This window comes from Platalea leucorodia (assembly GCF_965183815.1).
Source record: "Platalea leucorodia genome assembly, chromosome: 13".
Classification (NCBI taxonomy): domain Eukaryota; kingdom Metazoa; phylum Chordata; class Aves; order Pelecaniformes; family Threskiornithidae; genus Platalea; species Platalea leucorodia.
In genome coordinates, this window is record NC_138835.1 from 7,962,048 (window position 1) to 8,106,226 (window position 144,179).

At 40.8% G+C, this 144,179-nt stretch overlaps 1 protein-coding gene across 1 annotated transcript; it reads left to right on the top strand.

The window, feature by feature from the left end:
- Positions 1 to 25,155: 25,155 nt before the first annotated feature.
- BCAS1 (brain enriched myelin associated protein 1) lies at positions 25,156 to 79,895 on the top strand (the record flags this gene model as incomplete). Its single annotated transcript, XM_082325596.1, is given in 16 exon segments — positions 25,156 to 25,212; positions 25,218 to 25,286; positions 25,288 to 25,293; positions 25,297 to 25,396; positions 30,215 to 30,288; positions 30,394 to 30,475; positions 40,005 to 40,588; positions 46,178 to 46,333; positions 46,935 to 46,979; positions 51,651 to 51,791; positions 54,999 to 55,034; positions 55,381 to 55,584; positions 63,638 to 63,805; positions 69,965 to 70,030; positions 73,853 to 74,119; positions 79,551 to 79,895. Coding segments are annotated over 16 exon segments (2,130 nt in total). The 3' UTR covers positions 79,626 to 79,895.
- Between the last annotated feature and the right edge of the window lie 64,284 nt (positions 79,896 to 144,179).

The window sequence follows — 144,179 nt, forward strand, 5'->3', positions numbered from 1 at the left end:
AGGGGATTATGAAAGGAAATGGATATTGTGTTTGGCTGCCTGAGCCAGCAGCCTGAGCCCTCATGTTGGGGCACAGCCGGCGAGCAGGGCAGCCCCGGCCGGGCTCTGCGCTCCCGCGGCTCCCCACCGCCCAGCAGCGGCATGGCCGGGGGCAGGATGCCCCGGAAGGGAGGTGGGTGCAGGACCTCCGCAGCACAAACACGCAGGGACAGTTAAACTGCCAAGAAACCCGCTTGTATGGTCGTAACGAAATGCGCTATTCAAAGCATGAACATCTGCTACCTTCCCTAACGGTCTCACGGGATGCTGAAAATTTTACAACAAAGTGGCCGTGCAGCCCTGCGAAGCCACATGTCTAATGCTGGCCACGCTCAAACTCCACCACTTGTTATTCTTCTTTCTGGAGGGATGTTGTACTTCTGTGCAACGTGTGTTGAAGCTGACAGCTCCTTGTCTTTACACCTTGCATAGGGCTGGTGCTTTGTATTGCAGCTGAAAGGGAATGGGAACTAGGGTTGCTATTTTTTTGGACAATCCTGAAATTTCAAATTCTTTTGTGTTTGGAAAATGAAAGTAAATTAAAATAAAGAATTTTTTTGCAAAATCAAGTTTAGGAGAGAGGAAATAATACGGGGTGAATGCAAATATTATGCTTTGAGAAAAGGAATCTTTTAGAAAACTTGGAATTGTTTTTAAGAAATAGCAGGGTGGTTAGAAGAAATTATGCCAGGACAAAGATTTTTCTTTCAGTCAAGCTCCTAATGGGCAGCTTTCAACATTACTTTGTCAACAACTCTTCATTTTCATTTTGAAAGAGCATTTCATGAAAGCTGCCTTGATCTCATGGCATGTTTTGATTTTAAGAAAGTAGATCCATCTTCAAACATCTTCAGGCACAGCATCATCAGGCACAGTTCAGCAACATTAAATTGTGTAAAAACTTTGGACAAAGTTGCTTGGAGTAGAAAGTGTCCAAGAAACTCTTGAGATGGCTTTTAAAACACACCCTTTCCCCAAAGACTTCTAAATCTCTGTGAGCTGTATGGTAAACACTGCTTTACTCCTTGATTAATGATTGCAGCATGAATGATAGCCATCTAAAATTTTACAGATGCTGATTAAACTATTGATATTTTGTGTGTGAAAAGACCAGGTACATTATACACCTCCACAGCTATGTTCTTGGTATACTTAGTTCCTTTTGCACCAAACTTCTGATTGACTGTATAGACAACCTGCCCCATGAAACCTTTCTCTGTTCATACAGTTGAGAAGACCCTAGTGAAACACGGTCTGTGATCAAATACAGAAAAGTTTATTAACCATGCTTGCCAGGCATATGGAAGGCTTCACACAAACACTGTTTGAGTTAGCAGGAAAAAAAAATCATTGACCTGAGTAAGGGTATTCATCAGAAAACTTTACACTGGCCTTCTGTCAAAGGTTGCACCTTTTTTTGGTGCATGGATAACACTTTAGTCTTCAGAAATATGCAACCATTGCTCCCTTTCCTACATGCTCTTGTCTTAGCATGTGCACACAGAATCAACTAATTTATTTTCAGGTGCTAATGTAGAGCTAGAGTTTTGCTTATATGAGACCTGGCATGGAGGGCCATACTTTAATTAGGGGGAAACCTGTCCTACAAAACATTTCCGACAGTCTGTGTACAACTTTGTGATATTCTTAGCTTGCATAGAAATCATAAATATTATATTATCAGTGACTTAAAGCAGGTAGATATTTTAAAAGCCCAGGTAACAGCATTTGACTCAAAGTTAATTCTGTACCTGCTCAAAAGTAGGCAGGCTCTATCTCCTTTGATTCCTCTCAGAGTACTGTCCTCTCATTTCGTGCTGTACCTTTCCAGATTTATCTCGTGCAATTGGATAGAAATCGAGGATCCATCAATTCTCACCCTTGGTGCTTATCTCGGCCTGTCAGACGCCTTTCTCCTTCGCTCCTGGATAATCCCCACGTGCATGTTTCACCTAACTACGCACTTTCTAGCATTCCCCGGGCTATTTTCTCAACCTATACCATATCTTCCTTGAGACAAGCTGAGCAAAACCAGACAGGGCAGTGAAGATAACACATTCTGCCCATGCCCATGACTGGCCTATGAAATTAGGGCCAGAAGGCTTGTTTTAGCACAGTTATTGCTCCAGCAAGCTTGTGTAGAGAGTGACTGCAAAAGAATATGAACCTGTTGCCATTGATGAATGACATCCAGTAGCTAAGATGCGAAAAAAAAAAAAGAGAATGTGCCACATATAGCATCTCTTTTGATCTTTTTCAAGGAGAGGAAAAATTTACAGAATGTGTCTAGACAAAGTGATGATTCATAATCTCTGCAATGCCTTACAGCTGCTGGGGGGAGACGGGGTATAGCCAGTATGACTCCTTTCTTCTAGGCCCTTTCTGCTTTTTGGTTTTGTCACTGTTTCTTCCTGTGGAAGGGCATGGAGGAAAATTAGTCAGGATTGTGTTGGATGGATCTGGAGCAGCTCTTATGCCAAAGATTTGTGCTATTCAGCACATCCCAGAAACAGGAGATTTAACTACTTCACTGTTAATCCCTGAAAGTTCAGATAATAATGAATCAGTTGTATGGGAACTACTGCCAATGTAGGCAGTTTCTCATCAGATTTGGATCAGATGGTTGACTGAATTTTAAGAGAACAGAGGCATGACTCCACGTGTAAGTATTGCCATTGAGATAAAATACCTTTGGATGGCCTACGACTGAATAAACACAGAAGGTGCTGTAGTAGCATTAATTATTGGGTGAAAGTCTAACTATCACAGATTCTTTTTTACAGGAGATAAGGGTGGCCGACTGGAAAGCCAGACAATGACCTGTGCATCTCAGCTGCCTGGAGGAGTCATGAGACTTTATACTGTATTTTCACTGTATTTTTAATTTTGAGCTTATCGTGATGTTGCTAATAATACATGTGGTAACTCCTTTATAATTCCCATGTGATAAGGCTAGGTTGAATGAGCTGGGGTGGTGTACATTTCCTCTCCAGCAAAAAACCCCACATCTGTTAGGTATTCTTCACTAAACTGGTTTGACTTGTGCTAAATGTTTTCCTAAAATAACCTGTGACACTACTTAGTGTCACCTGCTGAATTCTTTTGTCCTAAGAGACTTATTTCAACACTCTCATACTGAGTGAGTCAACCTCAGAGTCAACTGTGAAGGAAGATATGTCTGGCAATGCCATCTCCAAAACGTTTTCTGCAACTGCTTTGAGCTGCAGCTGGAGGAAGAATTTCCCTCATGTCAACAATTTGCTACTTAGTTGCGCTTTGCTAATTGGCTTGAGAGTTTTATGGCAATTCCTCTTTCATTTATCTGATGTTGTTTCCCCTGTGCTGATGGTGAGCAGTTCTTCAGACACGAAGAACAACTTTTTGCTTAGTCTTTATATACTGCAGTCTTCAATCTTGTCTTTCTTGAATGCTGAAAATATTTGTCAACTTTCTTGTAAGTTGGGAAGTGTCCAAGAAATGTAGGTTTGAGTCCTAAGTGGAATATCTTCAGGAGCGGGTAGTTTCCCAGCTACATCAGCACATGTCAAACTAGGGATTACTGCAGTCACAGGATTAATACAGGCAGCTTCATAACATTGAAACTGAAATCTAACACTTTTTTTTTTGGTTTAGAATTGACTTAACCATTGCTTTGTATTCATTTTGACTACAGTTAATAAAATACATCAAAACACCCTTGAACTTCATTTCAATTCATAAACTGAAAACTAGAAAAAACCTTTGCTATATATTAATTTGGAAATACTACCAAAACAGAGATTACAAATAAAGTAGATGATGCTCACCTGCTTTTTTTAACACAATGTTTATTCTATAGCTTCCGAGGAACTAGCAAGGGAGTATCAGGGATCAGTGCCTCCAGGGCTCGCGGAGTTAGTATAGTATGTGGGTTTTACTAAAAAAATTAAAGTTTTATCAAGATTGGACTTTTGTGTGTCTATTTTTGGCATCCTTCAGTTGAAAAACACACTGGCTGAACTTGCACTCCTAACCTCTTGATGGTGTTTTACTATTAATAGAAAATGTTTTAATAGGTAACCGGTCTCACAGTGCGTGATAATACATTCCCACTTCTTTGCAATCTGCTTCTGTGAACTTTATGACTTGATACCCACTTAAAAAACAATAGAGCGCTCTGCCAGAATGCCTGAGCAAGAAGGAGCAGGTGCCTGCAGTGCTGCCGGCGGCACCGCGGTGACTCAGCCACACGCCGCGTGCAGCAGCGCAGCCCGGGCTGGCTGGGCCTGGGTGGCAAACTTCCCCCTGGCTGGTGACCGAGCAGCCACAGCCTGACTATGTAACTGTGGCCAAATTGCCACCAGGTTCCTGCCCCAACCCGTCTGTTGATGTAGGAGAGGAGCGGCACAGGCCTGTCGGGAGGATGCCTCCCAGGGACCAGGGATGCAGGGACAAGTGGCAGATGCAGGCTCACAAGTCTCAGCTGCACATTTCCCCCAGACTCCCTAATATTAGCGTGTTAGGAGCTGGTTTGAATCTGAAAAGCAGGGACGAGTCATGATTTAAGAGGAAATAAAGGATCCAGATAATTTTAAGATGCCTTGTTGCACAAAGATAATGTAGGTCATGTGCATAAGCCAAAAATGCCACCATGGGTTATGGTGCAGCAAGTGGGAGTCAGTGTCAGCATGTAGGTAACCGGCACACTGTAGCCACCTCACCTCAGAAGAAAGGAGGAAAAGCAGTAGGAAAACCAGGCCAGGAGAGCTGCATTTATTTCAGAGCAATATATGACACGCTCATGTCAAATGGTATTTTCACTTGAAAGGTTAAGTGAGAAACAGAAATGGAGTGTTTGCTACTCTGTTCCAAGAATAATATTTAAACTAATCCGGCACCTTTGATCATCCGACTACACTTTATGTTTATTTGTAAAAAATGTTTACATTTTTCTAGGCCCATGCGGATTTCCCCTCCTTTTGATCTCTCTACACCCCCAGTCTTCCTGTAAGGTTAGAGGGATTAATCTATATTTATGTTCACATAAGAAATAAAGTATCCTTTGTTTTTAAATTTTCCAAATTGGACAGGATTAAGACACAAATAATAAAAACGTACAGAATAACTGGTTGCTCTTCCCTGCTCTTACAAGTTAAACATTCCTTCTCACGGGCACTCTCAGAGCAAGATTTCCACCAGCTCTTATCAGTTCAGAGCACGCAGATACCATTCCTTGGGTAAAGGTGAAAAGGCTCTTACAGCCAGAATAGTGGGAGCGCAAGGTTTGGGGTGGCTGTGTCTCGGGGCTAGGCTGGAGCCAGAGTGAGGTGGCTGACAGGATAATAAATACATGTAGATGATGACTTTCCTTTGCTAGCTCGTATGAACGCTTCTGGCTCTGACCAATTAAGCAGGAGTCGATGTAGGCCTCACCCAGAGGAGGGATGGCCAGCCCCTGCCTGTTCTCAGCCAGCCCGGAGGACCCCGACTCTCAGTGGGAAAGTCATTGCAAGTTATTTATTAGTGGTGTGTGAAAAAAGGAATGTAGCTACGTGCTGTTCTTTGAGAAGTGTTTTTTAGACATTTTCTGTTTCCCACTTACGGTTTAGTTGATGGTTTATTATTAAAGCAAACGGATCGAGTACAAGGAAATGCGTGTGGTCATTGTCACTAGCCCCAGCAGGAGGAGGTTCAGGTTACTATATTTGCTCCACGAGATTCTTGACATTTACTTTGATTTAAAGCTTATGTCTCCATTAATTGTATACCTCCATCTTATGACAACATACAATATCCCAGATGCACAATATTACTTTCCTGTTTTTGATGGTAAAAGGGATATGGCTGGCTGTGCTGGAAATGACCATTTCCACTTTCTAGACAGACATTGTTAAAGCTCGATTAGCCTTTACCTGAATGGTCTTGTTCCAGTAGAGAGGCTATCATTAATTTTACATGTTAATTGCTTGGTTTTTCAGCTAGAACTGCCAAGGGCAGTTGTGAACATCTTGTCCAGTGAGGCTTGAGTCAAGACCACTTTCTTACTGCACAGAGGATACTGAAAATATTCAGAGTCTAACTGGCAACAAAGACATGAAAGACTTTATAGCCACTGTTTTTCCTTTGCCATGCCAATGTTTGAGAACTGTTACAAAAATTATCTCCCACAGCCATTTCTTCCTGAATTCCCTACAATTTTACTGAGAATTTTCTGCTAGAACTGGTTCTGTATCAAACTTATTTCTCTTTGTCTTTCTCTCTCTCTCACCCAAAGCAGAAGCATCCTAAGTCCCACATCCTAAACCCTGAGTTTGTTTTTGCATTTTCAGTTATTCTCCCCACCACCCATTCTATCTACATGTTGCACAGTCTTCCAAGTCCAGGTTTGTTGCAGCCAAGAAAAGCATTGGGTAGTCAGTGGTGTGGAAAAGTCTAATTGGGGTTTTCTTAAATTTTCTTGGGCAACCTGTTAGAAAAAGGCTAGTAGAAAATTATGATCAGCTCATAGGAACTTATTGCAAAAGTTTGTCCCTCCTTCGTACCAGCAATGAACTCTGTGATCCGAACTGGAATATATTCATCTCAGAGAATGGACGAGTGAGTTTGCTGGGATTATCAAGCTTGCTTATGAGTAAGAGCACTGCCCTTGCTTTCAGCAATCGTTGATCTAAAGGAAAACAGTTTGCTTCTCATACTTTATCTTTTATTAGACACTATTAAGGGTGGAAAAAAACTGTTGGAATTTGAGGCCTCAGAAACCCCGTGCTAGTTCCTTGGTAGTGTTACAACCCATTTTACCAGCCAGGCAGCCCATAAGAGCTGTAAAATTAACTAGCTGCTGCAGAAAGTACACAAAGTATGATTTTTTTTTATCAAGATGTGGCCTTTCTAAACAATGTTTTCAGCAGAATTCTCTTTTATAACCAGTCTCAATCTTTAGGTATGCAACTCAGCCTACAGCTTGCAGGCAGTATCTAGACCATCAAGACAATTAAAAGAGTACTCAGCCCCGTCTTGGAAACGCCTTTCCTTGGAGGCAGTTTGGGAACCACAGGGAGCAGGTTGCAGGCAGGCTCGGTTGTATGGGCAGCAGCAACAGCCCAGTCCTGGCTGCTGCCTTCTCAAGCCTTTTCCCAGCATGTCCTTAAGAATTTGCTGAGTGAATTAACTGCACATACATGGGAAATCCAGTGCTTCCAGGAAAGCATCGAGTTTTGGGAAAACACGAAATATAGTCATGTTATATATGCACAGCAAACCTAGCTCACACTGGGTCTACTATGTGCGTGCAGAACAAATACACAGCACGAATCCCTTACGCGATAAGGGAAAGGCCAAAGAGTGCAGCCTATCCCAGCACTGACATGAGTATGTGACCCACTCTGCCCTGCCGGAAAATACGGGCACTACTGCTTGAGGTAAAACACACCCCTGTATTTTTCCTGTGAGCTTTAACACCAGTCATCAGCTAAATGGAAACTCTTACATTTTTCAATTTTTTTCCTTTTAATTGGAAATTTGGAGAATAATATATATAATAGAGGGTTCTTTTTCCCTGAAAATGGCCCCAAACTGTGTAAACTTTCAGGTTAAGTGCTCAATTAAAAGGTCAAATTATCCAAATAGAAAACTGAAGTGTCAGGCAATAATTGTCTACTGGACTCCGTTACCTGAAGAGTTCATTGCACACTGACCTCGTTTAAATATTATACAAACTAGTGATACGTGTGGTACTTCCTACCAGTTATTTATAACTCTTAAAAATCCGGAGTTAGGTAAATATCAAGATCACTCTTCCGAAGTGTTTTAATATGAAATTGCAGGATCCGCAGATACAATAAAGATGCTCTTAGAATTCCCAATTTTTCTAGAAAAAAGGTAGTCCCTATCCTTCACCAGCATAACAAAGACTTACATTTATATAACATGATATTTAAGCTATTACTAATGCATGCTAAAGAAGTCCCGTTTTATGAGCCACCCCCAGGTCTCAGCTCTATGCTCATACTTTTTCCTATGTGGTATCTATTGTGACTCAATGTTTCAAGCTCATTCTTTACTTTTGACCAAAAACTTAGCTTCTATTTATACTATCTCTGCCTCTGGCAAATCAACAGGGACAGTGACATATGGTCATCAGACCTACTGTAATTCCTTCTCAGTGCCATTTCAAAAATTATTTCAATTCAATGCTTCATAACCAAGTTCTTACTTTATAATAGTTGTTATAAAAAAAAAAAAAGTACTAAGAAAGATTTCAGTGCCTAGTTGCAGCATTCAAAAGCCTTTTGGTTATGTCCAGAAAAAGCTATTATAGCTCATTTTCAGAAATGAAGAAGGAAATATACTTGAAGGTATTCTACTGAATAAATGTTTCTGCAGTGGAACTAGGAGTTCTTGTTGTCTACATCTGAACTGCAGGGCAGGTGGTGACTACATTTACCTGGAACGGCCTATGGCTCCTTTTTGTACCATACCGCAGGGAAATCAGGAGCAGGGTGAAGAGAGTTGTGCAAAGGCTTCATCATGGCATGGACCCGGGATGCATTCCTACATCTAAGTTGGGGACTGTTTTTCTCTTTGAGCACAGATCTGAGTGCCAAGGTTGTGCACACCATCACCTGCAAAACACAACAGTATTTCTATAATATTCTTGTTATTAATCTTCATGCACATTAAAGGCGGTTTCCAAAGCTTACTAAAATTGGTGGGTTCCTTTCTATTGGGTTTGAACATGCTTAGATGAGGCCTGAAATGCTTCTGTCTTTTGCACTCGGCAAACCTGACGGTGCCACATGATATGCAGATCCTCTTTCTCTTCTTACTTGGGTGTCCCCTCTGGCTGAAGTCACATGCTAACTGCAAAAACATTAACCACTATGTCCTCTTTAAACCCAACCCACTATCAGCAGCAGGGAGGCCATAACCTGGTGTTTTGTGGGAGATGTGGTCTGTTTCTGATAAGGGCTATCTAATCACTTCACAAAGTTGAAAAGAGATAGTAGGGACAAAAAAACCTGCCGAATATATATTATTTCTCTTTCTTTTAGAAATCTTGGGCACTGTAAGCACACATCATCTAAATACAATGATAAAAAGGCTTCCTGAGTCATCGGTTGGATTTGTTGTGAGACCTGAGTGAGTTAGCACTGACATATGAGTCACATTAAATCATTAACCCCACCTGAAAATGTCAGCATGGACTCTATGACCCCAGGCAACAAATTTAACAACACAAAAACTTGATCTGAAAAAGCTAACTTTAGAATGAGACTAGTTCAGACCAAACATAGCCAGTCCTGTGGCTTGAGAGACAACCTGAGTCATGTCATGGCTTACACACAGTGGGGCTGTGGCTGGACAAGACGGGGAGGTAGCTGCATCTTCAGAAAGTTTCTCATGCCTAAATTGGATGTTTTGTTCAAAATGAGAACAAAAGAATAAAACTAGACTAGGAAATAATTCGGCTGCCCAAGGAGTTGATCACAACAGCTGGCGCATTCATGTCCTGTCCAGTCTACGGTACAGAGAGAAATTTGATGATCAGTTAAAGAAATGTTTAAGTTACTCTTAATTAGCCAAGTGTCAAAGAAAAATCTTAGCTTCTCCTGGGTTTTGGTTGTATTTCTTTATTTAAAAGGCAATTAAAATGATAACATGCGGTGGGAAGCACCTAATTTTTTTCAAGGACGTATGTGTACATCCTTGACCTGATGATACCTACATATTATTTTCACAGCTGTGACTTACGGTTTTACTACAGATGCTAAAAACAGATCTGGCCATGAGTATGTCATGACAAGAACAGCTCTTTTGTAGCCAAACTCTCCATTCAGTCACCACAGTCACCGCAGTTTGTCTATTTTAATAACACAAGGGAAACAGTGTGCATTGTAGCAGCGTGAAGAAAAATCAGAGCACTTAAAAAGATAAAAGTCTTTTTCAGGGGTTGGTGATTAGATAGTAGAAATGTCACTTGCAGTTTGAGTTGCACAAACATGCACATACATGTGCAGTTAATCAGACAAGTTTGTCCTTGGTTGAAGGCAAAAGAGAGAAAATTCCCTTGCAGGAGGGAGGAAGTGGCTGGAAGTACCCGTGAAGGGTTATAAGGCACGAGATTGCATAAGACTACCCCATTTCGAGTCACAGAAATGTTCAGAAACTTAAAAATGAGGTTGATCACCTCGTGACACCTGCTGTCAGTGAGGAAAAGGCAAGGCAGGGGATGGCTTGTTTTCTGGCAATGGAAGTTGCAGGGGACAGATGCCAGAAATAGTTGTGTAAAGTATGTCACGAACCTCAGCCCCTTGCTGACACTTGGGTTTGAGGACAGATTAGGCGAACTCAGTTGCAGACTACCCTATACCAGCTTGCCAAATGAGTCGAGATCCCATGGCAAGATGACCTCTGTCAAATTCTCAGACAGTCCAAATCTGTGTTTCCAATAATCCCAGGTCTGACATTTCAGACGGCCTTTAGCTTGGTGTCAAGGACAGCATATGGCTGAAAGGTGGTTTCTGTTGGGGAAATTATGCAAATCATACTGGCTTGGAAAAAAGTTGGTGGTTTTAACAGTACTTCACTTGAGGCATTGAGTTCTTTCTAATCCAGAATTCATAAACTCACTGCAAAATAATTACGCAAATATAAACACAGTGGACAGCTACGAACCAGACCAAACAGGTTTAGGAAGGCAAACTTCCAAAGTCATACCTGCAGGATGAGTTGAGAAGGCCAGGAGTCCACATGCTCAGATTGTAATCACTGTAATATCCTCCGGGAACTTGAACCTGGATTGGAAGAAAATACCAAATAATGGACAAAATTGAAGCTTGCTGGAACAATGGAACTTTTTGGTGGATACAATACTCTCATTTGTTGGAAATAATATGAAAGAAGATGGTTTGTTACTAGGAATGTTCAGCTCTGGGGCCCCCAACATAAGAAGGACATGGACCTGTTGGAGCAAGTCCAGAGGAGGGCCATGAAGATGATCAGAGGGCTGGAGCACCTCTCCTATGAGGACAGGCTGAGAGAGTTGAGGTTGTTCAGCCTGAAGAAGAAAAGGCTCTGGGGAGACCTTATAGCAGCCTTCCAGTGCCTGAAGGGAGCCTACAGGAAAGCTGGAGAGGGACTTTTCACAAGGGCACATAGTGATAGGACAAGGGGTAATGGCTTTAAACTGAAAAAGGGTAGATTTAGATTGGATATAAGGAAGAAATTCTTCACTCTGAGGGTGGTGAGGCACTGGCACAGGTTGCCCAGAGAAGTTGTTGGATGCCCTGTCCCTAGAAGTGTTCAAGGCCAGGTTGGATGGGGCTTTGAGCAACCTGGTCTGGTGGAAAGTGTCCCTGCCCATGGCAGGGGGGCTGGAACTAGATGATTTTTAAGGTCCCTTCCAACCCAAACCATTCTATGATTCTATTCTTTACTTTAGTTACCTAGATGCCATCTAAATTATTGAACATTCAGACTATTGAAGCATTGGAATTACTATTCCAGATGAGACCTTTGGTCAGCCAATGATCCCGCAGTCTCCAGGAGTGATCCAAGACCTTCAAAGCAAGGCAGGAGAAAGATGGTTTTAGCTAGGTACCAAACATGCTGTTCCTTATTAGGGTTCTCTTAATCTCTAGTAAGAGATTGTATTAAATCCTAAAATGTTTTATTTGACACTATTTCAAAAGTGCATCAGCAGTAACCATTGTTGTCCTGGATTTTTTTTTTCATGTGGCAGCCAATCTCCTTTGAAGGTTTCTGCAATTTTAGCTTTGTGCATGCTGTGGTTCAACCTTTGCCATTTGTAATGGCCACTGTGTTCACCAACACACCAGCATTTGAAAAAAGGAGATGCCAAGCCTAAAAGTGCGACGTGCGAAGACATGAAAGAGACAGGTGTGGCAGGAGGAACAGCATTTACCAAACTGATAAATTCTACAGCTTATCAGGGATATAAAGGAGCCAAATGATGACACAGCTGTGTATAGCTAAACTATCGCTCTAATGATTAAATCCAAAAAACCCCAAGTCCATAAGAAATGCTAGTGGTGATGGTTCACCCCAAGACATGTGTAGCTGAATTTACTAATCAGATTGATGGGGAAAGTGAAATGCAAAGCAGACACAGCGTTCCAGGCACTCCCCTATGAGTCACTGTTGCAGCAGACAACATCAATGAGAAATGCTGATTGCCGGTTTTCCATTCTTTCCCCAGATATTGCTTCCTTAACTTTGCCCTTCACAAATCTCTCTTTCTTACGCTGTTGAACGTACTCCTCTGAACAGCTCCTTCCTGTCAATCATCAGCCTGCAGCTCTCACCAGCTTTCAGAGGAACTGAGAAATGCCACCATGCGACTCAAGTGAGAGTTTGGCCTCCGAGAATCCTCATTTGTAATTCAGAGAGACCATGCTCCTTCCAGCTGCCTACATCATTCACTTGTAACTAGCGAGGCACATATTTTCCTAAATCCATGTGCAGAATTTGCAGTAGCGGCACTTAATAACGGCATTGCCAGACAACAGGCTCCCATTGATTTAGGGCATTCTTTCTGTAAGTATGACCAAGTGCAAGAGTTACGTATCTGCCATCGCAGCAGTGGTGATACAGAATGACCTTTTGTCTGGCTCCTCCTCAAATGTTTAGGTCTTGCGCTGCAACGTGTGGGCTCAGCCAATTTGTAAACAGATGAATACAAAGTGATTCAGGTAAGGTTACACAGGCAAAAGTGTATGGAGTGTGAGCATCTAGCCCAAATCATCCTATGTTTAATAAGGATTAAGACAAATTATTTTCAGCAGGTAATTCTTACATTGGCAAATAAAGTGGGAGGGAAATTGTTCTTAGATGTGGATGAAACTACTTACATCCTGTGAACAATTTTGGCAAGAAAAAAACATAGAGAAAAGTATTCCAATAAACTCAGTTTTGTTTGCATTTTGTAGATTCTTGACATCTGGTTCTTTTTAATGAATTAGAGTGGGTTATGTAATGCATAGTTTCTGATCAAATAAAATTTTCCAGATGACCTAGCTCATTTGAGGATTTCTTTTTCACTTTTTTGAGAAATATTTTCATTTTGAGTCATCCCTGAGTAATCGTTTCACTCATTGAACTGCAGTGGTCATTATGAAGAGCTAAGAGCTGTTTCCCAGATCACCTGGTGAATGCATGACAGAACTATGCAGAAAAAGAAAAAGGGGTTCCCATCTTTTAGTCTAATACCCCAAACGGAAGCCTTTGCTATCTGAAGGCATTTTGTCTTACTGGGAATATCTCTGACCATTCGCAGTAGTGCTGAGTAGGTTGAACTACTCAGATGCAGAAATGAGCATCTGCACCCCAGAGCATCTGCACCCCAAAGCATCAGCACCCAGGTGTGGTTTTAGCGATTTAGGAAGGTTGGGGCGGTCACGCAGCAGCAGCGAGGTTCAGCTCCCAAGCAGATGTCAGACTCTCAAGCCTCTCAAGTGGATGTTGCCTTTTGAATCCCAGGGACTGTTTCATTGCTGCCTCTTTTGGTCTAAAATACTGCACACGATGGGAGCCGCCTCGTTCAATGTGATTTAAGGCTGCCATCTGCCGTCAGGCTGCCAGGGGCCGGACCCGCTTGCGCAGGTGGCGACATCCCGGATCTCTGGGCCCCATCTCCCTGCTTTTGCTGTCAGAATGGGGAACATGTTTCCAGCAGGGTGAATTCATCCTCGTTTTTACATTTCAGAATTGTTGCAGTATGGAAGTTGTGGCGTTTTATGTATTGTTTTGCTTTGTCTCGTGCGCTATAGTTGCCATCGTCTCCCTAATTCAGAATTAAACAAAAAAAACAACAAACCATACAACTACAAAAGTAGTGTGGGTAATTCTGTAATTTGATGATAGTTTCCAAAAAAAATCTATAGGGTGAATTACCTTCTATATGTGAATGAATTATGTCAGTAGCAGCAACAGCCTGATCTGTGCTCTTATTCTTTGTAACAAAAAAAAAAAAAAAGTCCAGCGTCTCTTTAAAAATGCTGTTAGGAGAATTTACAATTTTTAATGTTGTAGTTCCTTCAAACCACAGTTCTGGACTTGCATTCCCCTGTGCTTTGTGCCATGTAAACACCAGCCCACGTTGTTTCCTACCCCATTCAATCTTAATGTGGGACTAAAGGCAATAGAAGAATTGAGCAGAGAGGAATGAAAGGTGCAAAGCAGGCAACAGGCCTCCATAATTGTGAAAAGAGATGCCAAAGGTTATCAACTTCCATAAGTAAATATGCTCACTAAGAGCTGGAGAAGCTTACTAACAGGACGATACTTAAACCTCTGTAGTGGAAGAGGTATTAGTAAGTGAAGAATTAATTTCTTCTTGCCTATTTGTCAGCAGAAATCTCAGGTGAAATCCTGGCTCTCTTTCCGAGGGCTGTCTGAGCTTGTAAATACCCAGAAGACAAAAATTAGAGCGCCTCGGTGCACAAAGAGCTTTTTGCCTGTTTGTCACAAAAGAGCTATGGAAAGCCTGGCTTCAGTGTTAGTTTTGTTTAATTGATGTGATTTCTCACTAGCCCTGACTCACCTGACAATGATTGACCTCGTTCAAGGTAAACTTTCATTTTATTGAATTAGCAGGAAAAAATGGTGTGGAGAGCAGCCCCCATTTATTACACTGCTGTGAAGAGCCCAAGAAGAAGTGGTTTAGAGGATAAAGAATAGTTCACACTAGAAAAAAGCAAAATAGACCTAACTGACAAAAAAACATGCTTCAAAGTAGAGACCTATGGGGAAGAAGAAAAGCAGGATACAATCAATACAACAAAGGCACAAGTAGCAAAGAATGACAAATTCATCATTTGACTTACAGCGTAAGTACATAAAAGGCTTTTAAATATATATCAAGCTGCATTCATCAAAACAAGGTAACCTTCTTGTAGTCTCCTTTGGAATTAAGGTGACATTCATGCATTTAGTCTATGTGTATCATTTCCAAATTGGCAAATTAAAGAAAGGTCCAAGAATAACACTTGAAATGAATTGGAACTTGGCAGAAAAAGAAATATTAAAAGAACTCCTCATGTTTAAGTATCAAAGGAAAAGTTCAGTGGTTCATGGTTGTTGGAGGATGATTAAATTATGGAGTGAGAAGACATATTCTTGAGTCTTTATTAGAAGCAATAAAAGAAAGGTGGCAACAAAACAATCTCTTCCGCATCTCTTGCCCTTAAGCTACTCCTACAAAGGGCAGATTGGGAGAAAAAAATTGGTAGATGAGCCTGATACTTGCACTCCGTGTTTCGTAGTTTTAAGATATGTAAGGAAATCCTCTTAATTGAATATTTTAAAGCTGGACTGCCTATTTTCTACTGAAAAATTGGGAAAATGCCAGGAACCTTTTGGAACGGTTTTGGCTCTCCTGCAAGAGCGTGCTGTGCGGGACGGCTCCCAGTGCCCCATCCAGGCACACGCTCTCCGTTCCCTCCGTGTGAAAGAAACACACGCATTGAGGCTACCTGGAAGCCCCCGAAGGGCCTCCGCTCTGGGCGGGGACACAGCACGGTGCTCCCCAGTTTAGTCACAACCAGAGGCAGGGCTGGACGCTGGCGCACACCAACTCCCAGCTCTGCAAACAGCCCCATCTGGGAGTAGCCTCAGTAAAAGCTGTGCAACTGCGTGGGCAAGAAATGAGAGAAGAATAGGCGCTTGGAAATTCGGGATGTTTTGACCACACCGTCTCACAACATCTACCTTCATATAGTTCCTATTAGTGCTGAAGTTCTCTGACACCAACCCACCCTATGTTGTTGTGTGTGTTTTTTAAGTATAGTTGCTTCCACGCAGTTATATCTTTATTTGCCCTAATTATCAATGTGAGCACCTAGGTGCAGCCAGATACACATCAGGGTTCACGGGAGGCCAGGGGGATGCCCTGTCCTGCGCTCACACAGATGATGCATTGCACGTGGCGTTGCTGTACCTGGTGTTCCAGGTATCAGTGTTTATTGCCAGGGGAGGGCTAACTAACTCACTTTTCTTACAATCAGCTGTGCCTAGATCTGTGCTGCTGACATTTCACCTCCCCACTGGAGGATTAAACTAGTGGAGGATTCACTGCGTAGTCTCAACCCAAGCCAGTACTGAAACTAGCCAGGAGACATGCTTTTCCAGCCAGAAGGCATTCCCTTTGGCACCGTTCCCAAAGGCAAAATGCAATTACTCTGTACTAACAAGACCGATAGGTGCTTTCACTCAGCCCACATTTGCTTCTGGGCTTTGTTTATCTGATCTATAATTTGCTTGCCTTTGTAAGCATTACTCATTCAGCTATCAACTGGATTGTTTTGTTGTGTCTCCTCAGTGTTCATTTTTAGAGACATGCACAACTTTGTGATACTATACCAAAGCATTAGGAATCTGGACAGTATTGGTTAGAGACGTATAATGGGAGAGAATCTTAAAGTTTATGGCTTTACAAGTCCATGAAATTGAAGGGGATGTTATTTTGGTCATCCATCTGTATAATGACCTAGGTCCAAAGAGCCCAGCTGCAAAAGGTGTATTTTCTAAATACCACACAGTCACCTGTTCTGCATTAGAAATACCTCTGTTGCAGTGATAGCTACACCTCTAATTCAGTTGCTACTATATTCTACAATATGTTGACAAATTAACGCAACATCTGAAGTCAAACAAATCCTCTGATGCCTAGCGGAGAGGGCAGGAAGGAATTCCCTGCTGTTTGCCCTTGGAGGAATACCTGCTAGGGTTTTTAACTGGCAGTCAGAACATCACCTCTGCCATCCAAAGCTTGTCTATGAACTGAATTTTCAGTGTTATGAGGACTGCAGTGGGGCAACAGATAGGACAATGTCATTACAACCAGTCCCAAAGGACAGGGAAGAAAAGACTTGGCATTAAGTTCTCACCTTAAAAAACGGCATCCTAGACATTTTCAGGTTAATTTGTGAAGGAACACAATTTAACTAGCTATTGAAGAGCAAGCAATCGACAGTGTTTGGGGGGATGCATCTTTGAAATGGGGAAAGGACGAATGTTTTTGCATTTCTTCAAGAGTCTTAATGTCTTTTTCTTGAAGCCCAAGAGCAAGGGCTTGAGGTTTGGCATCTCTCTGAATGCTTGGGAGTCCCTTTGCAGTAATATCTTAGTGCTTCCCAATCCTCTACAAACTGATGCTGAGCATGTGGTTGGATGTAAAGTTGTCATTCCATTTCACAAGTGGGCAAAATGAAGCACAAAGTTGAAGGTTACATAGAAAGTAGAAATTCCAAGCCTTGGTCATGGAGGACAGGTCAGGTCATACCCTGATGATCGAACAGCACAGTGTGTCAGATAGTCACTCCTGGAGAGCTCCACTTAAATTAGGTGAATCTTCTTTATTTAAAGCAGGAAAACTGATATATGATTCTGAATCCAGAAGTAATTACTCCAAGCTGCATCTGACCTAGAAATCTTCTAATATTTCTTTTACTCATTTTGAATTCAGATGTGACAAATTAAAATCAACTCAGTTTCATTTCTGCCCCAGAAATATTGCTCCTCACTACATAATGAGTATCAGAGAGCTTTCATGCAGCAGGGATCACTTCTGGGAGGAATCACACTGGGAGGTTAGAGCTCAACTGCAGTGTCAGAACCGTGGGTAAGAGAAATTTGTTTAGCTGCTATCTTTCTTATGCATAGCTCTCACTTTTGCTATTGAGAATCTACAGTTTTAAATATTAAATTTAGTCATGAAGTTACTATTTGGTAATATTATCCCCTACAAAAAATGTAAATTATTACTGGATTTGAGCATTATTGATATTACTGATAGTGAGTTACAGTTAGACTGTAGATCTCTTGAATTGCGGTATGAATTCTGAATATTTGATAACTCCTCTTTGGCTCTTTTTTACATCTTGACAATTTTTTCATGCTGATAATTAATTTAAAAAAAACCCCAAAGCTATCAAAATGTTCCTAAATGCACTCAAACACAAGCACCAGCAAATCAATGAAACTGTGACATCCCAAGATGCGTGTCATATTTTTTTGTACATGGAACAACCGGTTTCATGAACCAGTAGGATTTACAAGAAGTCCTCCCGTGCTGCTGGAAATTCCTGCTTTGTTTCTGCCGGCTCACTGGTGTCACGTTCGCTGTCTGCTGAGCTAATCTGCTGATGTAATGTCATTGACTTCCGTGGAGCTGTGCTGAAGGACAGGCCTGTTCTGTTCCAAGCTGGGAGTTATCCTGAAATAAAGCTTTAGCTTGTAACAATCAAGAACTTGCTGAGTAATATGGCGGGGTTACAGAGTTGAACTGAAGTGCTGAGATGGTGATTTCAGAAAGGGAAAGGGACAGTGCAGGAGCTGGCAGAGGTCATATCTGACATTTCAGTGGAAGCTCATCTCCAGTGGTAGCAATAAAATTACATAATATTCTTATGCTTCACAGTCATTCACTGAAATTAATGTTTCCTTAATAATTTAAAGCTTTTATCCCTTCAGTATACTAAAGTGACAGCTATCCATGCTTATGTTTTCACTTGACAGAAGTTTAGCAAATCATATTTTTCCAGGAAGAAAAATTGGCTCCAGCTGTGCTAATCCTGGAGTGACCTAAGGGCCCTCTCCTGCGCTGAAGAGGAGTATTAACTCTGCACACCGCGGCAGCTGCGGGCAGTCACAACTGGAGTTGTAGGTAGAGTTTTCCCAAATCATCCCTTGTGAGCATGAAGCATCAAAACAAGGCGCCTAAGAGGCCAGTCAATACTGTTTTCTCAGAAGTTCAAAGAAAAGAAAATGAAAGAAAATTTGGACATTTTCCTCAGCCCAAAGCCATGAGGACAGCTGGTGGTGAAATAAAGGTTTAAAATCAACACCATGACAGAAAGGCAGGACTGCCGACACCGCTTCGCCTTCATGGCAGTTGGCACCAGGCATTTGCCAAGCCAAAACCTGACTGTGGGCACTTGCCCTCTGCCTGAAAGCCAGCACTTGTCCTCAGCTCAGCCCAGCCCATTGCCTGCTGGTACAGCCTTAACCTCACGCCTGGCTCCTCCTCAGGACAGAAAAGCACCACAGACATGATCCACATGGATCAAGCATCCTCTTAATTACTTCTCTTACAGCTAATGTTGCTGCAGGTTCATGCTGATTGCGACCGGGCTAGTTACTCACTAAAGTGAAGAATGAAATACATGGTCTACAATAAGCCTTTTTTTCCCCTGCTTTTTCTTTTTAGTAAGCCAAGCTCCTCACATTTTCTATTTCAGGCTTGGGAAGGGGAAGGGTGATAGACTGGCAGGGGGAATGTACAACCAGCAGGCGTCCAAGCTGTGACAGCTGGCGAAAGTCGTGACCCAGCCTTTGCAGAAGCTGTATTAATGAAGTGAAATATTTAACATAGTATTGTTATCATCAGTGCATATTTGATGGAAACATAAAATGCTCATACAGGAGAATAATTGTGGTTCAAATGCCTGTCCCACCCACTAAGGCACTATGTATACAATAACTCTCTGTTTCAATCCTGACACAGTAACCTTTTATCTGTTCTAGAAGCTCCCACATGAAGAAATAGCTGGTATATATTTTGTAATTCTCCCTCTTTAAAAAAATAGTGACAGCAGGAACCTGTTTTTTTGTGATGAGGGAAGGAGAGATAATAACAGATTACCAGTTCCCTTCCTACATCAACACTGTGCACCACAGTCTGCGTCTGGAGAAACTGGAGGGTGCAATACATAGTTTGAAAAATCATGTTCAGGCTCTTTCTGGTAAGCAGCACAAGCGCATGTTTCTCATTCAGTATGGTGTTTCAGCTGAAGCGTGTGAGCCAAATTCTGCTTTCACATTAGTGTGAATCTGGAGGGATTCCACTGGGTTTGGTGGAGTTATTTCAGAGCGAGACCACAGTAACCCAGGCTGCAGCCTCGCTCGCGGTCCCCACGCTGAGAGGTATGGGGAGCATGGTAATAATTACTGATGATTCTGCTTCCCTGGAGCTCCCCGCACTGAAGCAATTATTCTCTCCTTTTCATTACCCATTCAGACCGCATTGGCTAAATAGAAGACAGATTCAACAATTAATATGGACTCCATAAGAGACAGTGAGGAAAACCTACTTGCTGAAAACATAATTCTTCAGTAATCACTAGGAATCCCTAACTGTAAAGGAGCCAGATCCAATAAAGCTTAAAACTTAAGCAGAACTTAAGCAGAAACAGTTTTCCCTGTAACTCTGAGTCAGGCATTTCAGTTTTGGAGGCACACGAGTTCAGATGTGCTTTTCTTTGCCTAGTTCAAAACAGCACCTGCTCTCCGAAAGATGGGGATGTTTGCATTGCTGGTGTGACGTGTCTGACTCTACCTCCGCACCATCTTTTGAGCTCATGTCTGTCCCAAGGCTTATGGATTTCACCCCAGGGATCAGGTGTTTAGGAGGGCCAGCATCTTATTTTGGGCTATGTCAGTTGTTGAAGCCCCAGGTCTGTGACAACATCAGTCATTGTGCTGCCTCTGAGTTTCTGGAGACCTACTCTACAGTGGGTTACTGAAGGAACTTATATTGATCTGACAAATCTGAACCTCAGAGGTCTCACCCGAAGTTTCTTAGAAATGCAAGGTTACATCTGAAGACTAAGAGTTGCTGTGTTGTTTGCCATCTGCCATCTGCACTGAAGTGTCGGACGGGACAGAGTCTCTCCCTTTCTTCTGAAGTGATTGTGCCAGCGTGCAAAAGCTCTCACTGCCAGAAGAGCCTTCCCTGAAACACAGTATTAAATGATGCTTTTGGCCAACATTTTCATTGGGGAAAATTCCCACTGGGATATTCAGATGATATTAAATGTAGTTTGGATATTCAGATTAAGCTGGAACCAAATCACCTACTTCAGACTTGCAACCCTGCTGGATTCTTTGTACCTCAGCCTGCTTCTCTGACCAAAGAAGGCAGGAACATATCCAATTTACCCTTTCCACAGTCATCTTGGACAGGAATGAAATTGAACTCGATGAACTTGGAATTTTTCCCTGTAAACGAAGCATCTTCTATTTCACAACTCATCCCTGTTTATGGCTGTTACTCAGCCATCAGCGCAGGGCAAACAGCGCAGGGCGCAGCCTCGGAGGCTGGTGTGTCACCCCTCGGGCAGTCGGTCCAAACCTGCCTGGGTGGGTCCTGCCAGGGGCTGGCCTGGCTCCGGGATTTGGGTGGCTCACACAGCTCTCCCTGCTTGGGATCCGGGGTAAATTAAGCAATGCAAATGTTGGGCTGGTCCTCCCTCATCTGAAAGGAGGAGGAAGTCCATGACTCTCTGCATCCATCCTCTTGGGACTGAAATGGGAAAGACTGAGTCAAAGCTTCATTTGTATTTTGCCTGAAACTGTCAGAATTTGACTGGAGCTATGCCTGATTTTTTTCACTCAGCTGTTCTCCTGCAGTTTCCTTCTCTCAGCACTCTCTAGCGTTGCTCAGGGTGTATTGCTGCTCATCCCTCCTGCTCTGCTAAATAAACCTTGACCGAAACAGCCAGATGGAAGTCCTCACCTTCAATTTACACATCAGCCCCTTTCAAGACTACATATAGCAAAAGGAGATGCAAATATAGACCAATATTAATCCGCTCTTGAATTGTCAATATTTGAATGGTGTTGGCTCTCATTCTGGACAGTAATAAAAGAAGCTGGCTAATCATACATAACTGTTGGGAGCTCTGTGCCATTAATTAAGGGAAAGTTTTACGCAGCTGTCAGATGCACAAGCTGAGCATTTCCTGTAGGGGAGAAAGATTTCTTTGGTGACAGTTTCATTAGAGATTTTGGACAGAAAAAATTGCATTTTGATGACTGAAAAATCATGAAAGAAACACCCAGTTTCTTCTGCTTTGGAGAGGATTCTCCTCTGTGGCCATCATCCTCCCTCCCCGGCCACCCAGCTAAGTAATTCCTGAGCACGAGGCAAAACAAAACTCACCGTGTGCACCTCTGGTCTGTCCTTCATGAATACATGGGATGTCTTTGAAATGGCTGTAAAAGAATAATAAAACCCGAGCTGAAATATGCCTCAAAGAATGGATGGATAATTGTCCATTAGGATCACATAACTGGGAAAAATTAAATCAGTATAAACTTCGCTCTGATCTCTCTAATTTAATAAGGTTACACCAGTGTAATCAAGAAGAGCATCTCAGTGACTGCACATCAAATTAGCTCTCAGTATAATTGCACTGATGTTGGAGGAGTCACAGCAGACAGACATGTCCTCTGATACTTGCTGTAGTTATTTCTGTTGTAAGTAAGTGCCGCCAAGCCAGGTCAGAGAAGGATGAGCTACGAGGAGGAGGGGAGGGAGAAACGGCTTTGATCTCAACACGAATAGCCTTGATACTGTGGAAAGCCACATGGGGACACTGGGAGTGTTCACATTGCCTGGTTGCAGGTATCCAACTCGGTTGCCAAAATTCAAGGATTGGACTTGAGAGAGAAAGGCACTTCAGACGGGTGTCACAGCGACCTCCTGATTTGTCCAGATTAACGCAGATTCACAGCACAGCCTATGCAGCATCCAAAGGAGATTTGTCCCCTCACTTAAGCACTTATGTTAAATGCCCAAAGCTAGGCAGTGACCTTTTCTTTTGAAAGTATCTAAATTATTCTTGCCCAATTCAAGTCATGAAGGGGGAAAAATGCCTGGATGAATAATGGCAAACACAATTCTGTGGAAAATAAAAGAAAGCGTACAAACATCCTTCAGCAATACTACCATCTGTTTGGGCTCAATTCTAAGAATAGCCTTTTTTGAGGAAAAGGAGTATTTTTATTCTTACATTCACAGCACATGCCATAAGGTGAAGTATATGATAATCCAAATTATTTTTTTCATGATGCACATTAAGTTTTTAAGACTGAGTTTGATGACTTTTTAGGAGCAAATAGCTCCATGGAAAGCAAAATACAGTGCAAACATATACCGAATTTTAATGACATTTTCTTAAAGAAATGAAGTATTTCTGGAATGAAATATTTACCTTTTGCATTTCAAAATTATTTTATTATAATAATTAAACCTAAGGAGAAAGACCAAAAAATACAAAAACCAGTGAATGAAAACTAGTTCAGAGTCACTGAATGGATGACTGGTTTCACAGCCAGGTTGGCATGTTGTGCCTTAGCCCGCAGATAAGTTTTGTTGCCACCACCACATGTGCCATCCAGAAACCATTCCCAAAATCAAATTCTTTCTCTGGACAGGATTATGAAATTGAACTTGTGGGGTATCATCCAAGCTTGTAGGCAAAGATTTGGAATATCTAAAGTGATAAAATAAGGAAAAAATGATAAAGCTGCTTGCTTGACCTCATGCTTGAAGACCTGAGGGAATCAGAATATCCACTCATCCTGCCATGCACTGCTGAGCTGGTGGATGTACTCGGAAGCTCTGTTTTCATGCTTGTATTTTCTTATCATCCTCTGAAGCACCTGACACCATTCATGGCCAGCACACCCCCCTTGTTACAGATCTGTTTCTTTATCATGGCTAATAACAGAATTATATTCAAAACCATAAAGCAACACAGAAATAAAAGTGCCATCCGGATAATATGAGCAAGTATATAGGGAAAAAGATTGCAGGGATTGCAATGGTGTTCCAGTTTATTTGAATCTTGAGACACATACTGTGCGGACAACACGCTACTTCAAACAAGCTGATTAATATATTTGAACACTTGAAGCTGACAGTCAAGTGATCTGTGTACACCAGGCTTGGATGAAAGGAAGCCTAAAGAGAACTTCTGGGAACCTGTGGCCTCGGGATATTTCATTAATAATTAAGGAGCAGTTGACATTGTGCTTTTAGTTTCTTCACATCATGACAGTGTTAACAGCATTGCTGCTGTCACCCACTGTGCTGGGGAGAAGCCTTGCAGCAGGAGCTCCAGCCAGTCCCCAGACTGGTTTATGGTATCGCCCTGTGTGAGCCTTTCACAACTCTTTGCTATCGCTTTCTCAAACTATAAAATAAGGAATCTTTTCTTGGTATTACAACAGTCTGTGGGAACCCCAGTTCCCAAAACCAAGTTTTATTGGCTGAGGTGGTGTGAAAACTCAGAACAAAAAGCCTTTCCGTGCTCCAGACACCCTCAGTCTGAGCATGGGCTTAGTGAATCACGTAAGGGAGCAGTACATTGTGACAACAGGTTTAAAATATAAACACTTAGTCAGTTTGCACATTATGGAAGAATACTAAGATCCACCTTGACTACAGCAAACAGTCATGTCATTAAATGTACTTTGGTTTTTTCTGCCATTGTAGGAAAAATCCATATTTGGAAGGGATTTTTAGGTGTTCAGCACAACATTGCAATTTCCAACAACAGAGCGTCCGTGTTGGGCTGCCCCGAACCCATAAAGTCAAGTATGCACTTGAACAGGTTTGGGTAGCCAGAATGCTGAAGAACAGAAAATATTTCGAGAAGGGCTGGAAAGGTGGACTACTCCACCCCTCTGTGTGTTTGCAGCCAGTGTTTGTGAGCACTCCCTGGGCTGATTGCGGGAGGCAGAGGCAGAGGCAGGGGCAGGGGCAGGGGCAGAGGCAGGGGCAGGGGCAGAGGCAGGGGCAGAGGCAGAGCCGCTGGGGCTGGGCAAGCAGCACCTCGCCCTGACCAGCTCCAGCTCCCAGGGGCGCTGGGTGCCCCGGCCACCCTCTCCCAGGTAACTTGTGCTGCTGGTGTTGGTTTGGCTTTTCTTGGGTTTTGCTTTTGCTCTTCCTCTGCTGCCACTTCTGTCCTTCGTTTGAGTTTAGTCCTGTGTGTGCTCTTGTGCTACATGAACTAAGGAGCTCCTGCCAGTGCTTGGCTTTTTTTGTTTGGGCTTTAAAGCGCCTGGTATAAATTTTCCCTTTTGGTGCGCTGGCTTTTTCTGCAAAAGGACACAAGAATAAAAAGATCAGCTTTCTGAACAGAGCGTTTGTACCAGCCAGGCTGGGATTGTTCACCTTTGTGGCATTGTTGAACTGTTCCCTCCCTGAAAGCCCAGGGTGTGAATGTTTGAACTATTTTCTTTTTCCCATTTGGCTACGATGCAGAGTGGCTGAAAGAATTGTATTAAAAACTGCCCCTAGAGCCTTAAGGACTGAAATTCTGCATGTCCTGGATGCACGGCCAGCTGCCAGGTTGCTATTCAGATTGCTCTTGGGTGTTTCTTGTTTGCTTTAGGTGAGTCATCTCAATCCTTCCTTCTCCTGTCCCTTCCTTTCTGTCTGTTGTGTGTCCATTTCTCCTCCTTAGCCACTGAAAATGCTCAGATGCATTTGTCTGCTGGTTTCATTATACCCAACATGTGTCTGAGTTATCTTTTTCTGCAGGAGAGCAATTGAGAGCTGCACTGAGGGAAGGTAAGGAGACTTTCTAAAACCCTATCCTATGATGAGTCCTTCCTTGGCTCCACATGAATCACAGCAGGAGCTTCTGCCTTTCTGGCTGGACCCTGACTGACACGTCCCCATGTTCACCTCTTTTCCAAGAGGCAGGATGAGGGACAGGGATGTACTAAAGAGGATCCAGTCCTTGCCCTGTGGCCACAAGACAGGCTGCTTTTTGCATTAATTAATGCGTGCTAGGTCCTTCCTCTGCCTCTGGAACATACGCAAGTTTATTTAAGTCAGTCTTTCCCCAACACCTGCAGAGTGGACGTATCTATAATGAAATGGGATGCGAAGAGAACTAAGTAAAGTTGATTATTTTTTCTGACATTTAAGTACAACACATGGCAAGTTTTAGTGAGGATTAGTTGCGTACTTTTTATATTGATAGACACTGTGACACAGGTGATTGTAATATTTTAGGTTGGTCAATACATTAGAAAGGTCAGGCTTATGTGGCTTTAGCCAGAGTACACAGTAGGTCACGGATTTTGTTGTGATTTTCTCTTGTCATTTTCAAAGCTTTTACCACTCTGCCAGTACCAAAACAATGATTTTTGAGAGCAAGAGAAGAAGGAGAATTTTACCAAGCCTTGAGCTCATGGTCAGGGCACACTACAGTTCATATAACATTAAGAAAAATCTAAAAAATACCATTTTCGTTTGGATTATTTTCTGCATTACAATAGAAGCAGTGAAGCATAATTTGGGAAAGGAACTGTTTCAGAGCTGCGTCTGATCTGGAGGCTGGTAGTTCATGTTCCTTTTTAAACCAGTCAGGCTGCATTCCAGCTGGTCTGAATGAGCCTCCCCCCCCAAGGATAATATCCTTGAAACTTAATTGAAAAATCTGTATCTGGAAAGGAAGCCGAAGGATGGGGATGAGCTTACTCCAGTTCCTCTCAACTTCTAAGGGTTTTCTTCTCATTTTGAAAAAAGCGTTCTTGCATCAGCATCATTGCTTTTCCTCTCTCAATCCCCCAAAATTGTCTTGTCCCTGTGAATGTTGTCAAACCTTCCCTCATAGAATTGACATCTTGCCAACAACACCTCCCAGGCTGGTGGAGGTTTGCTCCATACTCACAGCTTACTACAGAGGCAAGCTTTGTGCTTTTCAGACATAGAACAAAGGGCACAAAGAGGTCCTGCCTGGTGGTTGTACCGCTAATAAATAACCATGATTAATAATCAAGGCGTACCAAAAACACCCAATGGAGACACCAAGTCAGCATCCCAAGAGATAGCATAGGGTTCACAGCTGGACAGAGGGCCTCAGGGGTTGACAATGTCTGATTCTGCCCACTAGGAGCAAGCGTGTGGCCAGATCCTGACGGCTCCCCAAGACTCGCGGTTCTCAGGCAAGTCACTGCACGCTGGAAGTCCTCAGCATCTTTTGAAAATCCATTTGTTTGTGTGAGGACTTTAGCTGGGTGCCAGAATGGGTCTTGATGCTTAGCTTTTGGCAGCCCATGTTCAAAGTGGCAGTCTTTGTAAACGCATTGGTGAAAACAGAAACCAAATGAGAGCCTTGTGGGAGTCCCTTATTTTTCCGAAAACCTCCTTGGCTCCATATTTAATAATTTTAGCTTCAAGAGAAGGTGTTTCAAATGAGAGAAAAATGGATTTGTTCATATTAACTAGAGTCCTGAGCACTTTGGGAAAAATGTAACCATTTCATGTTAATGACCGAGCTGGAGTTGCTTGTTTATGCAAATCTAGAGCCACATATGGGTGCAATCAGATGCAATGGTCTCTGCAGCAGCAATTTCTAGATGTGATGGCAGAAGCAAATAACTGTGACATTACTTGCTTGGAAACTTGAAACTGCAAATTTGATACCATTTTCTACGTGTATATTATCACTTCTGCTGATACCCCGTTTTGTCTATAGGTGGCAGTGACCTTTCATTTTTCTCTAAAATAGGGCAGAAGCATCCATACATATATATCTTCCTAATTTTACTAAAGGCTCTGGGCCAGGACTGTGAGGCTGTGCCACTGTGAGCTCTGCACCCAGAGGAATGCCCACCCAGAGCGTGCCAAATGGGTAGTTGTAAAACTGCTCATACAATGCAAAAATCAGTGCAATACAATAATCAATTACTGTTGCAAGGAGGGAAAAAGTCTGCAGACATATTATACATGCACATGGTGGAGAACTGCATTTGGTGTTTTGGGATCATATTCCCAAGAGCTTTATGTAGCAGGTTTGTCCCATTTTTAGCAAAAATAACCTCCAAGTCTTGTCCAGCTTTCTATGAGAGAGAGAGGGTTCTGGTGAGTGAAAAACTTTAAAAATTCCACATGACCACTGTGTGTGTTTTATTTCAGTGACAATTATAAACTTAATTGTAGAGAATGGGTAATCCCTCCTAGAGTAAAATACGCCAGAGATCAGAGCCTGCGATCTCTGCTCTGTATCAGTTAAAGATAACTTACCTGATGTGAGCAGAGCTGCATCAACAGGAAACTGGAGTAACTGAGAATCAAGCTACAAATCATTGTCTAAATAAAAACAAAAAAAGAATTTGCTTCTCACACTCCCCACAGATACGTACTGATTTTACAGCATTCGTGAAAAAGGAAGTACGTAACCTGCAAATATTCCGTCCTCTGCTTAAGTTGTCTCCTGGCATAAACCAGGCGGCCTTGTAAATGGAAAACAAAAGTAAATCCTCCAGATTCAACCAGATACTAAATTTACCATCGAGACTAAGCAGTAGGATTTGAATCTTGTTTTCTTCTCTTCTGATAGGATAATGCTTAAAGTTGCTAGGAAACAGAATTACATAGCAAGGACAAGAGGCCATTGTACGTCCATGGGGAAACGCTGGCTCTTTTCCAACATAAATCAGAAGTTCTGATTTATAGTGGAAATATCAGCTGAGAAGATAAAATCCCTGTAAAATAACTCTGCAGTCTGAAATCAAGGCTCAGTCCTGCAGCCACTATTTATGCAGCGATTCTCAGCAGTGCACGACTGCGGTTCATGTTTCAGCATCAGTGGGGGCCGTTCAGTGTCCAGCGCGGCACTAGGCACTTAGCAGAGAACAATAACCATCTCTGGAGAGAGGCCCAGCTTGGATTTCACGTCAGCTAGGATGCAGCATAAACCAGAAGCCAGATCTGGACCATCCCTGTAAAGCAAGGGTTTGTAGATTGGGGTTAGGAAAAAACCACAACCAGCCTGAGCTCTGTAAACACTAACTGGAAGCAGACACTTGGGTCTGTGGGCTGAAAGGGGAGCTGCCCCCAGTTCTCACATTCAAATTCTAGTGAACATGATTTAGCAAAACTACTCTTTTCCTTCTTTTCTCCAATAGCCAAAGGTTGTTTAATTAAAATACTAAAGAACTTGCTCTCATCCATACCTCTGCAGCTTCATTGATTCATACAGGCATAAACCAGAGCAATAATAAAACAGAAGAGCACTTGGTACCCATGGTGGCTGTGCAGGACATCCAGAAGGCTGAGCACTGGGGGTGGAGCCAGCTCCAGCCCTCTGCCTTCCTCTCTTTAGAGACCTTCCTCTTTCAACGGGTGGCTCAGAATAGTTTCTCCTTTTATTGGTTTTTTTGTGTAGCTTTAACAGTATATATACATATATATCCCGAGCCAAAGTCAATAGGAACCTTCCTCTTCACTTCAGTCTGGTTTGCCCTTCAACCATGTTGCAGGGAGTATGTTTGGCCCCAAGGAATTTATGGTCCTAGAGCAAAGCAAGCTCAGAGGGTACATAAATGTATTTTAAATTAAGGGGAAAAGAAAAGAAAAGAAAAAAAAAAAAAAAAAAAAAAAACCAACCCAGCAGGTTTATGTGTACTTGTACAGAGGAAAGATGCTAAAATTGAATCAAACACATTGCCCCTGAAACAAAGTTTAAAGAAATCAGAACACTTTCACTAAGTGTTGAATTATCTAATGAACTAATAGTAATTAACTAGCTAAGATTATGCCTGGATTGTACCAGAGCTGTGACTCCAGTGGGTATGAACATAAGAAAGCCATTTTAAACTGACAAGCTTGGGTATCAGTAGTGCTGCACCTGTGGCAACACAAGATGCTCAAAAAACACATCCAGGACCACAGATGAATGCTGCGGTGGCTGCTTCACGTTGTCTCTGACTTGCTGCAGCTACAGTCTTGGCAGGGCTCGAAATAGCCAAGGAAAGGTAGCTCAGTTAATTCTATGGGCTGCAGCGGACGGGTGAAGCTCTCTAGAGCAGGCCAAATACTTCCACAGCCACAGGCGAGGATTTTCCCCAGAGGATTTGTTATACGTAACTGCAGGACATACAGGGCCTGATATTCAGAGTTCACATGCATGATGTCTTTTCATGCTGCCTCTTTTCTTTCTTCTTTTTTTTAAATGAAAGCCAAACAAAAATATAAACCCCCACCAAGCTGCTGTAATTTATTCATATATTTTGGTCTTTTTCACTTTATTCTGCTGCTAACTCCGTGTTACTATCTACTGAGTGCTAATGAATGATGCAGGTGTGATTGCATCCAGTTTTCCTTCAACAAACAAGAAAAGTTTGTTAGTTTGTACCATTTTTAGTAAGCAGATGTGAGCCCCTCTGCATAATTGGGTTTGAGTAAGACTGGTTGGTGCAGACTGATGACTGGGGCAGGTGCCTTTGGGAAAGCAGGTGGGGCTTATTAGGAACTTAAACAGCCTGCCAACGTCTGTCACCATTGGCTGTCTCTTAATTTGAATTAGGCAGTAAATTCATATTAATGAGAAAGAAAGGGTTATTTGGGTTTGTTTTTTTTCCCTCCACCTTACAGGAGCTATGGGGAATACAATGAGTGTCCCAGAGGGAGCTGAAGAAGACAATACATGCACAGTAAAGAGCTATCAGGTAAGCAAGAGCTGCCCACTCTCATCTTCCCTGGCCATTGCATATTGCAATTTTCAAATCCTATGATGTACCCAGTAGTAAGGACTGTATTATTTGCTGTTTCAGGCTCTGTCTGAATCTCCTGACAATATTAAAAATGGATCTGTTGCATTTGTTCAGGCTCCTTCTCCTGCAATGAATGGTGAAGGTATGTACTGGGAAAGGGTGGCATATTTGCGCTACTCTTGCCACCAGACAGGCAGAGAGAGGTTTATACTGGAACAAAAATAAATATTGGTGTATGGTCTCAAATTAAAAGATGAGCCCATGCTTCAGCTCTTACTTGTGAATCAGTACATGTGTTTTTTCAGAAGCTTGAAAGCTTAAAGGTAACAAAGAGTAAAATAGGAAAATATTTCTGAAGTCCTCTGGAAGCTGTTTATTTCATTGTTCTAATAATTTGGTTCTGCATCTGGTCCACAAAACGTGGTTTTATAGACTGAAGATTTGTTAGTGTGAAGTGTTACAGGGCAGGAGTGGTTTGGCACTGGTGCCTTTCAGGTTGTTGCACAAACCTCAGGGTGTCCTGTGATAGACTACTTCTGCTTGGGCTCTGGTGGAAATAGTGCCTCTAATGAGCCTTGGAGAATCACTGCTGCAAGGGGCACAAATTGGGGCTCTTGAAAGGGGCATAATGCAGCAATGGCACCAATGCAAGGATCGGTGGCCTGTTAGTGAGGTTTTGTCTTTGGGGGGACGCAATGAAATGTTGTTTTGAAGACTGGAATAAGAGAGATGTTCATGTGTTGGAAGGGAGAGCAAAATAATAGTCTTTCAATAATGTCATGGCATCCCTGCTGCTAGCAGGGAGTTACTGGATGATGTTGTTGCCAGATTGAAATATCCACTGGTATGGAAACCAATAGTCTGGAGGGGATGTAGGAGAAAATAAAAAATAAAATAAAAAATAATTTAAAAAACAACAAAAAACCCCAAACAAACAAAAAGAAAAACCGCACAGGGGGACTCAAGGGGACTCAATGTATTGAAAAAAGTAAACTTATGCAGGCTAGAAACGAAACTTTTTGAGTTTTAAAATATTCCCCAACTACTGTGGAGAAGTAACCTTTGCGAGGCAAATGTTTGTGCTGTTGATCAGGCTGCTTTGCTTTGCCAAACCCATTCTCTGGTCACAGTGGGCGCAGCTCTGGGACTATTTAGGAACTGGGCTGTTCTATGGAGAGCCACTATAATCTTCTGTTTGTAAAAGAAATCAACAATGTGCCCTAGACTTAAGGGTCTATCCCCAAACCGCCTAATAATGATGCCTAAAGATAGGCAGGCTAGAACTGTGCGAAGATTGTATTAAGGTGACAAAGAAAAAAAGAAGGGAGTAGGAAACTGTTTTGGGGAGGACTTCTTTTAGTGACTGCAATAAAAGACATTCTTTTGAAGTGTTCTGCATGCGCTCAGCTTTCTGGGGATGTTTTGAGCAGTTTAATGTTAATAAAAGAAAACTTTGCGAAATTCTTTGCAAGCTGGTTACAGAAAAGGAAATAAAATTAAAAACAAAATGAAATCCACGTCCTAGCTACATGTTCTCATCCACAAGATTGTAAAGTCTTAGAAACCACCTCTGCATTTTTTTTTTTTGTGAAACCATATTTCTGATCCTTTCAGTAGCAATTTTGACAAATGATATGATAGAAATGTGAGTGCCTTTTTGTTCATCTAAACATTTCCATCTTGTTCTCTGACTTCTGGTCCTGTGTTCTCGAGTAGGTGCATTGCTTTGACTTCAAAGATACCAAACAATTATTTGTTAACAATCAAATATGTGGAGGGATATTTTTTCTGTCCTGTTTGTCATTTAGAAAAAGTGATTGACTGGGAAAAGTACCATAAGGTGGTAAGCATTATACCTGCAGTGGTGGTGTTATAACATAATTCCCTCTGGACCTGAGGTTTTGCAGTGAAATGTCACTTCTGATCCTGAGCTGGGCCTTAGTGGTACCTTTCATACATAGAAACCTACCTTGCTCTCATTTTAAAGGTAGTAGACCTTCTTGAAGAGAGCAGAGTATGTCTAATCTGCAGTGAGATATTCATAAACAAAATTTAACTGTGTCAACTGCCTGTGTTTAAATTCTAGAGAATTTAGAGTATAGCACAGTAATTTATAGAGCTAGATAAGGGACAGCTGGGAATGCAGCATGGCTGACAACATCATTACCAAGAGATCAGTCCTATTTACCAGAATTTATTCAAACTGTGTCACAAGACTGATGATATAACCCTGACCACCTCTCTCCTGTTCCTGTTATAGGATGGGTTAGATATTACTTAACTACTGCCAGGCCAACAAGAGCATTGCAGGGGATGACGATGACTTGTTTCTCTTTCTCTGTACACTAATGAAATAAAATCAATATGCCCCTGTTATGTATAAACTGTGGGTGTTAGTGTAGAAGTTGAATAGTTGGTGGGGGTATGGGTAAATCGCTACTCGGTGAGCGCATCCCATTACAGACCTATTTGGGTGGTGTTCGTAGCAGGACAGCAACCGGGTTCTCGAGCGATCACACCAGTGGCAGCCTGGGCTCCCCATGGAAAGGTGCCTGTCAGCAGCTGAGCCCCACTTCCAGTGTCGACATCTTGAGAATCTGGTGTGAACTACATGGCCTGAGCATTAAAAATTTGGCTTCAAGTAGTTTTGAAAAGTTATCTCCACGTATTCATGGGCAATTGCTCTCATCCGCAGACATGTCTCTCTCCTCACCTTTCAGCACGTCATTAATTTCTCCTTCCATGTCTTGTTGGCTTTGGAGCCTTTTTGAGCAGCATTCAGGCAGTGCTCATTTGGAGCAGTGTTACTTCAGTTCCCATCTCTGCAGATTCAGCTGTGTTAATTTTACCAGTGTTTTCCTTGCATCGGATTGCTTTCTGCTTTCAGAATACAATAAAAACCAACAATTCTCTCCAACTCTGTAAGGAAAGAAAACATTATTTTATTATTCATTGCTAAGAGAACCCTCTCAGCCTGTTACATCCAGTTGAAAAATCTAAGCTTAGACAAAAATAATCAAAGACTGGTATGGCAATATGCAGGTGGTACTGGTTACAGTTCAGAATCTCTGTTCCATGGCTAATTTCCTAATGCCATCTAGCTATAAGTCGTCAGTTTAAATGGTTGCCTACTGGAAAATAAAAGCCTGTAGCTGTGTGTTTCTGCTGGTGTAAACCAGCAGAGTTCTGCGAAGTAAATAAAAGCCAGATGATTTACACTGTCTGAAGACCTAGAAAACAAGAGTACATTTTACTCTTAATATATAAAATGAAGCATATGGCATTGATTTACTTCAATGGATTACCTAATTAATGTAATTACTAAATCAGTTTAAGTAGCAAGTTGAAAAATTGGACTGTCCTGTGTTGATATTACTCATCTTTTAACTTTATTAATGTTTAAAAAGCAGATACCACTGAAATATCACTGGTTTGTGTAATGTAATCAAGGTCTTGGTGAAATAAAAGTGCGAGCGGGGTTTGGAGATAGAAATTCCTATAGAAAATGTAGTTGATAGTATTTCTAAAAAGAAATAATGCAAGAAATAGTACTGTAGTCTATGGTCATAAAGTGAGCACTTCTGGAGAAGACAGAAGAGCTGCAAAAAAGGCAAGTGAAACAAGAGGATTTTATGAATAGTGTTAGATGTATGTTTGTGGTCTTTGTCTTGTTAGTTTGCATTTCTGTGATTGCCAGTGACCTGACCATGTGCTGTGCATTAAATGGTATAGTTGATAAATGAGTCTATGAAATCTATATCTGCTAATATAATGAAAAAAGAATCCAGAGAGTTAACTTAATATGACCAGAGGAAGTAATGTTATTTGGAAGAGCTCTGTCACCATCTGCTTCACATCTGGGTGAGCGGATTGGTGACTGGTTCCCTACATTTGCTGCTTCTGCTCAAACAGGCTGACAGATGTGTGGACGTAGGGATTCTTTCCATGACTTGCCTTTCCTGCTCCTATTGATTATCAGGGCTGCAGACATTGCACAGGGTGCTAGCATCCACCTTCTCCTCCTGTAATGCTATTTAAATAGGAGCGGTGCCCTTACTGCTACTTCATGACATGCTGCTTTGCAAGCAAAAGGATAGCAAATTCGATCCTGACTTTTCCTAATGTTTTGTGTTGGCCTTTTTGAACCTTAAGTAATATAAGTACTTGGTGAAAAATGGGTGAAGGGAAGAAGGCCAGAACTAAAAGCCCTATATCTCTGAGATTTGCACTACATAGAGCAGAAATGTATCAGGAGGACAAAATGGGAAAAATTTTGTTTGTGTTTGGGTGGCAATTACTTGCAGATTAAAACAGTGACCTGCTCATAAAAAGAAAGATTCCACAAGGAAGAAAAGTTCGGTTAAGATGCAACTCTTGTTCCAGAGGATAAATCTGATTCAGCAGCTTCTGCTACTAGCCAGTACCTAACAGAGGGGGGTGTATTGCAATAACTCTGTGTGCCTCTAAGGTGTGAAACACAATGCATTTTAGTTAATTTTTTAAAGAATGATCGTTACCATTCTTGCTGCTAGCTTCTCTTCCCCTATTCCCATTAATTTCAGTAAATCTGTTAGGTAAATAACAATGCTAGTTAACTCAGTGAAACAAAATTATTCTTAGAGCATAAATGTACCGTCAACCTTATTTGCATGGAATAGTTGAGCAAGATTGCAAAAGGATATTAGTATGTGTTTTCTTTTTTAAGAAAGGGGGGAAATGTCTTATTTTGGAACTCTCTGATGCTTCTGCAAACTCACTCATTTAGTCTTGTCACACCAGTTTTTGGAAGTCTCCCACACAAGCCCAAGGTATACTTGGAGATCTGAAAATTCGATGTCTACTGTAGCATTATGATACCAACTCAGTTCTAAATAATGGAAGGAAAAATTAACATACACAATATCTATAAAAATATTTCAGAAATGTAAATTAGAAAATTCACTCTTTGTTGCTAGGTATTTAGATTTTTAAGCCTAGTATTTGCTGCAGTAATTCATTCAGGGCTATTACAATCCATTGTGCTGGCCTACACTGGCGGACTTCTTAGTGCCAAATGTTGCCTTGTAGCCCTTAATGGTTCCTTCATGGCCATTAAAATCTATTGTCTCCATAATTACCTGAACTCCAGGGAACAAGATAATGCTGTGGTACTATAATTACATTGCTAAGCAAAATATCTGTTTGTAACTGGCTTGTATTCAAAATAGTCAGATACTAAAACCATATTTATAGTTAATGGCTTGCTCAGTTCAGTTTAAAAAAAACTGATTTTTTTTTTGTATTGTCAAAAGCAACAACATCAAAAAATATTTTCTCCTAGCATTTACTTTATGGCATGTTCACATGCTAGTGGCCTACAGGAGATGTCTATGCTGAAGACCTTTCCAATTCAAGATGTTCCTCATTCAGCAGCTAAAAATTACTTGCACTATGAATGAGGCAGTAGGATAAATGGCAGGAGGTGAGAAGCTGCCAATGTAAGACATCAGAGGACCTGATTTCATATGTGCCTGAGTGTCAGTATTAGCCATGAGGGTGCATATAACTGCTGAAACCAGACTAGCGATAGAAGGCTAAGGAAAAGGAGCATGTTTTAAGAAAGCATCTGAAGGATTTAAATTGGGCAAATTCAATATCAAAAATAGACACCTACCTAGTACATGGCTTAGGCTGCTGCCAGGAATAAAAAGAGCAAACTAAGCTTCAGAGAAAATCAGGGTATAGTGGAGGAGGGGGGAAGGCAATCTGGAAGTGCTGGACAGAATTGCTTTTGGTCCCACTTGAGGGAGTTTGGCTGCCATCTGTTATGTGCACCAGGCTGAAGTCTGGTGCTATTCCCACTGCTTAGCAAAAGCAAATCAGCTGACAGAAGCTTGGGCGGCCTTTTCATTTATGTCGCACTGGTGGCTCTGAACTTCCTTTCGTGTCAGCTGCATCCTCAGGATTCCTGCCCACCTCTGCTCTTCCCTCTGGTCGAGTGCTGCGTCTTGGTCCCAAACACAGGTGAAATAGGTGCTTTGCTGCAGGCACTCTGCACCGATGCTGCCTGCCGATGGGGTTCTGGGCATGTTAGGTCCCATAATGAACGGGAGTAATTCCATACCTATGTGGTCAGCTTTGCAGCTGGCATGGTCAACGTAAAGCCTGTGCTTGCCTTAAGGCTTTGGCCATTATAATATTTTATTTGTTGGGTCTGTCTATTAAAACCTAAGCACTTGCTTTTTAAAATTCAGTGTGAATTCTGCAGACTTGGTCCCATTCTGTGTCAGCAAACATAGTGCTGTTCTTCAGCCTATGGAAGCGCTTAAAACGCTGAAGTGGAGGATACGAGAGGAAGGGGGAGAAAGTCTGTCAGCAATTACTTCTGAGCAGGGAAATGGTATTGACATAACATAGCACTGACCATTACTCTTCTCTGTACAGTTTTTCTTAAAAGTCAAGGCAAAAAATGTTGGTCTAATATAGCAAATTTCCGAAAAAATATCCTTATTTTAAGTGTGCTCTTACAGAAGAGGGACTTTGTGCAGCTATAGTAGTGCCTTTTTAACACACCCTGATGATCTGAAGGGAAAGGAAGGATGAATCTTCTGTAGCGTGACTGTCTTTTTTGTTAAATACTTGAAAGGAAAATGCCCATGTAGTAGTAGTATGAAATGCAATCTCACAGCAGTGCTGTAAATTGTATATTGATTTTAGTTTCAGAGCAGTTATTTATCTCATTCAGGGTGAGCAGCTTTGATCTGCTTGCAGACCTGGCCTAGAATTTGGGAGGTTTTGCTTCTGTTTCTAATTCTGCCTCTGGATTGTGGAATAACTTTTGAAAGAATGGCACTTCTGCGTCTCTTTAAAAACAACAATATCATGCACTTTTCATCCAAACACTGCAATTTCAAAGCCTTTCTCCTTCACAGTTTGCTGCAAATATGGCACGAGTCAAACTCTTCTGTTCAGCCCACCACAGCAGTGTCTCCTCTCTGGTGGTGGGATCTGCTTTGCCTGGTGTCTGAGCAGACTTTCCCTGAAAGAGTTTGAACTGTTTTGACACAAGAGACATGCTGCAGAGCTCATGCCGGTGATATTTTCCAGGTCTTTCATTCCTTCCATGATAATTAGAGATAAAAGGAGCTTGATAGGTTCATGAGCTACTTTTCGTTTGGTTGGTTTTCTTAATGATGAGCTTATACTCCTATTTTTATACTAAAGACAGTTTTCCTGTGTTTCATTTTTTATCTGTTACATAAAGCAGACGTTCAGCACCTATTACAATTATTTTCCAATGGATATTGTTTCTGCTTTCTTTAGCCGGGGAAGGGTTTGCTTTTTGCTTCCTTCCCCAGTTTCCAACTATAATTAGAAGTTAGTGCTTCAGTTTTTTCATATAGTACTGCAGGAGGCTTAGGAAACTGTAACTGATACTTAGTGGCCCTGACTGAATAGGTGGTTGAGTAGCTAGCTATTTGTACCTTTTCTTTGCATGTCGGTATGTTGAAATAGGTGCTCGTGAAATATTGCAGAATATTACTGGCAAAGGATTCTTGTCAGTGTGAGTTATTTTCTTACATGAATAGTAACAGAGAGAATACAGGGGAAGACATTTTCTCTATTAGAGTGCACACAAAGAAATAAAAATCTATTTACCTGGACAGAACAGGTTGTACTGAGGTGCTCTGCCCCCTCTGCATGCTTGCATATGCCCAAAACACAACAAGAAAACAAATGTCAGATTAAAAATGTTAGAAGTAGAGTAGCTAGGTGCCAGCTCCTGGGCAGCTGGTGAAATGCTGGCCGCAGTTGTGAATCCTGCCACCACAGCCCTTGCTTTGTCAGCTGTTGCCTCCACTGCTGGCAAGTGTTTCGGTAAAGTCACTTGAGATTCACAGTGGCATGCTGGCACGCTCCGGCACTCCTCATCGCTCGGGTTTATGGAAGTTCCCTCCTCCTGTTAGTCGGGACCAACCCTGAACTGTGAAACAAGGGTCCAGCGGGGACTCTCGGTCACCGAGTTAAGGCCGTGGGGAAGGGGATGTCACGGCTGGATGCTGGGGCTCTGTTCTCCTCCTGCATTTGCCCAGGGCCATGGCCCCCGGGCACTGCCACAGGAGGACAGTGTCAGCCGGAGAGGGACGCGTGGGGTACAGTGCCTGCTGCTGCCTGCGTGGTGTTATGCAAAATCCTTGGGGGGGGTGGAAAGGTGGGGTAATTTTGCTGTGGAAAGCTAAGGGGTAGTTTTGAAAGCTGTGATCTAAGTGTTCTGCTTTCCTCATCTTAAAAAGGAATTTAAAAAAATAAAAACTGAACACTGAAGATCTGTACTGTGGAAGACAGGCATTTTTGTCAGCTTTCATTGGTATCTGGGGTTTTATTTCTGTTAACGTAAAATGTGAAGGGCATAATATTGACTAGACTATTACCATTAAAATTTGAAATAATTTCAATTTTACACTGAAACTGACAATTTTAAAATTCTAATTTAGCAAGTCAGTTTGAGACTGTCAGTTTTGCACAGTTATAATTAAGTAGATCTAAATTCATCCTTGAAATCTGTGGAGATGATTGACAGGGAAATCGGATATATATTCTAGTCAAAGTAGGGAAGCGAAGCTCAAGCTGAAGGGGAGCTGTAAGGTTTACCTCTCGACAAGCCTCCTCTTGTTTACTGGGGTTTCACACCACATACTCTGTGATTCAGTCTCCCATCCACAAAACAGATACAAGAAAGATTATTTTTTTTTCTTTTGTCTTCTGTAACAGGAGCATTTTCCTCCTGTCTGCATATATAGTATTAGGGATTTTCATCTCAGCTGTATGATAAAAGTGCCACTGTAATATACAATCATAAAATATACTTTTAAGATGAAAGATTTTTTCACATCTAAAGTGTGATGGCCATGTGTGTACACAAGGGGGAATTATTTGTGAGAATTTTGAGGGGGGGAAATATGATTAAAAGCCATGTTGTTTGTGGGTAAAAAGAGTCGGAAATGTAAGGATGAGAAGCCTGGCTCAGATGTAATTTATAAGTATTCAAATCAGGCTTAAACTAACCTACAGACAATAGAGAAGTGCAAGTAGAAACTGCACTATGGAGAGTAGGCAGCAAGGCAAGGAATGGTGTTGGAAAAACGAATGAAATAAGGTATGACTGCAAAGCCCTGTGGGGAGTTTGGCAAGCCAGGAAAAGACATCAGTCCTTGCGGTTTCCATTCTTTTTTTCCTGTTTAGCTTTGACAGAGGAAAGTGTAATATATTAATATGTAACTTTGTCTCAAATTGTATTGATTTCTTTTTTTTTTGCATATCACTTCTATAATTTTAATTGGAAAGTAAAATATCCTCAGCATGTCCACTGGGCTAAGCAGTCAAAAACCTGGGCTGTTATCTGACTTTGGCAGCTGAGAGGGGGCTGTGGAGAACATAAAATTTGCACTGACTTCAGTGAGGAATGACAGGAAAGAAAAGCAGACGGGCAGGTCTGATAGATGAGCGGCAGCTTGTATTTAGCACAGGAAGACAACAGGGTCTCTAAACAAGCTGCACTCTGTGTGGTCCTCCCCAAGGCTCCACGTTTCAGAATTAGTTTATTAAAGAGCGAGGTCACCATGATTAATTGTACAACCAGTGTAACTTCTTTGCTGTGCTGGATAATTACTGTTTTATGCTTCTGTTTGTAGTGGATGCAAAGGCAAGTGTTGCACGGGATAATGTGGCCATTTCTTCCCCGAAGACAATGGAGCAGAGCCCCGTTCCCGACGCGGGCGGGCAGAGTCTCGGGAGCGCTGCCAGGAAAACGCTGCCATCTGCTAAATCCCGCTCTGTCTTCGCGTTTTCATGGTCTGTACCAGGGCGTACTGAAGATCCAGCTACAGATTCATCAGTTGGATCGGCGAAACTTGATGTCAGCTCAGAGGCGCCTGGAGTGAACAAAGCACCAAGTGACAGCGCGGAGGTTCCCGCAGCAGCTGCGCAGGAGGAAGGCGCACATAAAAACCTGACCTGGGCCCCGCCGGCAGCATCGCTTCGTGACATCGATCTCACAGCATCGGTGACACCTGAGGGAGAGGATGCAGCCACCTCAAAGCCAAAACAAGTAACCTTCTTTGACAGGATCTTCAAACTGGAGAAGGGAAAGGAAGGGACTAAAACGCAAATTGGTACCCGGGAGGAAAGGCAGACTTCAGACCTTCCTGACGGGCGCATCACAGCGAAAGAGGCTGCTGGATTACAGAGCACATCAAACAGTGTCCCACAGGGGAAGGCAAGTGCTTGAGTAGGAATATCCATTTCACTCTTAATGAAACCTCTTGGGAATATTAATAGTGCAGGGCAACTTGATGTCACGATGGCTGTGTGAATGAATCGGTGTTGCTCTTAAAATTATTGCAGGTAACCCCCCACAGGGGGGGCTGAACAGAGGCGTGGGAGAAGAACCCATGGCGGAGTGGTAATAGCTCTGCCTCGTGACTAAACGCTGGCATCTGACCTCGAGTTTAAATTCATTTGTATTTCTCTGAAAGGTTTGGGCAAGATAGGTGTGTTCGTGCTCCAGTTGTCAGGATGATGAACAGCAGCCAGCTACAAATGAAAGGAAAAATACCTGAAAGTAAAATTGTTTCTTACGCTTTAGGACCTTGGAGTTTGACACTGGATGGTTTTAAAGAAGTTCTTTAGCATGTTTTGTGCCATTCTTAAAATAGTCACTCTTGAGCAATAGCTGCTTGTTGCATACCCTACATACCAGAATAAGGAATATTATGCAGTAGCAATTTTTGCAGTCTTAGCTATTGTGATTTTTTTTTTAGTCAAAGAAATGTCCCTTAAAATGGATTTTACAGGATGAGAATGTGATATAAGGAATTAAGTAATTTATCTGAGAGAGCACACTAATCAAGAAAGGAGCTGAAAACAGACATGAGTCCAGATTTTACACTTCCTGCAAAGTTTGATATCAGCAAATATACTGTAGGATTAATTTTCAGGTAGTTAACTACTGAAAAAGTCCATCCCCTGATTGGGGATAAGTGGCATAACTCCTCTTAGTTCTGCTGGAGTGGTGCCAGTATACACTAATTGGTGATCTAGCCAAAATCCTGTCCAATGTCAGGAACAGGAGGGAGAAACTAGCTGCATGGCCCCCTCATCAGAATCTATGTGTAAATGCCATTTTAATAGTAACGGCTTTTATTGGCCTAGTTCAGGCTTACAAATAAGACTGCTGTATGATCACTAATGCTTTGAATAGTGTCGAACATAGTTCACAAGATGCTCACTGCTTGCACTGATGACATTGCAGGTTATCCCCAAAAGTCTCTTCTATTTCTATTCTTCTACCTTGTCTTCTCTATCTTATGTCTCCTCAAACTGGAAGATCACATTGCTTGTACAAACTTACAAATTGTCATATTTTTCTGAAGATTCAATTGTAAGACTAAACAGTTGCACTTTTGACCATTGCCCTTCAAAAGTGGCACCCATCGCTAGTATTTCAGACAGCTATACATGCACATTTAAAGAATCCATAGTCTCAACCTAGCACAATATCAAGTCATTCACTACATAAACAGAACAGGGTGAATAATTCAGAATGAATAATCTATTCAGTGCATACTGGCACTTCTGTTTGTAGCTTATAAGACTGAAGCTTTTCAACACTGTAAATTCCTGCAGATATTTTTGACTAATACACACAAAGAAGTTGTTTTGGCTGTGCCTTGGAAGAATTGTTACTTTTACAATCAAATGCAAAATTGATAACTTCTTATTTTGCTGTGATTGCAAACTACAGAGTGTGAAAGGTCACAGTTCGTGCTATTGAAGTAGTACAGTGTGAAACTCTCTGCAATGAAATAACAGTCTGAAGCAGCTTTAACCAGAAGTCAGAGCTAAACATTTGCTGGTAGCAAATAGTCATGTTGGGAAAGCTCAAGTAAGCGAGTGTTTCTAATGAGAAACCATCTGGGGACAGGACAAGATAATCTAAATCTTATTCTGCCAGTTCAAACAGATACTAGAAGCACTGTTCATTCAGCTCAAGGTTTTTTATATCAATAATGCCTAGCTTTCTATTAATTTTGAATTCTGTTCCAGTCCTCAGCTTGTACCTATCCACATCCTGAACATCACTAATGGGAATAATCTGGAAATCCCAGGCACTCATCAGCTGTAGGTTATGTTTGGTATGCGTGTAAGTGTTTGCAGGATCCTGGCCCCCACAACAGCTTTTTGGTGCCTGGGGGCTGGCTTGAGGACAGGTCTCTTGTTTAACAAAAGTGCCTGTACATCTTTTACACGTGTGCTTAAAGCTGTACCACTGAAAATCTTTGAGGACTCACAAAATTGGGGTTCAAGTTGCTCAGTGCAAATGAGTGGCAGAACTGTATCACAGGGGAGAGTGAAATTTTAACCTTATCCTTGAATTTCTGCACTATCATTTTGGTCTTTTGTTCTTCAAATAGGAAAAGGAGTATATGCTGGGGGCAGAGAGGAGTTAAGGACCTTTTCCGGGAAAAAAATATATCAACTAAACACTTCTGATATGTTGCCAAACTTACTTTAACTCCATTTCTAAAACAAAGGCTGTGGCTCTGCCTTGCAGCACAGTTGCCTTCTGTTCCCTCTAAAGTTGCTAGCTCTCACGTAGGGTGGGAGAATAACCAAGTCTAATTTAATTGCTGTTACTGTAGTAACTACAAACTATTACCAAATAATCATATTAAGAATCCAGATATTGCTTCCAACAGTTTCTTTTTTCTTTTTTTTGTGGATTATGACTTGTAGTATCTGTAAAAGCAAAGCAAAGTTTCCCTGAATTGAGTGCCAGCACAAAACAAACAGCATTGCTGGTAAGTAAGAGAGAGGCTCTACAGTTGTAGCTTAAGAGCTGCACAAACATTCTGTGTTTGGTGAACCACTCTTTATTTTTGTGGTCTACAAAACTACATTCAGAACACAGCATAATTAAAACAAGGACAGAATTCATGAATTCATGAAGCATTTACTATGTAAGCCAACGAAAAGATAAATTATATGCCTGAAATGTTTCACTGAGCCATGATTCATACAAACAAAAGTGCTGGCAGGAGTACAGTCTTTTGATATGTTTTTCTACTGACTGAACTGAAACTACAGTATAAGTATTTAAGGTGTTTATCACCCCCAAATTTGGCTCCTCAAATAAATGAATTGAACATTTACATAGTATCTGTTAACTACTGATACTGACTTTCTTCTGTTATTTCTGGAGTTTTCTTTCATTATTTGCCTCCGGGGCTTTGTGCAGCATATTACGCAGTGAGCTGCTACAGAGGTTTTTGTGGTTATTTGACTATGGCTCTGAAAATGTAATATCGTAGGACTCCACATTATCTCTCCCTGATTTATATGCTGATGGCCTGAGTCTGTGCTCCTTCCTACAGCAGTATTCCCACGAAAGCGCAAGATGGATCACAGCATCTATCAAAGTCCAGATTTGAGTTGTATCTTGGTAGCTAATGGCAGCCTTGGCTTGGGAATCCTGGAGTAGGGTTTCTCGTGCAGTAGTGCGTCATTCCAGGGTCCATTTGTGCTCTGCAAGTTGGAGTTCAGGGATTTTTGGATGGTGTTGTGCCTCAAGCTCTAAACAGTCTGCAATAATTTTGCTTCTGCAGGGCAAAGTGTGGCTTTAGCAGGGAGACACCCTGGAACAGCTAGTGCTGCCAGTGGTGGTACCTGTCCCCTCTGCAGTTGTCCCAGGTGGTATCTGCTGCTGCTAACAGCTGCTGGCTACAGTGCCAAGCAAAAAGATCCCTTCCTCCTAAACCAACTGCGGCCCAACACCGGAGCTTGTGTGTGCAAAAAATAGTATGCTTATTTTTGTTTGATAGCATCAAGTAGTAAAGAGTTTGATAGCATCAGGTACTTCAGTTATGAAGCTAGTTTTGTTTAGCAACATATCTTCGGCCTCCTGCTTCTTTGGTCTCTTGCCTCATGCCTTTGTTGCCCCTTTAATATCTGAAATAGAGCCAGCATTTTTCTTATGACCAGAGCTCTTTAGATGGCAACCCTGGAAGCAGGGCTGCCAAAGCTGGCATGGCCATGCATGTTCTGCATGGGACATATTGTTCTTGGAGCCACTCTGGCCCGTAACTGGCAGCTGGACAAAGTGCTGTGTTAGACCCTTGTAAGAAACTTCTAAATAGCCTGTTGAAGCACTCTGAACTACTGTGCTGTGTTTCTTCCTGGGTAAACTTGGAAAACGGTGGGTGGAGAATAAGACAGAAGTCTGTTCTTGCAAGTAAAACCTTGTGTATTTTAACTCCTTAAATGCTGCATGGAGACTGGCCACACCATGCTCATATTTCCTGATGCCAAATTAGCGCTCTGACGTTTTAAAACATTTATGCATGTTTAGTTTACTCCTCCTTTTAGTCACCTATAGGAATGTTTGTCCTCTGCAAATCTTATACAAATATTGTGGTTTTTCTAATCACCCAGTACAGGGAAAGGCTCTCAAGAGTACAACTTTAACTTTACCTAGGAAAAATGGCACTGAACAGCTATGTCTAATTGGCAGGTTAGGAAAAAACCCCTTGGTGTCACTTAAACCTCCAGACAGTCTTTGAGAGCAGTTATTCAAAGATGCTGTTTACTGGAGACACCTGGACAGGCTCCTCACTTTTATTTCTTGTCCTGATTTTTCCTCTGGAGTAACCTGGGCATCTAGTATCCTACTAACTGCTTCTCTAGTCACTGTTTCCTAAGTGACCACACGTGTACTGCTGTCTAAGTGGTTGGGGGTGGTAACTTCTGCTGAAGAATTATGGCACAACTATGATTGTCCATTCAATAATGTCTCAAATCCCCTATAAAAGTTGAGGTCGCCATTGTGCCAGGCACAATTTAATAATAATTGACAGATCCAGCCCTGCACTTAAATAGACAAAAGGGAGGAGGATTATTGGTAACACTCTGACATTACTAGCCAGATGTAGTACTCTTAAATATTAAAATAGAAAAGCTGAATGGGACATGGGGACTTGTCTCAAGCTCCTCTCCCCTGCACAACATTTGTGTTGGCTTTACCTGTGCAAGCTCAAGGCAAAAGTGGCCAGAATGGCAGGCAAATTCAGTATAAAAGGATGCCAAGCTCTCCAAATCTGGTCCAAGAAGAGTTTTTTTTAAAAAAAAAAAACAAACAAAAAAAAAAAAAAACCCCAAAAAAAAAACAACAACAACAACAAAAAAACAGACCCTTGTTCAGGTGTCTAAAGAGAAACAAGTAACTTAATATTACATACTTGTGAGTGCTTGAGCACTGGAAAAGTATTTTTGGGCTCTGGGAACTGTAATTCCAGGAAGAGAGGAGGCAGCTCTATCTGGCTCAGAAGAATTACTTTGAGTTGTTGCTTTTTTCCTTCTTTTAATCTGCACCAAGTTTGTGTTTGCTCAATAAAAATTATTTCTGGAATTGCAGAATAGAGAGTATCGGAAGCAATCTTTGTATGGTACAATCAGACACTGAACTGTCAAAGGCCAAAATCTCAGCGTTTGTTCCTATTCACAAGTTCAGCCTTGAAAAGAGAAAAGCAGTGTTGTTTGGGATGCCGTGTGCAACTTTACTTCTGTTTGTTACACTTGGTAGCTGAGAACAATGTTCCTCCAACCAACGGCAAATGCTGAATATATTAGAGAAGAGGGAAAAGAGATGTATAAATGCTTAATTGTTCTGAATGCGTAGGCTGGAGAAGTATGGTTGGAATTAGGGTTGTGACTCTCAGAGCAACATAATGCAAGTCACAAATGTTACTTTTGCATTCCACTGGAAACTAAGCAAGCTAGGACTGAGGAAACTCTGCCCCCTTTTTTTTAGGAGATAGATGACTGCAACCAAAAAGACCTACGGCAGGACTCGGCAGGTGTCAACGGTCCCACTGCTGAGCAACCTGCAAAGGCAGAGGTAAAACAAGACAACCCCCAACCAGCCGCTGCAGTAGACAACTCCGTCATGAGTTTCCTTAAAACACTGGTAAGCTTTTGCCTTTCCTTTTCATCTCTAGGCTAGGCTTTAAATTGCTTATAAAAATCCCATGTGGACATGTTGAGCTAAATGTAACATGTTAGCTGTCACGGGCACTGAGAAGTAATGAAGCCAAAGAGATGCCTTTAGAGAATGACTTGAAGAGTGATAGAGAGATGTGTAGGTACAGTGCAGTTATGATCAAATGACAACGACCTACTCTGGAAACTTCCTCTTCTGCATAGACACTTGTACACCTGGAGGTATGTAGCTGTCTTAAGGATTTTCTGTGTGATGAAACTTTATTTTGTAATATCTCTAAAGAAACTTTATTTTGTAATATCTCTAAAAGTTCATTTTTATGGATTAATTGGACGTATAAGCTTGAATAATATATCATTGGTCCAGCTATTATTCACTTTGGCCATTGACTTTAAGTTGTTCTTGAGAAACATTTGTATTATAATTTTTCCCACATGGAGGAAAGCAATATTTGTACTTCTTTCACCTTTGTGCTAGGAAAAAAATGCTAGTTTCAAACATGATCTTTCTGATCTTTTGAAAGACTGAGTTGGATGTGACTGTTTGTCTTTTCTCAAATACATTTAAGGTCTCCCCAAGCAAAGCTGAAGCCAAAAGTGATTCTGAAGATAAGGTAGGCAGATTCCTCATTCTGTCACTGGTCACTAGATGTTTTTGACACAGGTATTTCCTCTTCATTGTGCTGCTTTTTCCCCAATTGATGTTACCATTTGAAATAATTTAAAAAAAAAGTCCCCTGAATAAATTTGAAAGGAAGATGAGCATAAACAGTGCAATTCTTCATATCATATGTTACAATCAAGATCTGAACTGTAGCATTTTCTGCAAGGTTGATGACGACCTGGTAATGCTTTCAGTTGTTACTCTGACTTGTCCTTGATCTAAAACTACAGGTCCCTGCAGTGAAATCCTCCTTAGTCCGCAGAAAACTATTTGCTCGTAGAGTTGTGCAAAGCTTCTGGTTTTTCATTTCCAGTTGTGTATATGCATGTCTCCTTTATCTCTCTTCACACCTGCTGGAGCTGCCATGTCCTGGTGGGGAGGACACACGAGGTCCCTCTGCCCGTGGCAGCTCTGTGGCTTGGGTGGGCACGGGGGGTGCACAGGAGCCTGCTCCCACGCTCCTGCCCTGCAGTGCATCCACAGCTACTGCTGGGTCCCTCCTTGCAGTGCAGGAGGACTGGCAAGGATCAGCTTCCCACTGAAATCGATAAAAAGCAGAAGGAGATCCCAACACATCCTCTCTGGGACTCTTCTGGCTGAAGCACCCCTGTATGGACTGTGCTACAGTCAGGGCTTCTGGGCTGTTCCTATGCAGCAGCTGAAACCTCAGGAAGGTGATGGAGCTGCTCTGAGCAGGACTGGGACTTGCAGGGAGAGCTGTTCTTCCCTGACTGCTCAGGGTTCTTCCCTTTCCATACAGAGATGAGGATCAGGTTTTTTAAGTGGGGTGAATTAAAACACTCAAGCTGTTCTAATACAATGCACCAGGCTGTGTGTGATGTTCCCACTGGGAACTGAAATCTGTATTGGCTGGACAGGTACAGATCCAGTCTGGGAAACACTCCTCCACGTAACAGGCACATGTGGCCTCTTGCTTTCCTCTTTACAAACCATTTGTTCTTGGACTCCACTGGCAAGAGGAAACTTGTTTTTAGCACCCATGAGCAGTGATGGTCCTTTTATATGTGAATTCAGAGAAGCTTCATTATTGTAGCTTTCATTTGCTATTAGAGATGTTGAAAATATCAGATTGATCCAATGTATTTAACAAACTTGTAAAAAAAGTGGAAAAACAAACTATAAAAATTAAGTTGAAAACTTAATCTTCTAAAATGGAAAAATGTAGGAGTTTAAAGACTTCTCCTTTCCCCTTTTTTCCTGTTCTGTTAGTGCCAAAACTTAGTTTCAACAGAAGCAGAAGTGAGACAATTTGTATTAAGCTCCCTTCTTTCTTCTAGTGTTTTAGCAGCTTACAGGCATATCACTGACTGCATAACTGGGAACTTGCAGATTAAATGTCCTTACACATTGTTATGACCATAATAACTAAAGTTTTTCTTGCAATGCCTGTGATAAAATTTAATTAACACATAAAGAATAAAACCCTAAAAAAGGAAATGGTCTTTCCATGCAACTACTGGGTAGCCAAAATCACTACAGGCATCAACATTTTTGTTTTCTGTCCTATTTTTTATCCTTTTTGTCCCGTTCAATTTTTTATATAGCCTGGTACTAAAACAGTGAAGTCAGGCTAAGGTCTTCCAAGATATCCAGAAAAGGTAGTTATCAAATTGCACTGTTTCAGTGAGACTTGTAGCCCTTTCAACAATTTCGGAAAAATCCGGTTGTTCAGTCCCGTTTGCATACCTGACTTATCAAGCGCACCCGTGTGCTTCTACAACAGGTGACTGTTGGTGCGGGCGGACTGTAATTTGGAAACAAATATGCTGTTGGGGTTTGGTTTGCTATCACACCTGTGAGGGTAAACAAATCCAGATGACTAGCAGGATATGCAAACTCATTATATAGAGGTTAAATGGAAGTTGGTTTTATGAAGAATTCCTTTATCTTCACTATCTTCCTGATACAAAGAATGACATTTTCACTACATTGAAGGAGAAATATGTTAAAAAGGTTAATTTATCAACTCTCATAGAAAAGCTGCAGATTTTTCAGCTGATATGTATAATGAAATAATGGTCACTTTTTTCTCCTGAGAAATAACTCCTGTCTTAATGGTAAAGATGTGTTCTTAAGTGAGGCTTTCCCCTTCGTGCAGTCTGAGCCTCTCCTGAGCACCGTGGGGCTTTTGCAGGGTTTGGCTGGCAGCGGGGCTGCTGTGCCTTTGAGTCTTGGTCACACTTTCATTTTGTCTGCTCATGCACCCCCTTTGCAAGGAGGAGTTGGGTTTTATCACGCAAGGGGTGGTACGTTCCCAGTGTCTCTCAGCAGTGCGCGCTCATGGCTAAGAGGACAGACAAGCTTTCTCATAAATCTGAGAAACAGCCACAGCCCACTTCAGCTTTGCAAAGCCCGGCGGCATACTCCCTCCTGCTGAAATGCAGAGGTGTGCGGCATCAGTGAAGCTGAACTCGGTTATTTTTGTAGCAACATGCTGTCATCAGCGATGCCTCTGGCTTTAATCAGCTGGCTAAAGACCTGTATGCTTTCAGCTGCCTGGGCACACCCTTAAGGATTGTCATTTCATCCGTGTAAACACAGGAGGTTTAATATGAGTTGAGTCATAGTTCCTTGGATTGATTGATCCTGTGCAAGTTTATACTAACCAACATGGCATTCAGATCGGATCCGCCCCAGACCATCTATTTGACCCTTCTGCAGCAGATCCTGACTTGTTCCCGCATCACTAGGTTTGGGAATACTGAGAATGGTACAGAGTACTGCAGGGGAAAATGGCCAATTTTGATCCAACTGACCACAGCCTCTTCATAGTACAAAGCGCTTTGTCGGAAGCGTGTAACTGCACTGAATGAAACAATCTTGAAACCAAGATCTCAACTTCACGTGCTCGGTGTGTTACATTCTGTACTCTGGACCTTTCCTCCTACCCTTTTAGTTGTGGTCAACCACAGTGCTTGATACTTCACATGGTAAATACTGTAGGCTGATTGTTTCTTTGGAGTTTGGGTCTCTTCGTGCTTCCATAGTTCCTGGAAATTTTTGTCAACTCATTTTAAAGCTTTTTACTGGTTGGAAGCTTTTATTTTTGCCTTGTTCAAGTGTAAAAGAAAACAATGCAAAGGGGCAGGCTAAGTACCCAGAGGGTGGAACTTGAGTCATTTGTCACTGAAATATAATTTTTAAAATTTGTATTTCTTCACTATATATTGGCCTGATTCTTAACTAAATCAGGAAAGAAATTGCCTAAAGGAGATCAGAATGAAGTCCAGTATACTAGCAAGCAGTAAGTAAAAGAAATACTACGTCCTCCTTTGTACTAGGTAATCGCAAAGGCATATTACTGCTTTAAAACCTGACACTGTGAAACACTGAAGAGTGGAGAATGCTACCCCGTATTATTTGTGCTTAGTCACATGTTATGGGCATATGTACAGCGCAGTTACCATAGAACAGACTTTTGTGTTAACTTGTTTGTGTTGAAGCTCAGTTAAGCAACCTTGGATACTTGTGGCTTTGTGTTCCCCTCCTTTTTTATTATTGAAAAGGTGAAAATGGTGGGGAAGGAAGGAGAAAAAAAAAAAAACACCTTATTGTTCATAACATGAAAAATTAAGCTTTTTTTCCTGTACTGATAAATCCAGAGGGTTGTGTTGAAGTTTGGGGGGGAGGAAACTTGAACAGTGAAATTTTGAAGTGGTTCTTGAATTTAGAAATGTATTTTTCTTCCAATGCTGTGAAAAGTTAAATGGAACATTTTAGCAAATGTTACACAAGTTTTCCGAGACTTATAGAGAAGTCACGTATTTGAGTAGGCTCACCTCTACCCTGCCCACCATGCAGGGTAATTTTATTCTGCATGGAGCTGCAGGTAGTCTTTTTAAAAAATAGCCTGATACTGCTTTCTCTATCGAGACATCAATTTCAATGTTTTTCTTAAATTTATAGCACTTTGTAGTGGATTTTTCAATGTGGTGCCTAGAGTTTTAGAGATTCAGTCTCTGTCAGTGGGTGGTGATTCCCAAAACACGTGCCTTCTGCAGACATTTAGAATGGAATGAAAAGGAAGCAGCACTTTCTGATTCAACACTTCCAGTACCAGTCTATCATTACTATTTTTCATATACTTTTATTTCTAACTTATTTCATGAATATTAATGCAGAATTGAAATATTTTATGTAGCATATATCATGAATATTCATAGTGCCCTTTTCCTAAATAATGCATTATGCAAAACATTTTAAAGTCCCTTTAATAAAAAGAATGAAGGTATTTTCAAAAAATGTATGTATCTGCCTGTTTTAAACTTATAAATCCCGAATTCAATTGGTTACTCCTGAATGTAAAGTACAGAAGTCTCAGTCTTTGTGGGCTTTGGGTCTCAATTTAATGAAGAATTTGGGGGGCGAATTGTGGTTTAATTTTGAGTCAACTGGATTGCCCTAGCTTTTATATTTATTTCACTACTCATGTGAAAGAAAGTCTAAGGAGAACTGAGTAATTGGAAGAAAACAATTTGTTGTCCAGGGCAAAAGGGAAATGTTTGTTTTTATACAACATGTAGGAGTGTTTGAATGTTTTTCATGAACCAAATAAGAACTTTGCAGTAAGTACTGAACTTCAAATGCTGTTGTACAAAAGGGATCGAAAGCGGAAAAAGGCCATGGTGGGCAACCTGCTCCGAAGACAGCGGCAGAATCCCAAGCTAAAGGAGCCAAGAAAAAGAAGGCAGAGAGTCCCAAGCTAGGACACAGTACATTTAGTAAACTCTTTAGGCATAAGGTCTGTATGAAACTCTAGCAAGAGCAGAACCCTGAGCAGTAACAGATGGCTCCTGACACAGAGTGAAATGATTTAATTGGTAACTGAAATTAGCATCTGGCCAGCTGTGCAGTGCTCTGAAAACAACTGGCATAGTTTCTGTGCCATGCGTTATGGAAAAAATCTTCATGTGCAACATTTCTCTCATTATACCATCTGTGAATTCAGGATTCTGAAACAATTCCTCTAACCTTCCCCGCTGTGTGCTTCCCAGTTACACTTACTAATGCTGACTAAACTTCCTTGGCCACTTAAAATAAAAATAAAATAAAAGGTACTGACAAACAATGACTTATGCAGATATGAACAGCGCCTGCAATTGTAGAACAGGTTTAAGAGCTCAGTCCAACTGCAGTTAAGGCTTTATGGTCCACATTGCCTTAACATGCACTGCCATATAGTTAACATTGGTGATTTGGTGAATGGGCATCTGATATGGTACAGAGAAGGTTGGAACATGGAATTTCCTTCAGAAAATAGCTTTTTTTCACCTAAAACAGGAAAAGTAATTGTTGACTGAATTCTAAGCTTACTTTGGATGGAAAAAGTTTGGTTTTCAAGGATGCTTTCAAGTTGTTCAAAATGCACACTTTTCGTGCGAATGGTTGTTTTAGAGGACGTTAGCTTTTATCCTAAAAAAAAAAATCACTGAAAACTTTTCATCAGCTTTGGTCTCAAGGTCCATATTTGGGCATTTCTGCATTCTCTGAAGAAGATAATCTGCCATGATGTTCTGTGGTGAGGAAGCAGAGAATTGTAGCTTTTTAGCCCAAAGAATGCAGAAGCAAAGACCCTTCCACTGGGGGAGGAAAGTAATTAATATTTAATGCTCACTCAGAACACCCACATGGAATTTCTGGTGAGTAGGGGGCTTTATAATCAAGGGCACAAGGCAAAGGCAGTTCTATAAGGTATTTTCAAAACAAAAATGTTCTTTCCACTGTTTCTTTTTGAGATAAAAATGTCATCTGCATATTACTGAAGGAATAATAATCTTCCCAATGGTTTTAAGTCTACAGTTCTTGCCAACAGCTTAAAGTTAAGATCTCATCTTGTATATACTACGTTGATAGCTAATAGTTTTGATATTTAATACAATTAAAATACGAATTACTTGTTTGTAATGAATTAGGGCTTCCTGGTAAAAAACATACCTGGCTAGCGTTTTTTTTTTTTAAGGTGCTAAGTCTCTTCTACAATAGTTCAAAATCTCATAATGAGTTGTTGGGAGAGCTGGTTGGTTTTCATTAGGTTATTTGATAGAATTATAAAGACTTTTGGTCTGGAATGAAAGCAGTTATCTTGAAGGAATGCAACAGGCCTAAATTTTTACAGTAATAAAATCTGTCTTATAAAATGCTGTTACTTTTTAAATATTTGTGTCTTGTTTCTAAGTTTATTTTCACAGCTTTCTTTCCACATACAAAATACAGAAGCAATAAGTGGGGTATCATGACATGTTAAGAATAAAGGAGAGAGATTAAAATGGTGCCAACAGTTTGCTTGTAAGGCTGATTGAAAGTGGAAATTCAAATCAGAGCAGTGCTGTGACAGGCAAGCCCTGAAGTTATCACCTTTAGTAAAAAAAATAGTTCTGTTTATCTCTTTTCATTCAAAATACCTCAGCATGATGTGTCAACTAGATGAACAGGTAATGAATTCCTTTATTTGAAGTGATCATTTTAATATATGTAGTCCTATTTAATTTTAAGCACTTCACTCTCTCTGAAAGCTCTGTCTCTCCAAGTCTTCCAAAATGCACTTCTCAGTACCTTAGTTAAGAAAAGATTTAGTATTAGGTTAACAAACATTGTCTTTTGGTGTCCTGTGTTTACATAAATACTAACTTTAAAGCAACTTGTGAATGGTGTTTTCAAACAGCAACGTGCATCCTAATATAAATCCATAACATAAGCTGATGGAATGGGGTTTGGCCATTTGATCTCAAAGACTGAGTTTGGATGGCATTTGACAGCTGGGTCCCTGTCAGTCCTTTTATTCCCGTCCATGTGTATTTGCCTTGCATTGCATGCCAGTTTTGCAGTATAAGTGTATTTATTTATGGAACTTTGACTTGGAAGGGTTAATCACTTATTTTCAGCATTAGTACTGAAGCCAGCTTGTGGCTTTACGCTACTTTTTACCACTGGCTCTGGATCTTGTTCTTTAGGTTTAACCACAAAAAAGTTCTTGGCTCCTGCAAAATTACTCTCGCCTATTCTTTCAAGAAATCTGCAAAGCCTGTGGCAGGCTGCGTAAACCCAGGGGTGCTGGGCTCATATTTACTTGAGTTTGTGGCTTGCTGCTCCTCTTTTTGTACAGCTCACAAACTCCTCTTCAGTGTAAGCTATGCTGGATGTTAGGGTCAATAGATACTGATATAAAGCAGTATCAGTCAGCCAGGAAGGACTTTAACAAACTGGATTCCTCCTGGCTTCATGTATTTTGGTGAAACCAGGAGACCCATCACTGTGAATGATTTTTTTTTATTTTTTTTTTTTTACAAAAGAGTAAATCCCACCTAAAGCACTGAAGTGCGAGTGGATGGACTAAACAAACCTCTAGCACCTGCAGAGCTCCTCTCTGTAGAGCTGCAACTCTTGCTTCTAAGTTATAAAGCCACTGCTGTTCTGTGCCCTTCATTTCCAGGCAGTCATCTGCCTATGTTTTGTATCCCAGAAAGCAAAGCCTCCCGCTTTGAAGGCGATGTTAGCATGTCCCCGACTGGTATGCAATTCCCCCAATGGAAAAGACCCAGCTCTGGCTTGTTACGTGTGCACTGAAAGCTGTACATGCAGACCCAGCTCAGAAAAAGATCTCTGCTAATATCTTAAAACCCTGTGTAATGTCTTACCTGAAGAAGCTGGGAATGCATATGTAAATACACGTATTTTTAAAGAACAAGCTGAAGACAGCAAGCACAGTAGCATGAGCACAAAGCAATTCACGAGACTGCGACGCTGCTGCAGGTAGAAGGATGCGATCTGGCAGTCCCTTCAGGCAGCCTCGCCTCTGCCAGAGATCAGTTTCCATGGTTGCAGGAGCCAGGACTTTCACAAACATTCACTAAAAATAAAATAATTTGTGACACAGACAATTCCTGAACTGTGTAACTGTGAGCACTGACATTGCTAGAGACAGACTTGTCTTTGTTTTGTTTCCCTTCAGGCTGCAAAAGAGACCCAACAGACAACTAATACCAAAGTGAGTAGGATGATTCAAGTTATCTGTATGAATAATGCAGTCAAAGGGTAATTATTCTCACTGTCTTTTTCAGTCTCAAAGACACTGTGTCAATTTCTTAATCAATTAATCATCTCTGTTATGAAGGGTGGGTTGCTATATAATTTGCTTCCTCTGTTCAAGACATTACTTCATTTGCAAGGACAGGGCAATGCAGCTCGTGAGCTGCACCTTGTTGCTTGGTGTGTCCTGTGCAATGGTGGTCCACTGCACGCTTACCTCTTGTACCAGGCGAGGACTGAATGTTCTCCAACTGCCTTGTCCTTCACATGTTTCCAATAGCCTATGTGTTCACGTTTCTTTCTAGAGCACTGAACAGCAGCCTGTTACCTCTGTAAAATCAGACAAAAATGTCCCTTCCTCTCAAGAGCCGCAGACAACTAAGCAGAATACAAAAGCCCCCGAGCCTGCAGCCCAACAGCAGGCAGCGACCACTGAAGCCCCCAAGGAGGTGACGAAGGAGAAAGCATCATCCACTCCTATGCCACTGAGCAAGCTCTTTTGGAAAAAGGTATGTCTGGATTTTGGAGCTGGTCCATCCCCCAGCTCCATCTTCACACAGCGTCTGGAGTTATTGCTGAGGATAGAGGTACAGTGAAGCAGCCAAATCTGCAAAGATGAGCATGTCCTACTTGCTAAATGTATGAGGGGCGTAACTGATATACACAGTTACAAATGCACCCGTGAGCTTTGGGCGGTCACATATACACGCAGTTAGATTCCGGCAGAAGAATCTGATAAAACTGTAGTCGTTAAACCTGTCTGTACTATTTTCGAATGATATTATGGAAGAAGGAATATTACTCTGTCAATTCAACACACTTGTTAAAAATCCTACAGAGATTATAGTATTCTTTACTAAATTATATCTTTAATACAGATATAGCTAGAAAAACACATTTCATTTTTGAGAACTGCTTGATTTAGTTCTACATGTCTGAAAACCTGGAATTTGGTGGGTTTATTCTTACTCAATAAGAAAAAGTTTCATACCAGAGTGGATCAGTCTTTAAGCTTAGGGATTGAAGTCGATTGCTAAGGAAGATATATTTTTCTTCAGGTTAAATAACAATTTTAACTAAAATTAGGACTAATTTTGAAAATGTGGTTCCTGTTTCTATGAATCCTCAGTGGTTTATAAGCTGAAGGCTTATTTTTTCTCATTTCATTTAAGAGAAGAGCTGTATTAAACTTTACTGAATCACTGTATGTGGAATAACTGCTTTCCTGGGCTGCTGTTCAAGTTCAAATCCCAGAAATGAAATGTTTCCAAACACACAGATGCTGGCAGAGTAGCTAGCCCTGCAGCTTCTTTAGCTGTATTTTCCCTATTGCAGTGATACTGGAGATACAGTTTGGGTATGTTACTTAGATTAAAAAAGGGTGTTTACAAATTTACAGAGTAAACATGCTTGAAAACAATCTAAGCTTGAAACACTTGTTACTTGGGACTTAATTTCCTGTGGAACGGGGTGAATCAGGTACCTAGAATGAGAGGAAAGTTGTAAAGAAGAGGGAGAGGGAGGGTTTTTTATACAGTTGTTATTGCTACGGAAACCTCCTCCTCTGTCCGAGTAGTCTGGCTTATTTGAAAACAGAGATGGGAAGCAGGATGTATGCTGAACATCAGGATGAAATAAGAAAAAAAAAAAGGCTTTCTGGCAGATGGTTGTATGCAGTTTTAGTGTAAAACTGAGAGTAATAAATCTGGTCTGAAGTTCAGTATTTTCATAATGAAGTAACAAGGCCCTTCGTGTATTTGAGAAAGGGAAAAAAAAAAAGTATGTAAGAAAGTTTCCTTGCAGACAAATAGTGAAAAATCACTCCTGAGGGTGGGGGGGGGGGGGGAGCGATTGGTGGTGATGGTTGGTTTAAAAAAAAAAAAAAATCTGATAAGGTTTTGGTAAGATTTCAAAACCTTATTTTGAAAGATTAACTCATACTAATGTAGCTTTAGATATTTTATTGCTCTGTATAATGTAGGTTCTGCCCACAGTGAACACCAGCTCCCCGTATCTCATATTATAGCCAAGCTAAACTAGGTCTAGGTAACTACCCTGTGTCTTTTCGACCTTACAACAATCTTCATGTGAAGTTCTGGGATCTCAAACATCTCAAGGGTATAACCCTTGTACCAAAATTCTGTCTTTCACTTCTGTTTGTTCATAACGTTGGGTTTAATTTATCTTACATCATCATTAAAATAAAGCTGCTTACATCAGTGAATGGAAAGCATAGAGAACTCTCTACAACTCCAAGCAGGTTTTGGCTGCTACCAAAAATATTAAGGGTTAGTTAAATCATTTACCTAAATGTACTGAACTACAGTAATACGTGAAATCTAACTTCTAACTTTGTAAAATGAGGCCATTTCTGCTTAGTTAGGACTTCTTGGGTCTGGAATTGTCCCCAGACCAAATGTTTTTGCAAGTTTTCTGGAGTAAATTTCTGCAGAAGAGAACTGAAATTGGTCCTAAGGATTTAAAAAAAAAAAAAAAAAAACCAAACACAACCAAACCCAAAACCTGCAGGTTTGAGCATTGAATCCTTACCTATAAAAGGCTGATGTTGCTTTACTGGATTTTCTTGACAGGAAATAATATTATATTTCTTTTGATGAAAGACCTTGGTGACCCAGTCAGCTTGAAGCTAAAAAAAAAAAAAGGATAGATGTAAAGAAAAAGTCCTTAGACTGCAGGTTAGCCTCAAACTCAGCTTGGTTTCAGGATTCTGTCTTTTTTTTTTTTCTGCAATGATTTTATCTTTCTCTCTGGCACCCTTAATGTACTGCCCTTTTGCTAGGATAGAGAATCGAAGCTAGCAACTGTTCCAAACAGGTGTATAATTCAGTCATATGTAGTTTTACTTTTTGAACTAACAAATAGCAACCACAACACTCAATAGATCCAGGATTCAGATCCAACTTCTCTCTTTCCAGGCAGTCTCTCAAATATCTGTCTTCTGATGAGCTTTTACTTCAAAGTAAAGCTAATGAAGTGCCTGTCAACACATTGCAGTTAATGCTGCTGCTCTCACTGCAGACAAATGAATATGTAAAAGAAAAAGAAAATCTTTATTCAGCTCCTCAGATGGAAACCACTTCGACTGTATTTGCCCCATTTCCTGATCAGTCTGCACAAGAATTTTCATAACTGTTACTCAAATGTTTGTCATACTAGCATTTTTTTCATATATTAATAGAAAATTAGTTAGTAATTTCATATATTTTTGTTGGAAGCCTGATTTTCAAGACCTTGTAGATATCTGATCAGGGCAGAGAAACACGACGCTTCATTTATATCTGATCAAAGCATGACAGTAAATGATAGAGGAAAGTGATAGAGGGAGTATTATTTAGACTACTGTGTATTATCTTTAAAAGTGGATATATTTTTTTTAAAAACTAGAATTTTAAGCTGTTGTAATTCTGTTGCAATACAAACAGAAAAATCATGCCCTTTCTACTGAGGGGTATTTATGCACTGATAATAGAAAGAGCAAACTGGTTAGCTATTAAGTGAAGCCGAATAATACTTTTTATTGCTGAGCCTGCAACCATACTCTGCCACAGGAAAGCAAAGATAAATATTTGGGTGGAGTGTGTGAGATAAATGTTAAACTTACTGAGGACTTATCAAGTTCCCATATATTCCAGGACGGGAGCAGGTAAACTCCGTCCTGGAATATACCACCTATCAGGCAGGAGAGAAGGAGATTCTGGCCATTTTTTTTTTGTTTTTGCTGGGTTAAACAGATGAAGAAACTTTAATGAGAATTCCCCCTGAGTGAGGGAGTGAGGAGGACAATGAGCAATGGGCTTTTGGGGGCCACTTCACAACCTGACTGCTGGCATAGGTGCCATCCTTACAGCAGGGAGGGCCCTTAACCTCCTCAACCCAACGAATAAACCCGATAGGACTTGTGAGTCAGAACCATGCTCCTGGGCTGTTTACAGATCTGTGTGGTTTAACTATAAGCTGACAGGGGTTAATACTAATTAGTTAATAGTCTGAGCTGTTATAGCTCAAGATCTGCTGAGTGGCACCTTCAGGCAGCTGCTGTAGGTCACAGGGGGCTTCAGGGTGGAGGTCCGAGAGCACATTGATGGCTGAAGGTGAGCTACCTTAACTGCAGCAACCTCGGTCATCTTTGCACTGGCAAAGGAGGGCAGAAAGGTGGATGAAAGTCTCTCTAACCCTCGCTGCTTCCTGCTTGTGAGTGGCAGGAACAGATCGCAAGCATGACTGCTCTTTAAGTGGAAATTTCTTGAGCAAAAGGTCCTCTCTCATGTATATTATTAAGAAAAAAGAAAAGCTGCTTCATAAAAAGGTATGATCCAGGAAAAACAGAACTGTTCCTTCAGTCTAATGAAATGCAGTGGAGAGTGCCAATTCAGACTCTAGCACAAGATCAAAGCAGGGTATAGTGTTCATCTCAGTTTTGAGGAAAGGTGTAGCAAGCAAAAGGAAAACTCCTATCCTATTTAGTTATCCAGGTCACAAAATAAGTTACACTCTCATAAGGCAACACTTCATGTGGTCAGGAACCTAGATAAGAAAATGGTGTAGTAACAGTTCTCCAAAACAAGAACCAGAAGAAGACTCAAAGAGTAGACACAAACTTTCCACCATAACTGTTTTAAGTAAGCTTGTTACTAGGACAAAACTAGGGACGCTGTTGTCTGAGATGGAAGAATGCGTCCCAAACATAGTGAAACAAAGAGCCTAGTAAAAAGTAAAATACTCTGTGGTGCATAACAATAGCTGCTGACTTAGGTTGAATTTATTACAACTTGTGTCTAAGGAAACCGGAGGTAGAATTTAGACCTGTGAATCCACCAACCACAGTTGATGCAATTTATAGGTATAAGGAGATAACTTACATTTATGAGAACACTTAAGCATTAAAGACTCATGAAGGTGATAGAGCTGGGCTGTTTGCAAATTATTAATATATACAAATTGCAGTTTCATCCTAAAACTAGTCACAAAACTTGATATAATTTTTCTCTTTCTCCTAGGGGAAGTAAAGTAGTAACTTAAGCCCACTGCTCTAGAGAACCATTTAGGTTAATATAACATCATTCAAAGTTTATTGACTTTTTATCTTTGTCAAGCTCTTCCTATTACACTCTCAATTCCTGCCAGAAACACCTTGGCGATTCTCTTGAATGCACAAATAGCAATTTTTCTTCCAGTTTCTTAGGGGAAACAGGAACACAAATTAAAAACTCTGTTCTTAAAAGTATGTCAGAAAACCTTCTTAGCTGAAAGGGGTTTTCCCTTCTACTGAAAGACCATGCGCAGGCATTCCCTGCATCTCTGAAGTACACAATATACCATGGTCATGTGTCATCAGTCTCCAAGAATCTGTCACCATGATCAGTCTTATTTGAGAGGATTTGGTAATGTCTCTGGAGTTTCCTTTTGTCCCAGCATATCTGAATACCTGACCTGATTGCACGGAAGCTGTGGAACCTCCAGCCTTGGAGGTACTAAAAGCTCAACTTGACAAGTTCCTTAGCAACTTTGAGCAGGTTGGACTAGGCCTCCAGAGAGATCTTTGAGATCACAAAATCATAAAAGAAAATCTTCAACATCAGTTAATTCAGTCTTACAGGCAGAGACAGGTACGCAAGAATGATTCCCAGAGATAATTATAAGAAATTTATCATAAAATTTTGAATAGCACGCTGAAGATCTCAAACAAGATAACCTGTAACTTCTGCAACAACTCTGATATACCTAATAGTACCAAATTAAAGTAACTGCATAGGTACATTGGATACCTAAGCAAAAAAGGAGGAAAAAAAAAAAAAAACCAAACAAACTAAAAATAAGGTATTCTGAAACAGGATTTAAACTTTCCTAAAGCCTCCTATGGAATCCATCAAGAAATGTACAAAAAGTCACTGATTAAGCAAATCAATCTCTCTGAATAGTTGACTATCACTTAGCTCTTTTCTTTATTTAAATAGACAGTGCTTTTCAGAGTTTGGCATCTTGCCCCAAGATGCATTTGTTACCGGTAGCGACACTAACGCTGTTGCATAGACATAGCTTGAGAGACAAAACTCATTTAGGTTGCAGCTGTAACAGCGTAGCAGTAATATGATCCCAAACTGTAATCTTTGAATGATGAGCTCCCAGAAGCGAGGTTGCTGCTTTATTGAGCCACTGTTTCAACTCATGCAATGAATCACTTCCTTCAAGCAAATAGATGGTGAATTGATTATATGTATGTGTGAATAGGCAGAAATATAGATTAAAATTATTATAGATTGATTATCTCAAAAATGTTCATAAATATAAATTAAATCTACAATTCCATGGGGAAGCAGGCTGTGCTGCAGTCATCTCTGGCAGCAGGGGACAAGGAATATTTATTCCCTCATCATTCTTCTCCCCCCTACCCCACCCCCAAAATGCTCATTTCTTCCACAGAAGAGGAGTAAAGAACACAGCAAAATCTCTCATGCTGCTGTGGAAGTCCATGGTGAGTCCCCATCTTGCATCTGGGGTCACCCCAACTCAAAAAGAACATGACAGAACTAAATGGTAAAATATTGAGAGGAAAAATGCATAAATATATTGAATGGCTTTTGTATCAAGAACTACAAAATCAGGATTTTTTTTTTCTTTGGCTCAGAAAGGAGTTGGCGGAACGGAAGATGACAGTAGCATATGGAATGACTACTGTAAATAAAAGGTGAACAGGAAAGATCAGTCATTGCTCAAAAGCAGCAAAGAGTATCAAATTATTTAGTGACAAAACAAAAGTACTTTTTTTAAAAAAGCATACTTTAGCTGTACAGTTCTTTGACACAGGATGCTGTTGGATGTCAAGAATTTCTATCAATTCAGAAATTGTTTAGCTAAATTTCTGTAGGAAAAAATCCATCAAGGGCTATTAAACTAAAGATACTGCATGGGAATCACTGAGTTGAAGACAACTGGAAAACTATACGAGGGCAGTAGTACCGTAAGCTGCTGCTGGGGGAGGCATCCATTTTTGCCATTCTGAGTCAGGATCTGGGGCTGCAGAGAATCCTGTTATCTTTTAAATGTTCTCATGTTCATGTGGCTAAAATTAATTTTGTCAAAATATCTATGAGTATGCATTACATGTGAGTTCCTGTAAGTACAAGTAAAAATTGTGAAATACAAATAATTGAGACCTATTTACAGCAGTTCTTTCCTTTAGTAACCATAGTATACATTTCAGCTGTAGCTATGCTGGTTTTTAAGCAGCAGCATGTGTTGAAATACCGATACCTATGGTGACTGCTTCCATTTGATTCAGTATTGGAGGCTGAGGGTGGAACTTACCCTGCTTTTATAAGGTTCTGTACCTTTCTGCAATAAACTGCAGAATGATAAAGGGCTTGCTGGTTATTAGCATAACAGCTTCTATTTATGGCAGAAAGGAAGATACATCTTTATACAATTACAGTGAGATGGAAGTTAGTAGTTCTTGAGGGCACAGAAGAACGTTATTTACCAGGGCAGAAGAGTCAGCTAAGGAAATGCATGTTCAGCCTCCTGCCCGGCTGTGCCTCCACCTCCTACAGCAGAAATGTGCCTCCTGTTCGCATAGTCTGCGCTGCACAGGTGGTCTCGTTCAGTTAACCACATTGAGCATTCCCAGGATAGCATTGAGAAGGCTGTGGAATGAGACAAGCAGGAGATTAATCAATAAATCTTATGGGGATCCATATTTCAGAGGAATTTACAAACCACATGTCTCTGGTCGAAGTACTTTTACAATAGATGGAACTTTCTAGTAATTCACAAAAGCTCAGTGGGACCCAAAATCCTTCTATAAAGGCAAGGGTCCTGAGCACCCAGCCGCTTTTCTTGAATTCAAATGAGGGTCATCACTATCAAAGAGGGTGACTGTGACCCGTGGGATGAAGGCAAGTAACAGATGAGCTACTTAACTACCTTTTACCTCAAGAAGTCATTTGTATCTTTGCATCTGGGAAGAGGAGCTAATGCTGTGAATGTGGCCAGTCCGAGAATGCTGTGGCTGGGACATTGCATTGCTGTATTTCACTCTCTAAGAAGGGTGCTAACGAGTTTTAACAATTACTAGTCTGTGGTGTGTTTTAATTACTTAATCCTATTCTTTCTTTTGTGTGCAAACTCCTGGGTATCATCTTTCTCGTTTTCACTGGTTTTACCTGAGTGTTATCTATTTGTGGCACATACTACTGTAGGTGTAAGTAATTTTGTTTTCTTTTTAAACCATAATCAAAGATAAATCACTGTGTTTGGGAACTGGTACTGCAATTCAAGAAAGGGTATTTCTTCAGCTTAAACAAGTGCTTAAAATCCCACCAGCTCATATACTTCCTTTGAATTGGGATGAATCAAATTCTTGACGAAACCTGGACAGGTACAGTGATGCTGAGGATGCTTTCATGCCACCTTTGTTCATGATGTACCAACTTACTGGACCGCTGAGGCACTTTGTAACCTCTTTAAAGAACCCCAAAACCTCACCGATTAAGTCTGAATATTTTTTTTTTCTGCTTTCTTAATATTTGCCCCAACTAACCCCAGAACGCATCGGAAGAAGCAGAGATCGTAAGCAATGAAAAAGCAGACGCGTCTTTAGAAGCCGTGGCTCCTGGCAAAGACGAGAGTAAGAGCCCAGAAGCCGCAGAAGCGAAACCTAGAAGAGAGGAGAGCAAAACCCCCAAAGCGAACCTGAGGAAGCTTTTTAAGCTGGTAAGCAACACGCGGCAGGCCGGGAGCCGAGGGCGGGCGCCCCTCGCACGCGGGGCGCGGTGACGCCTGAGGCCGCTGCGGCGCCGAGCGGCGGGGCGCGCGGGCGCCCGGCCCCAGCGCGCGGTGCGTGACCCGGCCGCGCCGCCCCGCGCTTTCCGCGTCCTGCGCCTCCCCCTGGCGGCGCGGCCCGGAACCGCCCCGGCGCCGCCCGCGGCCTCTCCCCCGCCGGGGCCGGTGGCCGCCGAGGGGGCCGTCAGCGCCGCGGGGCGAGACCGGGGCAGGTGCTCCTGCAGCAAACCGCCTGCTCCGAGCCACGGCAGTGTCAAGCGCCCCGGCGCTGCACCGCCAAGTCCTGTGCTTGCTTCAGGGAGTCCTATTTTGAGTAGTGAAACTTTTTACGTAGGTTACACGTAAAATTGTTGCTTCAAAGACGCTATCCATTAGATGGAAAAAAGAAAGGCACAAAGTAGAATCTAATCCTCCTTCCCAGAAAGGTGACTGGAGGGAAGAAGGAAACCAGTGAGGTGATGATGTGGCTGGTACCGTCTTGTGGTCGTAGGTACGAAGAGCTATCCTGGTGGATTTGTGTACAAACAGCAGCCAGATGCTATTCCTCAAGAGAGCCTAGAAAAGTGGCCGGGAAAGTAATCCAAGTCTAGAACTAATACTTTTCTGATTAAAATTATAGCAGGCCTTGAGGATTTATATAGCAATTGATCTATTTTGGCAAGGTTTGCAAATGTGTACGAAAGATTTCTATTTTTAATCAATACTGTTTTATTTTCAAGCAGCTACATGGTGTGGGTGTCAGAGTAGCTTCTACATTAAAATGTGATAAACGTTTCTTATATCACAACGTAATAAATAGCCCAGGTGGTCTGAACTGGCTGCTTTCAGGTACGTGCTGGTACATACAGCTGTGAACAGTCACTGTCAACAGTTAAACTTGTGAGTCAGACCCTAAAGGTACAAGCAACACTCCAAATCCTGATTTATTTTTTATTTCCAAAAGACTACGATGTTTCTTTTATTTTCAGTTGTTTATTAGCCTCAGCCCAAACTGTGATGGGTGCATTTACTTTTTCTTCAGAGTTACTTTACTACCTAGCTACTCTGGTATGTTTGAGAATCTAAGCTAAAATTCTTAATATCAGCCAAGAATTGTGTACCCAAGGTGCCTTTAATTCCAAATAACACTTGACAAAATTAGTTCATTTGGAAAAAATCTCAACTTTATTCCTAAATCCAAGGGGACTTGGTCATCCTGCATGGAGGCTGGTCACCATGGCACATGCTAGGCATGCAGGTGACTCGGGAGCAACGCGTATCAAACGCTGACATCCGTGGCAACCATGACTTCAAATCATGTCACCCTACCAAAAAAAAAAACTAGCACTGATTAAAAAATAAAGCAGTTCCACACCTATCTTAGTAACTGTGGAAGAAAACAGAGCTGTGTTGAAAGCAGTAGATATAATGCTGCTCTAATCAGAGCAGGGGCTTAATCTAGATTTTGGCCTAGAAAGACAGAATTAGTGTGTAGGCAAACATCTACCCACGTGGGAAACAGAATTGTATTAACTGTGTAACTGGTTTTGCAGCTTTCTGAAACCTTTAGTATTCATCTACTCTGCTTTTGCCTATCAATTTCCAAACAGATCGTGGATCATTTGTTATTGTCCTTGAAGTATGTCTCAGGCTGTTTCCTCTGAATAACTTTTGCATTACTGGGTCGCTGCCATGCTGTTGCACGCAATCAGAGCTATGTAGCTGCCCTACAGCTTCGTGCCAATGGATCAATCAGTATTTCTGATTCCTTAGGCAGACAGAAGGATTTTAAGCCGCTGCTAAACAACTAGCTTCTGTAAAGCTTTTGAAGTAGTGGTGAGTGCTGAAAATGCATGAAAGGTTTAAGACTCCAACACGGACTTGATTCCCTCACAAGGAAAAGTGAGGGAAGCTCCAGTGCTGTGGGGCTGAGAGCTGAGTATGGTAGAGATGTCTAATAGGGCCCTTTTGCTCAGAATAGCTATACTGGTAGACTGTGTATTGGAAGGTATAAGTTCCACTTGGAAAAAGTCCATTTCCACTGTAGTTTTCTCTTGAGGTCTGTCTACCCTAGAGTAACAGCCATAAAGTGGAGGAATTCCTGAGCCAGCTTTGCAGTAGCTAGCTCATGTCCTGGTAGCAGCGTGATTCTGGCACCGTGGAGCTCAGAGCAGAGTAATTTGCACATTTTGGGGGGCTGCCATTTGCAGCCTCCTCAGTCCTCATGCTAATGTCATTAGTCTGCTGTTCATACTAATGCTAGTTAATTTAAAACTAACTCAAACATATGAGAATTTACACTGTGGCTCTGGCCACATCATGGTTTAGTGGTGGACTTGGCAGAGATAGGTTAACGGTTGGACTCGATGATCTTAAGGGTCTTTTCCAACCTTAATAATTCTATGATTCTATGAAGGTACGTTTGAGGAGCACAGCAAAGGGCCTGCCATCAGACCATCCCCTTGTGCTTTCTACCGGTGTGAGGAACCCAATCCTTAACGCCTCTTACCTGAAGCACTGGGGAAGTGATGTCTTCATGTCATTGCATCTGTTCAACCTCTTTTACTTGCAAATCTGGACAAACCTCAGACAATGCCTAAATGTAGTTTGTGGTGTTCCGCCTCCCGGAGGTGACACTGGGGCAGGAGGCTCCTGGAGGTGTGGGAAATGCCTTGAAGTGGCATCAGAGCCTGTACAAACCGTGCCGTCCATGTGATGCCGGTCACTGACTCATCCAGCAGGTCCTCTTGGAGCACTCCTCCTGCCTTGCTGCAGGTGGAGCAAGCCATGAATTCTTATAAGATAGGATCTTAACAAGCACAGGTACTTACGGTCTCTGAAACAAACAGTGCTTGGCAGTGGGAAGGAATGTGGCAGGACTTCCTCAATAAAATCCAGGCTCCTGTTTACAGATATACTTGATTGTTTAGTCTCCATTCTGGCAATAGGTGGATTATTGCTCTGGCTGCTGAAAGAGATTGACTTTTAATTTTACATTAATATGATTGTCTACTGGGTTTCTCTTCTGCCTGCAGAAGATGATCCCAAGGTATTCTGTTAACATCCATGGTTATGTTACACAGGTCAACCACACAGGTGCCTAAGAAAAGGCATCTTATCTTCTTAGGAGTCAAGACTGGGACTCAGAAATTAAGCTTAATTCTACTTCAGTCTGTCCTGAGTCTCAGATATGCAAGTCAGTTATTCTCCATGTGCCTCAGTTTTGATGATGTATTGTACTCACAGAGCACAAGCACAGGCTGATAGGAAGTAGACATTTAGATCCCTAGCACTATAGTTACCACTGTTGACACAAGGATAGCCATTGCGAGAACTAGGAGTCATTTACTCTGGAAAAGGCAGTGTGTATCTCGAAGACTGCCTGCTGACTTGCTAAGTACAGATGTATCTTCTTATTTGTGACAAATTGTTTGCAATTGCAAAGGTCACAAAAGTCATTGCTGTGGTTAAAACGGGAGAGTGTTAACTAGTGCTATAAAAGCTATTGGGGAAATTATAAAAAGATATAAAATATTACTTTAAAGCCCTGTGATTCAATAAGAGATAAAGAAATACTGCTGCTCTTTTATCAAACTAAGCCACATCTACATGAATGTGAAATCCTGTGCTTCCGGTTGAAAGACACTCATGCCTCATTAATCAAAATCAAATAGCTCTGTTGTTATTTACATGGTGGGATACACCAGACCCAATGCAGATGTCTTGACAGAGGTGGCTACACCTGAGCTAGTCACTCCTTTAAAACCACTGAATAGTGGTGATCAGGTCTGAGAGCCCCTTAGGATCTATGTCAAATGATGTGAGCCCTCAAAGTTCCTGCTTTTCTCCATAGAATATAAACAGATGCAGAGCTAGGTAAGATAAATCCTCTCAAAATGTCTGTTTTGAGATATTTTGTGGAGATAAGGGTGTAAAATGGCTTTTTTTTGATCAGAATGAGCAGAATTACCAACTGTAAACTGAGGCTGTAGCCTTTGTCCTCAGTGGGGAAGCTGACTGGCAGTACGGTTGGTTGGAGATAGGGTTGAGTATGGTCTCTGCAAATAAAATGTCCTGTTTCTGGATTAATGAAGATGCTCCCAAGGAGAATATATCTTTCTGGAATAATTAAAAAAGATTATTTCCAAATTCTCTGCAGTGTCTGTGCTGGCCTGCTTCCCCACATAAATAAACTTTTATGTAATAAATAGCATTTGGAATCAAGAATAACTATTTTATGTTGTCCCACCTTAATTTTCCATGATTACTCATGAAAATGTAGGAAGTCTATTGCCTGTCCCCACCCTCCTCCATTTAAAGATATGCTGATCCACCCTTACTGCCACAGAAAACCCTTGCAGGAAGCTTTCAGCAGCAGCAATCCTAAATGACCAAAGGCAAGGATCAGCGCTCAGCAGTGCTCTAGAGAGAAACCCTTGTGATCCTTACGTATACGTTTCACTGAAGGCAAGAGGGAACTTTGTCTAGGCAAAGACCTCAAGGTCTTTATTCTGTTATTTATGGTCTGGTAAAAAAAAAAAAAGAGATGGATTACCAAAGTTTGGCTAAACCAGGGTTTTTTCTTGTTTTGGGTGGGGGTGTGTTTTTGGTTTTGGGGTTTTTTTAGGGGAAAAAAGGTAACAAAGTAGTTGCTGTTGTAGCATAATTTTTTTTTTTTTCTGAAGGCATTTAAAGACTTGCTGAAATAGAAATGCAAACTAGATCTTATCACAATACATCTTCATACACTCTGGACTGAGTTTCTATCCTGTAATGTTAAGACAGACCACACGGTGCTTCCTCCCCTCCATTTCTGCAACCTCTTACACTGATAGAAAGTCACGAGCATAAACATGCAAAAGGCTGAGCAGCGGCATGTTCCAGAAAGAGTATTTTTCCCACATTTCGTGACAAGTAATGAATTGTTACGGAGTGGTTTCGCTTTCTATCACGCTGCTGCTACATATTGATTTTCTGTGGTTTTATAGGAAAATCAGAGACTGAAATAGGTCCTTGCAATAACACCATACATAGGATCAAGCTGATACTGTTGTGCTTCAAGTAACAAATCTACAAGCTGCAGAAAACCACGAATCCGCCTGATCTATCTTTAGAACAAAAGTCACATCCTTTCATTGTTTTCATTGAACTTATGCAATGAAAAATGACATTTAAATTTGGGCACTTTGAAATTCTGGAGTTTATGCTTTACTGCTAAGCTCTGTGGCTTATATGGTACTCAGGAGAATACCACATTGAACCCTCTAACATACTTTTTAATTAAACATCTACATACTATTCCTTTTGTTTCTTTTCTATTACTAATTGTAACTAAGCCTCAATCTAATTGTCACAAATCTTGTAACTTTTTTTTCATTGAGCTAGTTTTGTCAAACAGGTTTTTCTCATTTTTAAATCTAGAGAGAAACAGGGGATCGTACCTTAAAAACATATTTCAGAGTCAAGGTTCTGTCTGAAGGAGCTGCCAGTGCTGCAGCCTCAGGGTCTGCTCTGATTGTCCTGGCTGGGGAGAGTGGGCACCTAAGAGGGGCCATTACTTAGATGTATAGAGAGAGAAGGCATAAACTGGAAAGCAAAAATTGCGAAGAATAGATGCTGATGATAAAATATAAAACTATATCCATAAAGCTGAGTGGATTTTAATTATTCAGGGCATATGCACTTAGTACGATCATTAAATAGAAAGGAAGTCCCAGTAGATCTTAGGAGATAGATTTGTCTCTGAAAAGCAAGCAAAAGCTCTTTCCTAGAAAACTACAGCGGCAGGGCTGATAGCACTGCCTTCTTCACTGGCTGATATGATCTCTGGTCTACTGCGATCTCGTTCATTTTTCTCAGGCCTTAATGAGAAAATTGACTTGCAAGAGACAGTCACTTCACATAGAAAAGAACCAGCAAAAATCTGCCTTGGAGATGTGGGTATTTCAAAAATGTTGGTAGAGGTTCTGAAATGTCTGGTTTTGTTTTAGTATTGTAAAGAGTATCCTTAAATCAAACGTTGCATTTTTTTGATTCATGTGTGTTTTCATATTGAATTAATGCCTTAAACAGGAACCCAGTTAGAAGTCCTATAATCCTTTGTTATTTTAGTCAGTCAAGGGTGATGGAGGGACAACCAGTTCAGAAGAGGTAAATGGCCCAAGCTCCAGTCACCAAGTAAGTGCCTGGATTTTTTCATCTTTTGGTGATGGGTTGTCACCTGCTTTCATACAGCTCTAGCTTTTGAAATATAAAAATCACTGAAAGAAAAGTGCTACATGCTCGCTGAGCTTCATATATTTACATATTTCTTTACTTATCCATTTATCTTACCTATTCATGCTATTAAACAGGATTTTAAAGGGTCACTATCAGATTTTTAAAAAGTGCTTTTTTCCAGGTGTGTTCCTTTTCTTAAAATAATTAGTGGGTTTATGTTCAATTTTGTTCCTCTCTCTCTTGTTATTATTTTACTTTCTGTATGTACCTTGGCTTTCTGCATGTATTTTAGGCAGTGAAACTAAATACACACAGCTAGAATAATTTTTACTTTGTTGATTTACTTGTCTGCTGAGGAAAGGATCGGTTAGTTGGAAACTCTATAGAAGAGACATGAAAGTGAGAATGAAAACCGTTCACTGCAATTCAACAAAAGCCATGAAAATATTTTTTCTTATTCTGTTTTTGTTTCTTTCATTCTGTGTTCATAAAAGCTAAACCAAAACTTTGGATGTGACCTTTACATTATATTCTTTATGGCTTTAAAAATGCTTCAGAAAAATCATATTTTCATTAGAAATACAAAGACTGTTACCTTTTCTGAGAGTCAAACCCTCATCTGTTGCAAGTCAAGCTATCCAGAATAATTACATTCAGTAACGAGAGATAAAATGCAGGTTCTGTGTAGAGACATAGGGTTTCCTTTAACCTGAGAGCAAAACTGAAGTTGTATGGAAAACTGACCTTTCAGAATTTCCTTTTTTATTTCCTTTTTTAATTAATAGTAAAATTATTTTTTCATTCTTCCTGTTTTCATGATGTCCTTTGATACTAAGGTTAATCTTTATGCATTATTTCTCTAAAAGCACCCAAATATAGAAAGTCTTGTCTTGTAACGTTTATTCCTTATTTCATACAGCAGCTTTATGAAATGATCTGGGTTAAGCGAGTGAAAGTTACAGTCTGTGATCTACTTTTTATTATTTCATTGTTTTAATTAGTAGCCAGTTTCCTTCCATTTTTTAACTCAGTTTTAATTAGTCTTCCTTCTTCTCTTGCTTGCATTGGTGTAAATTAGCACGGTTTTATTACACAGAAGAGCTCAAGGAAGACTGTATCTGCTGTTGACTTTTTCCTTTTTTAGAATTTCTGTGAAATGATCTCCTTAAATTATGCTATCGCATCTCTGGAATGCTGTGATTTTTCTTCACTTTTCATCACTGCCATTCTGTATGCTACAGAAATGCATTACAACGCTGATCCAAAATCTACAGAAATTTAGGGGTCTGCCTTTTGCACTTAAAAAGCAGCCTTGGATTAAGGTCTCCTGTAACAGGATGAAGAAAAATACTATCCTGTTAATCTCTTTTTTTTTTTTCTCTCTTCAGTGCTCTTCAGTGCACTGTTAACATTGAGAGAGTAAAAGCAATCTGTCAGGTGCAGATCACCCTTTAGAATAAGAAACATTAACATGTTTCATTATTCATAGGCCTCACTTTGTATTTCCTGAGCTGCTCCCATCAATATAAAATATGCCAATTTCCTGCCTTTCAAGGTTAATATGAAACACCTCAAAGAGATTATCTGATTGGAATTTTTTTTCTTATTTTGCCTGGAAAATGTATTATGAATATTTTTTCAAGTGTTTTGTTTGACTAACATCAAAGGCCCAAACCTGCTCACAGAAACAGTCCTGTTGCATCCAGTTCAGATTTGGCTGCAATACTGTAACTATGAGGCACCTACACAAACACGTGTGGTGAGGAAGACTCGACTCTAATTTTACACCCGCAGAATAAACCCACAGATTTCACAGTGTGTTAATAAAGGTTAGAAGTTGTTCTTGCACCTTTGAACTCAGATGTATCCAGTCTCATAGCTGTATTTTGGGGGCTGTGGTTATTTTTGAACTGAATGTGCACATTTGCAATTGTACCAAAGAGAAACATTTCAAAAGCGAGCTCGGGCAAATAAGAGTAAGATGGATCTTGTCAAACTAACCGATGGGTTCAGCAAGTGAGAGCTTCCCATCTGATGGCTAAAATGAGTCAGAGTGAGTCAGAATTACATTTGGGTTTATGAAGTTCTGTTCATCCTTGTGCTGGGAGAGCTCCTGCATCACTTGGGCACTCAGAAGTGCACCCAAGCAGGTCTCTCTTCTCAAGCGAGGTGAACAAGATGCAGGTAGTGTGGTGTCTGTGCAGCCCCAGACCACAGTTCTCCTGGACTCTGAGGTTATTGAATTTGCTTTAATAACCTATTGACACTCAGATGGTGCCTGCCTGTGGTGTATGGGGCTACTGATCACCTCCCTCTCCAGATTTCCTGTGCTATCTTCACATATCTCCTGCAGAACTAGAGCAAAGACTAGCTTCATGATTGTATTTTTTTAAGTCTAAAAGCAGACAAATCCAGATGTAAGCAAATATATACCCATGTATGTCTGTCCTTTGGAAACGGAAATAGTTAAATACAAGCACATATTTTGTTGAGGACTTAAGCTAACTGGTAAAGACTGAATGTATTAAATGGTTGCAGGTTCTATACTTTAAATGTGGGTTTTTTTTAAGATTAGATGGGGAAGAAAGGTGAATCAAGTGAAAAAGGCCAGTGGTGGTATTGCTACTCCCTCTTATTCTTGTTTCCCCAAAATTAGAGTGGCTTGAGGGTTTTTTTTTAAATAGATATGAGGTGTATTTGCATCCTGTTCTCTAGAGTTTCTGCTTTCAGATGTTTCTCCGAAATCACAATGTCTAAAAATGTTTTTAATGAAAGCTAAGCTTGTCATGTAAGTGTATAACCCTAGGCCTTTAGAAGAACACCAAATATTTCAAGACTAATGGTAAACTCCCCAAAGCTGGAAAAATTACACAGCATTAAGCTCTGGGCTTTGCCCTGAGGGCAGACGTAAGATTTCAAGCTTTTCAACATGGCAAATTTGTGTGCTATTTTAATTATTATGTTAATAAATAAGGCAATATGATTTTTTGCATAAGAAAAAAGAAAATCACATTTGCAAACAGATCTCCTAGCAAAAACATATCTAGTCATTTGCTACTCTGCAAACAGTGACAGTTTCATTGTCTTATCCTTTGTTTGCCAGATCTGATTTTTTTCCTGTGAACTTCAAACATTTCCTGCACTTCTCTGAGTTTCAGAATCTTTTCCTTTACTATAAATAGGTGCTCTGTCATTGTGTTTGTCTTTGGAATATTTGCTATATCTTCTTTTGCTCTTATATGTAAAATTTTCTATGATGCTGTGGCCTTCCATAGCTAAACCTTTTGTTGTTATTTTTTTGGTGGAATGTTGCAGTTTTATAGTGGGGTGGTTTTTACGCATTGCTTTATGGTGTCTTTTACTTCTTTTCTCTCCCAAATGTTTTCCTTGCACTTTTTGGGTGCTTTCACAGCCTGGGATGCAAAAGCTGGGGGAATTTCAGTTGGCAGTGCATGCTTGTGACTCTCTGCGTCTTTCCATGCATGTTCTCTGCCTCCTAAAGCAGCTTCAGCATAGACGTATATATAAATAAAGCAAGTCTATGCAGGGATGGTTTGATCTTGCAGTCTTTGCTCATGTAAGTAATTCTATCGGCTCCCTGGGAGTCCTTCCCTAAGTCAAGGCTGCAGGAGTTCGTCCCAAACTCTGTAAATGAAAACCTGTTGGACAGCAGGATTTCTCCCTGCCAGGTGGCCTTTCTTTTTTTAATGTATTTATGGATCGCCTTCCAAAATGTTTACATTTCACACTAAAAATAACCATTGTTTGAAACTGCTTTAGACATTAAACTCCACAGAGAGGCCAGTTGCCCCAGCTGAAAGTGAACCTGTGGGCCAAAAGAGCAAAGAGAGTTCAAAAGACAAGAAGTCTACAGTGGAGCTGAGCAAGCAGAAAGGCAGCAAACAGGAAACCAGGGAGCAGCCAGACGCCAGGGAGCAGCAAGCAGCCGAGACCGACTCCATCCAGAACGGAGGAGACGCTTCAAAGGAACCCTCCTTCAAGAAGACAGAGAAGAGGCAGTCACTTGGAGGGTTTTTTAAGAGCCTTGTACGTTAACTTGATCTTATCTTTTTAGTAATTTTTCAGCTGATTTAAGCACTCAGCCTGCAAGCTGTTAACCGTGTGAGATTTGTGCTCAGATGGAGTGCAGCTTCACAAGCAGCTTGCAGGATTAAGGCCAAACAACAGCATGTCTTTGGGCAAAGGCAAGAAAACTTGGGCCTCAGGGTACTGATTCACAGGCAGGTATGGTTTCCTATGGGAGAGCTATAATTATTCCCACACTTCTGTTTTAGAGGTTCATGCCTTGGCTACAGGGATGACTCAACCGTTCCTGTAGCAGGTACTGAACCACCTACAAATTACGGTGTGTTTATTAAGGAAAAGTGGAGGTGGTGCCGGTTTACCAGAGTAACCTGCCTGCCATGATGGTGGTTCAGCCACTGCTTCAGAGCAGCTGGGAAATCCCTGCAAGGGAAGAATCAAGGTAGACCACTGGGTGGGCGGGAACCAGCATAGCAGTCACAAGATAAGCTGTTCGTGTTGGCAATCAGTTATAGACTAGTTAAAGTACACAAAAAAGGATACATATGTTATTTTTTCTTCCTGCTTTTTTTGTTAAATTGTACCACAAATTTGCTATGCCCCCTTCACTGAAGCCTGAAATGTTGAAATGAAAGAATTCGGCATACTAAAAATCTGAGTTTCTGTAAGGCTTGGTGTTGCTGATGTAGCTAGTGGTTCCTCAGAGCATTAAATGGAAACTTTTTTTTTCCTTGCCGTATTCAGGGGCCAATGTAGAAACAAAAGCACAAGTTAGACCTGGGACTGCCTCTCAAGCCTCGGCAAGAGGGCAGATTTCCATTGCTTTTTATAAATCAATTGGAAGGATGCAATTTGCTCCTTTTTCATCACACTGTCACAACAGCAATGAATGTCCACAGAGCTACGGGGTCATTTTTAGCATCTTCTGGAAACCCTGTGTGTAAACTGAGCTTCATCACAAATTTCAGGGGATGCAAAGAACCTAAAGAGATTTAACTGTCACCTGCAATGATTCCTAGTGAATCTGGCTCCCCTGAGAGACATACAGCTTTTTTTCTTCCCTCCCTCCCTTACTTCAGAGGCTGTCAGGAAAGAAAAAGAGCTAGGCAATCTCCAGGTCTGAAAGAAGAAAAGTCAAGCAATATAGATTGAAATGGTAACGCAGATTTGAAAATTAGCCCTGATAGGACACCAGGTTATAAAGTTAGGCTGCCCTGCAGACCAGTATGACTCATTCAGAGGCAGATGTTTTTCCACATCATAAGAAGTGTTTAATTTGCACACATTTCACAGAATTACTATGTATCCTACAGAGGGCGATTTGCATTACCAAAATAATTACATATTAGAAGGGGAATTAAGAACAAAAGAAAAATAACTTTCTGCAGTATTGATTAGCAACAGTTCAGCCACTTCTGCTGAACCCCCATTGTTCTGGGGTAAAATCCTGATCCACCATGAATCAGTGGGATTTTCCTGTAGTTTCAATGGAGCAAGGAAGTTCTGGAGCTCACCTGGGGTAACTACCAACTTGCATTGCCTTCCACTCATCTTGGCACCCAGCAAAGTCAAGAGGAGAAATCTTTTTGCTTCGCACAATGTGAAAAAGCCAGGGTATTGTTTTACATGTATCTGTGAATCATACTAGCTGATTGCAGTTATCAAACGCGTGCATGCTCGTGCACTTTTCTTTCTTCACCCCCTTTGCCTCCAAATTCTGTATGAAATTTCCATTGTGCGTAACACCGGCGCATGTGTGTAACAGCTGATCCACGCTCACAAGCATGGTGCGTAGGTGTCGTATCCTGCCCTGGGTACTGGCAACTTCGCCCCAGCAGTGAAATCGGGAGTGCTGTTCCTTAAACCACTTAGATGATGGTAACAGATCTCTTACATCAACTGGAGGGGAGGAAGACCGCCACATTTTTCTGGCATAGGTTATCTAGAAATGGGGCAAATGTTAACTACTTCTATTATTTCTGGAAATAATGGAGATTTGTTTTTCTGGTCTGGACATTTTTTGAAATTAAGCACTGACAGCCCTCCTTTGTCAAAATTCTCGCTGTAGCCACTGTGTGAGAAAGGGTTTATCTGTTGACAATTGCATTTTATTTTATATGGTGTCATTCATCCAAGCTGTATCCAAAAATCTTTCATAGAGTTTAACAACAGATACAAATTTAGAATTATTCCAGAGAGGGAGATATGAGGAAGTTCAAGCTAGTGAGGAAACATGCTTTCAAGTGCAAGTTCATGAAAAACACAGAGAGAGGCAGGAAAGGTGTCTCGATTCAAAGGGCAAGAAAAGCTTTTTGATCAAGAGAGGAGATTGTGAAGAGGTAAAAAGACCATTTGGGGAAAAAATGCAGAATAAAGGTAGAGGAAGTAGAGATGTTCTGAGAGAGATTTTTGCTTGCTCGAGTACTATGCCAGGCAGTTTGGCTGTATAGTCCCTTATCTTCTGTTGCAATTATAGAGGCCAATAGTATTCCTACAGCTTCCCAAACCTGTTAACAAAAGATGGCACTTAAAAAAAAAAAAAAGTGAAGTTTTTGATAACAGTACAGCTGATTTGGTCAGTTTATTGTGCTTTTGAACTGGGGGGGGGGGGGGACCTAACCCACAACAATGAGGTCTGTGTATGGAAAATACCTCACAGAAAATGACTGCTTCTTTTTGAATATCCCCAAGATGATTACTCACACCTAAGAAACCTAGTTCTGCAATGCTGCTAAAAAATAATCTACACATCTCCTAGGTGATCATACGAAGTCCCAGGAAGGTGTAATCATTAATCTAAAAGTACTAGATCACACACAAACCAATGCCAGAATTTCCCTTTCAAGATACCAACTCAAATATCTGGTAACAACTCAGCAGAAATATTAAGCTTTATGCTGATAAAATGGAAGCAGGAGATATTTAAGAGAGGATCCAGCAGGCCTTACTTGCTCATGTCATCTGCCCACCAAGCTCCTCCTAAATTCTGGTGAGCTATTTCAATAGCAGCTATTTTAACACCACTCTCTCCTGAATCCATCAGTTCCTCTGGGACAGGGCACAAAGTCAGAGGATGTCGTAGTGCAGGAGCACAGCTGATGCGAACACTTCAGTTCAAGCATCTGCTCCCAGCTGGACTAACAAATACCGAAACGTTTGATGGAAACGGAGCTACTTATGCAAGCAAACAGTGTTACAGCCTAGCTGCGTGGTTTTAGCACAGACGATAAGGTCTAGTGGTTGTTCCTGTGGTAAGAGAGATTAATTTATAAGCTATATAAAATGCAAAGGTATTTAGTCAGTCTTAGAAAGATTAGATTAGAAAGAAAAAAAAAAAAAAAAAAACAGAAAATTAATGACATAGTTTTCTGAGCTGGAATAACTCTTACTGAAGTTGTCAGAAGCTGGGAGTGCTTAGCATGCGGAAAGTATCCTGACCTATTGTGATCAGAGTATCTGGTACACTGACACAAACTTCTCCTGAGCACAAGCTGGGAAAAAAATAGCTACTCCTATACCCTGACATTCCTGTGTGTGCACTTTAAAGTGCTCTGCCCAAAATAATATGTTCCAGCTTAGCTGTCACGAATGCAGGCAACTTCCACTGCACTGGAAGGGGTTATGCGAAGTAACTGAGAGCAAGATGTGAGCCGGTGGTACCTGTACTTCTGAACCTGAGGGCAGAGCTGGAATTTGTCCGTTAAAAGGGCAGGAACAAAGTTCTTTATTTCAGACTGGGCTTGGAAATTCCAGTTTAACAAGAAACATCAGCCAGTCTCCCTCAAAGCTTCCTGCTTTAATCAGCAACCACCTTGAAAATGGGTGCAGCAGGGAGACTGTAGAGTAAGCAAATAACATATGACGCTTCTGCAAATGTACTAAATGAGACAAAATGGGGATTATCTCAAATGAGCCCCCCCTCCTCTACTCCTCCCTCCACCCATTCATAGGAAGAATGGCAAATTGTTTCCTAGATCAGTCTAGAAATGGCTTAATATCTTCATGTATCAGACAGGAACAGCTACAGCTGACAGACTCCATTACTCTCGTAATGTGGGAAGTCTTTTAACTGATGCGTAGGTTTTTAGGGTTGCTGTATAAATTTGGAATGACTAGCTCGTTTGATATTGTTTGATGGATATTAGAACCTGTTACTTTTTTTAATGTGTCTTCCATTTGCTGTTACATAGAAGTGGCCAAAAAAATTTATTCTGTTCTAGAGTGCCTTCCAAACTCAACATCGGTGTAAGCAGAAGCAAACCCACTGCAGTCAGTTGAGCTGCACGAGATTACAGTTAGTTTAAGACAGGGGATTCTTTTAGTCCATTGTGATTTTTGGCTGCTCTTTTTTTATACTTAGATTTTCAAAGGTGAAAAGTTAAAAGAATATCAGTGAGGTGGCATCTAATCAGTATAAAAACCCCACTGTTTTTACTTCCCTGAAAGGGATGAGGAAGTTGAGCTCTTTCACGCTCCCAGTCTGACACAGAACAGTCCTATGGTGACCTGAAGTGATGAGTCAGGTTTCCAGTGTGAAACCTACTGTGTGAAAGGACAATTCGCATATGATTCTGCACAGTTCCTATTGTAGGGAAAGCACGTAGCAGTCAGCTTTAGCTCTGTCATGCTGTTTTTTCTGTTTAGCATGTAATGATTTAGGTATCCAGCTACAAACAGGATTGGCATTCTACGCAATGTTAACAGTGACCTCTGAAACAGTGTTTGTGGATCCATTTTGCTGTTACGTTCTGAAGTTTCGATGGCTTCAAGGCCAGTAAAATCAGGTCAAGGCATCTTAAACTGCAGCCAAGTTTTTATCAATTACATGTCAAAAATTTAGTTGGTATAGCTAGATCTATGCATTTCCTTCATCTAAATCGGATTAGTGTCTTGAACTGGTTCCAAAACCAGAATGATATTTGTAGTGTAAAAAAGCTTTATCACTCTAACATTGTCAAATACTTGTCATGCGTGAAAGTATTTAATGTTCCTTTAACTTAGAGCAGACCAAGGCTGGCTATAATACACTATTAATCATGCTTGAAGGACTCTTAGCATGGTTTCAGTGAACCGTTTAGGCCAGGGAAATTTTAGAGAAAGTTATGCCAAAACTACGATACTACAAGTACACAGCAACATGTCTCTGGTACGTTAGTCCAATTTCTAAAGACAATTGCTTTCCATGCTGACTGGGAAAATTATATTAAAATAACCAACACATTCAGGCAAAGTCACAAGCAGTAGCTTTCTGGGATTGTCATGATACAGATGGTGCTCATGTACCTATGCATATTAAATAAAGGGCAAATTAAGAAAAGCAGAGAGTTCAAATGAGTGGAGAATATCTGCTAGCAAAACTCTGACACATAATCCCAGACTTAACTGTTCTGAAATATTTGAAAATTTTTATAAATTTCTATATTTTATTCTACAGGGCTCCAAAAAGATGTCTGATGCGGAAGTGCAAACAGATCCAGTGTCTATCCTACCTGCTGGGAAATCCAAGTAACGAATACATGTGGCTGCTGAAGGATCAGCAGCTCTCTGTAAGCTCCCTTGCAGTAGAGATGACTCATTATTTTCCTTTACATGGCTGTCATCAAATGCCTGAGGCTAAAGCAAACATTGGTGTATCATTTAAGGTATATCATTTGCAGGGTTTGTTCATTAGATGTCAGAAAGCAACTCTAGAGATCATCAAGCAATGTGTAGTATATTTAAAGAAAGGTCATGTGGATGATTTTAAGTCTATAGAGGGTAGCGTATGTAAGGTAAGAAAGTGGCAGTGAATTAAATAAATAGCAGAAAAAAATGCATGTGACAAAGGAATGCAGTTTGTGCAGCAAGGCATGAGCAACAAATCCTCAGCTTTAAAGCAGCCAGGAAAAAAAAAATCTCCTTTGATAAATGTTATACTTAAATGTAAAAACAACCAAGTCACCTTTTGTGGTTTTCAATAGAGCTGAAATTAGCAAGAAGTCTGCAGTATAATAGAATCACTGGTTATAAAGTTATGCTTCATATTGGTTATTAATGTAGATTAAAACGCTAAAATGCAAAAGCTTTACATGATTGAGACAACTTCTCTTGGCTTGGTGAGGTGGGATAACAAATTAAAAACTATTTAAGGTTCTAATAGGAACACAAGGGGGCACCCGCGTCCCCTCCGTAGTCCTAACTCCAAGGCTGTACCTACAATCCTGTTATTAATGTTTTGCAGATGATAGGAAACTTAGTTGTTTCATCAGCTATTTGTTTATATCCATACTTGTAATTAATCCTAATAAAAACGAAAATCAAGGCTGTCCAGGCACCTCCCTGCTTCACAAGACTCCTGTAACAACTGTAGTTAATAAATTTTACAGAAAATTAAGATTTCTGTGGTTTATTCAACCCTGGGCTAACCTGGACGGGCAACCATGGGCCTGACATTTTAATCCACACTAGCATCTGAATAATACAGTGCTGTATATTTTGACGTCCTTATGATTAAATAAACAAATATTCATCCTTTCAAAAAAATCATTTGCTGCTTTAATCTTAAAACAAAGTTTGTTATTTACATCCCTGTTTTCTGATGATTGATGTGACATTAAGGCATAAATCAACACATAAAAGCCCTGCCTGCAGCCCTGACAGAGCTGTCATTCGTTCTTTATTTGACTAAAGATTATAACTGGAAATCAAGTGAGAATTCTGTAAAATCTGCAGAATTACATTTCTAACTAGTCATAGAAGACAGAGGCAAAAGAGCCTTGTTTCTCCATACAAGCCATTGTAGGTAGGTAGTATTTTTGCACCGGCCTCTGCCAACCTGTGGACTTGTGGCAGACGACCAAAACTTGCTGCTGGTTCTATGCACAGAGAGCACAGACAAAAGGTCCTTTAGTTATAATAGTACTTTCTGTTCTCCTCCCTAGCACAATGGGCCTTTGATGCCATATAAAGTGATATCAATCAAGAGTGACTGCTTACAGATTTCAAACCTGATTCGTAACGACCTACTTCTACATCTGCGTAGGACCGGTGACTTCTGTGCATCCTCATTTATGGCAGCATGAGAGAATTGGGCTTGTTATATCCAGCTTTGCTCCACAGAAAAGTCTTAGGCTTTGTCTACACTACAAGAGTATACAGCTTTAATTAAATCAATGCATATAAAGCTACATACAGTGAGACAACCACTATGGTTACACGCTGGTATGAAAGTGCCAGATGTCAGCATAGTGTTATCAGAAAAAAGGAATAAGCTATCATGCTATTTGCTGACTTCATACTGCTATAATTGCCTCCGTATTAGAATAGTATTTAAGCAATTTTCAAATAAAAATATGCTCTGGCTAATTAATTATATTATAGACTGTATACATATATTCTTATATTCTAGACAGTGTAGATATTAATATTATATTATGGATAGATCAGGCCTTCTGTGGAAAAGAACAACTCTTCCTTAGTCCACAGTTTAGGAGCAGGTCTGCGTTGATTGAATTCTGTATTCCCGAGGCAATTAGGACTGCTGACCACGTGATTTGACCGTATCTCTTGGCAATGGGGCTAATTTCAGGAATCAGGAAATCCTCTTGGCAGAAAAACAAGAAAAACAGTAAGTTTGGCTGTGGGTGCCCCTTATGCCACGGAGCTATTATTGCAGATGAAATAACGGTTAGTGTTGGCACTGCCTCCCACATAGAAACTCCCCGTTTTGTTTGATTCCTCTCTGATAACAGGAACAACACAAGCTTTGAAGAAGCGAGTCAGCCTTCTCATAAAGCAGCAACACATGGAGCCCCAAGAGGAAGAAAGGTCTTAGGAGATGCATCCACAGTTAAGTTGAGCTTCCACATTCCACATGCCATATAAGAAACATAAAAGTACAGCTTTTATGTTCAGGCCCGGTAAAGCTTAACAAGTCATTTGGAAATCAAAGCTTTGGAAGAGGCTGCAATCCAAGACAAAGGAAAAAGAGCAGCCAAAGCAATACGTTGCATTTAGACTCTGTTGTCAACAAATAAGCTCTGGTTTTATGCACAGGATCTTTTGAGGTGAACTGAAGCAGATCGGACTGCTTCAAGGATCTTAAGGTGTGTTTCATGCAGGCATTTTGGAAGAATTTTAAGAGGCTAAAGCAATCTCATAAATATAAAAACCCCAGGGAACGGATTAAAATTGCTACTTTCTGTGTAAGAAATGCTTCCCTCCAATGAACAGATGTTTATTCCCCCCGCTCCTTAAAAGAGCACGTTCCTGGGTGAGGTTCAGGGCTCTGCCGCACATGTCCTGCTGTCTGCAGGATGAGCCCTCAGTGAGCCAAGCTCGCCATCGAAGCACGGAGAAGCGAGCAGCTTTCACAGCAGGTTGGGTGCTGCAGGTTTTCGTAGCCTGAAAGGAAATTATCTCCCATGAAAGTATATCCAAGCTCAATTGTTCTTCTCTGGAAGCTGTCCAGATGCTTAACTCTACTGCATTTCAAGAAGGTTTTTATGGATAACTCCTGGCAAAACTGCCCTGTGCTGACTCTTACAATGCACAGCCCGAGCAAACAATGTGATTTCGGATATCAAACAGTCTGCCCATTAATTCTGCGCGTAACCAGCAGCTAATTACCAGCACACACAAAACAGGTAATTGCACTTTAGCAGCTATTATTTATTTGGTGTAAGCATTGTCTACAGACCCTTGCCTAAAAAAAACCCAAAAGCCTGGGGGTTTTTCGGCCTGCCCTGTCCTCTGGTTGTCTTGTGCCTGTCTCGGAGCGGGTGGCTCTGAGGAGGCCCTGCTGGAGGCCATGGCCAGGGTGGCCGCAGCAAGGCCTGGCCAGGCCTGTCTCCATCACCAGGCCTGTCTCCATCACCAGGCCCATCTCCATCGCCAGGCCCATCTCCATGGCCAGGTCTGTCTCCATGTCCAGCTGACCACCTGGCCCGAGGTTGCCTGTCCCCACTGCCGGGGTGGGGAGGGGGACTGGCAGAGTTGTCACACTTTCCCCCACGTTTTAGGGGATGGAGGGAAACTGAGGCAGTGCTCAGGGCCTTGCCCATGTCTATGCTCGGGGACAGTTAGATTTGTGATGGCTGCCGTGACCCCGCCTGGCTTTTCTCTGGCGGGAGTGCTGGGACAAGGCCTGTTGGCGCCTGCAAAATGGCCACAAAGTGTAAGGCATCGCTTGGTGGGTTGCAAAAAGAAAGAGACCTCGCTGCATGCGACCGGCGGGGGCTGAAGCATTGCTTTGAAGGCTGGTGCCAGAGCAGTGCCGGCTGTTTGTGTGGGCAGGCACCACACCTCGCGCCCATGACCCTCTCCACATGCTTTCAGGTCCCCTTGGCCACCGCCACCGGCTGCCCCGGCCAAAGTGGGGGGACTGCCAAGGAGTTTCTGCAGGTCCCAGCTCCTGCAGAATATATGCCTGAAAATATCATAATTACAGTCTCGTTCCTGCATAATAGGATCTTCAGAGGTTCCAGTTGGGCCACCTGTCTGCTGAAAGCGTTTGTTCTGTTGAATTGTGTGCATCCATCAATCACGCTGTATTAGCATTCCCAGGGAGGTTTGCAGAGCGATAAACACCTCTGAGTGTATCTAGAAAGTACAGACTTTCTCCTTTCTGACCATGCCATGCCTGTATCTACCCTCAGCCTGGTGTTAAGCTGGAGCAGCTTTCCAGTTGGGAATCTAATCAGATCCTAATCAGGATCTTGCCCCTTGTAAGTATGAGTTTCTTTGCTTTAGGAGAGGTCTGCTCACAGTGAGATGAGGATCTAACATCTGAGGGAGTACAAAGCCGTTTCCAGGGTATGTGTGTTTCACATTGCTAGCTCTGCACCCAGGGTGTAGAACAAGTTTTAAGACTACCTTAATACCTTTTCATATGTAAATGTTTACAGCTGGCTTTGAGGCAACTTGTGCAACAAAATCCATGGTTTCATACACCGAAAAGATAGCACAACAGGAGAAAACCAGACAGGGCTAATGTACAGATGAGTTGTGGCTGCGGGAAGTGACTCCATTTGTGAGGTTAGAGATGGAATAGCTCTAATTTCTGTATAGTCATTTGAGGATATCAGTGAAGAATCTGGATTTGCTATAGACTCCACCTCTTCTGGATAACACACCCATGTCTTTACTGGCAACTTCAGCAGTTTAGCAGTTCTGAGAACACAAAAACAGGAAATTCTGCAGCAGCCTTGACGGAGGCTGAAGATGTGTATAAATTCCTTAAAGATTGTATTATTTTCTGAAAACAAATTATCAAAAGCCCTGAAGAAGAATAAATCCCTTATCAACACTCTCTGCTTTTACTTAATCATTTCCTATTAAATTTGTCACCTACATAGGAAAACAGCCCCCTGCACAGGAAGCATTAGCAATTTGACTTTAAACCGGAAAGGTACAAAGTCCAAATTCCTTCTTTATCACATCCCACTGCAAGCAGGTGATGCGGCATTTGACATTACCCCTTCACCTACCTTTACACAGAGTAGGAGTAAGGTCCTTTATGATTATCACAATGCATGGGGAACGATAAAGACAGACCCTGGACACAATCTTCAGGACATTTAAAACATGATTAGAATTTTGCAGTCTCATGTTTGTTGCAGCACTTCACAAATTTTAAGGATGTTTGTTATTTCTTCATTAAAGTTGTTCAGAAAACATAAGGGAAGTGAGGATTAAGTTGCAGAGTTTTCACTAATTTTTTTCTGTCAGCAGTTTCTAGTCAATTGGAGAAATAGATTCTTAGCTGGTATAAACTGAAATTGTATTCCTTGAGTAAATGAGATTGAAGCAACCCAGTATGTTGAGGCACTGTCATCACAGGAAGCTTTCTCTTTGCAGCTTTTGAGCACTGGCAGTGGCTCTCATAAGTAAAGGAAAAGAATTGCTTGTGAAAAATTTGCTTGTAAAATTGAGCTTGCCTCTGAAGCAATCTTTTTTTCTTTTTTCTTTTTTTTTTTTTTTAAAAAACCACTGATTCACAGTATTGAAAAGCAGGTAATTATCAAATGCCCTATTCCTACACAAATAGATTATATAATCCCTGATAAGCAAAAGACTGATAGAAACAAGAACATATGTCTGTCTGGTAGAACTGAAAATCTTCCTATCACTCATTCACTTTGGAAGGCTCAAATCAAAACACTGCTGTCATGATTCCTCTGCAGGCAGGTTGTCATAGCGTGCTGCATTCAGGGAGCATCTCCCTACAAGGGCACAAACAGAGGGTTTGGAAGAAAGTGTGGGATTTTGCCAGCAGCTGGCTTCAGCCTCCACCGGTGTGGGCTGGGAGGGAGCGTGGGTTAACAGGGCAGTGGGCAGTGCTGTAATCACTGCTACAACAGGAGGCTTGTAGGAACAGCAAGAATTTAGTTTGCAGATGTCCTGCTGCCTGCTTCTGATCCTGTATCTGTTCCTTCTCAAAGCCTTCTCACTCAGCCTCTGTATAGGAGACCATAAATTCCTATCTCTACATAGTTTACGCTATTTCTAGTAAATATATGAACATAAGTGCTTGTTGCCAGCACCGTGGAGGTGATACCATGTTATGTATGAATGCACACCATGCTTCATTGCTGAGGAGATCAGGTTCATATAAACATCTAGATAAATAGATACCTGGTGAGTTCCTAAAGCCTGGTGATTCTCACTGGAAGTACTGTAGGAGACTTGCAGTAGTAAACCTGTGCTAGCTCTTCAGCTAAAGTATTTCACAGCCTTAGATATTTATCTCTATAAACTAAAATCCCTGGGTGTGACCTGAGGTGACTGAAAGGTGTCCTCTCACTCAGCTGTCAGAAGAATAGGAGAGCAAGCAGGTGGAGACAGTAATCTCTTAAATGGCCGCAGCACAAATTAGCAGTCATCCTTCATCAAATTCAGTAATCAAGGCTAGATAACTTTATTAGCACCTATTTATGAATACAAAATGGCTGTATCTATATTCAAATTCCCAATCATGGAGCAGAACCTGGTCTTAGATGTTATAGAAACAATTCCCTGTAACCAGAGAACCCGCTAATAGTGCACGCTAGAAGCATTTTGGTGATGGCAGCTAAGTGCTTGCAATTGTGCTAGCAGAGCACCCCCGCCAGAGGCATGAGCTACACAAATTTAATGCCAGTGTGACTAAATCCACGCTAAGGCTTTTATTGATGTTGTGGCTATACTTGAAAATAATTTTCTCTTCTCCCACCCTCTCGCCTCCACACAATCCTGCCAGTAAAACTGCCAAGTAAAAATTAGGGTTTTGTCCATCAATCTGCTGTTGCAGTGGGGTCTGCAAGTCCCACAGAGACCCAGCAAGGGTTAATTACTGCAGTGGGGTGAGTCAGCTGGCTTGGTTTTCATATATGAGTTGCTGAGAAGGTTTAAGCTCCTTTGAAAGGGACTGGGAAGGAAGATAGAGGTGGCACATTAGCTGCTAGAAGAAAGGCCAGGTTTGGACAGGACCAGGTAGGAGCTGTGCTTTACTGAACCATCCCTCAGGCAGACAGGCTGGTGGGGGATTGTTTTGTTGACTTCTCAGTCTGGAGTATGTGCTCGGCCCTTCACATGGAGTCCATTTATGGCCTCCCAAGGAGACACCAGTCCTTGATAAACTTTTCTGGGTTTAGCCTTCTGTCAAGTTTGTGGTGTGATTTGTCTGGAAGTGCTGCGGCAATGCCTTAGCTCAAGCCCTCATTAAAACCCGACCTTTCAGAAGTGTTGCACACCTGTAACCCAGTGAAGCGATATGCTCTCCTGCCTTTTTGTTAAAAGCCTAAATTTGGACTTAGCCACCTAACTTCAACCCTGAAAACATAAACAACTTTGACCTCCATCAATATTTATTTAAAGGTGAATGGCAATGCTGAAATGTAAATTTACTGAAGCCCAGAAGTATATAGGAACATTCATCACAGAAATAACATGCTTACTTTTTAAAGTTGCCTTTCCCTGTAAAATGTGGTGGTGTTTTGTAAGTAGTGGATATGTCACTATAAAGCGTCACTGAGACCCAAGCAGGGCTTGTAATGAATATCTCAATGTGAGAGAATGATGGTGGATTTTGGCACGTCAGCATCAGAAAGCCTGCCTGTGCCAGACAGCATGAAATACCGTTTCTTGGTGTGTGCTCTATAGTAAATACTTCTTTAATCTAATTTTATTGGGTTAATCTTGGGGGGGGTGGGGGTGGGTTTATTTTCTTTCTCAACAAGCAAAAATCTCTACAGAGGTGGAAGCAGATGTTTGTAGTTTTTATCTTGATTGTTGCAAAGAGGTTTAGAAACAGTGCAAAAGGAACTTGAAGTCTGTGGTGTGTTCAGAGTGTACAGGAGATGTGGCATGGCAAGGGTTAAGGTAAATCTGTCTTCTTTCATTGTCCCATGTCACCGTGTTGGTCATGATAGCTGACCTGCAATGATGTAATATAATATGGACACTGAGGCTTTTAACAAATGTCACTTTGAAACAAAGCATGTGCTTTTAGAGAAAGTTGTTTGTTTTAACTGAACCCAAAATTAAGCATTCGTCATCTTGTCTCCTGTAAAGCACATTGTTCTAGCTTGGAGAAAACCGAAACTAAACCATATGCTGAAAGCAGAAGAATTTAGAAAAATTTACTCTCTTTCCATCAAGTCTGTGCCTCATTTTTCTAGCTTCAAGAAAAAAAAAAAATAATTGCTGTAGACAGGGTAAAGATGGTAGTTACTATTCCTAGTCCATTACGCAAGAGTAGGTGCTTTCAAGTACTTGGAAACAAACATTGTACTAAAATTACTACTGGTTACTGGCAGAATTACTTGTAAATGTCTATATTCTAGGATGGAAATAGTATTTAGGGTTTTGCAGAAAGTGTTCCTTAAGCTTTTTGTTCACAGATGTATCTTTGTTCTTATGTACTCAGGTTTGCCAAGAATTTCCTAAGCAACTAATGATTATGCATGCTTCAATTTTGGGGTATTCAGCTTGTAACTTCTCAAAGAACTTAACCTTTTATGAATGCTGATTCTTTGGCAGTGAGATATTGTAAAGGTCACCCCAAATTGACATTATTAGCATGCTTTCAACCTCCTCATTTAGTTTGAATTTAGTCCCCCAAGTTGACTCTTCATGAGACTGTAGTGTTAGTTCCTGTAAAAGCTGAAAAATACGATGTTAGTTTGGAACTGGATTTGTAAGTTTGGGGACCATTTACTATCTATTTCTGAGGAATATTTTTTTACGTTTTCAGGATCAAAAATTTATTGTCAGACTCCATGCATTGATCGCATTTATCTAAGTACTTTTTTTATGTCTGACTTCCTCTTAATACATTTAGTTGATCTCTGCCCTACCAACAAGAGAACATGAAGTATTGAAGTACTTCTGAAAGATCTCAATTTGCAATCTGAGATGAGAATTAAAACTGATGTGAGTAATCCAGCAGTTATCACCAACAAACATCTCAGATATTTAAAGTGAGATCTTTATTCTGGTTGTTAGTCTGAATTTGGATCTTGCTGTTAGCTGCCTATAGAGGAAAAAAAAATTCTTCTCTGGAAGAATGCAATGTCTACCTTTAAAATAGGCACCTCCAGTAAGATAATGCATTATTGTTCTTACACTTGTTCGTACTTCATAGATGTAATTGGGCTTCCTTACATTGCAGCTAGAGATGCAGCAAGCGCTGAAATACTGCCCAGCAGAGGAGGGGAGTTTGTGGTGCAGTGAGAGCAACACAGGTCACCCTTAGGGCCTGTCCCTGTTGATGGCTGTTTTCCTCATAGCCTCCTCAAAGTGCAAGGTGGGACAGATGAAGGCCTTATACACCACCTCTCCTCTCGCAAAGGGGCTAAAATGGGGCTGTGGGGCTTGCTTATCCTCTGCTGCTTGTGGGAGCTCGCAGAACCTGGGGCTTCCATGCCAAGTGGAACACCCTGAACCATGCAGGGACAAGCTACTCTTCCCAGAATAGTATGCAAGGAACACCTAAAAAGATAGCTACATATATGTGTCTAATTTCACTTTTCCCAGTGTATATTACACCCGAGATGTTTCTCCACAAGACAGGTTTGGTGATTCTCTCCAGGGAACAATGTTTCCAGCCTCACCATAGCCCTGATGCACATGTGGTTGTTGTTCCAAGTGAGATATGCCCATGCTTAGGCAAGATAGACTTTTTCTTTTTTTTTTTTTTCCTGTTGCGTTTGGTGGGATATTTAACTTTAATTATCAGAACTAGTCCTGAGCAGTTTAAGATTTAATATTGGGCCCACGAGGAGGTTTACGCTTGGGCCAGATGATGAACGCTATATAAAAGCTAATGTTGTTGCACTGTGTAAAGAATCAGCTCAGGTGGAAAAGGGAAGATGTGACAAGGGAGGTGTTCACAATGAAACAGACTGCAAACAAGCTGCTGCAGAACCATATGCACAACCTGTTCTCAGCAGTGAAATATTAAAGATGAAACAGATAAAACAATCCTTGGTATTGAAAATAAGATTACTGCTTTCATGCATGTGTATTAGCACTGCAGCCCTTTCCACAGCTGGACACTATTAAAGGGAATAATCAAATATCAACATGTGTTTCATGCAGAAAGAGACCCTAAGCTAACTGGCTAGCAGGAGAATTTTTGTATTTATTTATTTTTACATTAGAAGGGTGACCAAGATTTTTAAGCTTTTTTTTTAGGCTTATACTGTGTGGTTGATCTGGTGGTGGTTACTGGGAAGTCAATGTGATCCTCACCTCAAATTCCAGTCTAACAAATGCATAATACATGTTTTTTAAGAAAAAGTATAATGCATGAACCTGATTTCACAGAAGATCTTGTCACAATTTCTGGTAGGTTTCAACATGCGCTAGGATAATTCAGATGTCAAAAACTGACTAGCTTTTACTGTAATTAAATGGGTATACATCAGGATTACCTAAATTGAATTTAGCAGAATCACAGAGTGTAGAACAGATGCAATGCTGCAAATCTTGAGTGGCGCTCATCCTCTCCCAGTATGATAAATATTGCAGTTACTTACTGAATTACTTAGCATATGACATTTCTGAAACTGATTCTGGACATAGCAGGGGAAAAAGGACACCGTACACAGATCTGCAGTCATCACATCAGTCTTCCAGTGAGTAATCGCAATCCCATCCAGTTCTATTCAGACTGTACAGAGCAGTCTCCTCCCCTGCCTTCCTGGCAGAAAAACAGACAATATTGTCACTTCCCCAAGTTGCTTCCTCATGCGGCAGCTGAATCCCATCTCCGTCCAGCTCTCCTGCCCTGGGCTTCACTTCCCCAGCGCCTTTGTGTCTTGTGAATGCTGTGTGACTCTCCATTCTTGACATGGTCTCTTCAGTAAATCTGAAAAAAGTTGCTGCTGTTATTACAAGAATTGAAGAGTACTTTCCCAGAATTTCATATATTTTTAACCACCAGTTTATCAAAGTTTGCTGCTTGAATTTCTGTTAAACTCTCTTTTCTTACATAGCCCTGCTGTTCTACTGCAGTTAATCTGTTTGTCTATAATAATGTTAGGTTTGGTTTAACTTTTATTGAGGCAGTTGATAAGATCCTGTGGATTACTGAACTCAGTAAAATCTGTATGCCCTACAACTGTATATTACTTCTTGATCTTACAAATTCACTAAATGTCAGCACAGTGGTACCAATAAAATCGTACACGCTGCTTTTCTAATGGGGCAAGAATGAGTTGTTCTCTCCAAAAATGACTGTCTGAAACAGATTTTCCATGAACTGTTTTGTCAGTGTGTGTGCGTGCATGTACACACATACAATCCCGGCATTCCTGGGACCTCATGGATTAAGTTCCCATAAGCACACATGATATAATTTCTTCCAGGACCAGATTCATGTGGTAATGTCATTGTTGCACAACTGCTTTTCTCAGCTTTAAAATAAAGACATTAAGTACTAAATAATCAAAAGTTTTCCTCCTTACCTCCCTCACTAATTTTTTCCAATGTGAAATTTAAAAGCCAAAGTTAAAAAAAAAAGAAAGAAAAAAAAAAAAAAAAAAGATCTTCTCTATCGGAAATACAGACATTACTTTACATTAAAAAGAGTTTCATTATCTCCCCCTTCCCCACCCCCAAAACAGAAGTTGTTTCAACATTCTGGCTTGTTACTGCTTTCACACCAGCAATATGCTTTTTTGGCATGTACTGTACGTTACACTAACAACCCAGCCTGCCAACAACTTAATAGCTCTGCTATGAGATGATAGTTTTCAGGCCATACCCACTTTATTGACATAGTTTCCTTTTACTATTGCTTAATATCACTTCCCTCCTCTTTCTGCCACCCCCTTCTCTCCCCAGCCACGTTATCCAGCCACATCTCTCTCTCCAGTGCCAGTAGAGGGCACTTGGACTTAGTTTCTTGGACGTTTCAGTCACGCAAACTATTCAAGAAGTTGCACTTGCAGGGTTTTTTTCGTGTCGTTCCATTCATAGAAACCTAGAGACAAAAAAAAAAAACAACCAAAACCCAAACAAACCTAAAACCCAAACCTACATGATCAAAATTTACCTTGAGATCAGGGAGGGGAGAGTGGTGCCTGTAGGTGCAGTTGTGCCAGGGATGGGGATGTCACTGCCGGGGAAGACACTGGGGGACACCATTTTGATAAACTCCAAGTCATTTGTTTTCTTTAGGAGGATCTTTCTGATCATGGAGGGAGGCTAGTGAAAGGGTCCTCCAAAATGTTTTCAGAGCAATTTCTTCACAGCGGTGCTCTGGGTAAATAACGCTTCTGCAGCCTCAGCGAAATGGTGGCTTATCCTAACTATAGCTTAGCGCTGGGCACGGGACAACAGCGCACACCTCCAAACCTCCCTGCTTCTTCCTCTGTTTACTCTTTGATTTTTTTTTTTTTTCAGGATTTACAGCTCAAGCTGGATGTTGTGTCCAGTAATCTCTGTTCAGGTTTCCTGTTAATCCTACCCTCCTTCACAAAGAATAAAGCAATGCCACTGTATGGTTTAATTCTTAATATTTGGCTCAGGACAGCTCCTGCTCAGCACTGCTCAGGGTATCACTGGAGATGGGGTTTCATTTGGCACCTGTTCTGGAATCCCACTGATTAAAAGGTGATGTGGGGTGTGTGACTGCAGGAGTGGGGCAGGCAAAAGTGAAGGAGTGTCACTGAAGGGGAGAGATGGTGATAAAGGGGAAATGAGAGATCTCTGGCTTCTTCATCTGCTGCCTTGCAAAAACCAATGTACTTGGGACAGAAAAAAATAATAACATGCCTAAAAATGTATCTATGCACAGTGTGACATGAATGTTAAGCAAGCACCACAGAAGTGCTTTTAAATTAAAAAGAGCGAGGATAAATGAGAATAAGTGCCTTATGTATATGAAAAGACATATTCCCCACTCCATTCTCTCCTTGTCTTTCAAACGGAGAAGAAACAAAAAGGTCAAGAGAGATTTGGTCGACACCGTAACACAGAAGTCACTTTTTGTGCTATTGTGGATGTGTTATTGTTCTTCTCTTACTGCCTTGTTCATATTAAGAATGAAATAAAAACAATGCTAATGACAAGAGAGGGACAAAGCCGTGCTGGGACAGATGGCTGGCTGAGAGGAAACACGCTTACCTGTGTACTTTACCATATTGCTTTGAAGAAAAACTACGCTGTTTACTCTCACCATATCCTTCTCAGAGAGCAACTTTCAATTTTCTGCTTGAGACCTATGAAATCTCTTGCTGTAAACCTTTCTCTCCTAACAGTGCCATCCAACTGGGAAAGCTGTTACCTAACAGAAGTAACTGAAACACGTGTGGTACAAAATATAAATAGGGTTGGTGGCTGACAATTGCACACAGTTAAGCAAAGACAACTGATTTGTGATTTACATCTGTGATGAGTGTACATACAGCTGTACAGTCAGTTCTGTGCTTTCAGTTCATATATAAGTCAGATAACTGTATAACTGCTTAGTGAGATACATAATTGCCTAGTTAGGTACGTAATTAATTAAATACCATATGCAGTCGTAACTGCATGAGTAAAATAGGAGTGCCGTCATACCTGTCACAATAGGCTGAGCTTAGACAGACAGCTGAGTTATTAATGAGAAAGCCTTGCATATACTGGGACAACTGGAGTCCTTAACTTGTCATCTATGTAACCTCAGCAGAATAGCTGCTGCAGAATCAGTCGCTTCTAAAAGGAAGTATTCTTATCCTGCAGCCTGTACCAGTCCAAAGTTTTCAAGGTCCCTGCCCTAAGCTGAAGCTGAGAAATAATTTGCCAGCATTTCCTGTATTATTTCTAGGGCAAATTCAACTGCGTTTAAAAAGCACACTCAGCAGGACCCGCATAGAGTGTGCATTATCAGTTACGTCCTTTCAGCATAAAGGAAAATTTTTTAATTTCCTACTTTCATTATAAATCGGAGAAGGCATTGTCTTTGTAAAGTGTCTCGGTCTTTTAGTACAATAGTTCACACAATGAGGTTCTAGTTTATGGCTGTGGCTCTTAGGAACTATGGTATTTCCTGAGACTGAAAATGGTGAAACTCTTCTAAAACTGACTAATACATATTTCAGTTTAATAACGGAAAAAGTGTATTCTGAACTCTTTCTTTAAAGATAAAGGATGGTTCCTACTCAATATGGTGTCTGAAGTTCCTGGTATTTGGTGTCAGCATTCTGGTTCAGGCAGATATGAGTCACGGATCCAGATCAAATTTTTGTGTAAATGAGGCAGAAGTTCAGGTTCTTTGGTCAGTTCTGACAGGCACATCACTGCACTGAGATTTCTTTGGTGATAAGAATAAGTACTTAAACCTGTTGGCTGAAGCAATTAGCAGTTTACCCTTTAATCACAACTCACAGGTTAAAAGAGAAGTTATTGGAAGGGGGCAGGTACTTAGATAAACCCTAAATTTAATTTGAGGTCCGTGTGCTTAAAACTGCTGTGTCCCTGGAAAGTTTGGTGTGTATTTCTGACTCTCCATGCATTTGAATTCTATGATGGACAAAGGCCTAGTTACCAGAGCCAGAAAGATTTTTTTTTTTTTTTTAAAACACAGTATGGAAGGAGAAGGAGAAAAATAAGTTGTCGGTTGACCTAGGAAAGAGTATGACATTTCCCTGTAGTTTTGCCTGGTGTAAGGAAGGGTGGGATAACCTGCTCAGGTGTTCCTGTTGCATCTCTGTCAAGCAAACGTTTTCAGTAGTGCCATTGCTGTAAGTCAGTCATCCTCTTGGAAGGGAAGAGCTGGCGCAGGCTGGAGCTCTGAGCTCTCGGGGTGCTTGGGGAGTACGGCGCAGTGCCCAGGATGGGCGCAGGCTTCTGTTTCCACTGCAGGTTGATGTGTACCCATGTGCAAGGGACACAGATGCACACCTTCACCTAGCTGAGGCTGAAGAGTCGCTGCCCTTGCCCAGTCTGGGGACCAAGTTTCTTATGGGATTGGTCCTAAGCCCACCGCAGGCAAAAGGAGCCAGGTTGGCAGAACACTTCTCACTTTTGTGTTCAAGTTCATTGATTTCAGGCCAAATGAGCCAGAGGCAGCCATAAAAAGCAGCTTGCCAGCAAATTCTGAGATGGCAGCAATGAGCAGCTGAGTGGGGACAGAGACCTGCCTGTGGTTTAAGATTCAGTGATAAGCTACTTTCAGCTTTTCCTCCACAGGGCGGTATTGATTTATTATATAAAACAGGGAGGGTCACCAGGGTGAATCTGGGCACCAGCATAAATCTACTTTATATGCTTCCCTCTCAGTGTTCACGTACCTGAGTAGTACAAGCAGATACAGTAAAGGTTGTGGTTAATAAGACGGTAAGAAGCATAGTGAGGAAGGGCATATTTTCAGATAGTGCTTTTCTGACCAGAACCCCATTGTAGTGAATGAAAACTTGAAATAGAAAGCACAAAAAACTGCACATTGTACCCTGATACACAGTATTTGGTCAAACATTTGTTTGCAGGGCTGTCAGGACTTGCTAGGAGTAAAAAAAAAAAAAAAAAAAAAAAAAAAAAAAACCAAAAAAACCCCACACACTAGTTCACATCTGCCACTGCCTGACAAACTACACACTGTTTCCTTGCTTCTAATAAAGATCACACAGCAGCTAATACTCTATCAAAGCTTAAAGACCAAATAAATGCAGCGCTTACCTCCGAGGGCCTGTGCCCTGGTTTTATTGGCATGCATAATGGAAGCAGTGTCGTGAGAGGCTTGTGAAATGCACCTTCCCACGTGCAGCAATGCTTTTTGAACATCTTGGTGCAGATTTTCTTAAGAGATATCTGTGTTCTTAGAAAGAGCATGTCTATGCTCTGAGAAATGACTTATTTTAGGCTTGCCGATAAAACTCTGGAGAGAGAGAGGGAGAAAGAGAGTACTGAAAGAAGAATGATCTACCAAGTACAGCTAAGAATATAGTTTGCAAGGTACAGAGTGGCTTATTGGAACCGAGCGATCAATATTTTGCAGGATGATTTATTCTGTGAAGCAGGAACAGTGGTTCCTTCTTCAAAGCCTAGCAAGTGACAATGGAATTGAGCCAGAAAACCTAATTCTGGAACCTGATACATCCAGGAAGATTTGGGGATCTATACCCAGCCTGTGTGCAGTGGCTGATAACCTATCCGAAAGCTCCTGCCTGTTTGTGCCAGAAGCCGTTGGTGCTATCTGTGTCAGAGATAGTCATAGAAAGAGAAACTGCTGATTTTGTTTCCGCACAGAAGTTGTTTGAATATTAGTGTGCTTAAAAAGAAAAAAGACTCATAGTATCTGGAGTAGGGCAAGCAACATTTATAATGTCAGTGAGTCAAGTTTGGGTTTGGAATGAGCAGACTAGGCAGAATAAAATAAGCGACCCAAATCTGAACTGCAAGAGGCTCAAAACTTTCTTCTTCTTCACTCAAAATATTGCTCATGTGGCCCACTTTATCATGAGACATTTGAATGCCTTAAACTTAGGCACTGGGTAATCTGTTTAGATAAAAAGTAATATTTTGTGGAATGAGATAAAATAAGCCACTAAGAGATTTGATCACAGTCATCATGAATAATCTAATTTAACCCTTTTTTCTTTTTAAATCACCTGATTCAAGTCTATTTGTTCCCAATGATTCATGAAATAGCTTGTGCAAACAAACAGTGTCCTGTGATTTTTCCGTAGACGGTCCAGGAGGAGGTTCATGTTGTTCAGTTTTTCGTCACATGATCAGCCACAAGTCACATTCTGTTATTTCTGTTTCCTGTTTGATGACAGAAATAAGAGATGGCAGGTCTTGCAAATTATCTGATCTATTATGCAAATAAAACCCCAGCTTTTGAGAACTGTCCCAAGAACACTTTTCCTTCTGACTGTTCGACCCAGTATGTGTTTTGCATCAGTACTCATGATGGAGCTGCTTTTCCTCAGTATTCTGGAGAACAAGGATGCACAGGATCTTTGTTCTCCGCATTTATACACTTTTTGCTTTATTTCTTTGGTAATGCTTTATGCATCTTTGGCTTAAAAGCTACATCGACACTTTGAAGCTGGGCAGTTGTTCATTTGATGTATAGACCAGTTTCTTCATCTCCCTGTAGAAAGGCAGTTCGAGGATTTCATATAAAGACTGTGCAGCTACATGCACAAGTGGCTATGTATTGCCACACTGGCGCTAATGGCACGCACTAATATAATTTAAATTAGACATGAAACTGTTTGTGCAACGGCAACAGAAACATTGCAGGCCTGTCGGGCCGTACAAAAATAGTACCCTTCAGTTGTGGTGGGTGTGCTGTCATGGCCCCGGCTTTATTTTCTATTAGTAATTGAACCAAAAAAGAAAAAAAAGTAGTACAAATGAATGACAGTTGAGGAAGAGATTTAAAACAATCCCACATTCGTTTCCTGTAGCCTACATAACGCTTCTTTTAATAATCTCAGCCACGTTGTTTAACACTGAAATGAAAATGAAAGATCACAAGATAAGATCACACAAAAAACAAAGGTTGCTAAACTAATTCTGTGTCTGCTAATAAATGACATTTTTTATAAAGGTATGTTTAGTAAGAAGATACTTGAGGAAAAAAGCAAACGTTCAAGCAGTGTCTGTCAGCAAACTCGCAGTCATTTGGCAAAATCGTACTTGCTGATCGTAGTTCATGTTCAGTTACCTTTGGAAATTAAGGGGGCTGAGGGGGTAGGGAGGAGACACGTACATAAAGCAAAACCCATCATATAGAATAGATGTCAGGTTATAAGAATAATATACATTAAATTCCTGTTTTAAAACCCTATAAATTATCAATCAGTAAATAAGGCCAAGCAGCGTAGCATGTACTCTGTGTCACTTACTCAGCAGCAAGGGGTGTTCCTGGAGATGGCAGAGTCTGGTTTAATCTGCAAACTGAGTAATTCACCCATAGGAAATCAAGGGCTGATTATACGCAGGACTCTTGGAGTTAAAGTGCTTTACGAAATCACATCAATGTAACGAGAATTTTGTTCAGGTCAAAACCAGGAAGGTTTGACAAGGTTGCATTTAAACTAATTTTAGGAGAAAAACATGGTATTTGTTTTTGTCTGTTTATTTTATAGTTTAGACTACAGTGCTATCTATTCTAAAAAGAAAAATACAGAGTTTTCAAGGCTAAAAATGTGAGAGTTTTTTAACATTTGGAATAAATCCAGTAATTCAGTATCTCTCAACCCACAGTCAAGTCAAATTTCCTGCAGGATTGTAGTTTTATTTTCTGGTTTTAGGTGTATCTGGGAAGGGGGGAAGCGCTACATGAATTTTGTTATAGTTAGGTTAGAAAAGAATACTACCACTTAAAACTACAGTGTATGAAATAAATATTTCTAATTTTTAGGTGAAGTTGCTAGTACACGAGAACTGTTTGCACAAATTCATGCCTGTTAAATGGCCCTGTTCAGCACTGTTACGGCAGGGTGGGCTTTCCTGGAAGTGCACCAGGAGTAGCTCTGTCTCAACAGGACAATAAGAACGACCACTCTTTGTTTCCAAATTCCCATTTGCTTGCAGATGAAAGTGAATTTCATAATTATGAAATTGGTCATGGGTAATTTCCAGCTGCAGTTATTTTGCATGAAGAAAGGGGATTTCTGCTGTTCCAGCTTTTAGTTTTGTGGAACCTGTTTGGAACAGTTGCTTTCATTTTGGTGGAGAGTTACCTGAAGTATATAAACATCACAAATCATCACAGCAAACTTTACTGATAATGTGAGGCTTTGATGACTAAGTTGGATTTATACAACATAAATACAATAAAACAATGCTAGCAAACTTTGATTTTGTGACATCTATGTAGACCCTGAGTGTAAATCAGTATATGCCTCAGTTTATCTTCATCCAATACGCTGATTTTAAACAGCAGTTTCCACTGTATGTACAATTTTTTGAATTGTGAGTTTAAAATAAAAGATGAAAGCAGTCTGGGCAAATGGTCCACTTACTTCCCTGTCATTTCAGGATTCTTCTGTGCTCCGGTCCTGAGGTTATTCATATGAGAATATCAACTACTAGAAAATATGTATTAATAATTTTGCTGGAATAACTCTTCTTTTGGATTAAGGAGTTTTACTCAGAGGTCAGTATGTGGGCACCACTGCACAGAAGGAGAGTCTGTAGAAGACTTCATAGTGTTGGTCATTTCTGCGCTTCAGGATCAAAGTTCTTCTGGGATAAGGTCTTTGTTTATAGAGAGGTTGGGCTGGTGGTGTGTTTGGGTTTTGTTTTCTTTTTACTTCATTTTAGTCAGTTGGTTGCACTTTCAGAGTAGAAGGGGCTATCAATATTGTGCTGGTCTCCTAGTGGAGAGACTTTTTAAGGGCGAGTTTTGCAGCGTGTCCTAAAGATGCTCAGACTCTGGATTTGCCTGATCTCTTCGTTGAAGACCGCTGTGTAGCCAGCTCCCCTTGACAGAGAAAGCTTTGTCTCTGGCTCTCGTGTGCTTCATCCTGAGCTTTGTGATATGCATTTTCCCAGCGGGGCACAGCTGTCACGGTGACTCATAGACTGAAAATCATCCTTTGATGTAGCTGTGTCTCTAACCATGTAGTATGTACTCCAGTTCCTTGTCCAGTCTAGTTTTAAGTGATTCAAACACCACTCTTGTTAGTAAAATATTCCATAGTCTAGGAGACTGTGTTGCTAGTCAGTCTAATTTCATTTCAGCCCACACTATTTCATGCCAGTCTTTAATGTTTACACACGTCAAATATTTTAGGCTGTTATCATATCCTCCCTTAGTCATAATTTTACCAAATTACATGTGTTCAACCTTTCTGTTGTCATCTTTTTTCTTTTTTTAAAATAAATTAATTTACCCAGAAGCCTAGTTATTTTTCTATGCCCTGAGTTAGCAACAGAACCCTATAAACAGATGGACATTGAGGGGGAGGGAGGAGGGGGAATTTTTGAAAATCAAAGTGAGTTTATACAGAAATATTAAAATATACTCAGCAATGTAATAAACTTTTTTAATTGAAAGGATTAAGGGTTTTTTTTTAGACAGAAGGCTCTCTGTAAAGGTTACAGCAGTGGTGCAAATTAAGTGTGCTTTTTGTTGTTGTTGTTTTTTCTTTTTTTAACAATCCCCCCCCTGTCAGTTCAGAGCTCCTTTCAGTGGTTAGATTTGTATGATTCTAAAATTAGTTGGTGACTTATGTTATTTTTCTCCAGGGTCTTCAATGGTGATTTAATTTAGCACATTTATGACTTATGTGAAATTATTCATTATGCAGTTGACCTTACGTGAGACAATAAATTGCCCCTTTCAAACAATTGACTGGCTTTTGGAGTGTAGTTAAGGCCACAAGAGGAGTAAGCAGATAACACCGAAGAGACTGCTTGGAATTTTAAACTGATATTAGGATGGTGTTTGAGTAGGCAGGGAGGCTGGCGCAGGCTGCCCTGCATTTCCTCCGTGTCTGGAACATTAAGTGTCCAAGTGCAGTAATGGTACTTCCTGTCAGTGGGAATTGTTTAACAGCTGATCGCTTCCCAAAGTGGAAGGGCAGGGGAATGGACTGAAATAGCTGGGAATAGGAAATTCCTGCAGAATAGAGAATAGAGAAGTAAAACCCTAAAAGGCCTCAAAAGCGAGTAATTGAGGAAGATGGAGCTGCAGGAGCTGGAAGGAGTGGCTTCTCTCACTTTTCAATTAGTTCAGTTTGCTCGCCTCTCACTGGTGGGAGTGATACGATCGCAAATGTAGACACCGTGATGCAGAGTCCCACTCTGCAGAGTTACACATCACGTGTCCGACAAAAAAAAAAAAAAAAAAAAGTGATGCATTCTTTCTCCCCGCAAAGCCTTTCTTTTTATTTTTTTTTTCTTCTCTTTTTCAAACATCTAATTGTCAATTAAAAATTGCGGTATTTTTTCAAATGGTTGGGGAAATGCTATTTTCCAGTGGGATATGAGAAGAAAACTTTGCAAGCTGGGGGAGGGGAGAAACAACAAAGCACTTATTCTTCCCTTTCCCCTCCCCCAGTAGAGGGAGGAAGCAGAGGAGTGGTAGTAGAAGTAGGAAGAAGAAAGGAATTAAAAAGTAAAGAAAACTTGAAAGTGGAGTAAGGAAAGGAATTTAAAGGGGAACTGTACACTTTTTAGCAAATCTTTGGAAATAGGGCTAAATTCTGGGAGGCAGTGAAAACTCGGGATTTCGCAAGACATTTGCTTTAATTTTAAGCGTATGCATTGTCCTGCTGGTATCAGTTTAGTTAGTCTGATTTATTCCAACTGAAGGTGCGGCCTAAAGGTTTAGGATAAAGCACGGATGAGAATATTTGTGCAACATCCTCACTGTTCATATATTAGGGGAGAGGTAAGTAACTTGGATAGTTTCACTCAAGAGGTTTCATAACCTTTAAGCTGGGTGTGTGCTGATTCAGTACGGTAAAAGCAGTATTCAAAATGAGTTAAGCTTTGTGTGTTGCATGCTATTTTCTGAGGATTAGTCCAACCACCTGTTACTAAAACATGAAACTTAGTCAGAAAAACAATTACATACCTTTCCAGATGCATACAGAAAGGCGCACCTTGGCTGAAATAATTGCAGAGCCAAGAAAATTTTTGTAGGGAACACATCAGCTTTTGTCTTTCAACATGAAACATTTCCAGCAGCTCTCGCTGCATGCCAGCTTTGCATTTCTGTGATTTTTGTACTCTGACTTCATGCGCACACATGTGTGCACACACACGTGCATGCACACACTCGGACAAAATCTACTGCTCGCTGAATCTTCTGTTTGATCACAGTTGCACTGTTCAGACTGTAGATAAGCAAAGATAAGCAAAGTATACGTTATACACTTGAAAGCATGTGCTTTTCCAGTTGTAGTTGTATGCACAACACAGGCAAAGGGCATACAATATTGACCAGCGTGCTGACCGGGGGGGAGAATCCTTCCTGACCGATTCTCCTCTTTTAGATCTTGGTTTCAAATCCAGAGATCTTGTTTTGTTTTGCTTTAATTACTCTTGAGTACAGCTGGCTTGAAAAGCAGGGTTTCCAGTTTGCAGGGATTTCTTTCCTTTTTTTTTTTTTTTTTTTTTTGTTTGCTTGCTCGTTTTGAACTTGCTCTGGGTACCGGGACGCCGAAGCTCCCTAAACCCGCTGCAACCCGGGCCCCCGGCCCCGCAGCGCGCCGGGAAAATTGACAAGAACAGCGGGGAAACTGAGGAGGGAGCCAGGCTGGCCCAGCAGCTGCCCGGCCCGGCGTGGCCAGGCCGGACCATGCCCCAGCCTTGCTGGCTCTTCAGCAAACCCCGGGATGTTTTAAATAACATGTTTCAGGCTTAGCAAATTGTGATTATCCAACAAAACCTCGCTTTGTCAGAAAGTTTCTGACCGGCTTTACTTTTGAGTAACTTGCTACATCTGACCCAAGAAAGTAAAAGCCTCAGCTTTCTAGGGGCAAGGAGTATATAAATAACTGATAATGCGTGCCCAAAGTTCTCCCACTGGGATTAATAATAGTACATAAATATTTATAACAAAAGTGAGTTGTCCTTGAATTAGATCTGGAGACACCATTCAGTTTTGAATGGAACTGAGCCTGCTTATACCAGATTTGTATTTGGGCCTGAATTTCTGTTCTGAGAACTATTAAAGCAGAGGCTGTTTGGCCTCTTATGAATGCAGCTCAGTAAGAACCCTTCTGAAAACTAAAACTGGAAAAGTTCCTCATTCCTTGTTCCTCATTACAGGGCAGAACACTTAGTTTTTGACAATGACCTGTACAAGCATAACTGCCTGTTTACTAGCAGGGTCTGGAAACAGCTTTCGAGCCTTTGTTCGTTTACTCAGCAGCTGTGACAACAGGTAGGTGTGTGCGAGCAGCAGCTACGCGCTCTTCCTCGTTCACTGGCTGTGCTGGCAGTGCTGCAGCAGCTATGCAGAAGAAGACGGTTTGCAACACCAAGTTGCTACTGGCTGTGTGGTGTCAGTTTTGCTCTTTTCTATTTCCTTAACAGAGAGGGTTCGGGTTAAAAGAGGAAACAAAAATGTGCAGCCATTCCTATCTGAAAACCAGACCTTAGCTCCCGGTGGTTCTTTTCTTTTCCTTTCAAAACATGAGCAAGATTAAAAATAAAGAAGTGTCAGTGTGCTAATGTTTCAGTTTCTAATCAGTTCACAAATGGCAGGAAATTAACTGGCTTTTCATGAACATCTGTTCCACTTCTGGCTTGAAAGGTTGGAGGCAAATGCTATCTGTCAAATTTAATAGCGAGCATCAGTAATAAATACACTTTTCATTTTTCACGCGCATAGCCTCCCCCATTTCTCTATTAGCCATTCAAAATAGTACGTTGTAGCCAAACGCATTGTTTTCTCTTCCTCTTGTATTTTGGGGCTGGGGGGGTAATATACGCTGTTAATTGAAAGGATGATGAACTGCCCCAGAATAACGATCAGGAAAAAGTTGTGATTACAGTACTGCAATGCCGTACACCTGCTGGATGTGTTAGGAGCGAGTATAACAACACTCATCCTGAGTTCTTCTCGGGTGAAGTTTTCTCTTTTGAAAACATCATAATGGCTTGGGAAGCAAAGTCTCTTTTTACTAGTATTATTTATTTTTAAGTGACTTGAGGAACTAAAGGTCTTGTTGCTGTAGCAACAGTCTCTATGGGGATGTCACATCGAAGTAACTTTATTTAATTCACCTTTTCGTGCCTAGTGTTCCCATACAGCCAGGTTCTTCAGGCTAAAGTAATAGTACTCCACAGGACAGCTGTAACTCATTTTGCACTGAGCTTGTTTTTTTAAGGTTGATAGGAATTAATGAATATCTAACCACCCTGGTAGGTAGTTTGTCCCCCAGGAGAGGACTTTGCTACCACTGCCTTGCCTCACACTGGGACTGGAATGCCTGCACATTATGCTCTTTTCATTGCTGTTGGTACTGCATACTAGAGGTTGTCTCTTCATTTAAAAAACTGACAAGCATCCAGGATTTCTTGTTCACTACTACTGGCTGATAGGGAATTCACAAGCCCAGAATCATACGTGGTGTGTAACAGCTGTGCTTTTCTTGGTTCCCTGAGGACACAGGACTTGAAATCCTTGACTGAAGAGACATGAGGATATCTACATTATACTCTCATAACAGTGATTACTCCTAAAGTTGGTTTCAGTACCAATTCAAAGAAAAGTTGCTCTAGAGAATGGAGAAGCTAAGTAAAACCTCAAGCAATGCATGGAGTAGAATGCTGGGTTTTGAGCAATGCACAGCTGAAATAGAGAATGACAGCCCAGATAATGCAACAAATGGCCTAAAAAGCGCCAAAAGCTTCCCAGATTCCCTCATGGGGTCCAAAGAGGAGGACATTAATCAGGACAGACAGAGGAATCTGTAACCAAACAGGTTTGGCCATTACACAAGAATACCATGCAAACATGAAACTAGGGGAAAAGATCTTTATCAGCACCTAGCATGCAAAAACATACAGAAGGGAAACTCAAACAGTATTATGTGCTGCGGTACTATGATACAACTGCAGATGGATGTGTTAGCTTGTTTTCCCTCATTACTGGCAGTAATTACTGGCACCACATTGAACATTCAGTAAAAGTACTTGCCTCGGTCTGCTTGCTCAGCATCAGAACTGCTTTTCCCACTACTCTGTTTAACTTGACTTGAAATGAGACTAGGGCTTTATGGGGCAAACAGGCCAAATTGAATCAAAGGACTCCAGAATTAATACATTTCTTTTAAGAAGAATTATAAGGTTTTAGAAAAATTGGTACACGCTGTCTTTAATCATACAGTGGAGTTACTGCTAATCTGCAGTGCCATAAGGAGAGCTCAAACAGGGGGAGAAGGCTGCTTTGATATTTCAAGGTGAAGCAGGTCCCTTAAATTACCTATATAGCTGATGTTTCTTTCTGTTTCTGCCCCAGTGAGAGGCATGCTGTGCCGATATTATCCATGGGAGCGCTTTCTTGATTTGTCTATTGCCTTTTTGAACACCGCTTTACTTAGCCCTTGCTTCTCGTTGCTATCACCCAATGTGCCTGCCAGTGGAGTCAGTGTGCCAAGGGAGAAAAGTTTTACTATTACTTCCACCCACCTAAATCCAATGCAGGAGCCTAACCACTGTGTTTGTAACAGGGGCTTATCCAGCTGAGGAAGACTTCATAAGGAAATCCTGTGGTGGAAAGGAATGCCACTGGCACAAGGCACTCCAAAATGATGGTCACTGCCATAGCTCTTCTCCTCCTGGTACCAAAAGGCCGATGGGACTACAGAGCCACCAGGCTCATCCCATCATTCTGGCCATATTATCATGCCTTATCACTGCTCGTTGTCCTCAATACTGCCTGACAGAAGTTTAAAAAGAGTGTAAGTCATTTACTATCGTTCATCTCTCAATTCCCAAAGCCTCCTACAAAGCTGGGGAAGAATTGTCCTTGTCTGACATGTGGGAAACTGAAGCGGAGCAGATGTGCTGAGAGATAGAGACTTGCTCACGCTACCATGAACAGCAAGCTGTAACTAGGAGTCAGGTTTCCTCAATTCATTGAATAGTAAATGCCAGGTTCACATTGTTCCTTCCTTAACAGTTAAAAAAAATTAAAAACTATGTACTGCATGGCTGATGACTTATATATCCTTATTCAAACAGATGCACAAATCTGGTTTAATGAAAAGAAAAGCAATATTGTCTATTAGTGAACTCTGAATAATTATATTATGCTCTAAGCATTGAGTACCACAATTCTCACTAGGGGGGAAAAAATCATTCGGCGAGAAAAATAATTGTCTTGCTAGCAATTACCATTAGAGTATTAAAGAAACTGATGTACTTATCATTAAATAGTCTCCCTGGAAGCTTTTGTTTCCTAATAAAGTGCTCATCTCGTAAAGTATCATCAGGAGTACAGTAATTTGATTCTGATTATGAGCCTTTACCTGCTTACTAGAGAATTGCTTGTAAATATTAATAATGGATTCCCACCATGGGAAAAGAAGGTACAACTGACATTCTCAAATTATGAAAAATAAATCATTAAGGCCTAGCTGCTGTCCTCATCCTCTGTTAGCTACATCTTCATGGCATCAAAAGCACATGAGACCCTGGTGACAAATTATATACCACGAAGGAGCTGTAACACTTTTCTTCAGCCTCCAGTTGTGCCACACGATTTGATTAGCCCAGCAATGGGAGTGAAATTCACCCCTGTGCTACAGGGTGCGTAGGGCTGTCAGTGGTATTTAGCTTGGGGATTGATTTGCAGGAGTTCTTCGCAGGTAGACTTTCACTCTGTTAAGAATGGCAAATGAAAACCTTTAAAAGAGAAGGTAGGAGAAGAACGTAGGCAGACAGTACAGAATTCCCTGTTCTGGGGCCAGTGTTCAGAAAGTGTTACAACATGCTGTTTTTTCTTGAGATTGCACAGTTTAGCCATCTGAAATTGTGCTTTTTGATTTGCTTTTTCTTATCAAGATGGACTATCTTCCTCTGCAGTCTAGTGTTTACATTGGTGATTCTTTTCACCCACTCATTACCTTTAGGTTTTTTTACTTGCAGGTGGAGAATCTTCCAGCATGCTATACAATATCACCATAATCTCCCCGGTATATTGGGTGGATGGGGAAAACCCCCACCAATAAATAGTTTGGTTTTTAGTTTTGCTTTGGCTGAAAATACAACATAAAGCTACAGTTTCCACCATTACACTACCATTTCAGAAATCCTAAGTGCTTCCAGACAGAGAACATACACCTTTATGCATATCAAAATGCCAGTAGGTTTCTACAGCCATTCTCCAAAATGGCAAGGCACTTATTCCACTTTCTAAATGTATCAATCTCCTATGAACATCACTTCAGAAACTCAGAGCTCTCAAAATTTGCTCCTGAGTTTCTGATGTGCCCCAGCGCAACCTGTTAGTTCTTGAAAAACTGCCACAAAAATAGCATGAATCTTGTAGTTTCATTTTTAAGCACAGAAGATTGTGCTTCTCCTAAGGAGAATTAAAGATAATTTTTTTGGATACTAAGTGTTCTTAATATACTAATAATTTTGTCCAAAAGGCAGATGACACATCCCCTGCTTCTGCACACCTCTGCTGCCCTTTGGCTATCCAGGTCTTGTGGCTGTCATTTTCTTTAGACACGGCCTAACACTTAGGCATTGATATGATCTGCACTTGACAAGAGAAACCCTTTATCCCTGCCATTAATAATTTTCCTAAGTTACTTTATTGCAGTTGGTGGCAATAAATGTGGAATAAGATACTACATTTGTCCCTAAATGATCTCGGTTTATGATTTCATATTGCAGGGTCAGAGCCTACTGGTCTGTCTTGTGCTGTACTGCGTATGGCCTTGTGAAGCTCTGCATGCCTATATTGTGCTTTATTTGAAAACCCTTACCTGAGAACTCATGGAACAGCAATCAGAGACACACTCTGATGATGGTGGTTATTACGCTGTCAGCCATTTGAAAAGCTCTTTACAGAAAAAAAGCTTATTGAAAAATGGGTGAAAACATGAATATTTGTCTGGTTTTGTGTGGGTGAGAATTTCTAATGAGGGTTCCAGAAATTTTTTTATACGTCTTTTCTGTAGTTTTTATTTCCCCATCTCTTACATGTGTATTTTGCATAATATTAACGCTAACCTTTGAGTCACCCACATCCTGGTATGCATCACCACATTTTCTGTATGAAACAGAAGAGGATCTTTACGTATTATCAGACACACAGAGAGTAATAATTGGTATTTTTCTCCTCTTTTCTTCTAGAAAAGGGGGGTGAGATACCTGTACTGGGAAAGTCTTACACAAAAACTTCTCTGAAAAAGTATTGTCTATGGAACATGGCATGCTCTTCAGTCCATTTAGTTTGTCTGCTGTTCAGATACAATTGTTCTTTAAAAAAATGTCATATTTCTCCAATTTTTTCGTTTTCTCACCTACTGCAACTTCTATAGAAGCCGAAACAACCTCTGTTGCGCTGTAGTCCTCCCCACACCCCACATTAGTGTTGCAAACGATTGCTATTTTTGAAGCTGTCATGGTTTTCATGACTTTTGTACCATTTCATGAAGCTCTTTGTATTTAATTTAAAGCAAGCTTGCTGGGGCTGAGACATCTTTTTTGTTTCTTGGTTTGGATTTTTGTGTCTGTGTGTTGTTTATGTATATTTTTAGTATTGCAGAGCCAAGAGGAAAACTTGAAAACATGAAGCCAGGATATACAATACACTCAGAGCATGATATATTTTTCCCACACTGTGGAACTTGGTCAGCTGTGGGTTTTTTCAAGCATCTCAGCAGGTTAGATGTCTACCCCCCCTCATCTCAGCTGGAAGATCAGTTTGTCTAGGAATACTGGGAATATTTAATTTATTTAGGCTTCTTCGTTTTCCTGAATCTTGACCTATAAGCTTTCTCCAGTTTGGATTACTTTAGGCTAAGATAGCTAAGTCCTTTAAGCATTGGAGCAGTAGAAACTAAGTCTACATTTACGCCAGAGTGAAAGAAGAATAGCATTATAGTATATACTAGTTGTTGCTGGTTTTAATTCAGGTAGCACAGGTAAACAACAGCAATGTGAAGAATCAGCAGGAAGAAAAAGTAATTGTATTCAGGATACTCTAAGGCATTGTTCCTTTACGCACTGAAACCTCTTCTTCCATCCATGTCCATCAAGCTCTGTTTCCAGCTGGAACCCCCAGACCCAAGGAAAGAGTCAGGTAAGGCCTGGAGGATGTTAAGTGCCCAACCATGGGATCTGCCTGGATGAGCTCAGTGGAGGCTCTCCTCACCAGTCACAGCCTGGGAAGCAGATCAAAAGATAAATGCCTCGGTAGCTTTTGAGGATGTGTCGAAGTTTTCCATCTGTAAAATGGAGACGGTAGCACTCATTTGACATTACACACTTACGCAGAAAACGTGTGAAAATACTTTATGGAAGTCTTCACCTGTGTAATTACAGGTACTCTAGCTATCTCTTTAAAAAGCTTTAAAAAAAGGTTTTAAAGGCTTAAAAAAATGAAGTTACTAAACATAAGGATTCTACAAAATGTTACAACCCACCATGGAATTTCAGAAATTTCATTTTATCCAGAAAACAAACAAAAGGGAGTGGAATATAAAGAACACAGTTTTTATCTCCACAGACCTCATTTATGTGAAGGGGGGAGGTTTACAGCAAAAACAAAACCCAGTCCCTTTACACTCACAAATTGCTTATGTAGAAACCTTAAACTCTCATTTGTAAACCTTTTAATGTTTTGGAAAAGGGTGTTCCAGTAGTGTTTTCACACTAAATTCTATGTCTGCCCACAAAATAGATACGCATTCAGTCCAAGCTGGTGAGAGGCAATCACAAAAAGAGCACCCAAGATAGTTAAAAGAAGTCATCCTGTCTGGAGCTGGGAGAAATCCCTTGGGTGTTGCAGCTCTTCTGAGAACCCCAAAGCTTTTTGTCAGTAATTCAGCACATACCTGACCAAAAAAAAAAGTTGCCTGACTGGTTTTGTTGTTTCAGCTGTGCTGAAGCAGGGGAAGCAAACAAAGCTTTAGCATTTCAATTAAGTTTCAACTCTGACAATATTTTCAAGTAAATATTTATCAGTGTTGATGCCCTCCCAGTAGCTCAGTTACAGCATTTTATATTTAACAAATTGATTGTTGCTTTCAGAAAAAAATAACGTGGGTCTTTCTCGCAAGGAGGAAAAATATCATCCCGGGGTTCCCTCCCTCAGCAGTTAACACATTCTGGTGGCAAGGAAGAGAGTTGTTTTCTTGTCTCCTGTGCTGGGATTTGTAACCGAAAAGGGGAAGTTTCACATCTATCTTTTAACACTTGACCAGATCAATGACTTGTGATATCAGAGCTTCGCGATCTCAATACAATTTGCAGTAAATGTAGGTTATTTTTTCTGCCTTCAGGAAGTGGGCTGCCAAGCACTGAGATTCTTTCTGCTCCAATGATATAAACAAGCACCAAAGGAAGTCAGGTCAAACTCTCATCTCTTCCTTTCTGCTCCATGCTGTCATTAAGAAGAATAAAGTTTTGATTCGTCTCACTGCAGGTTTCAAGCTGAATTTAGCAGAAAAATACGAATGCATTTTAGTGTTTTCTTTTCAATATTTCCAAAAGATCTTCCAGTTAACTGGTAATAATCCCAAACGCAGCATTCGCAAGAAGCTGTGGGTTTTACTGTGACTTGGCAACTTCAAAGTAACAGCAGCCGTGAGATTATCCAATTGCAATTCTTGGCAGCAGCTGTTAAATCTTAAATTGCTGAAACATTATCTCCGATGCAGTATGATAGACCCTAGCGAAATTGTATGTAAACTTACATGGACAAATTTGAAACTTTGCATCCTTTCATACTCTGGTAAAACTCAAAGAAGTTAACTAAACGGGGAAAAGGCCTTAGGAAAGTAGTGATCACCAGACAGAATGGAGACAGCTTATCTCTTTGATCAAAAGATACTGGTTTTAAATCACAGGTAAACAGGCTTTTGAAGTATACCAGACTATTTAATCTGTAACCACCAACATAAATTATTTTTTACCCATTTTAATCAGGAAAAGTGAACATTTCAGGTTAGAGAGAAAGTGTCTTTAGCAAGGTTACCAGGTTATCCTGCAAGATGATGATGTGTTTACCACACCCCCTCTAGCAAGGCACTAAACACACCGTTAAATAACTAGAAAAGTACTGACTGTATAGAAGACCTTTTATAGGCATGCCTGCAAAATCTAGGAGTGGCTTTGATTGGTATTTATTCTGCCCAGTTATTCAGTTGCTGGGATTAACACACGTGCCGATGTTTTTGTATTTCCCTATACTATTTTAAAATCTACTACTTCCATTTCTGCAGGAGCAGCTAATCTTTTGGTGAGAGACTGGCCTTGCAGAATTGGGGGTCAACATGCAATGTTTCCTATCTCTTGATATCCCTCCCTGTGTGTCCGTTTTGGAAACATGATTGTTATAAGTAACCGAGCAATTGCTGGAAGAAAGAAAAAACTAAAGGTGATTAAAGTTTGAACTGGCCTTTTACTTGCATGCATATAGCACCATTGAAACTACTCTTTCTCACAAATTTTCTTTTTTTCCTCCTTTAAATCTGTGTATATAAAAATTCCATTTCTTCCAACAGCTTAGGGGAGGTGAATTTGATTTATTGGGGGATTAGGGAGGGTTGTTATAAACGCATGTCTCTTCATTCAGTAACTCACACTTGAGATCAGATTGGATGGGGTGCAGTCACAATTTGTCTGTGTTGATGAGCTTTCATTATCTTAGTATCCCAAACAAGGTATCTGCTAGCAACAAAACCACTTCCTTTGTATCACTGGGTAAAAAAAACACCTGGGTCTGTGTATTATTATCTACCAAACTTTAAAAATCTGCACCTCCTGAAGAAAAAGTAGCAGAACAGCTGAAACCATAAGCTCAGTGCTCAGCTGGCTAAGGGACTGAATATTTGGTAGGTTAATCTCTCGTTATATTTGGTAAATCTCTCAAAGTTAAATAGCTTTGTTCCTTTTATCTGGGTTTAGTGGGCTACACTTCAGTGAAAAAGTGGAAGAAAAGAGCAAAAAAGTAAATATAACAAATTGTCAGGCAAGCAGACTACAGCTAGAAGACTGGTCTGATGTTAAGGAAGTACTTTGGAGAAAGACATTTAGGTCTGCAATGTGTGTAACCATTGCAAAACCTTTTTTTTCTCTCAATGAATTGAATCAAATTGATCTGATCCTTCTAAAGTCAAGAGGAGGCAAAAGTTATTTTTACCTCAGAACATTTTTACATCCCTGAAAATGATCTTTGACTAGTTTAAGGACATTTTATTACTTAGATGACAAGGTAAGAGGAGGAGGAGCCATTCTTTTGACTCTGTGTTAAGATCCTTGTGGTTCTGTTTTGACTACAGCAATTTAATATAGGGGTGTTCATACTGAAAATGTTATTAAGGATAAGAAGTGGGGAGAAAGTGAGAGATTTTTGAAGGTTAACCATAAAAGCTCTATCTAAAGGCATACCACAGCAAAATTCTTCCATCCAGGCTGCATGGAATATCTGATTCCCCTTTCAGTTCCCACTGCATTCTGCAAAGACCAAGAAGTAGAAGGTGAATTTGGAACGAAAAAGCAAGATCTGAGAACTTTGCCCTGTAGATTCAAGTGTATCTTGGAACAAAAATAGACACTGAGCTGTCATTACAGGGTTTTGTTTCTGCCCACTGATGTGGTATACACCGTCAAGTCATCTGTAAAGCAATTAAAAGCTTTTTGTTCTAGCTTAGAGTAAGAGAAGTTTCTCCATGTATTTTTAATGTCAAAATAGATCCATTAGATCCCTGATGTGGACAGGCACTAACTTCCAGCAGCATCTTGACATTGATTAAATATCAAACCGGTTATTATTTGTGACTGATCCTCACCTGAGGAGCACAAAGCATTTCAGTGAGACAGCTCTTATGAGTGACATTTTTATGGATAAAATGCTTCCCCACTCTTCCTAGTACAGTACAACATGTCTGCGATGAGATGTTGTAATATACACATCTCCCAAGTATTTGAATTAAAATTAAAATCATAAGCATAACCATGTTAAAGCTACACCGTTCCTTTTTCTGAGCTATACAAATACAGAAGTAAAATATACAGCTTGGTAAATACATGCATGCACTTCTGCAAACGTTGCATTTCGTTTTGTGTATATGTACGTGCATATTTATATTTACACGCACTTTCATTTACAAAGAAAGTGTTGATTTCATGTAGCAATGTAAATGATGAGGTACAGCTGGAGGATCTGTGACTTTAAATGTGCTTAATTGGGGAAAAACTGTGGAAATCTTCAAACATGTATGTGGGTGGCGTCTGAAAGAAGAGCGAATGTCTTGCAAGGTTTCATTGTGCAAACAGTGATCTCTTTCACTAGATGTTTTGGATTATTTTGACCAGATTAGCTACCACAAGGTAATGAAAAGCACCTAGCAAAGTGTTCAGATAAGCAATGTACTTCTGATCTTTCTGTTTTCCCCCTTTGCCTTCCTCCCGCCCCCTCCCCCAGCCCCATGTGTCCCGGCCCTCGGAAGAAGCAAGGGGGCATGGCAGAGTTTCATTAGGCTGCTGCAATTAAATCCTCCAGTGGCTGCGAGGAACTTCTGAGATGTTAATAACGGCTTGAGCTGTCCCTGGAACACGGAATTCACACTGTGCTTTCGCTCCTGCTCTAAACCCAGTTCCAGCGCAGGAAGAAACCTTTCTTCGGGTTCTCTGACAAACTCTGCCTGCTGCTGGGACGGTGTCGGTGCAGAGCCAGTTCATGCGTCCCGGCAATCTGGGCATTGCTAAATTTACAGCCACTTTTAAAGCAAAAAAATAAGACCAAGCTAGCATCCTTACTACTGGGGCCCATTCAGCACAGGAGTTTTCACCATATTCTTCTAGGAGATGCTCAGTATCTCTTCCTTGTGATACTTAAGCATTTCAAGGGTAAGGAAAAGTAGGAATTTTCTCAATTTCCCACTAGGTGCCTGTCTGCATCTTGCTACTACAGGTTGTAAAGATTCGGGTCAGCCTTCTACAGGGAGCTGTGCCGTGTTGAACACACTTTAATCCAGAGGCCAGAGCATTCAGCACCTGATGGAAGAGCCGCATCTCTCTTGCAGACAGTGACAGTCCAGATGTATTTTTTTTGTTACAGTCTGCCAATAATAAACTATCGTTGCTAATAACGAGAGGATTTTATAAACAGTTTTCCCTGAAGCCATTCAGAACAGAATTCTTATTTGAGTCATTTCAAATCAAATAATTGTTTTTCTCATGAAACAAGGTTTTCACTCGAGTGTGAGTCTCTAGCTGTACCAGAATCGGGGGGAGGAGGGCAAAAATTGCTAATACCAGTGTAGTTTCAAATTTTTAGGAAGAGTGAAAGGGAGTATAAAGCAATTAGAAGAACTAAGATGTACCATGAAGGAGGAATTGCCTCTAGGCTACTTAAGTGATGGCAGTTCCTGGGCATTTAAACTGGTTTAAAAACAAAAAATTAAAACCAAAGCTCGAGTTGTTAGCAGTCTTGCATATGTAGAAACTGGTATTGATAAAACTTGGGTGTTGGCATAGATACATATGTATGTATGTGTACCTGCATGCATAAAATCCAAGGATGACTCTCCTTAAGTAAATGTGCACAGGCAGGTACCTGCAAAGAATCTGACCGTTCTTGATCGCTGTCGTCCAGTGCTTCAACGGGAAGATGGTGTTTGCTGCTGGTTTTGTGCAGGGTTAGATGCCTTTCTGTGTCTCAGGTTTTAATCTGTAAAATGGATCTGGTAATTCTGCACATAGGAAAAAAAAATCTGTCTAGTTATTGACCACTAATTGCAACTAGTACTTACTGACTAATTTTGAATAACAGATATATTTTGAGTAATTCAGATTTTTTTGATGAATGGGAGCAGATAGGAAAATATATAATTTGCCTGGAGTTGTTCAGCTCTGATAACTGCCATTGTATAATATAAAATATAAAAGTTATCCTGTGTAATTAAGACACAGAAGAATTTTTTTAAAGCAATCGATCAACTGTATTTTAACTAAAAAAAAAAAAACATCTGTTGGGAGGGTTTTATTGAAGTTCTAGTTGATTACTGTTGTTGATGGAATATAATCCATTTTATCAAAGAAAATTAAATTCTTTTTAATGAAGCGAAGCACAGAGACCCCAAAAAGAAACAATTTTAGCTCCAATATATAATAATGTTTTTAGCTGCTTTGTCTTCTATTTCTAAATTTAGAATTAAAAAAATTAAAATCCAGATTAAATATGTTTTGTAGTTTATCTGAGCATTTAATTTGTTACAGGTTGTGCAATCTTTTTATAGCTCCATGCAACAAACCACTGGTTTAGGTCACTGAAGTCAGCTGGGCTCAGTGTGAGACCTGCCCATCTGATTCTCTTTGCAGGATCAGAGACAGTTTTTATCTGCGATGGTGTCTCTGAGTTTCAAAGCACAAGCTACAACGATAATTTTACAACTCTGGCACTTTCAGACTTGCTCGAGCAAAGAACACAAGCTTTAAATCCAGCTGAATTCAACACTTGTATTTATTAACAAAGTGGCACCCGGCCAGAATTCTGAACACGTAACCTGTTTGGTCATAATGCTGCCTTTGTGAGGATATCTGAATTTCTGGAATTCAGACCCACGAATTTGCTCAATGAACCAGAAAGCATTTCTATTTCTTGGCAGAAGGAATTAGGAAAAATTACCAGGCTTGCATTTTTCTGGGGTCTGTGATAAAATTATTTTTTAACTTTATTCTTCTGAGTATTGGGTTGCTCCTGTACATTCCAGTCATCTCTGGATGACCACATTAGAAGAAGAAAAAAAAAAAAAAACAACAACAACAACAAAAATCACACAGTACTGAAACAACAGCAAATATTGTAATTTCCTAGTTTCTTTTTCCTAGAAATAACCTCAGAAAAGCTTCCTAAATAAAGATGGTAGGTAATGTAGGAGATTTGTCCAGGAGATTTACACAGTGTAACTGAAAAGACTCCGAAAAGATCAGCAAAGGATTTTTTACGGCTTTTTAAATCATTCTTTCTAATTATAAAGGCCTACAAAGTAGCAGTTGGCAAAAAGGGGGTTGTTGAGCTTCAGTTTTTGTTTATTTTGAGAAGAACTAGGCACTTCGAAAAATTATTTTGCCTTTAATTTCTTCTCTTTTGTGGTTTTTTTTTGGTTTTGGGTTTTGGTTTTTTTTAACAGCAACAAAGGTTTTGTCCTCTTTAAAGAAGTGTGAAAACCTTTATTGTAATTTCTTGCATTACTTGAAGTGGCAGGACAGTTTGGACATTGTTAGAATGTCCCTTCATTAACATGTAAGTTGATAACTTTTTTTAAAGTGTTTAACAAAATTAACACCATTTGTTGTATGCTATTTAGGTAAAAATCCCTTCCCTTCTTGACGGTTACACTTTGGTCTTGGCTACTGCGATACTGTTACTTCATTAACCCTGTATCGGAAAGTGTTCAGGTTTAGGAGCTGCATTTCTAAATACAATTAGCGAGAGGGAGAAGACCTCTTTCAGCTCTTTTCTTAGAATACATTTTAAAATAAAAAGGCCATGTATCTTTCATGTATCCATGAAAATTCAGGAAAGACAACTTCTATATTACAACTGTCATAATCCTCATTGTTCTGTTCTTGAGTTTTGCTGATAGATTTAGAGGTGCTTAGAGAAGGTCAATGGGCTTCTGATAACCCCAATAGCTCAGGCTGAGGCTGCAATTATCCAGTATGAATTGAGGCGATGTTTTGATGATGAATTGAGAAGCATTCCCCAAACTTTGAAGAGTTCAACTCCCAAATAAGTTAACCCACTCTAATACCTGACAACCTGTTCGCATTGCACGAAAGTCTGGTTGAAGCTATAAATACTTGATGACAGCTTGTAGATGCTCCACGTTATGAAGTAAGAGTGCTGTAGTGATTGATCCATGCAAGCTGGATGCACAGGCAATATGATCTAGTGAACATGGGGTGTCTGGGATTTGGGGAAGACTGGTTCCTATTCCTGGTTGTTTTCTGACTTTCACCTTCTGTTTGGTATCAGCACTTGGCATCTGGATTTTCTCTGCGAGTTGTTTACCCGGATTGTGAAAGATTTGGGATATCTTAGGACTCTGATCAAGTTCAGGGCTTCTAGGGGCTATCGTAGCATAAGTTGTAAACTAAGCTGTGAATTTCTAAGCACAAGCCCAGGTCTGCTAGTGATACACAAGCCATTTTGAAGTGGTACACCAAGGAAATAATGTATCCTGCTATCTTCTCCCCAGTGGAGATGGTTGTTGGCCACATAGTACTCATGGCTCAGTAGCTGCCGCTGTTTTCTCTGCCATGTGAGAGGAGAACTTTGGGAAGGAGACATGTTGCAGACAAGCAAACTGAAGCACCATGTGCTCCTGCTCTTGTGGTCCAACATGGTTATGGCCTTCAGAGAAAACAATTAAGTGACCTACACTTGGGAACTTCTTGGTTAGACAGTTGGGAAAAGCATTTCTAGCACAGCTGGCTGATAGAGAATTTACTAGGTTTCATGGCAAAATTCTGATGTTCTCAAATTTCCTTTACCTCTAATTTGGAATGGAAATAAAAACTACTCCAAGATCTCCCATAGCACGGAAAAGCCTTGACTTTGTGGCCTTATGCCTGGAAGGCTGACAACAGGTTACCCATCTTAGACGTTCTCGGTTTCATTCATATGTCGACTACTGAGGATAAGAGGGAAGCATCTGACAGACAAATATCTAAGGCAAAAATTGCACCATTTCCATATGACATTTCAATTTTAACACATCAGGAAATATTGTCAGAGACAAATGCTATGTCTCATTCTTATTTTTATTTTTTAAGCCTTTCACTTCCTCTTTTAGGTGTCTCCTTGGGCTTATTTGTCCTAATACTGTTTTGTTACTGTATATTTCACATCCTTTTAAATGTAAATGGAAAGCCAAACACTACAGGTGGATGAATTTATTCTGAAGCAGTGACAAAGATGCTGTAGCAATAGATGTGTCTTTTTTTTTTTTTTAATTGTTGGTCACAAACCAGGAACACACTGTTGCAGGTGCTGCACCAAAACCGGCAGTCCCTGTCCTCCTGTCCTTTGCATCCTCTCAGCTTCTGACCATAAATTTGAGTGCTCTAGACAGCATATGTGATGGCTGGAGTGTAAAAGAAGGCAAAGACCACATGGAACAAGAACAAGTACTTCATTTTGGATTTCAGTAACAGAAAAACAACCTTTGTTTTTTGTTTTTTTTTATTTTCCTCTATTTCCTTGTCTCTGTTTCTATATCACTTCACTTCTCCATGTCTTGTTTCTGCCCTCTTTGTGTATCACTTTTCAGTGCTAATCAGTCTCTCACGTTGCTTTCTCACATCCTGCTGTCCCTCCCGCACGGGGTGAGCGTACAGCCTGCCTTTGTCGCCCAGGTTTGACAAGTCTGGTGGTGTTGCTTCTCTGAGTAGCTGAGGCTCATAGTGTTGGTAATGTGCACTTTCTTTCGATACCACGTGAGCTGAAGTACGAACTTTTGCGTAAGGGATAGTTGTTCCACTCTGTGTCATTGCATCACGTATTTACATTTCTGGTATAATGTGCCCATGTGACTATTTCATTTTAGAGTGCCAGACAGTGGTTTTTGTCCTGGGTGTTTTGAACTATTACTTTCCGACTCTTCAAAACAGGTGGCATAAAACTGGCTTAACACTGGTATCCCTGTTTACCCTTGTTATTTCCATTTTAATAAAGAAATAAAGAAGGGACTGCCCAGAAGATCTGGTACATTAATATGGAGCAGATCTCTGAGCAGAAATTTGGTATGAAAGCCAGAATGAGGGATGCCCTATGAAGAGTGAGGAGCAGGAGCAAGATGTCCCATTTAGCTAGTCACGCCTGCTAAAAGGTATCTGAAGAAAATCTTTGCTTCCCCCCAAGACTGACCACTGTATGCCTCCTTGACTTGCATGAGGAGGATGGAAGAGCTGTTTTCTCCAGGATCGCAGGTGAATAGTTTCTGTCCAAAGTAGCTGTTATGAACAAAGGTAGGAAAAAAATCACTCTCATGGGATCATAATGCTGTAGGATAATTCAGATTGGAAGGGACCTGAGAAGGCCATCTAGTCTAATCTCCTGCCATCACATGAGTTCCCCTGTGTTTCTGTTACTGTCTTAATTAATGAATAAATGGGACTGGTTTACAGATGTACACCTGATTTATTTGCCAGAGGACTCTTGGAGTGGCTTCTTCAGACTTCGAAAGACCAAGAGAAACACTGCATTTGGCTGCTGGAAGCAGGTCGCTATTTAAACGTTAGCGTGACCCCAAATGCTCCCTTGGAGGTCAGGCAGCCCAGTAAGCCACAAGTAAATGACCCACTGGAGAACTGTTCTGGAAGTCTAGATGTGAGGTTTTGCTTCTACCATTAGTTATTCAGATTTACAACTGCAGTTCAATTACAAATTCAAAGCAGTTAGTGTAAATTTGTTGCGCTGTTGCACACGTGCTGTGGCCTGTTCTGTTGCAAATCCTAGTTCGGTTTCCTGGACGGAGTACAGGCAGGATGCTTCAGTTCTCCTCTTCGCCTTACTGGTAACGTCAAAGCGTACACAGTCTAATGACAAGGTTTTCCTCATCTGTGCGCAGCTATATATTCTTGCCACTTCCCTTGCGTTGGCACTGACACTTGTTTGTCATTTCATGGAGCCTGAGTGTCAGAAAAAACCTGTTAGTGTTTGGCTGGTTTAGCTCCCTGAACCCCATCTCTGTGGCCAGAGACACCCCCCGGAGGGGAGGGGAGCTTGCCGTGGGGTGAGCCATTGGACTGGTTTAGCTGTAATGTCAGACTGAAGTCTTTGTTGATTTTTTAGTTTAATGTGAGAGGCCCTCCCTGGAAAGCTAAATTTGTATTGTTTGGTTGTTTGGCACCCTTCCAATTATGCTGATGATTGTCTTTTATTGGACATCACATATTTTAGCTGTACTTGATTAGAGCATTAGCTTGATTTCTTTGACTAATGCTTACAGTTCTCATGTTTTTCTCTGCCAGCTCAGCTAGCAGCAGCATGACACTGAGTGTCTGCATTTGTTCTTCCTAAGTAGCAATATTCAAAGCAAAAAAAAAAAAAAAAAAAAATCTTTGAAGCAACCTTCTCTTGCCTAATCTCATTTCTTGACTTTATCCTTCTGAAGCTAAGACTAAAATCTGTATCTCAGGCCTTCTCAGTGTCTCGTCTTACTGTGGTAGGAGGAGGCAAAGTAAATTAATGCACTGGGACTCACAGGCTTGAGTTTCAAGACCAGCCAGGCATAGGAGTGCACATGCAGTATGTGCTAGTGGAGAACCACACTAGCATCCTACCTTGCCACGGGCATACCCTGGCCAGGCATCCCTGCAGGCCTTCTGTTACGCAACAGAGACCTGCTCTTAGAAACTCCATGGCCAGTGTTATAATTTAAAGCAGCACATAACCTGTCTAAAGACTTATTGGTGAAATACAACGAAGGCGCAATTGTTGGCTCCCACTATGTACTTGCCCCTGCATAGAGCAGAGGTCAGAAGTAGGAGAGAGTCAAGCTTATGGTTTTGATTTCATATTAAAATGTTTTATTATGGCTTCATTTCATGTCCAGGGATCTACAGTTGAATCACACATCATTCAGCCTCTTAATTTCCTGTAATAAAAATGTAAGTGCTCAGATAAAGAAGTTCAAAGACCTTTTCCTGAAAACCATGAGGGTGAGGGAGAGAAAAATCTTCTCTACACTTCTTCCAGCTCTTAAACAGGTCTACAGTGTTAGATTATTTGTTTGCATGGTGTCCTTCATTGTCACCATCTTCCGATCAGAGGCTTTTGAAGTCTATACTTTAATATATTTAGCAACTTGACAAACTCCATTTGCTGAGCTGGCTGGAAGAGGCGCGTACCGCCGTGTTATCCACACTCGGTGTGCGTGGAGCTGCCTGCCTTCAGCGAGTCTGCAGTCCCACGGTGGGAGTCAGGGCAGGGACACCGGGCACCGCCTGATCTGGTCACGCTGCATGTCTGCAACCTGCCGGGAAAGCATTTGGTCACCGCCTCGGTCAGACACATGGACACGAGGCATTGCCCACTGAGAAAATGGGAGCTTTATCCTAAATTTGAATGGCTGCAGAACTGAGGCAACGAGGAGTGCTCTGGACAGCCTCATGCTATACGTATGTCTGTTTACCTTAAATTCCTGTTTGCATAACTGTATGATTCTACCAAAGGAGCAAGCCATTATCAACTTCTGTTGAAATCAGAGATGTATGTCATTATAGAAAGGACGGGCAGTGCCTGACTGCATTTGCTCTGAGGAGCTTGCTTTCTTCCGCACAGGGACGCATTTGCCATGCCACCATTAGGCATAAAGGCGTTCTGTGGTTACTGAAAGCATTGAGAAGCCATTGGAGCCTTTCACTGGATTAGTCTTATTGAGGACAGTCAGTCATAGGGTTAGTTTAACAGGAATGATAAACAAATTACTAGAAGTCTTTATTTCTACAGCGTTTTCTGCCTGTGTTCTCTAAATCCCGCAGAGGCCCCCATGAAACACCAACACAGTGACAAGGGAGCGGCAGCAAGCACAAAGCACGAATAAAGAGAATGCTAAAGCTGGGCTGCATAACCCTGCTTGATGTGCGGTCTCCTCTGATATCACAAACTTTTTCTATTAGGAAAAAGAAGCCAGAAGCCTTTGCCTACCAAAAAAGAATCTTTGATCTAAGTCTTTTATGTTTCTCTCTCCCCCACCACCACCAACCCCCCTTGCTAAAAGGAGCCATGCCAGCATTATAGAAATAGCATCTGCAAAACAATTTGCAAGCTGGTGTTGAATACATCTTGCTTTTCAAAAAGCAAATCTTTCACATAATGTCATGTGGTGATTTTTGTGATGTTGCATTTTTTAATGGCCTATGTGTAGAAGATAGATGTCAAAGACATCAACCCAACAAACAACTGTAAATATTTGCCTTGAGAAAGCATGTGGTATATCCTGTAATTCTTGGCTCAGCCTCTTAATCTGGAGGCAGCTTAATTAGTTGTTAGTGGACTAAAGCAAAGAAAATCTTTTAAAAATAAATTAAATAAACAATATGGGGCCTGATTTTTATGAAGTGCTATAGTCCACAGTGGCTTTTGTAGAACCTAAGGATGCTCATCACTTTGAAAACTGGGCCCAGAACTCGTAGTTTGAAAGTTAAAATTTTATCTAAGTTCTTGGCACTACATAAAATCACCCAGTTAAGGGTTTTTCAGAAACGACTGGCAATGCACAGTCCCCTAATTCCATATTTATTTTCCTGAATATGTGGCCATAACTTCAGAAATACTGAATTTCCTTCAGCTTCTGCTGGTTTTTGGTCCTAAGGAGGGGATAATGTTTTGGAAGGCAGAGGCAAGCTGACAAGGTGCTCCAGAAAACAGTTCCCTTTTGTGAAAAACTCTGATGTCTTGATATTTGTTTTCATTCTAATAACATCTTTCAATATAACTAAGGACAGTGAATATGCTAACAATTCCATTGACATATGGTTCCAAAGAACAGGTCTATTTTTTGCAGTGAGCTCTGCAAGTGTGAAAAAAGACCTGAGCATTATTGAGGACAGTTTAATGGGATCTGTATTCAGCATTCAGTCAGGATTTCAATTTCTTTTTTAAAATATTAGACCGTATAAGGAGTGCAAAAGAAAATAATACACAAAATGTTAATGGTGTGATGTCATCTGGAATACTGTGTTCAATCTTATTTCAGCAAGAAGTACTTCATAAATAAAGGTGGCTAAGAGATGAGTGACATGTTTAAAATGGCTAAAGGAAATACTTTTTGCAGTGCAACACAAATATTCCATGGAACTCATTATCACAAGATGTTCTTGAAGCCAAAAAAAGTTAGATGTGTATCAGAAATAGCCATAGGTACATTAGATACAGCAAGAAAAGAAATTATAACTTCTCAGGCTCCAAGGCATAAGACACTATTAACAGATGTGGGTTAGAAAACAAATCTGCTATGGATGGGATCTTCTATAAGATCCCTGAATATCCCAAAAACTGAACTGGCCAATACTAGGGAGAAGATGCTTACCTACTGAGGTCTTACTCAATATGGTGATTTCTGTACCTATATGAAGTAGTAATTTCTTCAGATAAATAATACAACTAATTTACTGCACTTTGAGCAATTCTACTTTTGATTAGCTGCGTAATTTTCCCAGTTGGGAGCCCAAGACGACTGCAGCAAGGCAGTTCTGGATTAATTTGTTATTGTAGGAGTTTGTTCTTTACCTAAGCAAAAGGGGTTCAGGTCTTCACTGGTGATTTACGGTGATATTTACACAGAACAAGCCACTTCTGAGCACATGGGGTCTGTGGTGGCTTTTTGTTTCTCTTTTGAAAACAGAGACCATCACATTAAACCCTAATTTAAGAATTTTCACTAGCAGTTTTGCCTGTGCTGTTAACAAACTGTAGATGCAAATATTGTTCCCACTCCATGGCTCCTGAGGAGAGTGTTTCATTGATATGTTAATATCTTCTTTTCTCTTCTTTCCATGACCTAAGATCTAAACAGCCACAGTATTAGATACAGTACTTGCACGAAACAAAAGTAACATATCATTCTTAGTTACAAACTAAGCTTTTTCTATAAATGTTTTCTGCAGGGACAGTTGGGCTAAGAAATATTTTAATGTGTGGGAGATTTTGGACAACAATAAATAACACATTTTTATGCAAAGTAATATAGCCGTGATGCTCATGTTGCTATTTGTCTATTGCCATTCTTACTAGCATTACAATTAAAGTAGGTGTAATATAAATCAGGGCATAAACGTTAATTTTTACTATAAATCTCATAAGTTTGAAGTGTTAATATGTGGAAAAAATCAACAATCAGAAAAGAAGATGCTTATAACTGAAGAGAATTTGGGTGTTATCTTGCAACAAGAAATAGGGTGGATAATTAGAAAGCAGTTATGTGTCCTAAGCGGGACAAAATATTTAGCTGGAATTCAGGAGACCCCACATTGTTCAGAATATAGAAACTGCACTTGGAATATACCAACTGAAAATTAATTAGAAATGGACTACTCCATAGGGTTTATAATCAGAGTTAGGAAGTCTGTATTCTATTCTGTGATACTTAATTAATAGAATTAACTTATGATCTCAAGCAAATCATGTGATCTGTGCCTTGATGCTTCTACCTCAGTCATGTGGACATCAGTATCTTCCTTGATAAAACTGCTTTATTAACAAACTCTGCTCAGCACCTTTTGAGGAACTGGCCTCTGCTGCCTGTGGTCAAAGCAGCTGACGTAGAATAAAAATGCTGAAATTCAGTAGAGCTTTGGCTAAACAAAGACTCCCACCTTTCATGCATGCAGCTGAACAAATTGTAACATCAGTGGGAATGATGAAATTTCCCTTCTGTAGGCAGATGCAGTAGACGACAATATGTTTCAAATTTTCCCAATGAAAATACCCCAAAATATTTTCGATAACAGGAAGTATTTCTTAGTCAGAAATCTTGCCCAGACGCCAAATAGCTTTTAACGAATTATAATGCTACCCATTCTACAGTCATTGACACATACCCTAAACATTTTTACTGTAAGTCATTGCTTGAGGGGTTTTTGTGTAAGTTTGTGTGCAAGCACTCCAAATGAGTCATTAAGATGCCGATTAAAAAAAAAAGTGTTGAATCTCTCTAAATGGTTTCACACAACGTGTGTCTGAAATCTGTATGAATCAAATCCATGAGCATGGCACCTATTTCAAACCTCCACTAGAGCCGAACAAGTAGAGCAATTGGTATGAAAGAATTTTAAACTATGTAGAGCGAGTGATTCTCTCATCACATGCTCCTTCTTGAAATCAGAATGAGAAATTTCTGCCTTAGATGTGGTTCTGCTTGGTCAACAGATATAATAATTAAATTATATTTATCAATTAACATAAAATTTTCACTGTAGGAGCCTCACGTGGCAGTTGCATGAGCACTTCTATACTTATATAAGCATATAAATGTGGTTATATATAATTGTCAATTTGGGGAATCAATAAAAAGTGTATTTTAACTGAGGTATAGCTGGTGGTCGGGATGGCACTGAAGAAGCAAGAGTATTCAGAGGCGTCATCCCTGGATTATGGCAGGTTATCTTTTCTGTGCTCTCTGAGATGCCCGTCTGGGACAGCAGCAAGCACTGCCTGTTCCAAGCACAGACTGCCTTACAGCTTTGTACACCTACACGGCCTTTCCCAGCAGGCTCTGACAGACAGATGCAGCTCCATTGATTTTTTAGTAGTTAAAAAAATAGTCCAGGATGAATTTGAGGACGTTTCGTGCAATTATGTGATGGTGTGTTGTGGAAGATCCCAGTGTTTCAGTACCAGTTGAAGGAATTACAAAGCAGGTCAAGTATGTGCCCTTCCAGTGGGACAGATTTATCAGTGGTGCAATTTCTTTGATTTCATCAAAGCTGTAATAGAGTAACGTGTTGTCATGACTTAAGGCACACTTGTGTGTATCTTGGGTCTCTGGTACATGCCTTATTTATTCACGGTTTCAGTTTCTGATATCCCAGCACAGAAGTGTTTCCTTATTATCCCAAAACACAATTATCCTTCTTATAATTGAGAAGAGCACTCTCAAGAAGCAGCACATTTTGTTTATGGAGCAGGCTTTTTTGCTACTGGAGGTATTCCTGAAAATATAAAATCCATAAGATTACTCTTTTAGAACTAGTGCCAAAAAAAATAATCACCTAACTGAACTTCAGGATTCACAAAGCAGAGCTCTGAATTGAGGCCCTTAACTTTTTGATCCCGCACTGACCCACATTGTATATGCACAGCAAATATTTAGCTTATGCGATTCAGGTATGCAAAAAAATGAGCACTTTAGTGTATGAACACTGGAGGGAAAAAAAAAAAAAAAGAAAAAGCAGATCTGTGTGTGCCAATAGTATTACACAGCACAACTGACCAAACGTCTTCCAATGCCTGTGCTGAGCTTTGGTCTTGCCATGTTTACATGCAGTTATGTTCAAAAAGAAAGCAGCAAGGGTTTCAGTCCTTTATTTTTTCCTTTCTTTTTTTTTTTTTTTGTTTTTTGTGGTGTGCATGTCAGCAGCTTCCATTTCATGGCTCCCACATATGTCATTTTCTAAAGTTAACAGAGAATTGCACCTAGCATTCTCATGACCAAAGTCTGAGGTTTCCACAGAAAGTTAAAACCACTGAGGCATATTTCAGTCTGCTAGTAAAATATAAGTTGTCTCATTTTTTTAAATAAATAAACCATAACATTATATGAGAATCTATCTGTAAGAAGGGCATAATGGCCCTGAAACATCTTTAAGCAGAATTATAGTCCTGCACCAAGCTGCCAAAATGGTTTATAGAACTAAATCCTCCAAGTATTGCCCCAACTCCACCACATGTTCCTGAGGACCAGAGATTTGTGTGGGAACACTGTGGTGTGCAGATCCATGCGAGAAAGATCCGACCTGTATTGTCACCAGCTCCCTCGGGACCGTACGCCTGGCGAGAATATTCACACCCTTGGGCAACTTTGCTTCTGCCGTAGTGCAGGATTGTTTTGTACTTTAAAAACGTTAGTGGTTCTGTGTTTGTCAGAGTCTGGCGAACATGGTCTGACACCTGTAAGCTTCAGGGCTGCCCAAATCCTACAGCCAGTTGTAGGGCATCTGGGCGAGGGGGTCCCGATGAAGCTGAGTCCACAAAAGTGTGAGTGTGCTCATGGTAGTTATGCTGTAGCCCTCTAGCCAGATAAGCTCTGAAATCCACCTGCTCCTTCAAATCTTTTAAAGATATTATTACTTTGAAAAAGCTAGGAACTTGCTCTGCAGTTCTGGCCTTGCTTGGAGTCAGTTACTACGACGAGCGTGTGAAGTCATCGCAGCAGGGAGCCAGGACCCATACAAGTAGAGAATATTAATGTCCTCCTCCTCCTAACCTTCTTTTGTTTTGACTTTGGCATTTTATATCATGTTTTTCTCAACGCTAATAAATAAAAGCCAAGCCCAAGTTCTATTGTTGCTTTTTAAACTTCACAACCCCTTAAATTTAAAATGTTATTGTAAAATAATTGGATTTGTGAATAAATTGCCAGAGGTTTGAGGTTTGGTTTACATTTATCTTCCTGAGGAATGGCGTTTATCAACTCCTTGTGAGCTGTCATCACCTTACAGGATCTGCTAAATACACCATGTTCAGGCTGCTGTTTCAGCAGAGTGCTAAAGGCTTGTCCATTGTAATTAACATATTCGTTGAAAACATTTAAACATCAGCATTTGAAACCTTTAATACGCTAAACTGCCCCGCTGCCCAGGAGGGCCTGTCCGGGGAAAGAGGCCCACGAGAAAAGCAGCAAAATAGAAATAAAATAGGGAAAAAAAAAAGAAAAGAAGTGGCTCTGCTTTCTTCAAGGAAATAGGACAGAGGCAGTTTCTTAACTGTTTGCTTGTTTATTTATTTTCTTCATACCATTATTTCCTTGAGGGGAAAAAGCTGTTAGGAATGAATTCTTATTCAAACCTCCCAATCAAACATGTGCACTTTATCATCCGCCCTCGGTTGGGTCCGATGTGATAGGAAGAACCCTCAGGACAAAGGAACAGAACAAAAAAAGGCATTTGGAGAATCATTAAACCACAATCGAGCCTAATTGCTTCGCATTGGTTGAGAAAACATCCAACATATTTAACTTTACCAGACAGCTGGTATGTGGAACCGGTAACTGTTCTTCAAGAGGGTTGGTTTGTTGTTTTGGTTTTTTTTTTAATTACACCTGAGAATTAATATTTTAAAGCCTCTGGAGTAAATTCCTCTCTCAAAAACAGCAAAATAAATCTGTAGTGAGTGCATTGCAGACTCCTCTAGTTTGGGATTGTGGCTTTCCAATTCTGTTTGGGGACTTTGTGTTCAGCTAATAAATAATAGTGGAATGACATTTAGCCTTAAATATGTATTTAAATGAGTCACCTTGAATGAACTAGACTGCTCTTGCTTAGAAGGAAGGAACATTTAAGGAGATGTTTTTCAGCGTGGCTTGGGCAATGCTTTCTTGTCTGAACTGTAATTTATGGGTGCAAATTTCAGTAGTCTGACCCTTACTTTAGCTGATCTGCATGTACATTCTGGGGGGGGGGGGGTGGAAAGTGCCTATTCAGATTTTTGCATGTACAGGAAAGTGGTCTAAAAGAAAGCAGTATGAAAACAGGCGGGGGGGGGAGGGGGCAGGGAGGAAGTGCCTATATTTTATGTTTAAAATCCTTCTCCTTTTCTGGCAAAAGACACTTATGAAATAGGAGATTTTCATAAAAGGGAGACTTCCTCGTGCATACCCGTAGACAAAGCATCACTGCCCAGATGCAGCTCTCTCCGTCACACTGGGTAAGGCTACTGGGGCCTTCCATTTGCTTTCAGGCCAGTAAAACTGAATTTGTTTCCATGAGCCTGGCTATCTGTCTAGGGCCAAGGTACCTCTCCAGAATTTCTTAAATGTTATTATTTAATAATTCAAAGTTGTTAGATGGAATCCAGGTTTGGGTGTTGCAACAGAGTGCTCTTTTTACTAGTTCATCCTTAGTCCTTTTGGTAATGTTGACATAGTACAGGTGGACCTAACCATGCATGCATAAGAGACAGAAGCTTATTTTTCATTCTGTATTCATAATTGTCAAAAGCAAGAATTGTCAGAAAGATGTTTTAGGGACTCTTTTTCTCTCTTCTTTTTACATCACCTTGCTTAACCAGAAGGGATCACAGCTGGGATATTTTTGTGCTGCCACTGCATTAGCAACAGCCACCATTTCACAGCAATCCTAGTGTTACAACCAAATGGTGGCACAAAGGACTCTGCTCATCATTCATTCCCCAGCTGTCTTTTTGCCTTTGCCACCCTCCTCGTTCTCCTCCTCCAATAAAACCTTTCACTTACAGAAATTCAAAAAAAGGGCTTAATCCTCCTGTCCCTGCAACATCAGCCCCACAGGTTAATGCACACTTCAATAGTTAAAATCAAAGAAATGGGCCTTCTTACAATGGGGTCTTTTAAAAAAAATCCTATACCTCTATTTATAAGCCATCTAATCTCAAAAATCCTTATTACCTATCGTGTTACTTTAAATCATGGACATGAAGGAAAGGGAGTCTTGGCATTCAATTATCCTTCTTGCTTTAACAAGGTGTGTATAATAAATGAGCAGTTCTTAATTGACTTCAATGCAATTTGACACTACTGGAGTAGGAAGAAGAGGGAGCCAGAAAGAAAGAAGACATGCAGCTTAAAGATGTTGGACAATGCAGTTATTTATAACATGAGATATTATTTTATGACATTAAATTAATTAATCAGTATTTAAATAAACAATATTTAGTGTAAAAATATTTACAAGCAATGTTTTGCAAGTAATTATGTTTTATAGGTTTTTGTGTTGTCACAGATAATATTGTATCTGGTTAAAAGGTAAAATTCTGAAGAATTTAACAGTCATTGCTAAAGAAGTGTGCTTAAAAATGTGATCTCCTATTTTATGGGTTTCTTTCTTTAAATTAGACTTTATGAAAACAGATAATGCAATAATAAAATCCTAGCTCATAAATATTTTATCTGGGCAATGAATGATGCAGAAACATATTCAACCTGTATCTCTGAATTTAGATTAATTTAGTTAATTTCTATAAGGTGTTTACAAGATACTGGGCAGGTCTTCAGAAGAAACATTTGTCAACAGAGTCATGGTGAATCAGGTTATGTCATTTTGGGGTGGCATTTTTAATGTAAATGTAAGCCTTCAGGCTGTAGTTTTACAGTAGTTTTAATCTGGCATAAATCCTCCCTGTGACCGTGTTCATCCTCAGCCAGATCAGCTCCCTGGTCCGGCATCTGTGCAAGCACCAGCAAGGAAGGACAGGGAGAGGTGGTACCACCATTCCCAGTGGCAGACCAGACCCTGGATGGCTTCGCTGGGAGCAGTAACTGCAGCAGTACGCTACACATCACCACTGTTCCCTGTCTGGGAAATCCCCAGTGTGTTTTGGTGATGCTGCATCAGCTTTTCCCCTCGTTGCAGAAGAGTTTGATGGAGGTGAGCTCCAGAGGCTCTGGCGTGGAAGGACAAATGCCATGGCCGCAGCTGAAGAACTGCTTGAAAAACATGTTTGACCCTCAGCAGCAAAACATTGCTCTGTACAAAAAACTGCCAGTATTGCCTTCAGGAGACAAAGCAGATCGATAGGATAAATGTCAAGCAGCCAGGAGAGCACAGCGTGCCCAGCGAGTGCTGCCCCTGTCCCCCACATCACGAGCACTCGGAGGGCCCTTCCCTGAGGAGCAGGACACAACTAGAGTTAATGGCACGGATACAGAGAAAGCTTCCTGAACTCTGCTCCAGTGATTTATCTGTTAAACCATACTGCTTCCTACTAGCTGTGAAAAGCAGTATGCAAGGGGAGGATGTGTGTGCATGTGCGTGTGTTTCAGTTAAAGCTGTTCCCTGCTTTGGCAGAGTAAGCATCGAGCCAAAAAACTCCTGGGAGAGGTAGTTTGCCTGCATTGATCTGCTTTTAAAAATGGTTTTCCTAAACGGTGTTACTATAGATATTTTAGAAACCAGTGTCATTTTCAGTTAGAACAGGCGGTTTCGCCATTCTCCTCCACCCGCAACTAATTTTCTAGCATTGCAACTTCAAATATATCTTTCAGCCTCTGCCCTCAGTAGAGCCGGGACAGGAGCCAGAGTGCAGTAATTCTTATCAAAAGATCACTTTAAAACTTTAACCACGGGAGTAAGGTGTTACAGATTCTTAGATCTAATGAAGAATGTACTTCCATCCCCTAACTTGAGCAAAACCAGGCTTGTCACTGGTCAGGAAAAATGAAATGCCACAAGAGCGGAGCGGCATTGCTCGCAGGATGCATAATAGGTTCTGTCAGCTCTTTCAGTCATTTAGGTATGATTTGCATCAACGTTTACAGCTGCTGACTATTTACAGTTACACAGCTATTATGTCTTCCATCAGCTGCTAAATGAACAGGTGTTTACCATTGTACAGGCTGGAAAAGAGAATGATAGATGTAAACCAACAGCCCTCCGATAGGAAAGCTGTTCCCTTAAGGAAGCAGCAGAGTGTTGAGTATGGATATAAATTTAGCTAAGTTGCCTGACAACCTCTAATTTTAATACTGACTTTTTTCTGGTGTTGGTAAGCGAGGGACAGGGGTGACAGAAAAGGAAAGAAACTCAGATTGTGGACAAATGTGCTGCTCTGGCTGTGGCTGAGCTGGTGGACGGAGGGGGCTCCTTACTTCTTGCCTGAGGCTGTTACCTGCTCTCCTCTGGCAATAGAACAGCACGTGTGGTCACTCCCAAACTGCTTGAATCTTGCTCTTTACTTCTGTGGGGTCAGTTTGGCATACTGGGGCTTGGAAATAGCTGTATGTGCAGCTGGGCTTGTGCCTGCTGTCTTTTGAAGACCCCCCAAAACGCCCTGCTGAGCTTGGACATCGCACGACGCAAGTCCACCCCATGCTTTACGTTCTCATTCTGCTATTGCTTTGGCAGGACAAGTAGGGGAGACAGGCAGGTTTGGCCTGAATAGCTGGGTTCTCCTTATATTGCGCTTTTAGGGTACCCTGTTGTCCCCTCGTTTTGTGTGTGTTTTCCCATTCACACGTACTGCGCTGTCCCTCGGGAGCGTGCCAGCACGAAGGTCTGCAGGGCTACTGGTAGGCTGCAATGGAGAGAATGTGCTGGGACTAACTGTAGCTTCCCAATTAATAATGTTATTAATAATTAAATGATTATATTAATTAATTCATGCCGTCATGGATCAGGAGCTTTTGAACTAGACACTGTAAAATGCTGAAAGAGAAAGACAAGTCCTTTCCCCAGAAACCCTGTTTGCCAACACTAAGGGATTATATGCCAGGACTAAAAGTCATGTGGGCTTGCCTACATGGGCAATTTTTCTAGTTTACTGAATTACTCTTACACAACTGTACTTAGCTGACTGTCTGTTTTCCAAAATGAAGAGTCATCAATGAAGTTATATTAATATAACTGGAGCAGTTTAAATTCACCACTTGGTCTGTACCAAGGATGTCAGAACCATATAAATAAGACTTTATGATTTGTTTTCAGAAGAGAGAACAAAAATGGTATGAAGGCAGTTAACATTTTTCAGGGAAATTTATGTAATAAAAATCCAGTTTGCTGGTTACGAAGCCAGAAGTCTTTGGTGTAGACAAAGATTGTATTATAGCTGTTTTTAGTTCAAAAGAGGTTTTGAATCCATTTTTGTGTCAGTTCTGTGGTAAAACTGTAATCTGTTTTATCAACTCTGTCCCTCCAAAGACATACATTAAGCCATTCCTATTTCCTAAGTACTTTAAACATGTGCTTAACTTTAAGCACATGGTTCACTGGGTTTTATTAAATAAAAAAGTTAAAAAAATATAATTGGCATACTCTTCCCGTTTCAGTTCCCAGTGCAAGCACTGATGACAATCTAATGACAATATAGAGCATGCTCTCAGCTTTAGGTTCGGCTCTCTGTGGGGAACATATATAGCCTTTCTATAAGTGGAAAGCTATATTCTTGAGAGTTGTTTCTGGTGCCAAACTTTCAGGGGCCTGAGCAACTGCAGACCAGAAATCAGGAACAATTTGAGCAACAATTTAATGAAAAGTTGTGATCCTATTCAGTTTTTATGCCTTTCAAAGCAGGTCTAAGTTAAAAGGCTTACACTTTTACACTGGCATGCCTAGACTAAAATAACCTTCACTTTCTTGTGCTGTTAAATGAACTTTTTTTTTCTTTTCTGACAGCCAGGAGTGGCCTCTCATATGAAGAACAGTTTCCTTAATTATTTTGCAAGAGCTCGATAGTGTCATTGCCTCTCCCATGAATCCAATGTTCTGGGTAAGGCTGGGCCCCACCTTAATTGGATCCCGCTTCTGCCGGGCGTCCCGCTGCGGCACTGTGAATGAGGAAGATTCTTATGTCCCAGCAGAACGCGCAGCAAACGCCTGCATCGCCAGCAAGGGGGAGGGAGGGGGCTTGTTTTTTACAGCTGCCTAAAGATGAAACCAAAAAACGAGGGTGTCTGCCACCAGGCAGGCAGGACTTGGCAGATTTCTGTTTTCTCTGTCCCTGACCTTTTGCAGATTTTTTTTTAACTCAGCAGGCTTTGTTGCTATCTGCTAGTTTCTCTTACATGCGTGCACGTGATGTTTCACCGGTGGCATCCCCTGGGTTTGAGAGCTTGGCTCTTCACCGTGCTCTGTAAGTTGGGGAGGTGGGAGACACCTCTGCCAGGCTCAGGGGCACTGCACCCCGCTGGGAAATCAAGGAGGAGACCCTCTGGAATGGGCTTGATCGCTGCTGTGCTACCCTGGCCGTTATGCATCGGGCACTCAGAGTACCCTTCGCACTCACTTTTGTTTTAATTTTATACCAGATTGACTTCAGTGGAGTCACACCCAAGATACACTGACATACTTGAGAGCTGAGTCAGGGCTGGTGTACCAGCTTATTGACTGACTGAGTTTCAGTTGTGCAAATTAGAAAACAAAAAGCCAAAACAGCTGAATAGAAGTTAACCTTCCAAATTATCACCCATGGGGTGAAAAGTCAGCTTGAGAAAATTCAGCAGAAGACTTAATATTTTTTATTTTGTTTTTAATACCAAAACAATGACTATGAGGCAACAAAAGAATTAGAATAAAAAGTCCCTCGGTGTAAGAATCGGGCTTCAGATATGACGCTCTAATCAATGACATATCTGAAGTACCTTAATTTCTTCACGCAAAAGTATATTACAAGAATTACTTTCGTGCCTGTGATGAAAGCCCGTGCACGTTAGCACTGCTGCTTTCGCCTCTCATGCTTGTGGTACCACTAGAATCATGTAATCGTGCTGCGGTAACAAAAGACATTAATCTTAGAAATAAGTTCTTCCACATTTCCAAACAGAGGGCCAAGGCCTGAGAGGAAATAAGGAGCTTTTTCAGTGTTGGGTTTTTGTTACTGTGTAATATCCTCAGTTTCTTTAGGCTATTATCTGAGTTTAAAGAACTGGTGGACATCATTTATTATTATTATATTTTGGGGTGAACATGTTCTTTTTGTAAACAGCTTGCTTTACAATTAAACTTACTAATTAGCCATCTAATAGACTTACTACCCTTTTTGTCTGAAAGTAAATCGGTGAGTGTGTCAGAGCATTCTGTTGAGGTATGATGTCGAAGGCGTGGGTTGTGTGTATTTGGGAAAATTAATAGCAACTAGCAGTAAGTATAGCTAAAAAATGAGTTATTTTATTTCCTTCTGATAACATCCTGTTAGACAACTTTATTTTCTGCATACACTGGGATTTGGTTGTTCCACAGAGCAGTTATGCTTAGGTAAATATGCAGCATGCATAAGCTCAGGTCTTTATGGCCATTTATGTTTACATATTCTTCTAAACCAAGAACAGTCATCAGGTCTGTTGTTCGCCCATGGTCTGCAGTCCATGGCATACTTCTTCCCTACGCCTCTACACATAGTATTATTGTTCAAATTGTTTCTAAAGTTAAAGATTGCACAAACAATGCATCAGGGTGTGAATAAGGTATGTGTCAGCCCCGTTTATTCATTTCTGGATATATTTACGTTACTCGGCTTAAGACTCCTCAGCATCACAGCTTGGTCAATGAAAAGCCCACGCTGCACAAGCTGTGGTCTGTGGGGTACTATGTCACTGGAAAGAACACACACCATATCATTTGTCTTGTAGGTACTATTTTCTTAACTGGCCCCTAAAGAAAACACACCGCAGTAAGTAGTTTAATATTTAGAGCCCTGTAATCTCTAAAGTGTTGTGCCTCTGGGACAGGACCTCTTCAGCCTGCGTTAGGATTCTCAAGAGGTCCTGATTCATCACTGGGATTCCTGAGTACTACCCAGCACAAGTCATATAAGACTTTACTGCTAATATTTTCTTTTCTGTAGGAATTTTCCAGGCTGATTCTGTGTGATAGCTCATGGGAGCTACGTGTTGTTTACCATATTTTTCTTTGATCCCTTTTTGGCGAAGAAAGTTTAAAAAAATCACTGTTTCTTGCTATCTGAAGCACACTGCAGATCTGAACACTCGATTACAATCTGTACAATATGAATACTTGATTAATAGTTATTGTAAGCATTCATAAGGAATTTGAAGCATCTGGTTTGAATAAATATCACACGGGGATAAAGATATCTAAATTCAGCCTAATTTTCATCATCTTTACAGTCTTGAATATGGAACCTGGTAACTGTGGGGATCTGTCTTTGGTATAAATATTCACTCTGTCCTCTTGAAATTAATGAGTTTTGCTACTGATGCCAAAGGATTCAGGGTTTCCCCAGAATTTCCCAGATAATGGAATAGTAAAAATCAGAAAATTTGCATACAGGAATCAATTCATATGAATCACTGGTGGTGTGTGGTTTTGGGCCTCTGCAGTTTAGCCCCCCACTTCACCAGTCTGAACGCGTACATCCCACACTCCCGCTACTATTCTGCTGCACTGGGGCAAAATAAAAATGCAAATATTATTCTTAAATGATAGCTGTGTTCTGTTGGCTGCTGACTTCATTGTTGCTCATTTCTCTTGGGGCCTGGATGCCCTGAGCACAAGACAGGCTGGGAGCCTGAATTTCCTGCGCAGTTGTAACTTTAGATCAGGACATCGTCAATAGTTTTACGATACTGCACCTGGCAAAACCGCAGCTCGGTCCCTCTGATGGCAGTGCCTGTTTCCTTCCATCAAATAGATGTTTTCTGGTGAACGTTAAGAATTCCACCAGTTCAACTTGGAGCAAACTAGGCATTTTAGGATTTTTTTGCTATGTTAGGGGCAATAAATCTTCAGTACCTACAGAAATGAGTCCACCACCTAGGCTGAGATCTTAATGTTAGTGAAAGAAATCAGCATGTTCCTATTTACTTAAGTGGAAGCAGGGTTTCTCTTATGATTTCCATCTCAGACCTGATGTGCTTTTTTCCAGGAGGGGAAGAGTTTCTTGCTACTAATTATTCTTGCCTGATTTCCCTCCACCCTCTTTTGCAAGCATAAAATCCCTAACAAGGGTTCAGGTTGCTTCTAGGATCAAATAGTCCACTGATTTGCTTTGCCTTTTCTTAGGTATGGCCACAAATTGAGGATCTAGCTCTTCAAAAGTTCTGCTTTTGGTTTGAGGACGTTTATTTTTTTCCAGGTAATGTTCTGTTTGTTACTTTCCCTTTTTCTGTTTGTCTATTAATACTACAGACAGTTCTAGCTCATGTTTAATATGACATGCAACTTCCTTTTTATGGTTGTCAGCTCCTCCTGCTTTGCCACAGCAAGTTAAACAGTTTCTGCTGTCTGTAAAACTATACTGCATTTGAAATACTCCACGGAAGAAGTAATAGGAAATAAAATCCACAACTGTATTTTCCATCTTGATAATGTTATTTAACCGTTGGCCTTATCATAAAATATCATTTAATAAAATTTAATTGAATATATTTACACACACATATTTATCTGAGTTTTCATTTACATCCCTGGAGTTGCAGACAGGGAGCCCAGGCACAGTATCTCTTTACCACGCTGCTGATATGAAAGGTCGTGATCTAATTTCTTAGCTTTGCATCAAGGCACAAGAGAAATATGTGACCAGGAGTTAGTACGGAGTATTCGCTTTGAATAAGCTGATGTAGGATGGTACGCAGAGCCCTCAGCATTTATGGGAAGCAGTCTGGTTTTGCACAGGGCTGTTCTTTCCAAACAGGGTAGAAAGATATAAAAACCTGTAGGGAAAGTCATGAGTGATAATACTGCTCCTTTAATGGGTTAACTACAGTATGCGAAAACAGAGAGCTCTTCTTTAAAACGGTTAATTCAGTCAAGCCTTATTCAATAGATAAAAGGGTTTTAACGACAGGTGCCAGCCCGTCAGCCCCCTTTCAGCAGTGCTGAGGGTTTCAAAGGGTAAGTCAGGCACTTGCAAATGTTCTCCCTCAATAGGTGAGAAATCCCTGGCGGAGTAGGTACTCACTGCGCCCTTGCCCGGTGGCACAAAGGGTAGTTCATGCCAAGTTACGTTTGCAGCGTGAAATTTAATTTTGTTTGTTTATCTCTGACTTTATAATTTATTCTCCCCCCCCCGGTTATTTACAGAGTCGGTTCAGGAACAGTTTCGGAGCTCCCATTTCTTTGTTCTAGCCCAATCGTTCAGAGAAATGAAATCACCCCGTGTGGGGATGGAAATGCAATTTTCTGAGAAGCCGTATAACTGGCCAGGCTTGTTTAAAGCTAAGAGAGTTTAACTCTATTGACTTTACTGCTTTGCTTTGCTGTTTAGTTGTACTTGAGTGACTTCATTAAAAAGGAGGGCAGTTACTTAATCGTACAATCCAAACCGCTGGTGTCATTTGCAGTTTCCTGTTCCAGTCTTACCCAGGGAGCTGAACGAGAATTCTCCTTTAAACTTCTCCTTCAGCTTTCATCTGAACAGAAATCTTCTCCTTACACTGCGAGATTTCCTTCCTATCATTTTCTTAGCATGTTGGAAAATTATGCTTTATGGTTTGCTGTAAATGCATTTCTAGTTCGGTTAATGCCACTTTGAAATCCTCCCCGCTTGCACTGGCGAATGCTGCCATACTTTATAAGGGCTAGATTGTGTCTCGGCGTACCCTTGGCAGGGGCTGATTACCTTTGTTTAGTATTTGTAATACAGTAACACCAAGAGGCCCACTATCAATCCCTCATAAAAGCCGGCATTGTGTACACAGCCTTCCTAAGGAGTTTAGCCTCCAAGTGTAGGAGACAATTAGTGAATAAAACAAGGGGAAGCCCAACGTGACAGCGAGAGTATTAGGATGCGTGTTTCTGCAGCCCCCTCGAACAGATGCTGGTGCCTCCCAGTAGAGATGGTATTTAAGGAGGAACTTGGTGGAGAGTAGTGTAGTATCTTTGCTGTTTCTTTTTTTCTTTTTTATCTGGGAAGTTCCCTTCATACATTAATATTTATTAAGTGATTAAGTACTAGTACTGCCATTACACAGGCATGGCCACCGAGCCAGATATCAGGGTGTCTGTCAGTAGCTGACACTTAACTTTTACACGTGTATATGCAAAGCTGTGACACTGCTTTTCAGGCACAAGCTTCAGTGCAATCCCTCTTTTAAGGAATTTCTCTTCTGAGGAGAATCAACAAACTTCAGTTCCACATGCATTTGTGTTACATACTCTTATATCCCCCTATCATGCAATGTAACACCAGACACGATTCTGATTCCCACTCTGTGCAATAAACCCCAGTCTTCTCCCCATCCATCTGCAGTACATCTCTTTTTGTATCTATCTTTTTGCCTGCTGGCTCGGCAGGAGCACCAGGATTAGGCTGTTGGCAGGTACGTGCCGATTAGTTACCTGATGGTTAAATAACTATGGAATTTTACTTGCCTTTCCCTTGGTTTGGGTGCTCTCTCCCCTCTGCCAAGTCATCCGTTTGCATAAAAACCAAGGGATTAATCATCAGTGTGATGAATTAATCAAGAAATTAATTAAGAAATTTCAGCACTTCAGCCAAAAATGGTCCGCAGGTTCTGAAATTGTCAATAAGGAGAAGGAGGGTGCTAAACAGCTTGGTTTCATGAGCGCCCTTCCCCAGGTGGAGTGACTGTGCATGCTCAAGTGTTAGGGCATTTGCAAAGCTTAGTAATCCAGGGGCATTTTGAGAGAGGAAAATTTAACACCTGATCCTGTGTAAGGTAAGGATTTTTTAAGAGTAGAAAAAGTGCACCTGTAGTTTCCTAAGTAATAACACATAAAAGTGTATAGTGTTACAAATACACATAGAACTATATAATAATATGTTTAAATGCGCAAATTTGCGGAAACAAATGGGCAACTGTGAGGACAAACTGTAAGTCTAAATTGGCTGAGTTTGTAAGGAAGCATCCCACCCACGTGCTCTGACATGGCGTCCCATAGCCTGCCCTAAATACCTGAGCAGCAGCACCATTCTTAAAAACATCATTTCCATCTTCTGTTCGGTGTTGTACAACTGCTTTCTGTGTGCTTCCTTATTTTTAGGAAATAGCTAACAGCTCTGTAAGGAATCACATTGCATTTTCCCCAGCATTATTCTGTGTTGCTTTTCTTTTAGCTCTGACAATTAAGAAATTACATGCAAGTACCTCAGACTGTTTCACACACTTTCAGGATGACGTGGCAACAAATGATGCTCGAGTCCTGTGAAGATAATCTTAATTCTATCTTCATATAAATATTGCAAATATTGCATAAAAAAGTTCAGGGTACACATAAGGCTAGGGCGCGAGAGTCCAGGATGGCCTCGTTTAAATTTAATTCAGGCCCCTATTAATTTTTCTGTAAGCTTGAAAAAATCTCAGCAAACACTTTTCCCTAATAATTTGAAAATATAATTGCTTGTTTTGTAGGTGTTTAAATGTTATCGAGAAGACCCGTAAATAGAAGGAGGAGGAGGGAGGGGGTATCTATTTGTAAGACGAGAAAAGGAACCACTGCCTATTGTTTGACCTGAACAGCTCCCTGATTGACTGGGAGAAGGAATATCTCCATGGGAACAGATGAATGTCTGGTTTTCATGTGGTGAAATCCCCAGTCGAGCTCACAGTGGCTTCACTAACATGGCACTCTAAATTGGTTGTTTGCATGCTGTTTCTTACCTTTCGCTAAACTAAATAAGAATACTTCTTCCAAAGTTACTGTCCCCCAACATACAATAACGAAATAAAAATGCAGGGCAAATAACTGAAATTAATGTTTTGGGGTTTTTCAATTTATTTTGTTTTTTAAGTAAAGCAGGCAAAATAATTAAATGAGATTAAGCATTTGGTATGGAACAGTCTTTTCGACGTGATGCTTTTTGCAGATTTGGGTGATACGGGAGGTATTAACATGCCTCCTCACGACAGAAGAATGCTGTTAGTTTGGCGGAATTTGGAGAACTCCCGAATCTATTGTGTCTACGGGTTTGCTACAGCCATGTACAATGGTCTGTTTTCCCTCCTAACAGGAGGAAAATCTCAGTTGACTTCAATACTGCTGAATCTAAAAATAATTTTAAAAAAACAAAAAAAAAGAGATTAGAGGTAACAAAAGAACCACAGTTAGCATAACAATAAAAAAACTGCAATCCAGGTTGGACGAAAGAGTGATTCCTAAATATTAAAGCCCCAGTGGTCTTATCTGGACCAGCTGCTTATAATGTCTGTGAGGAATGTGGCACATCAAGTGTGTGAACACTGCAGCTATTGTATCCTAACAGGCTGATTGAACCCTGGATAATTGGCATGTAACCTTCTCTATTAATAGTGCAGACAGATATGTGAATTAGCTGAATGCCTCAGACATATGCCATGCATTAACCAAAAGGGCTTACAATTCTCATAACAACTTGGCTAACTATTACACCAGTAATTATTCTTTAGAACTTGATAATATTAGAGAAAAATCAATAAATAATTTGTAGTTTCAGGACAGATTATGAATAAGCAGTTGCACTGTAACATAATCGCCAAAGGTTGGATTGTAAGGAAGATTTAGGACTGATAGTGTGGCACTTTGATGTTTTTAAAGGGGTCAGAGTGTGATTCTCTGTCTTTGTTTAGCTCTTGTAACTTGAAGGAATCGATAGGCATGTGAAACATTTAGAATAATTTCAGGATTGCTATTCTTTCTGTTGTACAAGAGATGTACGGTTGGGGCCGTTGTCTTTGGAAAGACAATGGATTATTTTTCTTTGTGAAATATGATGTAGAGGGGTAAGTTGGACTTCTTAATTTTATTTTTGTTTGCATTACATTGTCTTACTGTTCTGAACTTCTCATCCTTCCATTTCAGTTGTTCATCTGGGATGAAATGGCAAAAGACACCTTTCACTTTTTAATTAGGCTATTCTTTTGCTAAAGTGATAGAGTGTATAATTCAACTCTGAGTGATCTTGAAAGAATGCAGCATTACAACACTTTTTAAAAGCAGAGAAATATCAACTACGGGCAGAGAATATTTAAATATGGGAGCCCCTAGAGCTGCATAACCTGTCTGGGAGTGTGTGTTTGGTGTAACATGCTGCAGCAAACAGAATAATCTGACAGAGCTATGGGGCTTTTTGTTATTTGAGAACCTTTTGCAAAGGACTTTTCCTTAGAAAACCTTCTTACAAATTAGCGGGAAATATGTGGATATTTTAGGACAGAAATTCAAGTTTAGATGTTCCAACACTTATGACAATTGTGCTGTTGTTTTGCCTAAAGAAATGGAGATGCATGCAGTCTCTTTTGCAAATGCTTTAGTCATTTAAATGCTACTCTTAGTAATTGCCATGTCAAGTTGGAATCAAATAAACACAGACATAAAAAGTATTTTAAGCAGCTACAAATACTACACAAATAGAGACTCTTTCATTTCTGAGGTAGTTTTATTTACATTTGCCATATCCCACAGAGGCTGAGTTGAAAACAAGGTATTTAGAAGATGTTATAGTATTATGGCCAGAGCTCAAAGAGCTCCCCAATAAAAAGCGAGCACCAAATCTCATATTATTCTTTGGCATTCATCTAACTTCATGCAGAAGCTAAAGCTTCTTTCTTGCCCTGGTCCAATTGTCTCCTGCATGTGAGCTGCCCATCATCAGCTTACAAAGACCATAACGCTTTCTTCCACCTGCTGCACCTCATTCTCTAATTACCTGGCTTCTTTCTTAGGATCCTACCAGTATCTCTTCCTTACGGGCTTTTCAGCCACAATATAGCAATTAGACCAAGACTCATCTTTCAGGTTTAAGATGAACTTCCTTCTTTCAGGCCCCCAACTGCTAAACCCCTCCATAATCTCAGCTACTGCCAGCATTAGAGAAAGCCCCTCGTTCACGAATGCACCCAGTAATGTGATTTGCACCGAGCAGTTGCAAATGGTTGTAATATGCACCGTGTCTAGACAAACTGAAAATCAGATCGTCGGTCTGAACTGTGGTGGTTGGTTTGTCTTGCTTACGCCAGTTCAACAGTATTTATGAGGAAACTGAGGTAGCATAAACATTGTAAAACTTACTTGGCAGTAGTAGTATAAAAAGCTGAGGAGCCAGCATGGGAGAGGCCTGAAATACGCCCTTTTGGGTGCATGAATTTTGCCGCTTATCTTTCTCATTTCCTGTCTTCCCAATGGAAGAATAAAAAGAGAGAAAGCTCTAAGAGGCAACGGTGTGACCGTACAGTCACCAGAACAAGATCTGAACCAGCACCCCAGAGCTCAGCTCCTAGTTTTGGGAAGAATCAGATTTGAATGGACCTTTGCCACTCAGCCCCCTCCCTGACGGCCACAGCAGCGTTGCCTGCCCACCGCGGAGGCTTGGCTTGGAGGCCCATCTGTGGATGTTTTACAACGAGCTAATTTCCTATCAGCAGTAGGACGTCAGCAAATCAGCACAGTGGAAGCCCTGCTGCCTTTGCAGTTTCCCTTTGGAGCTCTCAGGACACATGAGAACAAAGCAAAAGAAGCAGCCCAAATTATTGCACCCTTTACTCTTGAAAACGGAGGTCATGCCCAGTTTCTGAAGGTGACTTTACAGGGTTTGAATCTCTGACAAACATGGTAGCTGTAGCCCTAATGTATAATTCCAATTCAATGGATTGACACCTAGTTCAAAAGGCATTTTATTCTGATTTGTTGGGAAGTCAGAACAATTTGGTATGGTCCTTCACTAGCTCTTGTGGCCATAGTAATAATTTATATAAAGATTTTTTTCTCTATATCCTGGCAGATTTTTGGGGACTGCATGTCTAAGAAGACTTTAAATTGTGCTTCCTTGAACTCAAATAGGTTTTTTTTTTTGTTTGTTTGTTTGATATCTATTTATATTTTCATGTCTAAACTGTGTCATCTATAAAATGTATATAAACTTCTTTTGTGAGAAACATATATTAAAATGTACATTCATTTCTGTCCTGTTTGTATTAGGTACATTTCAACTGTCTCTATGTACACAAAATATATAACTGTATAAGCCTGGATTTATGTCTTTCTCTGCAAAGATGCAGAAAGACATATAAACTGCTTCAGAAGTTCTCTGGCTGTATCCATTTGTCAGGTTTTATATTTTCCTCGGTGGCAGACGTGCCAGTGAGGAAAAGACTAGTAGAAACTGGCAGATAGATGACCTTAACTGGGATCAATACAAAAAGCTTCAGGAGCTTATGAAATAAAATACTTTGAAGTAAAATGCAAAATTGGATTTCACAAGCCATCATTACTGTTTGTCACTTTGGGGAGGGGAGAAAAAGACCTATGTGCTGTATTTAAAGTGTTCACATAGGAACAGGACTTGAATGAGCTGAGTTCAGAGATGAGCTTTAAAGATCACACTGCCCGTGAGCAAATGACTTCAAAGTCCCCTTGCTTAAGGAAAAAAAGAAAGTCTAAGTAATAAGGTGGTTGATTTTGTGTGTCACCGACGATGGCCGGTGTCAGAAGTATACATTGAACTGAGAAATCATATATTTTATAGCTCCAGCTTCCCCAAGATTTAGGGCTGTAATTCATAGCTGCATATGGGTTTAAGCAGGACAGCCAGGGCACTTGCACCTACCTGTGGGCATCCATCTCCCCTTTGGATGCTCGTGGCCCTGCACCAGGGACAGCTACGTGGGCATGGATCTGCCCTGCTGCTCCTTCCTTAACGCCCGATGGATTGCGGGTGGATAATTAACCACGTGGGTCAGGCTTCTCTAGATGAGAACTTGCATTAGAACTTGGCATCATAAAAGATGTCTGTACCATCTTTCAGCCCTACCAACGTTAATTATTTCCAAATTGCATCTCAATTTTGGCTACCCCATTGTTGCTATCCTGAGATGATCAGATTTATTGAGGCTATTTTCACCTGATTATTAAATCAAAGTGCATATTGTCATCCAGGGTTTTGAATGACTGGTAAGCGTTGACTTCTGAGACGAGAAGCCTTTACTTCTAACATGAGGGAAGGTTTGTTTTTTTTCACCTGTACTTAGCATCTGGGAGGGCTGGGTTCGCCAGGCTGGGTTAACTTGATGGGACTCAACAGTTTGAAATTGTTGGAACTTTCTTGGCTTGTGGGTGAGGAAGCGTTTGACTGAGGGTCTTGCAAAGCACGGAGCTGCTCAATCAAAAGTTTTTGGCATTTATCCGTCAAAGTAGGAAAATATGTTTCTGTTTTGGTCCTTAATGCCCACCCACCATCACATTTTTCTCTCCTGCTCCTGAGAAGGATTAGGTGAGGGGAACAGGAATCTGTCTTTGATTTAGAGTCCTTAGGCATAGTTTTCTCTCTCTTTAAAATATTGAGCAATGATTTTCAGCTTTTCTTAATTCTGGGAACACCTAACCTTGGGGGGAAAGAAGTCCAAACCTGGTAAAAGTTAAAATAAACTTTGGATATATCTCCTATCATTTTTTAATTTTCTACCTTTGGTTTGCACTCATGGGGAAGGTTTGCTTTGTTTCATTTGGCAGCAGCTTTGCGAACTGCCGCCTTCTTGATGTTTAAAAGAGCAGAAGTAGTGTGTGGCCCTGTGGCTCGAGAAAAATGGAACTGATGATACTGAAACTGCCTGCCTGGGTAATGCAGATGGTTTATCCCAGGTGGAAAGGGTTATTAATGCAGATATGGCTTCTGCATTTAATCCAGATGGTAATAGTTAATAGTAGCCACTGCCATTAACCACAATGCAGAGTAAATGTTTCCATTTCATGTTGACATAGAAAAAAGTAAAAGCTTGCGCAAGCCGTGGATCTGTCTCAATTCAGCTAAAAAGATGGTGAGATACTGATGACAAAATACTTGCACTGCATGTGGGACCTCTGTGAACTAACTGAAGAGCAGGCTAGAATTTCTGATCCAGACGATGTTTGGTGACCATAGACTGTT